General features: G+C 42.5%; 2 protein-coding genes and 1 non-coding gene across 3 annotated transcripts in view; all 3 read right to left on the minus strand.

Moving 5' to 3' along the window:
• LOC144497247 (uncharacterized) overlaps window positions 1-12,405 on the minus strand; it is a 15,688-nt gene extending 3,283 nt beyond the window's left edge. The window contains exons 1-4 of the mRNA XM_078218261.1: window positions 11,824-12,405; window positions 10,390-10,576; window positions 4,506-4,609; window positions 2,177-2,330 (exon numbers count right to left, since the gene is read on the minus strand). Coding sequence (XP_078074387.1) covers window positions 2,177-2,330; window positions 4,506-4,609; window positions 10,390-10,576; window positions 11,824-12,021 — 643 coding nt within the window. The 5' untranslated portion in view covers window positions 12,022-12,405. The remainder of the gene's footprint in view (window positions 1-2,176; window positions 2,331-4,505; window positions 4,610-10,389; window positions 10,577-11,823) is intronic.
• Window positions 12,406-22,703: 10,298 nt separating this feature from the next.
• On the minus strand, window positions 22,704-107,052 carry anapc4 (anaphase promoting complex subunit 4). Its single transcript, XM_078215594.1, has 29 exons — window positions 106,838-107,052; window positions 100,094-100,208; window positions 98,106-98,211; window positions 97,892-98,024; window positions 91,608-91,682; window positions 85,944-85,970; window positions 85,801-85,845; window positions 83,939-84,023; window positions 79,689-79,799; window positions 79,284-79,367; window positions 76,074-76,160; window positions 72,335-72,399; window positions 70,898-70,940; window positions 70,628-70,704; window positions 56,260-56,360; window positions 55,089-55,140; window positions 52,447-52,502; window positions 49,941-49,987; window positions 48,391-48,447; window positions 43,446-43,502; window positions 42,917-43,010; window positions 41,394-41,491; window positions 41,241-41,302; window positions 40,977-41,012; window positions 40,740-40,841; window positions 38,742-38,819; window positions 28,559-28,729; window positions 25,701-25,824; window positions 22,704-23,954 (listed from the first exon to the last, which is right to left on the minus strand). The coding sequence occupies exons 1-29, from the start codon at window positions 107,050-107,052 to the stop codon at window positions 23,724-23,726; spliced, it is 2,634 nt and encodes an 877-aa protein (XP_078071720.1). The 3' UTR covers window positions 22,704-23,723.
• A 370-nt stretch (window positions 107,053-107,422) lies between these two features.
• On the minus strand, window positions 107,423-107,621 carry LOC144502033 (U2 spliceosomal RNA). Its single transcript, XR_013499241.1, has one exon. It is a non-coding gene; the product is annotated as a U2 spliceosomal RNA (small nuclear RNA).
• Between the last annotated feature and the right edge of the window lie 36,558 nt (window positions 107,622-144,179).

A 144,179-nucleotide genomic window follows, 5' to 3' on the forward strand; every position in this document is an offset into this window, starting at 1 on the left:
CAGAGAAACAAAAGGTGACATCTTCTATATAATTCTCATTGTAGTGATTGCTGTGTGGAACTCTATATAAGGGTCTAGTTTTGTGCCCTTACATTTTACTGTACGGTCTAATGCCTACTTAATCTGGTGTCAGATGAGTTGTCTGAACTTCTTCACCTGTTTATTTAACAAAAGAAAAAGCAAACTGATTGTGCTAAAAGAAAATTGAGCAAAACAAATGACAGCTCAGTCAGAATCTGTCTGTGCCATAGATTCTCATTTGCATTTCACAACAACAACTTCAATTTAAATAGCACCTTTAATGTGGTGAAGCATCCCGTGGAGTGTTACCAGGTACAATTTGACACCAAATCTGTTCACGAAAGTAACCCCAAAGTAAATGTTAGTTGAAATGAACCAAAAAATACATTCCCTCATGATGCTCCTTCATCAGGTGAGTCGGGTCTACACCGGAGCAGCTCTCCGAAAGCTTGTGATACCAAATAAACCTGTTGGACTTTAACCTGGTGTTGTGAGACTTCTTATTATGCCCACCCCAGTCCAATGCTGGCATCTCCACATCAAAATTAGTCAGAACTGTAAACCATTGCAAATAAAAGAAATAAACAATAACAAATGCTGGAAATACACATTCAGTTAGTCAGTAGTTCAGGATCTGTTTGTTGAGAGTTCTGTCTGAGCAGAACTTTTCAAAATTGAAAACCAGAAGATGACCAAATGTTTTAGCAGAATGGGAAAAAGGTAGAGAAGCCGAAATTGGCATTGAATATTGCCTCAGAGAGGATGTTATTGGAATTAATTACTTGAAGCCGACTTAAAAGAAAGCAGGAAATTATTAAGATTAATTGTTTGGTAGTATAAAGAATGAGTAGTGTTGAAAAAAGACATTCTGTCAAAGGCTTTTTGTCTTTCACTCAGGACAATCACAAAAACACCAACATCAGGGGTATTATACTCTATAAAAAAGGGGGATGATTGGTTGGCCAGTGGTCTCTGATCGATAGTGTTGTTCCCATGGTGAATGCACCAGCTGACGGAGGCTGCTGAGGTTTGGGTGACATAAGATATTTGGAGAAATTTTCTACTTCATTATTCCCAGTTGTGCAATTGTGCACCCAACCCATGGATTTCTAATGTTAATCCCTGCTGTTTCTGATGGGTTGAGAATAGTTGAATTAGTGTAGAAGTCAGAGTGGGAATTGTTGGAGAAATCAAAGGAAAGGGAAATCCACTAGAGAGTTAATGAGGTGGCCGACTTGCTGTCATCCGCTTCTCACCAGGTGGTAATAGTTAAAATCCCATCCTACGTGCAAATTGCTGTCTAAAGGCACAGTACTGAGGCAAGAGGTAAATGGATATGTTATTCCTGTTGCAGCTGTATTGACAAGTCTAAGGGGAAGAGTTGCTCGAAGTAGAGATGGTGGAAGACTGAAGAGTGGTAATGGAGAGGAAGCAGTCTCCCTGAGCATAGAAGGGTGAGGGGAGATGTAGTAGTGGGATCATGTTATAGATGGCACATCAGACTTTTGATTGGACCTACTTTATATTAAGTTGATCTTTCTCTACACCCTAGCTGTGACTGTAACACTACATTCTGTACTCTCTCCTTTCCTTCTCCTCTATGGTCTCTATGAACGGTATGCTTTGTATAGCGCCAAGAAACAATACTTTTCACTGTATCCCAACACGTGACAATAATAAATCAAATCAAAAATCAAACATGATGATCCGATTAATACAAGGATCGGTGGAGTAGGAAGTGTGAACAAGGGTTGGAGATGGTTAAGCACAGAGGTAAAGGAAATAGAACAGACACAGCCAATTGTTGCATTGACTTTCAAGGGGAAACATCAGCTCTGGAAGGATGATTCTGTCAAAATGATTTCCTTATAGTTTTCTGTTCTTAAATCTAATAAAAACCTGAATCTGATTTTTCACATAATATGTTGGCTGTGTATTTCCAACATGTGTTTTTATTTCTATTTTTTCTATATATTTGACAATCTATAAACAGATTATGTGATAAAATATTTCTCTTCCCTTTTGGAAAAAAATGCAATCATGTAATTTCAATGAATTGCAAGTAAATTAGGAGCACTAAAACAACTCCTGAATAATCTAAGGAGAAATAAACTCTTAACATTCAATAGAGAGACTGGTTAGTGTACACTTTTACCTGACAATCGTAGCGTCTGTAGCTTGGTCAATTTATAAAAGTACTGCGATAATATTCTGCTGATCTTATTATTGGATAAGTCCAGGTCCTGAAGCAACTGCATTTGATTAATGACTGGTACAAATGTGAGGTTGAGGCCTCTGAGAATCAGCACCTGAAGGAAATAATTTAACTTTAGTCAGTCTCTTTTCATGCTCTTTATAAATGGAGACATTAACATCCACACTATTCGGCCCCAGCTTATCAAAGGAAATTCCAGAGTATTAATCTCGCTGCTTTCCTGCATAAGTTTTCTATGTGTCAGGACTGCAACTGTGTTTGCTTTTTTTACAAAGTTTTTATTTATTAGTGTCACAAGTAGGCTTACATTAACACTGCTATGAAGCCACTGTGAAAATCCCCTAAACGTCACACTCCAGCATCTATTCAGGTACACTGAGGAGGAATTTAGCATGGCCAATGCACCTTACCAGCACGTCTTTCAGACTGTGGGAGGAAACCAGAGCACCCGGAGGAAACTCACGCAGATGGGGAGAATGCGCAGATTTCGCACAGATAATGACCAAGCCGGAAATCGAACCCAGGTCCCTGGCACTGTGAGGCAGCAGTGTTAACCACTGTGCCACCCTTGGCTGCTGATGAATAAAAATGACCTGACTTTAGCACATCCGATTTGTCAGATATTTACAGCACTTTCTCATTTGTTGTGCTGATCATGAATGTAAACTTCCAGAGACCTTGGAGACTTTTATCAGAGTCCAAGTAGGATGTTTGCAGTCAATCTGACCTGCATAACAGAAATGCTTCATCTGGACCTGCACTGCCAATTTTTAGAGTGTGAGCCAAATTAATTGCAAAGGAGTAACACAGTGGGTTTACTTGGTGTGGTGAAGCGGACCAGCACCTCCACTGGAAAGAATGCCACCATCACAAGTGACACCTTCACTTCTGACACCTGGATACCATGCCACTGCCACATCTCCCCACCCACCCACCCCACCAAATTCCTGCCTTTGGACCCTACAGAAACAATTGCTGTTTATGCCTGAACCTCTTTCTGTTCTGATAGATCGGGCTAATGACCTACTTCTATTGTTAAAAGTTCTTTGGCTTCCTCATTAACACATGAACTGGCTCAGACCCAATATTGAGTCAGACTCGGTCCAAGTCAGGAAAGTGAAACATTTTGGCAGAAAATACTTTGCAGTATTGAGCTCCTTTGCTGAGAGAAAAAGGTTAAATAGCTCTGGCAGGCAGTGGGATAACAATCAGGTGGACTCAACAGGTCAAGCAGGTTTTGGGAGAGGGAGAAGGTTTCTTGTTCCTCATTAACTCAACATTGACAACACTTGAAGATTGCCAAGAGTTTTCTCATCAGTATAACACTTGACTTCCGGATACCTTCCTCTTTGTTCCCCCTCGGCTCAGAACCCTCTTTGATTATGTCTCTCAAGAGTTCTTCCTGCACACATGACTCTTTCTTTTTCAGACCCAGTGCAAAATGGCTGTCATGCTAATTTCAAGATGAGCCATTACTCCATCAGGGAAGGAAGTTAATCATATTGAAGTCCTTTGAAGTCCTTTCCTGTCTCCTCTTCTCACAGAAGCTAAAGAGTCTTCACACCTTTAGAAGATTCAATGGACAGGCCTGGAGGAGTCTTGCATTTTAACAATTCTGGAGATAACAGAATCTGGCGAGGTCTGAACAAATATAGAAAGCGCCAATATATCTGTCCATACTTTACTTTTGAAAGGGGCTTTTAAACTCAATTTAAAGATTTAAGATAAAAATACACCTTTAAAACAGTTGTCCTTAAAATCTACAATACAACTACACTTTTGTGCCAGTACCAATTCTCAGCAAAGATATATTATAATAAAAGCAGAAGTTATTGAAAATACTCGGCACTTCCAGTGGCATCAATGGAGAGAGAAACAGAGTTAACGGCTGCGCTGGACCTCGGTCCGGCAGAAGTGGGAAGTCGGGAGGATTTCTGCTGGTGAGCAGAGTGGGTGAACATGTTGAATTGTGCATCACGCACCTAATTAATTATGCTGCTGGGAGGATTATGTCGCTTTGCATGGCAGGGCGAGTAGGAAGTCACACACCCCACCAACATGTCCAGGCACCATATTTAAAAGACAGACAGCAAGTAATTCATCACACCAGGAGTCCAGGACACCAAGATGGCCCCCAGAAAGCAGCAGGCACTGGCCTCATGGTTCACTGATGGCTCCCTGGAGACTCTCCTCCAGGCTGTGGAGGACAAGAGGGACATTCTCTTTCCCAGAGATGGGAGCAGGAGGCCCACCTGAGGCTTATTCTTACCTTAATCTTTCTCAGCGGGATTAGTGCTTGATATTGAAAGTCTTGAAACTGTGCTTGGGGCCCCAAGTATAGCTCCCTGAGCTCCTGCAAATTCTCAAAAGCACCTAATCAAAAACAAACCTTATATCAATGTGACACATTTTGAATTACATCAGGATAGATAATCTAACAGAACAAATTATCCACCCACCATAAAAACAATATGATTCTGATTCCCAGCTAGTACTGATGAAAATTTACCATGGCCAGTCCACCTAACCTGCACATCTTTGGATTGTGGGAGGAAACCGGAGCACCGGGAGGAAACCCACGCAGACACGGGGAGAACGTACAAACCCCACACAGATAGTGACCCTAGGCCAGAATTGAACCCGGGGCCCCTGGTGCTGAGGCAGCAACCAAAATAGTTTGGAAATTGAAGTAATTCATGCATCGCTATTATTTCACACTTCCAGGATCTGTGGTATTTTGCTTGCAGTTTCACTATCCCCCACCCATTCCCTATGACCCTGCACATGATTCCCTGTCAAATATCTATCCAATTTCCCCTTGAAAGTAAGCATTAATGACTTAATTAAACACTTTATGCAGCAAATTAGAGGAGTAAATTGGAAGGAGGTATTCTTGGGGAAATCTACTGAAGAGAGGTGGCAGTTTTTCAAGGAATGTCTGTCTAGGGTTCTACAGGACAATGTTCCGAGCAGACAGGGAAGAGTTGGTAGGTTAAAGGAACCGTGGTGCACGAAAGCTGTGCGGGACCTAGTCGAGAAGAAAAGGAAAGCGTACAAAAGGTTCAGAGAGCTTGGTGAAGATAGGAATCTAGATGAGTATACGGCTTGAAAGAAGGGACTAAAGCAGGAAATTAGGAGAGCCAGAAGGGGTCACGAGAAGGCCTTGGCAAGTAGAATTAAGGAAAACCCTAAGGCAGAGGTGCTTAATGAGTATTTTGCCTCGGTTTTCACAGAGGAGAAGGACCTGGGTGGATGTACTGTGGGCTTGCGGTGGACTGAAAAGATTGAGTATGTGGACTTTAACAAAGAGGTTGTGCTGGAATCTTTGAATGGCATCAAGATAGATAAGTCGCCGGGTCCGGATGGGATGTACGAAGGGAAAGCGGTAGATGTGGTTTATATGGATTTTAGCAAGGCGTTCGATAAGGTCCCCCTTGCAAGGCTTCTAGAAAAAGTGAGAGGGCATGGGATCCAAGGGGCTGTTGCCCTGTGGATCCAGAACTGGCTTGCCCAAAGCAGGCAGAGAGTGTGTATAGATGGGTCTTTTTCTAAATGGAGGTCGGTCACCAGTGGTGTGCCCTAGGGATCTGTTCTGGGACCCTTGCTGTTTGTCATTTTCATAAATGACCTGGATGAGGAAGTGGAGGGATGGGTTGGTAAGTTTGCCGACGACACGAAGGTTGGTGGGGTTGTGGATAGTCTGGAGGGATGTCAGAAGTTACAGAGGGACATAGATAGGATGCAAGACTGGGCGGAGAAGTGGCAGATGGACTTCAACCCAGATAAATGCGTAGTGGTCCATTTTGGCAGATCAAATGGGATGAAGGAGTACAATATAAAGGGAAAGACTCTTAGTACTGTGGAGAATCAGAAGGACCTTGGTGTCCGGGTCCGTAGGACTCTAAAATCGGCCCCGCAGGTGGAGGAGGTGGTTAAGAAGGCGTATGGTGTGCTGGCCTTTATCAATCGAGGGATTGAGTTTAGGAGTCCAGGGATAATGATGCAGCTATATAAGACCCTCGTCAGACCCCACTTGGAGTACTGTGCTCAGTTCTGGTCGCCTCATTACAGGAAGGATGTGGAAAAGATTGAAAGGGTGCAGAGGCGATTTACAAGGATGTTGCCTGGATTGAGTGGCATGCCTTATGAGGATAGGCTGAGGGAGCTCGGTCTTTTCTCCTTGGAGAGACGTAGGATGAGAGGAGACCTAATAGAGGTATATAAGATGTTGAGAGGCATAGATCGGGTGGACTCTCAGAGACTTTTTCCCAGGGTGGAAATGGCTGCTACGAGAGGACACAGGTTTAAGGTGTTGGGGTGTAGGTACAGGGGAAATGTTAGGGGGAAGTTTTTCACACAGAGGGTGGTGGGTGAGTGGAATCGGCTGCCGTCAGTGGTGGTGGAGGCAAACTCAATAGGGTCTTTTAAGAGACTCCTGGATGAGTACATAGGACTTAATAGGATGGAGGGTTATAGGTAGGCCTAAAAGGTAGGGATATGTTCGGCACAACTTGTGGGGCCGAAGGGCCTGTTTTGTGCTGTAGTTTTCTATGTTTCTATGTTTATCTGTTCTACTTTGATTCAAGTTTTCTTTTCTTATCACCCATCTTTGCTCTTTTTTCCAGCTCACCCACCACCCCTTGCAGATTATGATTTGCGTAGGTAATTTTACAACCAGCTTAATTATCGATGCAGCATCAGAATGGGGGTTATTACATCCGATTCTTGTAATCAGTGGAGCTGCTGTTAACACTTGTCTTGAAAATCCAGTGAGGAAAATGTCAATGTTCAAAGCCCTACTTCTGAAAATTGAGCACATAAGCTGGACAGGCATTTCAGTACAGACGCAGGGAGTGCTGGTAAGCATGGGTTGGCAATTGGATGGGAGGTAGGGGGCAAAGGTGTGTACTGAATTGGCAGGGTGAGACAGATAGTGTTCCCATGGCATCCATTGTGAAGCTCCAGTGTTTCACCATAATTATCATTGACCCAAAAGAGGAATGCAGAGGGTTATATATCAAAGTTTGAAAATGACACCAAGTTGGTGAAGAAAGAAAGACTTGCATTTCAATAGCTCCTTTTGAGGCCTTGGGCCTTGGAGAGCTGTCAGCCAATCTGATCCCAGATCTTTGAGGAGAGGGCGCCCCAAATCTGAAGGGACCTTCTCACCTGAGGTCTATTTAGCATCCTGATCTAACTGGTGCCTGCCAATCTAATAATTGAGGCTGGCAGAAAAATGCCCTTAAGTGGCCGTTAAGTGCCACTTAAGGGCCTTAATAGGGGCATAGGCAGGCCTTCCGTCCAAGGCCCTGTCCTCCCTACTGTGAAATTGTGTCTGGGTTAGGGTGGGCAGGGTTCTGGAGGGAATCCGTTCCATGCAATTTACAGTCCCCGCCCTAACCCCACCTGGGGATACTGTAAAATTCTGGCAAGCAAGCTTGCACAGGACAAAGTGACAATGATCAAATAATCTAAATGATAATGATCAATTTTCGTGATATTGATTCATGAATGCGGTGAATTCTTCAGGTGATGCGGTGGGTATAAAGGAGATACACGGATTAAACAAGTGGGCAAACCTCTGACAAAAATGGAATTCAATGTTGAGTAGTATGTGGCCATCTACTCTGGACCCAAGAAAGACAAGACAAAGTATTTTCTAAATGGTAAGAGGCTGGTAAGAGGCAGCGGAACAAAGAGATTTGGGTGTCCCCAATACATAAATCTCTAAAAGTAACTGGACAGGCACAAAAAGCAATCATAAAGACTATTAGTCTTCATCTTGAGGGGACTGGAATACAAAGGGGAAGATGTTCTGCTTTTGTTATACAGAGTCTTGGACAGATTGTGTTCAGTTCTGGGCACTGTGGTGTAGCAAGGATATATTGACCTTGGAGGGGGCGCAGCATAGATTCACCAGAATGATACTGGGGCTGAAAGGATTAACTTACAAGGACAGGTTGCAAAAACTTACCTTGTATTCCTTGGTTACATAGAATTTACAGGATAGAAACTGGTCTGTGTGTGTGCTCCACAGGAACCATAGGGAGGTTCACTGGACTGATTCCTGGAATGAGGGGGTTAACCTATGAGGAAAGGTTGGACAGGATAGGCCTGTATCCATTGAAGTATAGAAGAATGAGAGGTGGTCTTATTGAATCTTGTAAGATCTTGAGGGGACTTGGCAGGTGGATGTTGAGAGGATATATCCCCTTGTGAGACAGACTAGAATAGGGGGACACAATTTAAAAATAAGGGGTCTTGCCTTTAAGATGGAGATGGGGGGAATGTTTTTCTCTCAGAGGGTCGTGAGTCTGTGGATCTCTATTAGTCTATTGTGGTGGAGGTAGGGTCAATGAATATTTTTAAGGCCGATGTTGATAGATTCTTTATTGACAAGGATGTCAAAAGGTACGGGTTAGGAAGGAAAGTGGAGTTAAGGCCACAATCAAGTGGCAGAGCAGGCTTGAGGGGCCAAATGGCCTACCCCTGTTCCTAATTCGTATGCATGTATGTGTATGTAAATATTGTAAGAAGTTTAACAACACCAGGTTAAAGTCCAACAGGTTTATTTGGTAGCAAACGCCACTAGCTTTCGGAGCGCTGCTCCTTCGTCAGTAGCCACTCCATTTGATGAAGGAGCAGCGCTCCGAAAGCTAGTGGCATTTGCTACCAAATAAACCTGTTGGACTTTAACCTGGTGTTGTTAAACTCCTTACTGTGTTTACCCCAGTCCAACGCCGGCATTTCCAAATTATGTAAATATTGCCATGTGTGTCCATACTCTGGTGGCCCATACCACTGCCAGAAATTCCTGATGCCTCATCCCTGTTGTTGGTGGAGAACAGTTGAACAATAACAGTTTAACCAAAGAAAGCCCCATCCCATTGTGCCTGTGCTGGTGTTTGTCTTCAACCTTTCCCCATGTCAGTGGCAGAGATGTTCCATTCTAAAGCACTGACCTGCATCACTTGGATAGGCACAAAGCTTGCCTAATCAAAACATAAACATTTAAGAAGATACATTTATTTTAGTATACCACAAATTAATGAGCATCATATGGTTGAAATATTGGATATATATCCAGAACGTTATTAGAATGATGTATGACAAAGAAAGTCACTCACCAGCCATCCTTATAACTCCAGTCAATTCACACGAATCACTTCCTGGGCGATTGAACTGTCAGAGTGTGACATCCAATCACAAATCTATCACATTTCTTATTGTGTGCAGCATATTTTTTGCCAAGTGCTGCAGTTTGTCATTTAAAACCACAAAGTCTCAAAAATGCTGTATCTGAGCAACCCTACAAGGTGCAGTAATATTTCTTAAGGATGTAGGTCAAACAGAATTCAGTCTGACCTCAATGAACAAATTTCAGATGAAATGTTCTGATTCAACTTGTATCTTTCTCAGAATCTGAGAACCAATTGTCTTGGAATATGTAAGCATGTAACTGTAATTTTGTTAGGTCTGTCTAAAATTATATGTTTTATAAATACTTGCGTCTACTGCAGATTTATTGATATGGTTTTTCTTTTATTACAACTTGGAAAAGTACGTAATTGGCTTTAAATCACTTTGGGACGTTCTAAAGCCATAAAGGAGACTGCATAAATGCAAGTTCTTTCTTTTGTAACAAGTAAACTTCCACTCAACAGCCAAAGAAATATTAATTTGGTGGAATTAAAATACCATAAAATTTACTTTTTCACATTGAAACTTTTCCATGTTGTTTAAACTAATTATATTTTAATCCGTTTTTTGATTATGATGGAGCCATTAGTGGGAGACTGTGGTGTAGTGGTAATGCCACTTGGTTAGTAATCCATAGGCCCAAGCTAATACATTTGGGGACATGGGTTTAAATCCCACCATAGCAGCTGGTGGAGTTCGAATTAAATTACAAAATCTAGTGTTGCCTATTTGTGACTCCCGAACCACAACTGCACTTGACAAATGCCCACTGTAAGAGTCTTGTAAGCCACTCAGTTCAACGGGTGGGCAACAAATGTATATCCTAGTAACATTCCATGATCAATCAATTGATTTTTGGTGGTCTTCGCTGAGGGGAAAATTTGTGATCAAGTCAGGTGTCACTTGTGTCAAAAATAAACGATTTATCAATGTAGATGGGTAAATGGACATACCTGATTTAATTTCCTTGATGTAATTGTTGCTGATAACTAGGACTTGAAGCGAAGTTAGCAGAGCCATTGGTTTGGAAGGAAAATCCGTTAACCTGTTGTCATGTAGATAGAGTTGCCTAAGACAGGATATGTTTGTAAATGTTGTGTCCTCTACAACCTCCAAATTAGAACTATTCAGGAATAGCACCTGGAAGCAAACACGGAAGATGCAGATTAACCAAATTTATTTGATGTTAAATAGAAGCCTGATCAAGATAATTCCATATCTGATCTCTATAGTATTTTCTCAGGAGAATTGTTAATAACTTTCACTTTCCAGTCACAGTGTGGGTTACTATTTTGTTTCTGATTGTCATGGTGAACAGCCAGGCATAATGTTGTTGCAGTCATTTATCATTAATAAATCTGCTCAAAACTATGTATCGAATAGATTAGAGGTCACTTGAAGAGCCCGTGAGCAAACGCAATGCCTGCAAACTTTTCTTCCTATCATGTGAGTTGACTTCTGCCCCTAGAAATTCTGATATGTGCTCTCAGCAAACAGAGCCTCATCCCAGAACAATTTTAAAATGTACACTTGTATCTCATGTTGATCTGTAGTCATTGTCAGGCTTGTAAAACTTAATGCATAGGTAATATTCTCATAAATGTTCACTTTCTAACTTAAATATGCCATTTACAAATAAGCCTGACCTAAACATTTTGCTCAAATTTAACCTCATTTTTTATCATCTGGGAAAATCCATTTGATGACAAATTATGTACAGATACCTTTGCATGAAATTCTTTCTTTAGTCCCTTCTTTTGGTAGGGGTATTGTCCTATTTATTCTAAATGGGTTAATGCATCTATTAAAATAATGAGAAATATAATTTAACATGAATATAATCAGTGTTTATATACCGCCATTGCAAAGTGCAATTATATCCTCTGGGAATTAAAAAAAAGACGTATATTGGATTTTATGTTAAATTGGCACTTTCTTTCATTTTGAACAGAAAAAGTAGCTGAGGTGTAAACTTCTGAATACAGTCAGATTCCCAAAAACAAACAACACATTTTGTTCTTGGAATATTTCTGATCATATTCTGAACCCAGCATTTTGACAGTATATATTAACACATTCATTGTTACTCTGCCTCTCCAAATAATAATTCAACCACTGCTATTTTGATTGAAAAACTGCCTAAAGTTATTCCGATTATTCGTAGCAAGAAAACACCTACTGCCTTAACTTTGATAAAAAATTTATGCAGTACGTTAGCAATCTAAATACAGAAGATTCACTTCCAACGTCACTTAATTTCCACAATTGTGAACTTACAAAAGAAGTACGCCTACTTAAAATAATTTGCTTTAAAGAAACTAAGATCTTTTCTTCAATAAGTTTATAATGAACTATTAATTTAAGATGAAGAAACTCCAACTCCTCACCTGTAATTGGTTGTAGTCCCTCAGGCAGTCATAATAGCTTCTTCTGAGTCTGAGGCCACTGAGGTTCAGAACAGATATATTTTTGCTAATGGGTTCATTCAGTTCTAGCGGACATTGGGTTGAATGTGTCACTAAGGTTCCCAATGAGGCAACATACAAAAAGCAGGCAAATGTATAGAAAAGGAGAGCGGAACCCATGTTCTTGTCTGTCTGTCTTTTCAAATCCCTAGTTAGAATGATCAGCCGGTTTTGTAAAAACACGGATTTGTCCAGTTTTCTTATCGTTATAATTTTGGCTTTATCAGCTTTGGCTCAATGGTAACCTTGAAAGTGGTTGTATTTTCTGATGCTCTTGAAGGATTGATATCCAATTTGTTGAATGTAGCAGCTGTCTTGATTCTGATCAGCAAAAGAAGAAGCAATTTATCAAAATTCTGTGCAAGTAAAATATCAAATTAGTTTTTTAACAGCGTATGCAGCTGAGCCTGCGCAACTTGATAAATACATCTCACTCCTTAAATTCCACTGCTCAAGAACAAAGCTATACTGTTTGAAGCTCAGCTGTTGACCTTCTACAAGTCCAAGAAACGGGGGATGTGTTTAGGCATTAATACCAACAATTTTGAACTTCTTTTATTTCAAATGTTCCTGATAACTGCTTTGAAACTTAGGCCCCACCTGTTCTTTTAATTGCACTATTTGACATAATTCTGGTTCTTGATGTTTGTAATATTTCTGGGTATTGGCCAATTTTCACTTCAGCAATCTGACTGACTCATACATTTTGTTCAGTCTTCATTCTGACAGCTAAAGATGACAGGTTCACATGGCATCTTGTCCAAACCAGGGTACACATAATTCAGCATAGCAAATAGCCTCAATCAATATATGAATTAGGCCCTTGAAGTTGCTTTGCCATTTAATAAGATAGAATCATAGAATCCCTACAGTGCAGAAGGAAGCCATTCAGCTCATCAGGCCAGTACTGCCAACAATCCTACCCAGGCCTTATCCCCTTAACCCCACATATTTACCCTGTTAATCCCCCTGACGTGGAGATGCCGGCGTTGGACTGGGGTAAACACAGTAAGAAGTTTAACAACACCAGGTTAAAGTCCAACAGGTTTATTTGGTAGCAAAAGCCACACAAGCTTTCGAGGCTCTAAGCCCCTTCTTCAGGTGAGTGGGAATTCTGTTCACAAACAGAATTTATAAAGACACAGACTCAATTTACATGAATAATGGTTGGAATGCGAATACTTACAACTAATCCAGTCTTTAAGAAACAAAACAATGGGAGTGGAGAGAGCATCAAGACAGGCTAAAAAGATGTGTATTGTCTCCAGACAAGACAGCCAGTGAAACTCTGCAGGTCCACGCAACTGTGGGAGTTACAAATATTGTGACATGAACCCAATATCCCGGTTGAGGCCGTCCTTGTGTGTGCGGAACTTGGCTATCAGTTTCTGCTCAGTGACTCTGCGCTGTCGTGTGTCGCGAAGGCCGCCTTGGAGAACGCTTACCCGAATATCAGAGGCCGAATGCCCGTGACCGCTGAAGTGCTCCCCAACAGGAAGAGAACAGTCTTGCCTGGTGATTGTCGAGCGGTGTTCATTCATCGTTGACAACGGATGAATGAACACCGCTCGACAATCACCAGGCAAGACTGTTCTCTTCCTGTTGGGGAGTACTTCAGCGGTCACGGGCATTCGGCCTCTGATATTCGGGTAAGCGTTCTCCAAGGCGGCCTTCGCGACACACGACAGCGCAGAGTCGCTGAGCAGAAACTGATAGCCAAGTTCCGCACACACAAGGACGGCCTCAACCGGGATATTGGGTTCATGTCACAATATTTGTAACTCCCACAGTTGCGTGGACCTGCAGAGTTTCACTGGCTGTCTTGTCTGGAGACAATACACATCTTTTTAGCCTGTCTTGATGCTCTCTCCACTCCCATTGTTTTGTTTCTTAAAGACTGGATTAGTTGTAAGTATTCGCATTCCAACCATTATTCATGTAAATTGAGTCTGTGTCTTTATAAATTCTGTTTGTGAACAGAATTCCCACTCACCTGAAGAAGGGGCTTAGAGCCTCGAAAGCTTGTGTGGCTTTTGCTACCAAATAAACCTGTTGGACTTTAACCTGGTGTTGTTAAACTTCTTACTGTGTATCCCCCTGACACTCAGGGACAATTTAGCATGGCCAATCAGCCTGACCCACACACTTCTTTCCTGCTCTTGTTGCACCCTCCTTGGTGCTGCTTACAGCTTAGACTCATATTGTACCGAAGGCCATTTGGCCCATCATGCTTATGCCAGCTGAGTCAATTCCACTGTCTGTGCTCTTTCCGCATAGCCCGCAATTTCCTGTTCTTCAACTCCCTTTTCAGATGGTGCATTCCGTATCAAAGTAACTCACTGCACTAAATAAATTCTCATCTTTCCTCTACTTCTTTTCCAATCCACTCTGTCCAGTGGAACCAATTTCTCCTTACTAACTCCATCAAAGTCCTTCATCATTTGAACACATCAACTAACCTTTGGAAAAAAGATCTTCGAACTGTTGCGTTGCTTTTAAATGAGTTTAAAGATGGACTACTTTAGCAGTTCTACTGTCACCTAAAACTGTCATCTAAAATGTGATACACCTCACAAATAAGTCATTACCTTGCTTACATTGTGGGGCCTCCGATACTGAGGTTGGCAATGAGGGGAGATGGTAGCCCTAGTAGTAATGGCACTGGATTAGTAATCCAGCTAATGCCCTGGGGCCACGGGTTCAAATCCTACCATGGTGTCTGGTGGAATTTAAATTCAATTAATAAAACCTAGAATTGAAAGCTAGTTTCAGTAATGGTGACAACTATGATCAACTGTCATATAAACCCATCAGCCTCACCAATGCCTTTAGAGAAGGAAATCTGCTATCCTTCCCTGGTCTGGCTTACATGTGACTCCAGACCACAAGCGGGTTGACTCTTTTTAAAAACAAAATGCCCTGTACTTTCAGATCTACTTTCCCGTCTACATTCTATAGACCTTGACTTCCTTGTCAATCAACAATCTAACTCAACCTTAAAAAGATTCAATGACCCTGCCTCCACCGCTCTCTGGGGAAGAGAATTCCACAGACTAAATAACCTTCTGAGAGAACAGAAATTCTCGTCATCTCCATCTTATATGGGAGACTCCGTAGGGACGATTCTCCCAGCCCACTGCACAGCTCAAATAGCGCAATGGGCCGGGAGGCATCAGTGGCGGCCGTTTCATAGGCTTCCCTTCCCGCTGAACATCACAGACTCCGTGCTTCTCCATTTCTGGAAATCATCCATTTCCATATGATTAGTGGGCCTGGGACTCAATTCACTGGGCCTGCTAGCGTGTCCCCCCTACCACCAACACCCCCACCCTCCACCGTGAGTGGTTCCCTCCAACGGGGTTTACTACTGCTCTCCCCTAACAGGAAAACAGGCAGCATGATCCCATTGGAGGGAAGAGAGGCCAATAAGGCCCTAGGGAGGTCGGGTTAAGGGGGATGCCCCTTGGTCTGTGCCAGCCTGGCACCCTGGCACTGCCCAAGGGGCAAACTGGTACTGTCCATCGGGTTTTCCCACTGGGCACTAGGCAGTGCCAAAGGAGTGGGGCCAGAGGGGGCAGGGCCTATTGGGGGTGATCTTTATGGGGGTGGGGGCACCTGCTGCCACTTTGCAATTGGGATTAGTGGAGAGGGAGTGAGGGAGATCAGGGCTGGCCATCCGGGTGAGTGGGGGTCAGGGCTGCCGGGAGGGTGGAGGAGGAGATCGGGCTTGGAGGAGGAGATCGGGCTTGGCAGAGGGGGGAAACATCAGGGCTGATCATCAGGATCGGGAGGGGTCGGGACAGTCCGGTGGGGGGTCATGTAGATCGGGGCTGGCTGGGAGAAGGTGGGGGTGCGATATAGGGGCTCGCCCAGGAGGCCAGCGATCGGGGGTTGGAGGGGTTGGAAGGCCAGCGATGGGGGATTGTGGGGCTGGCCAGCAATTGGGCTGGCCAGTGATCTGGAGGCTGGCAATGGGGGGCCACTGTGCATGCACCGATCTCCATGCCGACAGATCGGCGCATGCGCAGTGGCCCGCTCGGCGCTATTCTGCCAGCCTGTCCAGCTGAAATAGGCCCCACCCCCAGATTTCCAGAGTGAATCCCGCTAGGGCACTCAGTGATTCACAGAGTGTTGAAGATCCATTCTGGAAATCACATTTAAAAAAACCGATGGGATTTACTTCCATTTTCTCGCATGTTGGAAACTTAAAGAGTTATTTTGGGAGAATCCCAGCCCATATTTTTAAACTGCATCTGTTCATTCTTGTCTCTTCCACAAGGGGAAACCTTTATTCATCACCACCCTGCCAAATCCCTTCAGGATTTTAAAAGTTTCAACAAGATCACCTCTTATTCTTCTAAACGTCAGTGGATGCAGGCATGACCAGTCCAACCTTTCTTTGTAAAATAACCCTTTCATTCCTGGAATCAATCGGGTGAACCTTCTCTGAACTGCATTGAATGTAATATCTTTTCTTACGTAAGGAGACCAAAACTGTACACAATACTCCAGATGCAGCCTCACCAAAGCCCTGTACACCTATAGCAAAATTTCCCTACTTTTATATTTCATTGCCCCTGCAAAATTAACAATTTCCATTTGCCTTCTTAATCACTTGCTGCATCTGCATACTAACTTTTTATGATTCTTGTACCAGGATGCTCAGATCCCTCTGTACCTCAGAGTTCTGCAATCTCTCTCCATTTAAATAAAATGCTATTTTGGTATTCTTCTTGCCAAAGTGGACAAGTTCACATTTTTCTGCAATATATTCCATCTGCCAAATTTTTGCCTACTCATTCAACCTATCTATATCCCTTTACAGATTCCCTATCTCCTTTTCACAACTTACTCTCCTACTTATCTGTGTCATCAGCAAATTTAGCTAACATACATTCAGTCCCTTCACCCAAATAATTGATATAAATTGTAAATAGTTAAGGCCCTAGCACTGATCCCTCTAGCACTCTACCAGTTCATCTTACCAAACCATTTTGCTTCCTGTTAGCTATCCAATCATCAATCCTTGCTAATATTATTTTGCAGCAACGTGGCATCTTATCAAATACCTTTTGGAAACCCAAGTAAACTAGATCTACTGATTGTCCTTTATTCACGTTGTTTATTATTTCCTTATTGAACTTTAAGAATTTAGTTAAACACAATTTCTCTTTCACAAAACCATGTTGACTCTGCCAGAATGCATTGAGATTTTAAGTGCCCTGCCTTAACCTCCTTAATAATGGTTTCTCACATTTTCCCTATAACAAATGTTAGGCTAACTGGCCTGTCAGTTGTTGCTTTCTGTTTTCCTACCTTCTGGAATACATAAATTACTTTTGCTATTTTCCAATCTGATGGAATTTTCCCAGAAACTTGAGAATTTTGGAAAAATTACACCCACTGCTTCTGCTATCTTAGCAGCCACTTCTTTCAAGACCCCAGGATGAAGTCCAAGTCCAACTTGTCTGCCTTTAGTTCTAATAATTCTCAGTACCCTTTGCCTGGTGATTGTAATTGTTTTAAGTTCCTCTCTCCCCTTTGCCCCGTGATTTACAAGTATTTCTGGGATGTTAATTGTGTCTTCCACAGTGAAGACACAACACAAAATGCTCAATGCATCCAGCATTTCCTACTTCCACTATTAATTAGAACCATAGAAAAGTTACCATTTGGCCCAACTTGACCATGCCAATTCCAGGCTCAGTCTCCAGAAGCCCAATGCTCACATAAGATACTTTTCATTTTAAATATTTGTAGAAGCTTTTATAATGATTTACATTTCTAACTAGGGGCTCGATTTTACCAAAACTTGGCGGAAAGTTGGGCATCGGGCCTATACCGCGATCTGCACCCGATTCCGAGCAGATCGTGGCTTTACCAACACCCGATTTGGGTGCGGGTCCGGCCTGTGCCCGAATCGGGCGGCCCGATGATTTAAATGCATTTGTATGCATTTAAGTCGACAGTGAACCACGCGCCCAACCCTACCACCAAATCCCACTTTACCGTCTTCTGGCCCGTTCTGCATCCACGCTGTAAGCGACCTGCAAAATAAAAGTCTGAAGTCGTCACTGCAGCTTCCGAAGAGCAGGATCAGAGCCTGCAACGGCTCTCTGACCCAGGTCATCCTCTGGGGGGGGTGGGGCCAGATCATCCTCTGGTCGGCAGGGGTGGGGTGGGGGGTTCCGCTGCCAGTCTGCGGCTGATCGGTGGGGAGGGAGGGGGCAGGGGGGTCCGCCGCCACTCTGCGGGCGATCCCTCCTCCCCACCGGAGGAATGAATCCCTCCTGCCGGAGTGGACGTGCGGCCATGCCATCCCACAAAACCTTCAGGATGAAGCAATTCCTTGCTAAGAAGATGAAGCAGAACCGGCCGATTCCACAGTGGATCCACATGAAAACCGGCTACAGGATCAGTACAAGTCCAAGAGGAGACTGTAAAGGGATACACCATCATTGGTACACTGCCGGCCAGAGCCATCTCTCCCGGTCTCTTGCCCCTGCAGGGAAAAGAATCTGTGGCTGGTAGTGTACCAGTGATGGTGTATCCCTTTACAGGCCCAGCTTGGTCCTTCTCCAGTGTCTCCTCTTGGACTTGTACTGATCTTGTAGCTGGTTTTCATGCGGATCCATTTTCACGCGGATGAAAAAAACATTTCAGAGATGCAAACTGAACGAGCCCCGACACTGGGAGTTTTTAAAATTCATTCATTTTGGAAACTTCTAACTCATGACTCTGTTTCGATAACTTTACTGCCTTTTTTCCTGTGCACATGCACAAGTAAAACTTTCAAACAGTGTCAGGAGTTAGTGATTTTAAAAGACTAGAATTAGTCAAATATTTTTCCTGCTGGTTAACAGATTGGTGACAATCTGTAATACAAACTATAATTGAATGAACAAAGGGAGAAGTTGGAATAATTTATTTTCAGACTGTTTAGAACATAAAATATTTTTTTCTGAGGAAAAATGTAAAGTCTGAGCTTTCTGTGCCTCTTTGTTCTTTTTGGTATTGGCTGGCTGAATTTCCCTTAAGCATAATAGGCAATTGGATGCTGAGTGATGTCTGATGTTGCTGCACACATCTCTGCAGCGTGAAGTCGAAAGAACAAGTACCCTGATTCTGCCCAGGTGCCAGAATGCTAACTGCACAACCCCAGCAGCAGTGAAGCACTTAACTGCCCAGATGAGCAAAACCTGGCCTCATTTTTCAAGCTTTGGCCTTGTAATTTAACCATGGTCATTCCAGTATCCAATTTGTTTCAAAAGAACTCCAAACGACCTTGCTGAAATCTCTGCTGCTTTCATTGTCTGACAAAATAGGATGCTGCAGCTGGCCAGTAACACAGCTATGATCCCCAAAAAGCACATCAATGCATCTAATTTCACCCTTCACATATTGACGGCTCAGTAATAAATGTTGGTGTAAAAGAAGATGCCATGCAACCCCTTCATTGCCGTAAGCTTGCTGTTACTTACTTGCCTTGCTTAAAAATTCATGTGTTTTCTCCCAAAAGGCAGATCAGGTCTTGCACTTAAAGCAGGCATGTACAACTATTCCCTGCCCCCTCTGAATTTCCTATAGTTTTACTTGGTGGGTTTATTTTGTAGTAGTCACTGAAAATTTTGATGGCAACTGGTTATATCCGGTCTCTTCCCCTTTACATAACTACATTCTAATCAGTTTGGATTGGTGTTTGTTGTAACCACTATTCTGTGCAAATTTAAGTTTGAAAAAAAAAGTGGGAGTGAAAACTATGATGGCAATGGGCTTGCCCCAGTTGGTCCTATTATACATTCAGCATGTATTTAATACCAATGTTCTAGGAATTATAGAATTGTACAACATAGGAAAAGGCAATTCAGCTCAATAAGTATGTATCAATCCAATTCATCTTACTCCTTCAGTTAATTGCACTCTGTTCCTTCCCCATATCCTTGCAAATATTTATTAAATTCTAGACCTAATAATGTGTAATGAGACAGGATTAATTAATGGTTTCAAGGTAAAGGAACCTCATGATAGCAGTGATCATAACATGATTGAGTTTCACATTCAGTTTGAGAATGAGAAGTGTGGTTCTAAGATTAGTGTTTTAAACATTTATAAAGGCAATCACAAGGGTATGAGGACAGAGCTGGTTGATGTGAACTAAGAAATTAAGTTAAAAGGTAAGACTGTAGAGATGCAATGCCAGACATTAAAGTTTATTTATTGTCACAAGTAGGCTTACATTAACACTACAATGAAATTACTGTGAAAATCCCCTAGTTGCCATACTCCAGCACCTGTCTGGGTACACTGGGAGAATTTGGCATAGCCAATGCACCTAACCAGCATGTATTTCAGACTGTGGGAGGAAACTGGAGCACCCAGAGGAAATCCACGCAGACACGGGGAGAACGTGCAGACTCCGCATAGACAGCGACCCAAGCTGGGAATCAAACTTGGGTCCCTGGCTCTGAGGCAGCAGTGCTAGCCACCACGTCACCTGCATATATTTCATAACACTCAGCAAAGTATTCCTGTGAGAAAGAAAGTCTCAAGGAGAAGGATGCATCATTTGTGGCTAAGGAAGTTAAAGATAATATCAAATTGAAAGAAAAACAATTTTACACATTAGTGGTAGGTCAGAAAATTAGAATAAAAAATAGCAAAAAAATCATTAAATAAAAAGGAGGAACAAGTTACACAAGAAATCTAGGGCCTGAGTTTACCATTTTGAGTCTAAGTGCCGAATCTGGGCCTCAAATAGATCTGCCCCTGGAATCCTCTTTGCAGCGCGCCCATAGGCGTTTTGCCGGCTCCGGTCCGATTCACGCTGTGGGTGGGACTTAGCGCTGGCGGTCCGATCAGAGCTCTGAACTGCGCATGTGCAGTTCGAACAAAATCTGACAGAGCGCGCCTGGGGGCGAAAGAAAAAGCAGAGAGAGCGGCTCTCTGACGATCATCCTCTGGTCGGGGAGGGAGGGGGGAGGAGGAGGGAGGGAGGGGGGAGGAGGAGGGAGGGAGGGGGGAGGAGGAGGGAGGGAGGGGGGAGGAGGAGGGAGGGAGGGGGGAGGAGGAGGGAGGGAGGGGGGAGGAGGAGGGAGGGAGGGGGGAGGAGGAGGGAGGGAGGGGGAGGAGGAGGAGGGAGGAGGGGGAGGGGGAGGGAGAGGAGGAGGAGGGAGGGAGGGGGGAGGAGGGAGGGAGGGAGGAGGAGGAGGGAGGGAGGAGGAGGGAGGGAGGGAGGGAGGGAGGGAGGGGGGGAGGGAGGGAGGGAGGGGGGGAGGGGGAGGGAGGAGGAGGGGGGAGGGGGAGGGAGAGGGAGGAGGGGGGAGGGAGAGGGAGGAGGGGGGAGGGAGAGGGAGGAGGAGGGAGGGAGGGGGAGGGAGGGAGGGGGAGGGAGGGAGGGGGAGGGAGGGGGAGGGAGGGAGGGGGAGGGAGGGAGGGGGAGGAGGAGGGAGGGAGGAGGAGGAGGGAGGAGGAGGGAGGGAGGGGGGGAGGGAGGGAGGGAGGGGGGAGGGAGGGGAGGGAGGGAGGGGGGAGGGAGGGGAGGGGAGGGAGGGAGGAGGAGGGGAGGGAGGAGGAGGAGGGGAAAGAAGAGGGAGGAGGAGGGAGGGAGGGGGAGGAGGAGGGAGGGAGGGGGAGGAGGAGGGAGGGAGGGGGGAGGAGGAGGGAGGGAGGGGAGGAGGAGGGAGAGGGGGAGGAGGAGGAGGGAGGGGGAGGAGGAGGAGGAGGGAGGGAGGAGGAGGGGGGGGCGGAATAATTGTATATTAATAATTGTATGAGCTTAACCTTCATCCTGAAGGTTTTGTGGGATGGCATGGCCGCACGTCCACTCTGGCAGGAGGGATTCCTCCTGCCAGAGTGGACGTGCGGCCATGCCATCCCACAAAACCTTCAGGATGAAGGTTAAGCTCATACAATTATTAATATACAATTATTCCGCCCCCCCCCCCCCCCCCCACAAACTCCTTGAAACCCTATAGAATCCTCCCCACTGTTGAACAGCTAGAAGAGGATAGGCGGTGGTCCAAAAGAGGTGGGGCTGGGTCCTTTATTACCTACGCGAGAAATGAAGGGACATGAGGGACAACTCAGATCTAGAGATTTCCAGGAACGTGTTGATGCAAGAGCAAAGTCACACTTATCTAGTTCTGTTCAAACAGTAATGTTTTTAAACAAATTAATCTGTATTTTGCTTCTTGTTCTCTATTTCTGGAATTTCATGAGCATTTTTTTGGTTTGTATTCCAAGCCTACCTTGTCCATGGCCCCTTCTAATTCCAATTACATTGTGAATCCCTCTAATTTAAACATTATCCACACCGTTCTCCAGATTTTTAAAGAATTAGGGAACCAATTCCCTAATCCAGCCAGGCAGAGGTCACTATGGTGTCACTGACTTGTACATGTACCTGTAGATGTGCAGGAAATGCTACCCCTCATGTTACGATGTAAATCGATGGAGCCCTTTTATATATCTAACAGGTTCTCCCTTAACCTTTCCTATCAATGAAAAATTCCCCAACTTTTCAGCTTTTTTTTGGAATCTATATTTCCCATGCCTGATGAATTCTAGTGAATTAGGACTGTACATTTTCCAAGGCTCTTGTATTATTTTAATTATGGGATGTCCAGAATGACACGACTCCAATTGTAGCCCAGTGTTGTACAAATTCAAGATCACACCCTTGATCTTTGGTATATAACCCAGAATTCCATCTACCTTTTCACTTGCACTGTCAAATTCAAAGAAATGCAAAACTTATAAATGTGACATCAATTCTGAATTTTAGCAATGAAACATTGTCAAAATCCCAAGGTGAACCAACTTGCTGTAATAAGGAAATAAAAATAAGATCAGATACAGGATCTTACATGTTCTCACTGAAGACACATTTGCAGTTTCATACAAGTGATCACAAGTAAATGAAGTCAAGTCTGGAGAATATTCATACAGTACAAAATTCACTTAAAAACCAATGCAATGTAATATTACAAAACACATCCTGTACTGTACCGTTATATTTAATGATGTACATAAGTCAACACAATTCTGATAGCAGAGAGGATTGCTTTTACACTCTATTTTAATTAAAGATCTTTACAATATCATATAGAAAATAGTATTCATTCATATGGCAATGTCAACATTTCAGTAACACAAATGGGTTTTCTGCATGCTTTTTTCAGAATTAGGTCAAGCTCCCTTCTTATACTTTGTGTTCATTAAAATATTAGTGAAGTGCAAGCACCCAACGTTAGCACCTTGCACTCCCAATTCATGTACAACACAGGTAACTGCACAGTACGTCTTCCTCTATTCTCTCTGACAATGGAGGGAAGTTTCCTCTTTGTGTCAGCTTTTGTGAAATTGTCAGTTAATTTACAAAGAACACTACAATTAGCACAGAGATAAAAACTTATCTTATGTGCTTTTCTCCAAAACCTGAATGGTGCCCTCTCCTGTACCATTCCGATTACCCCAGCTCCTCATTTTGACCCCTTGGAAATTGATCAATATACTAACAGCTGCAAACTTGGGGTGGGTTTCTGGACTAGGGTTACAGCCTGTAGGAACAAGGTTCAATCAGTGCAAAATTATCAGCTGCAGTGGATTCAAGTAAGACCTTGAGATGAAGTGATGATTCCACTGTTGCACCAGAGTTCTATTTAAAGTACCAAATCTCACAGTACGTACAATGAGATGTAATCTGTGAAATTGCACCAGCCAGTACTGACTCTGCATATATTCAATCCAATGTGTACAAAATAAACTGGATCAGTTCTGGGCTGACCCAGGCTGTATTTTTCATGACAACATCTTATATGCAACTAACTCCAGGTTCCAGGTACAGACTCCAGGCTAGAAGCATCATCCTCAAGCAACACCGGGTTCTCAATACCAGCAGCATCATTGACATCAGAATCATCTTGAGCATTCACCAACTCTTCCTTTATCCCACTAACATCTCGAGACTCTGGCTCTTCTTCCTCTTCATCCACTTCTCCATCATCTTCTACATCCATTTCAAAAACGCGCACATGTCGTAGGTTTGAACTGAGCTGTGGAATTATGTTGAGAAAGTTAATGCACGTTGTAATTCCATTTACCTAGTTCAGAAAATCATGGAAATTTGATGAGGTTTTTTTACATATGCTTAGTTTTTTTTGAATAAATGTTAAGGTACACAATATAAAGTGGGTATCATTCGTGAGTATTCATCATAAAGTGGGGGGGGGAAATAGGTCAGTTGAGGCTCTTATCAAGCAGAATGTGCTATCAAAATAAAATAATAGTGAGTCTAATGGCATGCAAGTATAACAACTTCAGGCAAGCAGCAGATATCCAAAGCTGCTGTGTGAGCTTTGCAAAAATGGTATTTTGCTGTCTGCCTCACAACTGAAATACACTGAATGTCATAACGGTGTTCATGCAGTCTATTTGAACTGCCAATATTTAGGAATAGTAGCATAGGCACCCTTTCAATGACATGATAATTGTTAATTACAGCCACCTCTGGCAACATAAATTAACTGTTACTCAAAAGACAGACTTCAAGGAGCATCTTAGGAAGGGAATTACAGAGCAAAGGGCCTAGGCAGCTGAAAGAATGGTCAGAGTCAACCACATTAGTGTCACATGTAGGCCAGACCAGGCAGATGGCAGATTTCCTTTCCTAAAGGACATTAGTTAATCAGATGGGTTTTAATGACAATCATCATTAGACTTTTAATTCCAAATATATCCAGATTCAAATTTCCCCATCTGTCATGGTGGGATTCAAACCCAGCTCCCCAGATCTTGCCCTGGGTCTCTGGATTACTAGTCCAGTGACAATACGCTAACACCTCCTGATTGGAGTGTTCATGTCTGCAGCAAAGGCATTGATGAGGGTTTCAGCAGTAGATAAGCTGAGTCAGGGACAGAGTTAAGTGATATTACAGAGGTGAAAATAGGTAGTCTCAGTGGTAGTGATATAGCTCGAAAGTTCATCTTGAGGAAGGGAGTTTAGTTGTATTTGTATAAAACACTAGTTTGGCCTCAGCTGGAGTACTGCATCCAGTTTCGAGTGCTGCACTTCAGGCAAGATTTGAAGGCATCTTGGACAGAGTGCAATCAAGATTCATGAGAATGGTTCCAGGGAAGAGGAACTTCAGGCATGAAGATATATTGGAGAAGTTAAAGGAGTGTGAAATATTAGGCATAATAAGCGTAGTGAAAGAGGCAGTACTGGTGAGACTGGCAACTTTGAAGATGGATAACTCACCAGGGCCAGCTGGATTGTACCATTATTTAAAAAGAGTGCAAGGGTTAGATCAGAAAATTATAGGCCTGTCAGTTTGGTGGTGGGCAAATTATTGGAAATAGTCACTTTAAAAAATCATGCATTAATTAGGGATAGTCCGCATGGTTTTAATGGGGGAAGTTCGTGTCTTATTAAACTAATTCAACTTTTTGAGGAAGTGACAAGGAGAATTGTTGAAGGTTGTGCAGTGGACGTTATCTACATAGATTTCAGTACAGCACTTGACAAGTTCCCACATGGCAGACTGATCAGAAAAGGTGAGTCTCATGAGATATGGGGGAACGTAGCAGGTTGGGATTGAAAATTGACTCAGTGACAGAAAACAAAGGGTAATGGTCAATGGATGTTTTCTGTGAATGGAAAACAGTTTCCAGTGGTGTTCCATAGGGTTCAATATTGGAAACCTTGCTGTTTCTTAATATATATCAGCCTCTCCATACCAGACCTTTAAAGCTATGGGACAAAGTTAAAGTACATGCACTGGTTTATTTAAAGCACTTACCACACAAGATACTTTACGAATACCATTTACAGCAATGTACTGTGCTTTCATATTCTCTAACGTCCGGGACTGATTTTCAATAGTTACAGTCTGAACAGGAATTTGATTGGTCTGCTCATCTAGCCTGTAAATAAAACAAAAACTCAATTTGGAACACGGAATTGAAATTTTGGCAGAGCATCACAAAGAATAACATATAGGGCAAAAGTACTTTGTTTTTAAATGTAAAAGCAAGATTAAGATCTGGTGAAAGTGGGAGTAGTGAAAATACTTTGCAATTCACAGTTGCAAAAGCTTGTGTGTAAAAATATACATTTAACAACTGTAAATCTCCTTTTTACCATCTGAATTTTGAAAGGAATTATTTCAATTATAAATAGCTTGTGTTTGTTAAAGAATAGAAGCTTCAATAGACCATACAGCCCATCAAATATGATCTACCATTCTACAAAATCATGGCTTTATCTTCTGCCTCAACCCTGCTTTCCTGCCCACACTGCTTAATAGGAGTGGTAGCAAAAGTTTAGATAGATGGGAATTGAAAGCATTGTTGATTATATCACATACACACAGGCACGCATGCGTCTTTGGACTGTGGGAGGAAACCAGAGCATCTGGTGAAAATCCACGCATACATGGGGAGAATGTACAAACGCCATACAGACACCCAAGGCCAGAATTAAACCTGGGTCCCTGGAGCCCCAAATATAAATCAGTAATTTTAAAATTAGGAAAACTCACATGGACTGTGGCTCTTTAAAAACTTTCATATTATATGGTCTACACTATAATCAGTTATGAAAATTTGAAAAATATTATCATATCCAACACTTGAAATTAGTGAAATACATTAATAATTACAATGATGCTCCACCTATAAAGTGATTTGTCGGAAATTCTGCTTTATCACTACTTCCCAGGATAAAAACAATTGTTTCAAAATGGCATGAGAAATATCCGCATACTGCTTATACACACAATTGCACATTTCAGTGGACAATTTTATGCAAAATATTAAAAAGCACAACACAACAGTGAAGGCAGAACATTTACATGACAGAAACTGCCCCCCCCCAGCACCCCACCCCCACCAGCAACCCCACTCCCCCTTTCCTACATTAAAAGGCAGCATTCTCTTTCCATGGGAAAGGACATTAAGACTTTTGTTTGTGCATTTCCAATGGCCTCCAATCATGTACACAGCTTAATTTGGTAGGGAGAAAACCTTTTAGTTCAGATATTTTCTGACAGCATTTTGTCGAAATAACAATAGTTTAGACAATAGATATTCTCCCATTATTCTCTATTCTTGTACTTAGTTTGTTTTCCTGAAAGCACATTTTTAAAGTAGGAGCAGACATTGGTGAAACTGGAAGCAGTGAAATAATTTTCCAGTTCACAATGACAAAAACTTGTGTGTAAAAGTTCAACAACCATAATTCCCCTATTTACCATCTAAATGTTTACAGGAAATATTATTTCAATGATTAAATAATTTAAAGTGTTGATAAACATAAGAAATAGAAATGGGAATAGACCTTACAGCTCCTTGAACCTACTCTGCAATTCCATAAGATCATGGCTGATCTTCTCCATTTTCCTGCCCACTCTCCGCTTTCCATGATTCTGAGACGTTAAAAATCTGTCCATCTCAGCTTTAAGTATATTCAATGATAGAGCATTCACAACCCTCCAGGGTAGGGAAGTCCCCAAGATTCACAACCTTTTTAGTGAAGAAATTCCTTCTCATCTCAGCTCGACATAATTGACCTTTTATCCTGAAGCTGTAGCCCAGTGTTTTCGATTCTGCAGCCAGGGGAACAACGTCTCTGTCTCCCCCGTCAAGCCTCTTTAGACAGCTCTCATTCTTCTGCACTCGACAGAGCACAGACTCAATTTGCTGATACCCTTCACCATGAGACAACTTGCTCATCCCAGGAATAGGACATCCCATAGGAGGCACCATAAAAAGAAAAACACTTCGAGATAATAAGAGAAATGTTAGAATATTACAATTGCATTCTAAATCAAATCAGTTACTGCTTCCAAGGTATGGTTCTTGAACAGATATTAATTGGATTCTTATTTCTTTTAGCCCAAGCTGATAAAGGAGCACATCATGATCAAATGCATTATGAAGTATGTAAGGGGGACTTGATAGGGTAGGTGCCAGGTGGTTTCCTCTTAAAAAAACAGGGTGGCACGGTGGCTATCACTGCTGCCTCTCAGCGCTAGGGACCAGGGTTCAATTCCGGCCTCAGGTAACTGTCCATGTGGAGTTTGCATGTTCACCCCGTGTCTGCGTGGTTTCCTCCCACAGTCCAGAGATGTGCAGGTCAGGTTGATTGGCCATGCTAAATTGCCCCTTAGTGTCAGGGGGGGTTAGCAGGGTAAATATGAGGGGTTACGGAGGTAGTGCCTGGGTTTGATTGTTGTCAGTGCAGGCTTGATGGGCTGAATGGCCTCTTTCTGCACTGTAGGGATTCTATGATTCTAGGTTTCAAGAGAAGCTGCGACAAAATGGCTGGACCAATTGCAAGATAGTCTGGGGGTGTGTGTGTATCTTACTTTGGGGCTATATAGGGCATCGATGAGGAATTACTGCTACAGCTGCTTCCTGAGGCAATTCTTTTTGCGGCAATCAGAAATGATAACAGAACTGGTTCTACAATTGGATTGGTGGATAGTTATACAGTTATGAGATCCAACTGATCTATGGTTACAGATCTAATTGGTTGAGGGGACTTTACAACATTACTGCAATACTGTTGACACAGAACATTTAAATAATATATTTTAGCACAAACATACAGAATTTGAATGTCATGTCTGCTAATATAGGTCAAGCACTCTATTACCTTTTACCAGTATCCAAGCTGAATTCTTCCTCTGTTTCGTCATTGATGTAAATTGATGATAGTGGTAGCTGTGCCAAGATTCGACCTTTCTCTTCTTTGTCAACGTATCCCTTCAATAGGACTGTCAGCATTTCATCATCATAAAAACCAACGTCCAAAAAGCTGAACTGACTAAAAAGAAAGCCAAATAATCCATATTTTCTAAATTGAGAAGTCATCCAAATTATCACCATAAACCTAATCTGTACTGTCTGCCTTTATCTTTCGGCCACTTTAACGGTTAACACAGGTTTCCTTTGGAAAATGCGCTATTTGGTCAATTTCCAACAACTATAAGTTATAAAGTAGAACTGCAAAATATTGAGAAGCCACAGAACCTAATTTACAGCATATTCAGAAGAAATGTTTAAAAGCCATTAGGGAATAAAAACAAATACTAACTAAGCAACAAACTGAATTCAATCTAAAAGTTAATTGAAAAGCAAATACTGTGGATGCTGGAAATCTGAAATAAAAACAGACAAGGCAGTATCTGTAGAGTTCAACAATTTCAGACATTAATTTTTGCCCCTTTTTGTTTTCTTGTTTTGGTTTTTCTCTTAGTTTGCTTTCAGTCAACACTGCATGTATTCTCGGCACATCTTTAGGTTTCTTGTTTCTTTTTTCCCCCCCATCATCCCTTTGGCCCTGGAAGATTAACTCGTCTGTCATTCAACCTCTCCTTCTTTTCACCCTAACAGACCTTCTTTTTGTCCTTGTCCTGCCGACTTCTTGCTCCAAACCTACAGTTCTGATGAAAGGTTAACATTAACTTTATTTCTCTCTCTACAGATATTGCCTGACCTGATGTGTTTTTCCAGCATTTTCTGTCATGTTAACGTGAATATTCTGTTGGACAAGTGTCCAATAAGAGGCCATTGTACAATGCAAATTCTTGAAATTTTAGTTTCATTTAATAGCCATTTTTAATATGGTTATAGATTGTTTAAGTGAATTTTGTATAGGCATTTATGTAGAAAGCAGATCCATAACAACACTGTTGATAATTAAGAAGTCAGATAATGGGTCTGCCATTGTCTTAAAAAGAACCCGCATAAGGCCTCTGGATGCACCAAAGCCCCAGAACCAACTAAATACTTCAGTACACAGGTGTAGCCACCGTTGCAATATGATGGCCAGCTTTCAGACAGTAAAATCCATCAGCAATGAGACAAATAACCAGATTTTTTTTTAATGATGTTAGATGATAGATAAATTTTGGCCGGGTAACCAGCAGACAGACCCCTCTTGGCTTTTTCAAATTGTACCATGAAATCTTTTACATTCACCTGACCAGGTAGGAGTATAGGGGTAGCCTTGATTTAAAATCTTAATTAAAGGTGTAGTATAAGCATGTTCAGGCAGTGCAAGGGTTAATGCGGGACAGCAGAAACAGTACAGCCCATGGTATGATGTAGAGAGCCACATGATGGTAGATAATGTGTAATAGACTCCAGAAGGGGCCAGCACCCAAGCAGCGTTGTACCTCGGTGATGTATATGGTTTACGGGTTACCAATAAACAGTTAATGTTCAACCATACAAGCCTCCAGACCACTTAGTGAGACACCAAACAAGTTTATAACAAAAGACAGAATTAGGAACAGTGCAGCAGCATTGTATTGAAATGTCAGCCTAGTTTATATGCTCAAGCATCTGGAATGTGGCTTGAACCCACGCTGTTCTGATTCAGAGACAAGAGTTCTACCGCTAAGTTAAGGCTGACAGTGCCAAAAAAAGCAATGATAGCATGTGTTTGCGTTGACATACTGATTAGAAGTTTTAAAAAATTTTCTCAGAAAAAGACAAATGGCAGCCTAAACCAAGAGGATTAGCAAATTTTCATTGCTTTGGATTGTCAGACATAGTAAAAGCAAAACTGGAGAAAGAGAAATAAATATAGCAATAATAAAAGGCAAACATGTAAAAGCAAAGATGATGAGAAAAACAAACAAAAAACAAAAGGACGATATACAGGAATAAATAGCCTGGACTGAAATCAGACAAGAGAAAATATTTGAAGACAGATTTAAAATTAATAGGAACAGTAAATATGATCTGCAAACACTGGTTTCAGATGGATTAGAAGTAAACTTACTCAAAGGCAACAATAATAAAAGATATGGGCCTGATGGTGGTTATCTTCATGAGTTTATCATTCCCTGTGTGACTGCATGTTATGGATTTAGTATCAAACCTATATAACAACTCAAGTGTTCTAAAAACATAGCAATTATATTTGATAATTTAGTCAGGCATATTATATTTATTTCGGTTTGATTTTAATTTAAAAGGATGATCAGAACCTTATAAAAAAAAAACGCAAGACTTGAGGTTTGAAAATATCTTTAAATGCTAGTTTGCTGTTGGATTATAATGTAGACTTTCTTTTGAAAAACTTGCTCCTATACATTCAAAAACCAGACACTGATAAGATATATACACAGGTACAATGCAACAGAAAAGGTATTACTTGTAGCAGATGAGAAGTTTAAATTCCAGTATCATATTGAAACCACATTATTATTTGTAGGTGACCGCTTATTTTCGTTTGATTTGAAATGTCCATCAACAAAAAGCTCCCAGCAATTCTTTTGTGTCAATGCTCATAAGATTACAAGGCCTGGGAAATTCAGTTCTATAAAATGCTGATACTCCTAACTGATTTGTCAAGAAGTGTCATGCTTATCCAGGATCTCAAAATTTGAAATTAATAGATTAAAATTGGTTCATTTAGTAGCGACAGTAATATCTTATTTTATGCAAAACAGAACTATGCAAAAAAAACAAAGACTTTTTTTTGAAGGGAAGCGGGCAAACTTTTTTCAGATAGTTATAATAACCCTGTATGAAAATACAAATCAACTTACATTTGCATTTATACCTATGTGCTCAGTTTGCATATGGGCAGGTGATGATTTTTTTCTTCAGTAAACCAAGTGAAGCTCATAATTCAATGTTTGCCATGTACTTCCCAACATAGATAAACGGTTTTACTTTGTTTCAACATCAGAATAAATAAAACTACACCATTTATTTGTAATTAAAATCCCAAGCCACATGCATTTTCTTAAAACTGAGTAGCTCAAATATATTATTTGAGCCGGATGACATCTATCCTAGAGTCCTCAGGGAGGCGAGAGATGCAATTGCTGGGCCTCTAACAGAAATCTTTGTCTCTTCACTGGACACAGGTGAGGTAAACACAGTAAGAAGTTTAACAACACCAGGTTACTGTGTTTACCCCAGTCCAACGCCGGCATCTCCACATCACAGGTGAGGTCCCAGAGGATTGGAGGATAGCAAATGTGGTCCCCGTTATTTAAGAAGGGTAGCAAGGATAACCCAGGTAATTATAGGCCGGTGAGCTTGACGTCCGTGGTAGGGAAGTTGTTGGAGAAGATTCTTAGAGATAGGATATATGCGCATTTAGAACTGAATAATCTCATTAGCGATAGACAGCATGGTTTTGTATGAGGGAGGTCATGCCTCACAAATTTGGTTGAGTTTTTTGAGGAGGTGACAAAAACGATTGACAAGGGAAAGGCTGTGGATGTCGTCTATATGGATTTTAGTAAAGCGTTTGACAAGGTCCCTCATGGCAGGCTGGTGCCAAAGGTTAAATCTCACGGGATAAAAGGTGAGCTCGCTAGATGGGTGGAGAACTGGCTTAGCCATAGAAGACAGAGGGTAGCAGTGGAGGGGTCTTTTTCCGGTTGGAGGTCTGTGCCTAGTGGTGTTCTGCAGGGCTCTGTACTGGGACCTCTGCTGTTTGTGATATATATAAATGATTTGGAGGAAGATGTAACTGGTGTGAACAGTAAGTTTGCGGACGACACGAAGATTGCTGGAGTTGCGGATAGTGGTGAACATTGTCAGAGAATACAGCAGGATATAGATAGGCTGGGACATTGGGCGGAGAAATGGCAGATGGAATTTAATCCAGATAAATGCGAAGTGATGTATTTCGGTAGATCTAATGTAAGGGGGAGCTATACAATAAATGGCAGAACCATCAGGAGTATAGACACACAGAGGGACCTGGGTGTACAAGTCCACAGATCCTTAAAGGTGGCAGCACAGGTGGAGAGGGTGGTGAAGCAGGCATACGGCATGCTTGCCTTTATTGGATGGGGCATAGAATATAAAAGTTGGCATATGATGTTGCAGCTGTATAGAACGATGGTTAGGCCACATTTGGAATACTGCGTCCAGTTCTGGTCGCCACACTACCAGAAGGACGTGGAGGTTTTGGAGAGAGTACAGAGGTTTACCAGGATGTTGCCTGATATGGAGGGTCTTAGCTTTGAGGAGAGATTGGGTAAACTGGGGTTGTTCTCCCTGGAAAGACGGAGGATGAGGGGCGACCTAATAGAGGTGTATAAAATTATGAAGGGCATAGATAGGGTAAACAGTGGGAAGCTTTTTCCCAGGTTGGAGGTGACGAACACAAGGGGTCATGGGTTCAAGGTGAGGGGGGCAAGGTTCAACACAGATGTCAGGGGGACGTATTTTACACAGAGGGTGGTGGGAACGCACTGCCAAGCAAGGTGATTGAGGCGGACACGCTGGGATCGTTTAAGACTTATCTAGATAATCACATGAACAGACTGGGAATAGGGGGATACAAAAGAATGGTCTAGTGGGCACGTGTGCGGCGCAGGCTTGGAGGGCTGAAGGGCCTGTTCCTGTGCTGTATTGTTCTTTGTTCTTTTGTATTATATACAAATTATGAATGTCACAAAACAAATTAAAAATGTTTCATGGTATTTCCTCAATGCATCCTGCATTGTTACATTCATACACTGTGAATTCTTTAGTATATTCAATAAGTACAGAACACAATGCTAAAGGCAACAATGGTGCATCACTGAAGGATTTGTAGGTGCTTGGTCAGATAAATAAACTGTTTTTATGGCCACAAATGAATATTTGATCTCCTTTCAACAATGAACTATCTTACTTCAAACACTATTTCTCTTCTGGGTATATTGTACTCGTAATATCACCCTCTTGCGGCCATTTATGTATGTATATCAAGTCAAACCAGAATAAACTCCATAAAAGCAAATTACTGCAGATGCTGGAAACTGAAACCAAAAGAGAAAATGCTGGCAAATCTCAGATGACCCTTTGTCATCTGGACTCGAAACATTTTCTCTCCTTACAGATGCTGCCAGACTCGCTGAGATTTTCCAACATTTTCTCTTTTGGTTTCAGAATAAACTCCGTGTGCATACAGACACATTTCTAACCTGCAAAGATATCACAGTCTGGCAACAAGGTGACACCGATTCCCTAGCCAAATAAATTTGGGTTGGAGAAGCTTCCAAGAAACCAGTAAAGGAATTAGCAGGGTTTAATAGCCCATTCACTGGCCCCCCCGCCATGTATCCAGCCACCCCAGTGGGAACTGCACCAGGTGGGCTTTGTTGTTGGTCATCACCAACGTGGACATGGTGTTGTTCCCGAGGGTCCAGCGGAGCATCACCAACCAGAGGGGCATTCTTCCCCTTACCACTGAAATCACGGGTCACCCCTCACCACCCGCCTCCACCCATGCAGGCATGAGGGTGAACCCCCTCCCTCAGACTTCCACAGGTTCCCTTCCCCCCTCAGAACACCCCCACTCAGCCCCCTTCCCCCCCTTAGACCCGCACAACACTCAACCCCTCCCCTTCCTCAGACCCTCACTCATGCCCACCTTCAGGTCATGCATCCTGGCATTGCCAACTGTGCACTGCCCCCTGACATTGATACCCTGGCATGGCACATTGGGCTCCTGAGGGAGGGTCAAGGAGATAGATGCAGTGGTCATTTGCCCCCCTGTTGCTGTCAGGCTGCAGAAGAAGGATCTCTCAAGGGTCCGGGGAGTTGTGTGGGCTGGGGCAAGGGGCAACCTTACCACTCTCTCCTCGGGATCGGGTCTTGTGGCTGGACAGTCCCTTCTAGTCCTGGCAGACCTGAAAATCACACCTGGCATGGTGATTTCAGACAGACCTGTGATCAATATCTGCATTCCTGCCTGTCAGCTGTGCAAATTCTGAAGTGGCCAGCAGGTCATTTTAATCTCCGCGTCCCCATGTCACCTGGCAGGAATTTAAATCCTTGCAACTCTCCATCCTGCAGTAGAGATTTTCCTTTCTCCCTGTCAGAAGCTGCAGGTGAGAGCAAACCCAATTGAAGTCCTCTGACAGAGAGGATATGTCAATGTAATGCATAGGGTCTGCACAGCTGTGCACTCAGCCCCAATGCATTCACACAGCTTTGATTTGAAAGCTCTGAGGCTTCCTAGCAAGCTGAAACTTTTGAAACCCTCTCTATTCAATTGGAAAGCTTTGATCTCCATCAATTTCAAGGTGCAGTGCTTTGAAAGTGGCTTCCATTGACAGGCTCCAGTCAGCTGTGTTTATTTACATTTCCCCCTTCACGTTTAAATGCATCTCAAGTACCTCCATTATTCTTAACCGCAATGTTGGCATTGACTCTAAGCCTGATTGACAGCTTTGGTTTCTTCAAAGGGAAGAAGTGGTTTAATTTCCTCTTTTGCAGACTGCTTGTCTAGTAATAGTTTAATGATTCTAGTTGATCATAAGCCACTGATGGCTAGTTTGAATCCAAAGTCTTCAGTACTCACTTTAGCTGCAGCTTGAATGCAGAGATGGGCTTTACTTTTAGCTGCTTATCGGGATCATCGCAATCTCCTAGGTAAAGCCCAACAGGGAAGAAATATTTTTCTTTTCACATGTAGATGAGATACCAGTCACAACAGGTGACATTGTAGAACAGCGTACATGGACTCTGTATTTGCAAAGGTGTTATGATTGTATCACAAATGGGCGATACAGATACACATAATAAATGGCCTGATTTCTAAAACCAGTAACTATGGGTTGTCCATTGATAAGCTTTCTGTTATATGGGGGACCGGAGTTGTAATTCCTGGAAAGATCAAAACTTAGAGATGAGCTTGACTAAGTGTCTAGCAAAAAGCTACCTTTGGTGGCCAGGGTTAGACAAAGGCACAGAAGACACAGTGAAACGATGTAGAGCATATCAAGCAGTAAAAAGGAAAGCATTATCGGCACTTTTGCAACCATGGAAATGGCCAGCTAGAGTGTGGCAGAATCTGCATATAGGTTTTGCAGAAGGCAACAGCTATTCATCATGATACCAAATCGGGACTAAGTGCCGGGTCCGGTCGTCAAACGGATCCGCACCCGGCAGCCGTGCTCCAGCACGCCCATACACCTTTTTTCGGCGCCGGTCTATTGGGCGGGGCTTAGCGCTGTTGGAGCGGCCGGAGCTCCAACTGCACATGCGCAGTTCGGAACAGACCGCAGGCAGCGCGCCCGGGCGCGAAAGGCAAAGCAGCACAGACAGCAGAGAGGATGAAAGGAATTCCCTTTGGAGGATAATATCCACGTTATAATCACAGGAACTAAAAACCTGACAGTCCAAAATCTGGGATAATATTACAGGACAGGGTTGGGGGGATATACATTTTGAAATGCCTCCTTTGGAGGTGGGATGGAGAAGGGGAGTGACGTGTCTGCCCCCCGGGGCAGGGGGGGGGCGGCGGCGGCGGTGTCCACGAAGGAAGGTCGGGGGGAGATTGGCTTCGGCGGTTCCCCTGATGAATTGGAGTCCCGTTCAGACTTTTATTTAGCAGGTCTTTTAATGCGCGGACGCGAAATGGGCCGCAACCTGGTAAAGTCGGATTCGTCGGTAAAGTTGGGCGCGAGCTTCATTAAGTCGATTTAAATGCATTTAAATCATCGCGCTGGCTGATTCAGGCACGCGCCAGACCTGCGCCCGGATCGGGGCTCGGTAAAGACGTGATCTGCCATGATTCGGGTGCAGATCGCGTTTTAGGCCCGACGCCCAACTTTACTGCGATTTCGCGCCCGAAATTTTGGCAAAATCGGGCCCATAGTCATTAAAAGTTGGTTGAGGGGTTCCTGATGAACCAAATAACTAGCAAAATTCCAGATATTTTGCATAGTTTGTTTGCTGCTTATGGGTTCCCAGAGGAAATTGCGTCCAACAATGGGCTTCAGTTTTGTTCAGAAGAATTTGAATAATTCATGAGAGTGGAGTAAAACTCATTACAGTTTGTGGAGAGGAACATAGGAAAAGTAAGCCATTCAGCTTATTGAGCCTTGTCTGTCATTCAATCCGATCATGGCTGATCATCCACTTCAATGCCTTTTTCGCAAACTATCCCAATATCCCTTTATATCATTAGTTTTTAGAAATCTGTCAATCTCTGCTTTAAACATAGAGCTTTACAGATTCATAACCCTCTGAGTAAAAACAAATTCTCCTTGTATTGGTCCCAAGTGGCTTCTCCCTTATTTTGAAATTGTGTCCCTTGGTTCTAGACTCCCCAACCAGGGAAAACATCCTGCCTGAATCGACCCTGCCTATCTTTGAGTATTTTGTAGATTTCACTGAGATCACTTTTGATTTGTTAAAACTCCAGAAAACACAGACCCAGTCCCCCCAAGTGCTTTTCATAGGGCAGTCCTGCCACCTCGGTAACAAGTCTGGTGAACCTTTGTTGCACTCCCTCTATGGTAATAATATTCTTCCTCAGGTAAAGGATACTAAAACTGTACAAAGCACTCCAGGTGTGGTCTAGCCAAGGTTCTATACTACTGAAGCAAGACTTTACTACTCCTATAGTCAATCCTCATGCGATAAAGGCTAACATACAATTAGCGTCCTAATTGCTTACTGCACATGGATGTTAGCTTTCAGGTTTGCTAATGGAGCAGCAGAGCACACAGTACAAGTTTTTAAATGTGCCCTTATTCAGCAAATGCTAGATATAAATTAGAATAAACATCAACTCAATGAATTGAGGGATTTTTTTTGTTTATTTACTATAACAGATCTCACAACTGCCAGCATTATTCTAGCTGGTTGTTGTTTCGAAGACAACTTAGAACAAAGTTTATCATCACTGAAGCCACATCTAGCAATTAGGAGGAGTAAAACAATCCAGGGAGAAAGAATGTTATGACAGGGATAGAATGAGAATAAGGTTAAAGCTGAAAGGACATCATAAATGGGTGAAGTACCTACCAGGAAGAGTCATGAAAACATACAGCGCTCACACATATTTGGTCATAATATTGGCCAGTGAAAAGGTTAGGTTTGTACATATAAATAATGCTTTTACCTTCAGAGTTTCACAAAAAAAGGTGGTTGGGAGGAATCAAATTAACTGAGATACTAGAGTACCAATAGTTACTCCAACATTAGTGGTGCCTGAAAAGGTTCAGATTTCAGATAGGTCAAGAGCAAAATCCGTCTTTATTGGAGAAAAAAATCTCCTCAGATTCATGCCCAGGTCCTTCTGAAAGTTTGGGTCAAAAGAGGAATCTTCTTAAGAATAGGAAGCCAGTTAGGTTTGTAAAGAAACAAAAAGCAAGAAACATATACAAATTGTATGGAATTCGAAGATTGTGTACTTGTTCTTTATTGAGAGGGGAGTGTAACAGCCCCTTCTTGTGGCCATTTGTGCATGCACATATATATATATATATATATATATATATATATATATATAGAGTCAAACTGGATTAAACCAGTGTGTTGGGTACTTCAAACTCCATGGCCAGAATTTTACCGCCACGCCCGCCCCAGAATCAGGGTGGGTGCGGCTTGCAGAACGGAATTCTCTGTTAGGCTTGGACGGGATTTTACGGGCCTCGCCTGAGCGGCCCATGGGTCTCGGTCTATTTCCTGTCCTGCAATTATATCACAGTACTCCCTACTTGATTTGCTCTGATAAAATGTACAGACTGAAAAAAACACAATGTGTCTTTCTAGATGTGTACTGACCTACTCTACATTTCCAAGATTTAAGTATTTATTTCAGATTTCTGCATTTGATATTCCTCTATCCACCATATTAGCTTATTCAATTCACAACATAAATATTCAGCAAATGACACCAAATAGAACCAGGGGTTCTATAGCTACCTTTCAAAGTATTTGTACACAATACCTCATTTGCTAAATTATTTGCTAAATAATTTAGTATAAGACTAAATACTTACAACCAAAGTTCTTGGAGGGCTCATGCTAGAAACTAGGGACAAGCTGAACATATTATTACATAATTAGAATCTCACCTTTCTTTGTTATTTTCATTTCTGGTGTTACACAAGAGATCTCCAAACTCTACAGCAAGTAGCCAGTTAGAAATAGACCTGTATAAAATCATTACAAATAGGAATATTTAAAATTGAGCTGTGGTCCTTAAGATTTTACCTGCAAGACATTTCATTAAAAAGCCATTTTTTCAGATCTGTATTCAACACAATTTTCACCTTTCTGAAATTAAAAATCACAACCCCCGCCCCGGCCAGACCAATCTCCCAGACATGCACCCCCACCCACACGGCCAGCCCTGATCAACCCCTTCCCTCCCTCTCCCAGCAATCCTCTGGCAGAGTGGCAGCAGGACCCTCCTCCAATGCAACCAATCTCCCCTCCCCAAAAGGCCCTGCTTCCCAACGCCCAGTGGACAGTGCAAGGGGCCAGGCTGGCACTGCCCAGGGGTCAATCCCCCCTTCCCCAATCTCCTGGGAGCACCTCCATTGCTGCTGGAAGGGCGGGGCCGGGCTGCCTGTTCCCCATTAGTGGGGAGCTGTGGAGGGAACCATTCCCAGCCAGGGGGAGGGGGAGATGCTAGCGGGTCTGGAGGCCTCAGTCCTGGGCCCGCTGACTGGATGCTAATGCTCATATAAATATTGAAATCAGCTCCAGGCCAATTTCCAGCGCCAAAAGTCTTTGATGTGGAGGCTGTGACGCCCAGCGGGGAACCTGCGAAACTGTCTCCGCAGATGTCTCCTGGCCCATTGCACTGCTAGAATAGCGCAGCGGGCTGGGAGAATCGCCCTCAAGATGTTTAGATCTTCAAAGGATATTTTCTAATGAAACTATATGTATTCTCTCTCTATATCTGCTTCTGGAAATTAGTGTTAACATTAGGTGGTGCCAAGCCAGATATACCACACACAAATGTAATCCTTTCTTAGGGCCCTTATAGCCAAAAGGGAGAAGTCTGTTTCATCTCACAGGGTCCTGTCCAGGGGTAACCACCGAATCACCAATACCCAACTTCGCTTTCTTTGTCGTTAGTCAACATTTTAGCAACTGAATTTTTAATTCCAAAAGTAACCATATACCACCGCACCAACACCGAGCACCAAGCACACTCCAATTTCATTTGTCCTGCCAGTTCTAGAAACCCTGCAGGGATTGGACTTGGTTGTCACGTTCCTGCAGTTAAATAATTTGTCAGCACTCAAAACTCACATGGAGGGCGACATTGTACTGGGAGTGGTTCGTGCTAATCAAACTATGTATCTGCTTCAGCAGAGTTTCTAGAACTGCCAGAAAAAAATGAAACAGGTGGTGGTTAGGTGGACTGAGCAATTTTTAAAAATAGTATTCTGACAATAGATATTTAGTAAACAGTAGTTTAACAGGGGAACAGCTGGTACCTTAAATAAATAACGGAGCAAAATTGTTACACAATAAGTGGCACATTGATTTTTAAAGTTATTTTAGATCACCACATAGAATGACAAGACAACCGTGGGATGCTCAAGAGCTAAAGCCAGGCATTTTCTACTTTTTTAAAATACGTACATCTACAGTCCAAAGATGTGCTGGTTAGGTTGATTGGCCATGCTAAAAATTGCCCTTAGTGTCCTGAGATGTGTAGGTTAGAGGGATTAGTGGGTAAATATGTAGGGATATGGGGCTAGGGCCTGGGTGGGATTGTGGTCGGTGCAGACTCGATGGGCCGAATGGCCTCTTTCTGTACTGTAGGGTTTCTATGATTCTATGATTTCTACAGAAATCAACCATGTCTCTCCTGATCCTTAGCAATTCAAGCACATGCTATAAGGATCTGTAGAATGTGACTTATAAATAAGTGATCTGTATATCTTGTAAGTGGAAAATTAATTAAGCATAATTGCAAATTTAATCTTGGACATTGTTTCATGTTTTAGTTTGAAAATATATAACACCTGCATGTAATTTTCATAATCAGAAAAATAATTTACAAATATCACAAAACCATGAGTTGTAAATATCCAATTTGCATCAGTTCTCACCTTGAAAGGTCAGTGGGCCTTCGCATAATGTAGATTCTGGAAGATTCAATGTTGTGCATTGTGAAGACTACGTACTGTAGATTTGAAGACTTATCATTCCAGCTATTAAGAAAATATACAGCAGGTTTCAGTTTTACTGCCAGAAAATTGGGGGGAAAGCAAAATTATAGAACAAAATATCAATTCCATAAATGACTGATCGTACATGCTAACAATTAAAGATACCAGTGAACTTACAATGATGGCAATGAAAATCTGGGCATGATACCCTCACTGAAATTAAAAAGAAACAAGCATATTAACAAATAAGTACGATCACTAATTTCAATAAATATCAGCAACTAGTCCAGTAAAATAGCATCTGGTTATGCTGAGAATCAAAATTAATATACAAAGTCCATTCTTTCAATTTAAGTAATTACAATTAACTAACAAAATCATTTTTAATTAATTGTTAAAAATCTGCTAATTTTCTTGTAGTAAACAAAAATAAAACTTTACGTTGGCTGCAGCTTGTATAGAGGCATGTAGACAACTTGATGCACAGAATTTCCAATCACTTCCTATGAAAGAAACCAAAAAACCAAGAAAATTGTGAAACTACTTTTGTGATGGTTTCAGCGTAACAAAGTGTTTGTGCGGTAGAATACTTACAGCCGGTTTCTGTAGGCAACTATCAATTTGTGCTTCCACTAGCCTTTTAACATAATGTAGTGATTTCTTGGGAAAATATGGAAAAAGCAAGGGGCTTTCTGCAAAGAAATGTTTAAAATCACAATAATTATCCTGGTATTGTACTGAAAATGAGTACATTTTGATGCAAAATCCTTCATTATGAAGATAAATAAAAATATCTGTATGGGAGGTTAAACTCAGTACATTACATTTTGAAAAATTGAATATAAGGCAACTGAAAGTGAATCAGAGGAAAAGAAAGAGGTTGAAAACTTATACCAGTGAATACAAACTTAATGGCTCAAATCTTCCAATATGGGGAGAAGCCTCTGATAAATTTACATACTGATTGCTGTTGGGGCCACGGGCTATGAGGAAGTCTCGACCTGCACACATCTGCTGTACTTACATGGGAAGTGATTTTAACCTACCTGGAATTTTGTATGATTCCAATAACAGTGGCATAAAAGTGGCCAGAACCATGGACATGGACTATTGGTCCTATACTTACCCTGGTTTTCACACAGATTTACTTGAGACTCCTCCCTACACCCCCCCCCCCCCCCCCCCCCTCGCCACCCCCCCCAACCAACCCCCAGCAATGTTCATTTCCCATAGCCCTTCCACACCCAGCAATGTTCATTCCTCCCATTTCCCACAACCCCACCAATTTTCAACACCACAACCACCCCCATCCGATAATGTTGATCTCACCTTTCCCCACAACAGTGCGCACCTTCCTGCACCCCTTCTTCCAATTCATCTTCTAGCTTCCCTGGCTTCTAACTGGTCGGAAGAGTAAGCATTGGCATCTTTGTGGGTGGAAGAAGGAGGAGTGAAGACATTCGGGGGTTGAAGGCACTGTCAGTGAGGAGAGGTCGTGTAGGTCCGGCAGTTGACAGTTCAATTTTAAACAATGTAAGTCAATGAGCTGAAGGCAGACTGTAAGGACCATATCTTCAGTTCATGGCAAGAAAAGGGGCGTAGCTGCATACAATTTGCCTCCAGACTCCTTGTCCCTGCATCCCTGCTGGAGCCGACATGAGTAGGCACAAAGGCTCCAATTTAAAATGGTAAGTGGGCAGATTAAATTGCAGTAAATGTCAAAGGCTCCGACACTGATTGGAAGATCTAGGACAATTAATTTTGTTTTCATTGAGATGAAGGACAATAATGCTGGCTAATGGAACATTTTCCACTTCAAGCAAGTAATAGTGGCAACAAATCCTGCAAGAAGTGCAACACAGTTAAATAAGGACAGCTCTCTTTCCTCTGTCCAATGCCCTCTGTCAGAACTAGGCAGAAGTAGATTACCTCCCAGTTAGAATTCAACTTAATAGAATTGTCAACCTGTGCAAATTAGGAAATTATTTGAGGCTTCTCAAAGTACCATCAGAGAAAGCTATCAACATATAGTACAGTCTGGTCTCGATTCGAGTCCTTTAACCTAGACCCCCTTTTCCCACCAACTTTGAATTCAAAGTGTTCGGTATTATTTGTACCTTTAAGATGGACACTGTTCTGTAAGAAGGAAAACCAAGGATTTCCTTCAGTCTCTGGAGGAGTTACGAGGTCATCATCCTCATCTTTTAAATACTGTAAAACAAGTTGCAATTGCGCAGAATTAACCAACTTTGTTACGATCGCAGTTGATGTTTTAAATAGACAAAATTTTCTAAAATTTCTTCAAGACTTGATTTGACTTATTATTGTCACATGCATTAGCATAGTGAAAAGTATTGTTTCTTGCGTGCTTTACAGACAAAGCATACCGTTCATAGAGAAGGAAATGAGAGAGTGCAGAATGTAGTGTTACAGTACATTGTAAAATAATTATGGGAAACTCTGTCCTCCAATTGTCTTGTAAACTTGAGTTAACCTTTATTAATTTTAGCACATCATTCTCAAATTGTAAATGGAAAGATACTGCTTGAGACACACTATTCACGTAAATTAAAGCATGTCAGTATTTTGAAAATCAGTATCATCAAATATTAAGTTGACCAAGCTTAACGATACAAAATGGCATACCTGACCAACTCGTTCCACGTTAAAATATTGACCCTTTTGATCATAAAGCTCTGGTGCCTTTGTGAAACAAGAGACAAGAAAATCAACACATTGGGTGACATTTTCTGAATAATCTATAAGCATAATTGTGGTACAGATTATATTCCAAATTGTACTGTAATCCAACATAAGAAAGTGACATTCCTTCGGTTTGGTGCACACACAGTCATAGAGGTTTACAGCATAGAAACAGGTCCTTCGGCCCAACTTGTCAACACTGCCCAGTTTTTACCATTAAGCTAGTCCCAATTGTTTGCGTTTGGCCCATATCCTTCTATATCCATTTTAGGATATACTAATCCATCCAAATTGTATCCGCCTCTACTATTACCTCCAGCAGCTCGTTCCAGGCACTCCCCACCCTCTGTGTGGAAAACAATTGCCCCTCTGGACCCTTTTGTATCTCTCCCTCTCCCCTTTCACCTTAAACCTATGCCCTCTAGTTTTAGACTCCCCTACCTTTGGGAAAAGATGTTGACTATCTACCTTATCTGTGTCCCTCATTATTTTATAGACGCTTTTAAGATCACCCCTAAGCCTCCTATGTTCTAAGGAAAAAAGTCCCAGTCTATCCAGGCTCTCCTTATAACTCAAACCATCAAGTCCTGGTAGCATCCTAGTAAATCTTTTCTGCACTCTTTCCAGTTTAATAATATATTTTCTATAATAGGGTGACCAGAACAGTACACAGTATTCCAAGTGTAGCCATACCAATGTCTTATAGAACTTCAACAAGACATCCCAACTCCTGTATTCAATGTTCTGACCAATGAAAAGCCTTCTTCACCACCCTGACCATCTGTGACTCCACTTTCACGGAGCTCTGAACCTGTACCCCTAGATCTCTTTGTTCTATAACTCTCCCCAGTGCCCTACCATTAACTGAGTAAGTCCTGCCCTGGCTCGATCTACCAAAATGCGTCACCTTGAATTTATCTAAATTAAACTTCATCTGCCATTCGTCAGCCTACTGGCCCAGTTGATCAAGATCCCATTGCCCTCCTAGATAACCTTCTTCAGTCTCCACTATGCCACCAATCTTGCTGTCATCTGCAAACTTACTAACCATGCCTCCTAAATTCTCATCCAAATCATTAATATAAATGACAAATAACAGTAGCACCGATCCCTGAGGCACACTGCTGATCACAGGCCTCCAGTTTGAAAAACAACCCTCTACAACCATCCTCAGTCTTCTGTCATCAAGCCAATTTTGTACCTAATTGGCTACCTCACCCTGGATCCCATGAGATTTAACCTTATGCAACAACCTACCATGCAGTACCTTGTCAAAGGCCTTGCTAAAATCCATGTAGACAACATCGACTGCACTGCCCTCATCCACGTATAATTACATAAGTATATGTATACTGAAAATCACTAGCATTATTTATCAAAAAGTTTAGATAATCAGTGATTATTTAACTTCTTCATTCCTTGGTTAATCTCTCATAAGAATTAAAGTTTACTCACTCAGGGGGAACAATAAATCAATGACCTTTTGTTAATAAAGCTGTTTTGTTAATAAAGTTAACTTTCTCTACTCCATTGTGGGTGCCTCATTCTGAACTGAACATTTCATTTTCTGGATGCTAGACATTAAGAGACAGTGCAAGTAATGTTATACACAAACCAAACGTAACCACTCCAAACTGTCCTGCACTAACAAAAAAAACTAAGGTAGTTCTGGGTGAAGAGAGTGAACATCATTCAAATGAAAGGTGACCAAACCTATCCAGAATTAATCCAGAACTTTGTTTCTTCAGTATTCGCACAGTCATGACCAGAGAAGGATAGCAACCAGCAATGAAACTAAACATTACAGGCAGTTTAAAATGACATACTGCTTTGATGTTTCAATGCCTTCAACTGTCAAATCAAGTCAATAATGCTTGTTGAGTGCATGTGTCTTACAGATAATACAGAGAAAAAACCCTCAATAAGTTTGCCAATGGGATATGGCCCGAGTAAACTTGGTTTCCCTGCCGGCTTCTGTCTCACCAGGGAGTGACACAACAAGATAAAAGGATAATTTGAATGCTGTTATAGTCTGAAAGCATTGATGATTTTCCTAAAGATAATGAGGAGAATGTTGTGCTGAAATGGACATGCTCTAAATATTTGAGAAGCCATACCGGGTATAGTTTGACTGGGGGATTTAGAAGGCCTCCAAAGTAATTTTAACCTGCCCATCAAAATGTCTTATCCCTAGGAGTGACATTGCCAAAAGTGACCAATGGCCAATAAGGATGCAATGGTGCAGGTACAGCAAGCAATTGGGAAAGCAAATTAGTATTTATTACAAAAGGGTTGTTGTACAAGAGTAAGAATGTCTTGCTGCACTTGTACAATACTTTGGTGAGACTACACCTAGAGTTCCTTGTGCAGTTTTGGTCTCTGTACCCAAGATAGGCAACACTTGACTTAGAACGGGTGCAACAAAAGTTCACTAGATCCATTCTTGAAATGAGGGGGGTTCCTATGATGAGAGATCGAGTAGTATGGGCACATACTGTTTGTAATTTAGAAGAATAAGATGTAATCTCACTGAAATAAACAAGATTCTGAAAGAGATTGATTGGGAAGATGCTGAGAGGCTGGGTTCCTTGCTGGTGAGTCTTGTCCAGGCGACAAAGTCTCAGGATAAGGGGACTGTGATTTCAAATTGAAATAAAGAGAAATTTGTTCAGAGCACTGTGAATCTTTGGAATGCTTAGTTCTCAGAATTGCTTGGTCATTGTATATATTAAAGACGGAGATGGTTACATTTTTTGATTCCAAGGGAATTAAGGGATATGGGGATTAGGTAAGAAAGTGGAGGATCAGTTGTGATCTTACTAAACAATGATTTGATTTGATTTATTATTGTCACATGCATTAGTATACAGTGAAATGTATTGTTTCTTGCGTGCTATACAGACAAAGCATATCGTTCATAGAGAAGCAAATGAGAGAGTGCAGAATGTAGTGTTACAGTCATATCTAGGGTGTAGAGAAAGGTCAACTTAATGCAAGGTAGGTCCATTCAAAAGTCTGATGGCAGCAGGGAAGAAGCTGTTCTTGAGTCGGTTGGTACGTGACCTCAGACTTTTGTATCTTTTTCCCAAAGGAAGAAGGTGGAAGAGAGAATGTCCAGGGTGCATGGGGTCCTTAATTATGCTGGCTGCTTTGCCGAAGCAGCAGAAAGTGTAGACAGAGTCAATGGATGGGAGGCTGGTTTGCATGATGGATTGGGCTACATTCATGACCTTTTGTAGTTTCTTGCGGTCTTGGGCAGAGCAGGAGCCATACCAAGCTGCGATACAACCAGAAAGAATGCTTTCTATGGTGCATCTGTAAAAGTTGGCGAGAGTCGTGCTGACATGCCAAATTTCCTTAGTCTTCTGAGAAAGTAGAGCTGTTGGTGGGCTTTCTTAACTATAGTGTCAGCATGGGGGACCAGGACAGGTTGTTGGTGATCTGGACAACTAAAAACTTGAAGCTCTTGACCCTTTCTACTTTGTCCCCGTTGATGTAGACAGGGGCATGTTCTCCTTTACGCTTCCTAAAGTCGATGACAATCTCCTTCGTTTTGTTGACATTGAGGGACAGATTATTGTTGCCGCACCAGTTCACCAGATTCTCTGTCTAGTCATTGTTTGAGATCTGTCCCACTACGGTGGTGTCGTCAGCAAACTTGAAAATCAAACTGGTGGGGAATTTGGCCACACAGTCATAGGCGTATAAGGAGTATAGTAGGGCGCTGAGAACACTGGCATTGAGGATGATCGTGGAGGAAGTGTTGTTGCTTATCCTAACTGATTGTGGTCTGTGAGTTGGGAAGCTCAGGATCCAGTTGCAGAGGGAGAACCCGAGGCCCAGGCCATGGAGTTTGGAGATGAGTTTCGTGGGAATAATAGTGTTGAAGGCTGAGCTGTAGTCAATAAATAGGAGTCTGACATAAGTGTCTTTGTTATCTAGGTGTTCCAGGGTTGAGTGCAAGGCCAGGGAGATGGTGCAGGTGCCTTATAAGGTTCCAGAATCTGTTGCAAGGTGGAATTACAAGAATTCATTGTACAACAACACGAGTTTGTAGCATGAAAACCATCAATTTCCTAAAGGAACAGAATTCCTTGGTGCCTCCCTCTTTCCTCCAATTAATAGATGATTTGATTTATTATTGTCACGTATATTAGTATATAGTGAAAAGTATTGTTTCTTGTGAGCTATACGGACAAAGCATACTATACATAGAAAAGGGAAGCAGTGAGCAGAATGTAGTCATAGCTAGTGTATAGAGAAAGATCAACTTAATACGAGGTACGTCCATTCAAAAGTCTGATGGCAGCAGGGAAGAAGATGTTTTTAGAGTTGGTTGATGTGTCCTCGGACTTCTGCATCTTTTTCCCGACATACTCGCTTCCACCTTCTTCCGTTGGGAAAAAGATGGTTTTCCTGACTCATGCCACAAACTCGTGTTATTGTACAATGAATTCTTGTAATTCCACCTTGCAACAGATTCTGGAACCTTATAAGGCACCTTGCACCATCTCCCTGGCCCTGCACTCAACCCTGGAACACCTAGATAACAAAGACACTTATGTCCGTATAGCTCACAAGAAACAATACTTTTCACTATATACTAATATACGTGACAATAATAAATCAAATCATCTATTAATTGGAGGAAAGAAGGAGGCACCATGGGATTCTGTTCCTTTAGGTGCGAGTATAGTAAGGGGCTGAGGACGCAGGCTTGTGAGGCACTGGTGTTGAGGATGATCATGGAGGAGGTGTTGTTCCCCATCATTACTAATTGCGATCTGTAGGTAGGAAGTCTAGGATCCAGTCCCACAGGGAGGAGCTGTAAATCCTGGTTATATGTGAAAACTGAATGAATGAAGAATAATTATAATTGAAAGCTTACCTCTTTAAAGTGCTCAGACAGAAAGTCAGCAACAAAGGATACATCTCTATGTGTCATCTGTATTTAAAATAAAATGAAAATAAATGGCTGTGTAATTATGAAGCATGAGTTTCAATTTGATTTAATAAGCCTTAATAGTTCCACCATGGCAACCAACAGATTTACATTGTTGACTTGTTCAAAATGGCATGGTTCCAAAACAGATTAGTTCACAAAAATCTACTTGTAAAGGGGAAGACCATAGGAACATTTGAACCAGGAGTAGGTTATTTAGCCCATTGGACCAACTCTGTCACTTAATTAGATCAGGCTAACCTGCACCTTAACTCAATTTTCTTGCCTTTGCTCCATATTTCTTGCTACTCTTACCCAACCAAAAAAAAACTATGAAGGAGGTTGAATGTTAGTTCTGATCGTATTTGATTTCAATTATAAGTTGCAATGTCTACAAATATAGATACGGATTGTTCACAATACCTACTGCTGATCAATGCCCTCAGCTGGTGAACTTTTATTAAATAAAATGCAATTCAACAGTCATTTTCTTCCAAAAGCAAAGTTGATAATAGTTTAATAAAGTTGAGTAGATGTTGCAAACAACAGTGCATTCTTTGGTAACATCAAATTGCACTTTAGTTCCTTTCTGATGAAGGGTTACACTCCTGATATGTTAACCTGCCTTTCCCTTTACAGGTACACTGGCCTACTGTGCATTGCTAGCACTTTGTTTTTGTTTCAGATTTTCAGTTTTATTCTTTTTATTACATAACAGCTTAGCTTGTTATAAGATGTAGTTGACCAATTACAGGCCGTGTTTTATTTTTGGTTATTTTGCCCATTTCTGGAATGATGGGTCCATAACACTGATTGCAAATGACAAAGAATTTTATTTGCAATTGTTTTATGAAAAGGGTAAATAATAGAAAACGTGATGACTTAAACAACTGAAATTTAAAAGAACAAGTCTTAAAAATGGGAGAACACTGAGGAAAAGTGGAAGAAGTGTGTTTTTAAAAAAATTCCAGGTAGTCACTCATTTTATAACATAAATAGCATAAAAATAACCTTCTTACCTGTACTGAGACCTGCCACGTTAGGGTTTCCTTATTTCTGGGCCGCAATGCAGCATCATGTTTATATTCATGGCCTTGCTTCTTTCTATCTCTGTAACCCGCACCAGCCCAATAATTTCTATCTCTGGACTCTCTATTCCTGGCTCTGGCACTTGTACACCTCTGCCTCCCCTTCAACCCACAATTGGCAGCTGTGCCTTCAGCTCCCAAAGCCCCATGTTTTGAATTTCCTTCACGAAAGGCCTCTGTCTCTCCACTTCTTGGTCCTCCTTAAAAATCCATTTCTTTGGCTACTCTTCCGAGTAGTATCCTGTTCAATTTAGGGACCCATTTTGTTTCTCCACCTACCCCAATGTGCAGCACTCAAAAAGAATCTTCTATTTGAAGTATGCTATCTAAATGCAGTTGTTTTCATTTTTGTTCATGTTAAAAATAACGTTCTAACTCTGCTAACTTTGAGTGAAGTTTGGCATTTACCTTGTTTAACTCTGGCAAAACATGATCATCAGACATCCTCAACATTGCTGAAAAAACAAAATGAGCCTGATTACACCATGAACATTTTTTATAGCAACATTGCGTACATTCAATGAAATATTTAGCTCACACAATCATCAGCTCACACAACAATAAAAGACAATGTTGTAAATACTGCCATTTGAAACAAATACCATCTTAGCCAGCTGCCAATTAACACTAGCTAGATGAAAAATCAAGACAGACAGATAGAAGTTAAATGTCAGCTGTTATCGTAAAAACCTGAAGCTACTCACTGAAGTATGGAAAATGTCTTGGTTTAAAATAATTGTTTCCTTAACTAAAATAATTTAATAAGTATGTATTTTTTTAAATTGAAAGGTGGCATTATAAAAATATTTATTATAATTATATTAACTTGCAGTACAATTTACATTCTCATGCAAAGTTTGATGAAAGTGCCTTGAAGTGCTCAATATCTAGTATTTCTAAGAGCGAAATTCCAGATGTGAGGTGAGAGTGACATGAAGGCAGCACTTGGCCAAGTATGACACCAAGGAGCTGAGTTCATATATGGGTCAAACAGAAAACCCTTCGGTGTTTCAACTAATATATGACAACAAAGGTTGTGCAAGGATTCCAGATATGCAAGACACGCAAGACAACTTAGTGCAACCAGCGATGGGTAATTAATATGGTCGTTAGTGTCCCCAATTCAAATATCAAATTTAGAAAGAACACACAACAGGATACATAAGAACATAAGAAATAGGAGCAGGAGTAGGCCATCTAGCCCCTCGAGCCTGCCCCGCCATTCAATAAGATCATGGCTGATCTGAAGTGGATCAGTTCCACTTACCCGCCTGATCCCTATAACCCCTAATTCCCTTACCGATCAGGAATCCATCTATCCGTGATTTAAACATATTCAACGAGGTAGCCTCCACCACTTCAGTGGGCAGAGAATTCCAGAGATTCACCACCCTCTGAGAGAAGAAGTTCCTCCTCAACTCTGTCCTAAACTGACCCCCCTTTATTTTGAGGCTGTGCCCTCTAGTTCTAGTTTCCTTTCTAAGTGGAAAGAATCTCTCCATCTCTACCCTATCCAGCCCCTTCATTATCTTATAGGTCTTTATAAGATCCCCCCTCAGCCTTCTAAATTCCAACGAATACAAACCCAATCTTCTCAGTCTCTCCTCATAATCAACACCCCTCATCTCTGGTATCAACCTGGTGAACCTTCTCTGCACTCCCTCCAAGGCCAATATATCCTTCCGCAAATAAGGGGACCAATACTGCACACAGTATTCCAGCTGCGGCCTCACCAATGCCCTGTATAGATGCAGCAAGACATCTCTGCTTTTATATTGTATCCCCCTTGCGATATAGGCCAACATCCCATTTGCCTTCTTGATCACCTGTTGCACCTGCAGACTGGGTTTTTGCGTCTCATGCACAAGGACCCCCAGGTCCCTCTGCACAGCAGCATGTTGGAATTTCTTTCCATTTAGATAATAATCCAATTTGCTATTATTTCTTCCAAAGTGAATAACCTCGCATTTGTTAACGTTATACTCCATCTGCCAGATCCTCGCCCACTGACTCAGCCTGTCCAAATCTCTCTGCAGACCTTCTACGCCCTCCACACGATTCACTTTTCCACTTATCTTTGTGTCGTCTGCAAACTTTGTTACCCTACACTCAGTCCCCTCCTCCAGATCGTCTATATAAATGGTAAATAGTTGAGGCCCCAGTACCGATCCCTGCGGCACGCCACTAGTTACCATCTGCCAACCAGAAAAGCACCCATTTATTCCGACTCTCTGCTTCCTGTCGGATAGCCAATCCCCAATCCACACTAACACCCTACCCCCAACTCCGTGTGACCCAATCTTCTTCAGCAACCTTTTGTGAGGCACCTTATCAAACGCCTTTTGGAAATCCAAAAACACCGCATCCACCGGTTCCCCTCCGTCAACCGCACTAGTCACATCTTCATAAAAATCCAACAAGTTCGTCAAGCATGACTTTCCCCTCATGAATCCATGCTGCGTCTGCTTAATCGAACCATTCTTATCCAGATGGCCTGCTATTTCTTCTTTAATGAACAGATATGAAGTATAATTTCTTCATTAATTTAGAAATTGCTAAAGATCAGTTCTTTTCCTGGAATACAATTGATCTAAAGTTGGCTTACTATATTTATTCATTTTTAGGAACATGAGCCAGTGTGTTCCCTCATGAAAATTAGATCATGATTGATTCACATCCACTCCACCTGACGAAGGAGCAGCACGCTCCAAAAGCTAGTGGAGTTTGCTACCAAATAAACCTGTTGGACTTTAACCTGGTGTTGTTAGACTTCTTACTGTGTTTACCCCAGAACAATGCTGGCATCTCCACTTCATTTACATCATGGACCCATAGGTGAAGCAACATTTGAAATTACAATAACATAAAACAAGGTTTTAAATAGATAAAGTGAAGTAAATGAGATTCTGTTCACCTGCATATAGCCATCGGAAAAATGCCTTGAAGCTTTTCATACTACTGTCTATAACTCTGAAAAAGAACAAGCCATCCTAATATCAAGATCAAATTTGTTTGCAACGATTGTATTCAAGATGTCATTAATATTTTCATAGTTTTTGACATGGTATAGCACTGCTCAATAGGAATAGCAATAACGACAGTTCAAGTTCAGAGAAGAGTGACAAATGGTCCACACTTTTATATCATAAAAGGTGGACCATTATAGTGAGGGGAGACAAAGCGAGGAATAGCATAAAATAAGATTCAATGGAAATTCTAGATGCACACTCGGAATCAAGTTATAAATTATTTAACCTTGATGATGAGTCTGTTTGGTGAAATATTATTGTTGGAGCTATGGCAGGGAGGAGAGAGATTTCGGTCTACTTAAGAGATAAGTTGGAGCTTCCACGCTTCCTCCTATATACATTTTCTTTTATTAAGTACACAGGGAGGGAAATGGACTAAAATTCAAGCCTCCTCTTTCAGAGGAAATAGTAGTGTAAATCCTTCTGCTACTGAAGTCACTCCACTTCTAAATTGGAACATTCACTTGTAGGAAGAGAGAAATGATCCCTAAAACGTGTGCACACATTTGACTTTTGCAAATTTTGCTTTCAACATTTCTAAGCACTGTTTTTAACTGTCTTTAAGATGTATCCCAGGTATTGAAGCACACACAAAAAATAATTTCCCTCATTTCTTAGTATGCTGATAATATCATTCCTCCTCTTCCGCACTTCATCATTTATCTACAAGATATGCATTTTTTTTTATTTGTTCATGGGATGTAGGCATTTCTAGGATATGGGTATCTCTGGCTGGGCATTTATTGCCCATCCTTAATTGCCCTTGAACTGAGTGGCTTGCGAGGACATTTCAGAGGGCATTTAAGAGTCAACCACATTGCTGTGGATCTGGAGTTGCATATAGGCTAGACCAGGTAAGGATGGCAAATTGCCTTCCCTAAAGGACATTAGAGAACCAGATGGTTTTTACGTCAATTAACAATGGTTTCACCATCTGCCATAGTGTGATTTGAACCTGGATCCCCAGAGCATTACCTGAAGTCTCTGGATTCCTAGTCCAGTGACAATATCACTATTTCATTACTTCCCCAGCATATTTGATATGCACCTCTCCCTCATCAATGAATCTGCCTCATCACTTCCCTTGAATGCCTATTTTCACTCTGCCTCTGCTCAATGGAAAAGAAAGCAGAGCAACTGTTGCAAAATTTTCAAATGTTTCTTTTAAAATTCATTAAGTTTTAAACCTGACCTCATTTGGATTTTCAAGAAAATGTCCTTAAATACTAACTCCTAAGAGAACTTAGTACCTAGATTTTGAAGTGAAGACAAGCATTAAACTGGACAACAAATTCCAGAAACCACATATGTGCAGTCAACTGCAGAATCAGGGAAGTTTTATCCTACTCTTACACAAGTTTTGCTATAATGATTTCTTGGCAAGAGAACCTGCATTAAATCATTGAAGGACACAAAGTCACATTACTTACGTGATACTTAAGAATTTTTTCTTTTACTTTCTCTTTATCTTTCAATTCTCTCAATCTCACCTTCCTTTCCCGCTTTTGAATTTGTTTTCAGTGTATGATTTGGATTGAATTAACTATTGTAATTTATAATTTCTGGTTCAGAATTTGCCTGCTTGATGTAAGGACTTTTCAACCTGATTGATTCTGGCTATACGGAGTGGCTTGTTTTGTTCACATGGGTCCCAAGATCCCTTGCAGAGAATGCTGCACCAAAATGGATTTTTGTTCACTGCAAGTTTCAGTCAAAAATAGCAAGTCTATGGATAAGTGCAAGTTTAATGAATGGCTGGTGTTGGTTGTTCCCTGCTGACTGCAAAATCATGGCCCAGTGGCTAATATTAAAATGTTACTCATAAAAGGTAGAAGTATCACAAAAAAAAGAAATCCACATTATTTCAAACCATTTATTTATTGACTGGAAGGAATCAATGTCTTCACTCAATTTGAAATGTCAACATTTCTTGGGGGTACTATGAATCATGGAATCACTACAGTGCAGAAGGAGGCCTTTCAGCCCATTGAGTCTGCACCGACCACAATCCCACCCAGGCCCTATCCCCATTAACCCACATATTTACCCTGTTAATCCCCTGACACTAAGGTCACTTTTAGCATGGGCAATCAACCTAACCCGCACATCTTTAGACTGAGGGGGGAAATCAGAGCATCCAGAGGAAACCCACGTAGTCACAGGGAGAATGTGCAAACTCCAGACAGTGACCCGAGGCTGGAATTGAACCTGGGTCCCTGGCACAGCAGTGCCACCCTATGCAGATATTTTTAAAGAGCAGAAGCTCTTTTAAAACATAAACTACATATGTGGAGAAAAGAAGAGTATTTAAATAAATATACTTCTACCTAACAGTAATGTACTCATTTATTATGTCATCCATCATAATTTGCTGCACCCTGAACTGTGGCTTTCAGCTACAGGTAGCCACCTTTTCAGGACATCCAGTTTTCATACATTTCATCATTCACTTGCAATTGTTGCTCGATTGTACTTTTCACTTGTTTCTGGTGAAACAACTTCTGTACACAAAAAAAATTGTACTTACTGTAATAATTCATTTGCTTTCAATATAAATGTTCCCACAGCATTTATAGCATCTGTGAAAGAAAACAAATTATTTATTTAAGCCAAGTACTGAAAAAAGCACATTTAATCATGAGCTGATTTGGTGGTGTATTGATATGCCAGCAGCAAGACATTGAGTTACAGACTTGGTTCCTAAACTGTAAGATTCCTTTTCTTAGCATTAATTGCTTGGGGGTTGTGAAGGAGATTGGAAGGGACAGCAAATGACCCCAGGTTGCTTTAGCACCACTGATTGCAACATGTGATAATGCCAAGGATAGGGAAAAGCACTGGCAAAGTTCTGTGAGCGGGCTGCCGAGGCTAATCTGCTCTGTGTTTTGTTGGTATATATAATAAATACCTCAAAGCCAAGAACGAATCAACAATATCTGCAATAACGTTAGCCAATTGTGGAAATAATAAATTAAATGACAGCCCGTTATTGTAATTCATAAAATTCATGAATATAGGGCACTTTAAGTACATATACTTTAAAAAAAAACTACTGAATTAGTCAATCATCGCAAACATTGTTCAAAATATCAAAAATGTCTACTTTAGACAACAGAATTCTGCATAAAACGTTATGAAAACAATGCTAGGAATAAAGACTTAAGAAATTTTGCAGAAATATTGGTGAGAAGCTTTCCATCTTGCACTCATCAGACTAACACAAGAATGCCAAACTTCAAACAATCACAACAATTTAAACTAGAGAAAATGGTGCTGATTGGATGGCAAAATGATCCTGATTGGTTGAAGCATTGTCATGGAGAAAGCAATGAAGGCTATAGGCTCCTCAAGCTCCTGGGTAATTCAAAAAAGGGACACGGCTTGAACATATTGCTTTTGCTGGCAGAGAACGTGTTACATTCGTACAATCAGGGTCAAGTTGCCTACCAATCAGCATGATTTTCTCCTGTAGCATAATGTCGATTGTTTGAAATTTGGTGCTGTGTTTGTCCAGATAAATGCAAGATAAATAGCTTGGGCAACATGTCTCACTTTTTAGCAATGTTCAAGTTAAACAATTCTGCAATTTTTAATTCTCACCAATATTTTTTAAATATTGCTTTAGCATAATGGTCAGATACTTTGTAAAACTTAAATGGTATTCAGCATTTAAATGCTTAAAGACATTTAGAAAGTACCTTCTACGGCTGGCACATCTAACCCTAAAGGTTGGTATTTCTGTTTCCACATAGCCATCCCCTTTAGCTCATTTAAATGGTACAGGAGTGCTTCCGAGCCACTGTTTGATAGCAAGACAGAAAGACAACATAAGCAAATCAGCTTACAAGATAAAAGGAAAACTTGGTCACTTGCACAATCATGAGATTGATTAGGAATCAGATCACTTCATGATGCAGCAGGTATGCAAATCAACTTGTTCCATTTTAATTAAAATGTAAATGTACTAGATTTCAAAGGTTATATTTGTAATACACACCTCCCTCACAGCCAGCTAACTCCACTCTGTTTTGGTTTACACAACTGCATTGCTGTCTGCCCAATGGCCTACTAAAGCTGAATTTAGGTCAGAAAGTTGAGGTTAAATTTTATGACTAGAAGTTTGGCTTCTGTAATATCAGAGCACTGATACATTATGGGGTTGTGGGGCTGGGGGAAATTTCAGTTGCTAATCATGATCTATACTCCTTGAGCACTGATCCACTGCACTCTAAGGGAGGAAACATAGAAGAGAGGAGCAGGAGGAGGCCATTTGGCCCTTCGAGCCTGTTCCGCCTTTTATTAAGATCATGGCTGATCATCCAACTCAATAGCCTAATCCTGCTTTTTCCCCATAACCTTTGATTCCATTTGCCCCAACCTCTTGAACGCATTCAATGTTTTGGCATCAACTACTTCCTGTGGTAATGAATTCCACAGGCTCATCACTCTTTGGATGAAGAAATGTCTCCTCACCACCATCCTAAGCGGTCTTCCCTGAATCCTCAGACTGTGACCCCTGGTTCTGGACTCTCCCCACCATCTGGAACATCCTCCCTGCATCTATCCTGCCTAGAATTGTTAGAATTTTATAAGTCTCTATGAGATCCCCCCTCATTCATTTGAACTCCAGCGAAAACAATCCTAACCTAGTCAATCTCTCCTCATACATCAGTCCTGCCGTCCCTGGAATCAACCTGGTAAACCTTTGCTGCACTTCCTCGAGAGCAAAAACATCCTTCCTCAGAAAAGGAGAGCAAAACTGCAGACAATACTCTAGGTGTGGCCTCACCAAGGCCCTGTATAGCTGCAACAACACATCCCTGCTCCTGTACTTGAAACCTCTTGCAATGAAGGCGGCGGCACGGTAGTACAGTGGTTAGCACTGCTGCTTCACAGCTCCGGGTACCTGGGTTCGATTCCCGGCTTGGGTCACTATCTGTGTGGAGTTTGCACATTCTCCTCGTGTCTGCGTGGGTTTCCTCCGGGTGCTCCGGTTTCCTCCCACAGTCCAAAGATGTGCGGGTTAGGTTGATTGGCCAGGTTAAAAATTGCCCCTTAGAGTCCTGAGATGCGGAGGTTAGAGGGGTTAGTGGGTAAATATGTAGGGATATGGGGGTAGGGCCTGGGTGGGATTGTGGTCAGTGCAGACTCGATGGGCCAACTGGCCTCTTTCTGCACTGTAGGGTTTCTATGAACATGTGATTTGCCCTCTTTACTGCCTGCTGTACCTGCATGCTTACCTTCAGTGACTGGTGCACAAAGACACCCAGGTCCCGCTGCACACTCCCCTCTCCCAATTTACAGCTATTCAGGTACTAATCTGCCTTCTTGTTTTTGCTTCCAAAATGAATAATCTCGCACTTATCCAAATTATACTGCACCACCATTGATTAGCTCACTCACCCAACCTGTTCAGATCATTCTGAAGAATCTCTGCATCCTCATCACAGTTCACCCTCTCACCCAACTTGGTATCATTTGCAAACTTTGAGATGTTACATTTTGTTCTCTTATCCAAATCACTAATATATATTGTGAATAGTTGGGGTTCCAGTACCAATCCCTGTGGTACCCCATTCGTTACTGCCAGCCAATTTGAAAAGCACCCATTAATTCCTACTCTTTGTTTCCTCTCTGCCAACCAGTTTTCTATCCATCTCAATGCACTTCCTCCAATCCCATGCGCTTTAATCTTGTACGATAATCTCTTGTGCGGGACTTTGTCAAATGCCTTCTGAAAGTCCAAATATACCACATCTACTGGTTCCCCTTGTCAACTCTACTAGTTACATCTTCAAATAATTCCAACAGATTTGTCAAGCATGATTTCCCCTTCATAAATCCATGCTGACTCTGTCTGATCCTGCCACTACTTTCTAAATGCTCCGCTATAAAGTCCTTGATAATGGATTCAAGAATTTTCCCCACTACCGATGTTAAGCTTACTGATCTATAATTCCCTACTTTCTCTCTACCCTTTTGAATATTGGAGTGACATTCGCTACCCTCCAATCTGCAGGGACTGTTCCAGAGTCTTTGGAATCCTGGAAGATGACCACCCATGCATCCACTATTTCTAGAACCACTTCCTTAAGTACTCTGGGATGCAGATTATCAGACCCCAGGGATTTATTCACTTTCAATCCCAACTTTCCCAGTACCATTTCTCTACGAATATTGATCTCCCCCAGTTCTTCCGTCTCACTAAATCTTGCATTCTCCAACATATCTGTCATCTGATTTGCATCCTCTTTTGTGAAGACGGAACCAAAGTATGTATTCAGCTGCTCGGCCATTTCTTTGTCTCCTTTTATACATTCCCCCGTTTCTGTCTGCAGGGGACGTACATTTGTCTTCACCAACCTCTTTCTCTTCACGTATCTATAGAAACTCTCAGTGTCAGTCTTTATGTTCCTGCAAGCTTACTTTCGTACTGTATTTTCCCTTCTTAATCAATCCCTTGGTCCTTCTTTGCTGAATTCTAAACTGCTCCCAATCCTCAGGCCTATTATTTTTCTTGGCCAATCTGTGTGCTTCTTGCTTAGATTGGATACTCTCTCTTTTTTTTGTAAGCCATGGATTGGCCCTCTTACCCATTTTACTTTAGTGCCAGACAGGAATAAACAGATGCTGCAGTTCCCCCATGCGTTCCTTGAATGTTTGCCATTGTCTATCCACTGTCATCCCTTTAAGTAACTCTCCCCAAACATACCAACTGACTCAAGAACAGCTTCTCACGTACCAACCGACTTGAGAACAGCTTCTTCCCTGCTGCTGTCAGACTTTTGAATGGACTTACCTTACATTAAGTTGATCTTTTTCTACACCCCAGCTATGACTGTAACACTACATTCTGCACTCTCTCGTTTCCTTCTCTATGAACGGTATGTTTTGTCTGTATAGCGCACAAGAATCAATACTTTTCACTATATGTTAATACATGTGACAATAATAAATCAAATCAAAATCTATCAAGGCCAACTCATGCCTCATATCCTCATAATTTCCTTTATTAAGATTCCGCACCCTAGTCTCCAAATTAACTACTTCATTCTCCAGCTTGATAAAAAATTCTATTATGCTTTGGTCGCTCATCCCCAAGGGGTCTTGTACAGCTAGATTGGCAATGATTCCTTTCTCATTACACAGTACGCAGTCTAAGATGGCCTGCTCTCTAGTTGGTTCCTCCACACATTGGTCAAGAAAACTATCCCGTATACACTCCAAGAATTCCTCCTCTACAACACTGTGGCTAATTTGATTTGCCCAATCTACGTGCAGATTAAAATCACCCATGATCACCGATGTTCTCTCATCACATGCATCACTAATTTCATGTTTAATGCCATTCCCAACATCACCACTGCAGTTTAGGGGTCTACACATGACACCCACTAATGTTTTTTGCCCCTTGGTATTTCTCAACTCTACCCATACAGACTCTACGTTGTCAGAGCCAATATCCTTTCTCACTATTGTGTTAATTTCCTCTTTAACCAGCAGTGCCACTCCACCACCTTTTCCTTTATGCCTGTCCTTCCTAAATATTGAATACCCTGGAACATTCAATTCCCACCCCTGGTCACCCTGCAGCCATGTCTCCGTAATCCCAATTATATCGTACCAGTTTATATCTATCTGCGCAATTAGTTCATTCACTTTATTGCAAATGCTCCGCGCGTTAAGGTACAGAGTCTTTAAACTTGTCTTTTTAACATTGTTTGTTTTGATTCCAATATTTTTCTCTATAGCCCTGTTTGAAATGTGTCCTTGGTTTCTCTGCCTATCACTTTTCTATCTTTTGTTTTTGTCCTTGCTCCCTCCTTCTCTGACTCCTTAAATAGGTTCCCATCCTCCTGGCATATCAGTTTAAACCTTCCCCAAGCACTCTAGCAAACATTCCCCCTAGGACATCAGTCCCAGTCCTGCCCAGGTGTAACCCGTCCAATTTGTATAGGTCCCACCTCCCCCAGAACCGTTCCCAATGCCCCAGGAATCTGAAACCCTACGCTGACACCATCTCTTCAGCCACATATTTATCCGATATATCCTGTCATTTCTACTCTGACTAGCACGTAGCGCCGGTAGTAATCCTGAGATCACTACCTTTGAGGTCTGATTTCTTAACTTTCTTCCTCGCTCCCTGTATTCTGCTTTTAGGACCTCATCGCTTTTTTTTTTAAACCTATGTCGTTTGTACCAATGTGTACTACGACCACTGGCTGTTTGCCCTCCCCCTTCAGACTGTCCTGCAGCCGCTCCGAGACATCCTTGACCCTAACACCAGGGAGGCAACATACCATCCTGGAGGCTCGTTTGCGGCCTCAGAAATGCCCGTCTATCCCCCTTACAATTGAATCCCCTATAACTATTGGACTGGCACATTTTTTATCCCTCCCCTCTGCAGCAGAACCAACCATGGTGCAACGAGTTTGGCTGCTGCTGCTTTCCCCAGAGAGGTCATTCCCCTCAACAGTATCCAAAGCTGTATATCTGTTTTGCAGGGGAATGGCCACAGGAGATTCCTGCACTACCTCTCTTGCTCTGTCTGGTAGTCACCATTTCCTTCCCGCCTGCGGAGTCTGAGCCTGCGATGTGACCACCTCTCTATATGTGCTATCCACGATACTCTCTGACTCGCGGATGCTCCAGTGTCTCTAGCTGCCGCTCCAGCTCTGCTCTGAAACTCAAGCTTTCAGGAGCTGTAGCTGGAGACACTTCCTGCACACATGCTGACCCAGGGGACTGCAACTGTCCCCAGTCAGCCACATGGAGCAAGAGGAGCAAACCACGACTTGGAGCTTTCCTGTCATGTCTTAGCCCTTTAAATTAAACTTTTGAAAGGAGCACTGTAATGTGTTTTTGACACTGTGCAATGAGGAAATGAGATGACAGAAATATTCTCAAATACTGAAAACATGTAGAATAGGATCATAGAATGGTTCAAACGCAGAAGGAAATAATTTGGTCTGTTCTGCCCATGCTGACTCCCTGCAGCAGCAATTCAGCCAGTTCTACTCCTTGCCCTTTACCTGTAGCCCTGCAATTGTTTCCTTCTTCTGTGCTCATCCAATTCCTTTTAAAAAGGCACAATAGAATCTGCCTCCATCATTTCTCAGGCAGGGCATTCCAAATCCTAATCCCTAATGCGCAAAAAGGCTTTTCCTCATGTCCAATGCTTCTCTTGCCAATCACCTTATGTTGCTGTCCTTTGGTTCTTCAGTCTTCCATCAATTGAAACAGCTTCTATCTACTCTGCCTAGACCTGGCAAATCTCCTTACAACCTTCTTTTCTTTAAAGGAAAAGAATTCCAGCTTCTCTACCCTGTTGACATGACCGTAGCCCCGATAGTCCCTCATTCTCACACATTTTACAACATCCTCTCTAAAGCCTTCACATCCTTCCTAAAGTGTGGTGCTCAGAATTGCAAACAATACTCCAGCTGAGGCCAAGCCAATGTTTTATAAAAGTTTGTCATAATTTCCTTGCTTTTGTAATCCATTTATGAAGCCCATGGTACTGAATGCCTTTTTAACCATGTTCTCAACTTGCTCTGCATTTATAAGTTGTGCACATCTACTCCCTGGTTTCTGTTCTTGTAGCCCATTTTGAATTGTGCCCTTATTTTACATTGCCTTTTCACATTCTTCCAAAATACATCAATTCACATTTCTCTACATTAAACTGCATCTGCTATGTCTCTGTCCATTCCATTGGCCTATGTCCTCTTGAAATCCACCATAAGAGAAAGGAAAAGTAGACCACATTGCCCCTCGAGTCTGGTTCACCATTCAATACGATCATGGTTGATCTTCTGCCTCAGCTCTACTTTCTTGCCAACTCCCTTCATTCTTGGGGTAGAGAATTCCAAAGATTCACAATCCCAACCCCTTGAGTAAAGACAGTTCTCTGTCTCAGTTATAAACGATTGACCTCTTTTCCTGAGACAGTGCCTGTGTCCAAGATTCCCCAGGCAAGGGAAAACAACCTGTATCAGGTGCCTTCAAATTTTGCATATTTCAATGAGTTTACCTCTTATTCTTCCGAACACCAGAGAGTATAGGACAATTTACTCAGCCTCGCATCATAGTAACACCTTCTCATCCCAGGAACCACTCTAATGAATCTTTGGTGTACCGCCTCAAATGAAACTACATCTTTCCTTAAATATGAAAATCAAAACTACTTTCAGTGCTCCAGTCCTGCCAAAGACCTGTACAATTGTTGTGAGACTTCCTTATTCTTGCATTCTAATACTCCTGCAATAATTGCTAACATGCAAGTTTCTTTGAATCATAGAATCCTACAGTGCAGAAGGAGGCCATTTGGCCCAGAGTCTGCACCGATTAAACCCCACCTTGGCCCTATCCCCATAACCCCATGCTAGTCCCTAGCTAGTCCCCCTGACACTAAAGGGCAATTTAGCATGGTTAACCACCTAACCCACACATCTTTGGACGGTCGAAGGAAACCGGAGCACCTGGAGGAATCCCATGCAGACTTGGGGAGAATGTGCAAACTCAACACAGACAGTGACCGAAGCTTGGAATCAAACCCATGTCCCAGGCGCTATGAGGCAGCAGTGCTAACCACTGTGCCGCCCTAACATCAACATTTAGAAACTTGAGACTTCAAAAAATATTCTGGCTTTCTGTTCTCACTACCAAAGTGAAGTACTACTCAGCTGGCCAAGAAGAGGACTCAAATAAAACAGTCCAGCAAACCCAGTATCTTCTCAGCCCACTATCTTCCTTTGCAATAAATGTGACAAAGATTGCCATGCCAGATTGGGGTTCCTGAGTAACACCAGGCAATGATTAACAAAGTTGACCAACATTGTGAGACTATTATCTTTTAAGCCAGGAGGCTGCCATCAAAGTGAATATCCTGACAGTCCGCCCACATTATACTCCATCTGCTATCTTGTTGCCCATTCACTTAACGTGTCTATATCCCATTGCAGCCTCTTTGTATCCTCCTCACATTCCCACCTAATTTTGTGTCATGGGCAAATGTGCATGGATTACTCTTGCTTTGTGTGTCTAATTTATTTATATAGTTTGTAAATAGCTGAGATGAAAATGTCCCATTGATCCCTGCTTCCTGTCTGTTAACCAATCCACTATTAACTATACTCTTTACACAATTCACAATACTTCAAAATTTTATGTCAGCTGCAAAATTTTAAAATTGTGCCCTGTACATCCAAGCTTAGGTCCTTAATGGGATAGTATTATGATTTAATAGGGAGACATGGTTTTTTGAAAGGGAAAGAGTGTATGACAAATTTATTAGAGTTCTTTGAGGATGTAACAAGCAAGGAGATTAAAGACGAGCCAATAGATATTGTATTAGGATTTCCAAAAGGCATTTGTTAAAGTGCTACATAAAAGATTCCTACAAAAAGATAAGAGCTCATGGTGTCGAGGACAATATATTAGCATGGATAGAGAATTGGCTAACAAACAGGAGTTGGGATAATTGGATCATTGTAGCCAAATTTGCTGAAGATATGAAGGTAGGTCGGAAAGCAAGTTGTGAGGCGGATACAACGTATCTGCTAAGGGTTATAGCTAGGTTGAGAGTGAGCAAAAAATTGGCAGATGGAATATAGTATGGGAAAATGTGAGGCTCTCCACATTGGCAAGAATGCTGCAGCACTGAGAGATCTGGGTGGCCTTGTCCATGAAATGCAAAAAGTCAGCATGCAGATACAGCAAGTAACTGGGAAGACAAACTCAATGCTGGCCTTTATCTCAAGGGGGATACAGTATAAAAGTGGGGGAGTCTGATGTGGAAAAGATTGAAAGGGTACAGAGGAGATTTACAAGGATGTTGCCTGGACTGAGTGGCATGCCTTATGAGGATAGGCTGAGGGAGCTCGGTCTTTTCTCCTTGGAGAGACGTAGGATGAGAGGAGACCTAATAGAGGTATATAAAGATGTTGAGAGGCATAGAACATAGAAAGCCACAGCACAAACAGGCCCTTCGGCCCACAAGTTGCGCCGATCACATCCCCACCTCTAGGCCTATCTATAGCCCTCAATCCCATTAAATCCCATGTACTCATCCAGAAGTCTCTTAAAAGACCCCAACGAGTTTGCCTCCACCACCACCGACGTCAGCCGATTCCACTCACCCACCACCCTCTGAGTGAAAAACTTACCCCTGACATCTCCTCTGTACCTACCCCCCAGCACCTTAAACCTGTGTCCTCTCGTAGCAACCATTTCAGCCCTTGGAAATAGCCTCTGAGAGTCTACCCTATCCAGACCTCTCAACATCTTGTAAACCTCTATCAGGTCACCTCTCATCCTTCGTCTCTCCAGGGAGAAGAGACCAAGCTCCCTCAACCTATCCTCATAAGGCATGCCCCCCAATCCAGGCAACATCCTTGTAAATCTCCTCTGCACCCTTTCAATGGCTTCAACATCTTTCCTGTAATGAGGTGACCAGAACTGCGCGCAGTACTCCAAGTGGGGTCTAACCAGGGTCCTATAAAGCTGCAGCATTATCTCCCGACTTCTAAACTCAATCCCTCGATTAATGAAGGCCAGTACGCCGTACGCCTTCTTGACCGCATCCTCCACCTGCGAGGCCGATTTAAGAGTCCTATGGACCCGGACCCCAAGGTCCTTCTGATCCTCTACACTGCTAAGAATGGTACCCTTCATATTATACTGCTGCTTCATCCCATTGGATCTGCCAAAATGGATCACCACACACTTATCCGGGTTGAAGTCCATCTGCCACTTCTCCGCCCAGTCTTGCATTCTATCTATGTCTCGCTGCAACTTCTGACATCCCTCCAAACTATCCACAACACCACCTACCTTGGTGTCGTCAGCAAACTTACCAACCCATCCCTCCACTTCCTCATCCAGGTCATTTATGAAAATGACAAACAGCAAGGGTCCCAGAACAGATCCCTGGGGCACTCCACTGGTCACTGACCTCCATGCAGAGAAAGACCCCTCCACAGCCACTCTCTGCCTTCTGCAGGCAAGCCAGTTCTGGATCCACAAGGCAACAGCCCCTTGGATCCCATGCCCTCTCACTTTCTCAAGAAGTCTTGCATGGGGGACCTTATCGAACGCCTTGCTGAAGTCCATATAGACCACATCCACCGCTCTTCCTTCGTCAATGTGTTTGGTCACATTTTCAAAGAACTCAACCAGGCTCGTAAGGCACGACCTGCCCTTGACAAAGCCGTGCTGACTACTTTTGATCATACTAAACTTCTCTAGATGATCATAAATCCTGTCTCTCAGGATCCTCTCCATCAACTTACCAACCACTGAGGTTAGACTCACCGGTCGGTAATTTCCCGGGCTGTCCCTGTTCCCTTTCTTGAATATAGGGACCACATCTGCAATCCTCCAATCCTCCGGAACCTCTCCCGTCTCCATCGACGATGCAAAGATCATCGCCAAAGGCTCCGCAATCTCCTCCCTCGCCTCCCACAGTAACCTGGCATAGATAGAGTGGACTCTCAGAGGCTTTTTCCCAGGGTGGAAATGGCTGCTATGAGAGGACACAGGTTTAAGGTGCTGGGGGGTAGGTACAGGGGAGATGTTAGGGGGAAGTTTTTCACACAGAGGGTGGTGGGCGAGCGGAATCGGCTGCCGTCAGTGGTGGTGGAGGCAAACTCAATAGGGTCTTTTAAGAGACTCCTGGATGAGTACATGGGACTTAATAGGATGGAGGGTTATAGGTAGGCCTAAAAGGTAGGGATATGTTCGGCACAACTTGTGGGGCCAAAGGGCCTGTTTTGTGCTGTAGTTTTTCTATGTTTCTAACTGCACAGAGCATTGGTGAGGCCACACTGTGTACAGTTTGGTCACCTTACTTAGGAGGGGCATATATGCATTGGAAACAGTTCAGAGAAGGCTCATTGAACTGAACCTTGGGATGAGTGGTCATTTTATGAGGAAAGGTGGAGCAGGTTGGGTCCATAGGTAATCTTATTGAAACATAAGATTCTGAGGGAGTCTGACAGGGTAGATACTGAGGGGCTGCTTTTCTCATGGGAGATGGAAATATCACTGTCTTAAGCCCCCTCTCCCATCCAATGCCACACAACACCTTCCATGGAACTATGTCGCCATTCCCTCACCGTCATTGGGTCAAAGTCAAAGCACTGTGGATGTACCTACACCACAAAGACTGCAATGGTTCAAATCACTGACTTGTCAGAAATTATATAAGCATAATGAGATTAACAGATCAGCCATCAATCTCTATTGGTCTAGGTTTGAAAAGAAACTAGAAACTCATGATTGTCTCATAATTTATGAGTTAGTAGGTTTGGCATTGTATAGGTATTGTATACTGTATACGTGACTCTAGTCCCATAGTTACCAGGGATGGGCAATAAATATTGCTTTCTAGTGTTCCTCACTTCAATTAAAAAATCCATTACAGTAAATTTTTCTCACATTTGTTGCTGAAAAATAAAGTCAACATAATTGCTTGCCTTCCTTTCTTTCATAGGCCCAAGTATTCCTGGAGAAATATACATTTGATGTAAAAACTGAAGCTTCAAGTGGTTTCAATTTTCACTTGAAAACTCAGTAATTCCTCCTGCTGTAAAATTGTGCGAGACTATGTTGCAGCTGTATAAGGTACTGGTGAGGCCACACCTGGAGTACTGTGTACAGTTTTGGTCTCCTTACTTGAGAAAGGATATATTGGCAGTGGAGAGGGTGCAGAGGAAATTCACTAGATTGATTCTGGAGTTGAGAGGGTTGGCTTATGAGGAGAGACTGAGTAGACTGGGGCAATATTCATTGGAATTCAGAAGAATGAGGGGAGATCTTATAGAAACATATAAGATTATGAAGGGAATAGATAAGATAGAAGCAGGGAAGTTGTTTCCACTGGCAGGGAAATTAGAACTAGGGGGCATAGCCTCAAAATAAGGGGAAGCAGATTTAGGACTGAGTTGAGGAGGAACTTCTTCACACAAAGGGTTGTGAATCTGTGGAATTCCCTGCCCAGTGAAGCAGTTGAGGCTACCTCATTGAATGTTTTTAAGGCAAGGATAGATACATTTTTGAACAGTAAAGGAATTAAGGGTTATGGTGAGCGGGCGGGTAAGTGGAGCTGAGTCCACAAAAAGATCAGCCATGATCTTATTGAATGGCGGAGCAGGCTCGAGAGACCAGATGGCCTACTTCTGCTCCTAGTTCTTACGTTCTTATTAATCAATCCAACTAAGCAGTTCCTGAGTAGAGGCTGGAAAACCCATCTTCACTGTAAAAGGATCCCAGGGCTGAAAATACTGTTGGAATCAGGAGTGCATCTCCTTGTACATGAAGTTACAGCCCAAAGAGAAATGCTCCCTAAGGAAGAACTGGAAAATCCTGATCCACAAGTATAGTGTTTCAACAATCTGAGGTCTCTATCCGCTTCAAGAAGATGACCATCATCCCGGTACCCAAGAAAAACCAAGCAGCGTGCCTTAACGACTATCGGCTGGTGGCTCTGACATCCATCATTATGAAGTGCTTCGAAAGGCTAATCGTGGCACGAATCAATTCCCGGACTACCTGGATCCACTACAGTTTGCCTACCGTCGAAACAGGTCCACAACAGATGCCATCTCACTGGCCCTGCACTCAACCCTGGAACACCAAGATAACAAGGACACCTATGTCAGACTCCTATTTATTGACTACAGCTCAGTCTTCAACACTATTATTCCCATAAAACTCATCTCCAAACTCTGTGCCCTGGGCCTCGGCACTCCCCTCTGCGACTGGATCCTGAACTTCCTAACTCACAGACCACAATCAGTAAGGAAAAGCAACAACACCTCCTCCACAATCATCCTCAACACCGGTGTCCCACAAGACTGTGTTCTCAGCCCACTACTATACTCCTTGACTGTGTGACCAAATTCCCCTCCAATTCGATTTTCAAGTTTGCTGACAACACCACCGAAGTGGGTCAGATCTCAAACAATGAGACAGAGTACAGGAATGAGATAGAGAATCTGGTGAACTGGTGCGGCAACAATAATCTCTCCCTCAATGTCAACAAAATGAAGGAGATTGCCATCGACTTCAGGAAGCATAAAGCAGAACATGCCCCTGTCTACATCAACGGAGACAAAGTAGAAAAGGTCGAGAGCTTCAAGTTTTTAGGTGTCCAACAACCTGTCCTGGTCCCCCCATTCCGACACTATAGTTAAGAAAGCCCACTAACGCCACTACTTTCTCAGAAGACTAAGGAAATTTGGCATGTCAGCAACGACTCTCACCAATTTTTACAGATGCACCATAGAAAGCATTCTTTCTGGTTGTATCACAGCTTGGTATGGCTCCTGCTCTAACCAAGACCGCAAGGAACTACAAAAGGTCATGAATGTAACCCAATCCATCACGCAAACCAGCCTCCCATCCATTGACTCTGTCTAACTTCCCGCTGCCTCGGCAAAGCAGCCAGCAAAATTAAGAACCCCACGCATTCTCTCTTCCACCTTCTTCAGTTGAGAGAAAGATACAAAAGTCTGAGAACAAGTACCAACCAACTCAAGAACAGCCTCTTCCCTGCTGCTGTCAGACTTTTGAATGGATTTACCTTGCATTAAGTTGATCTTTCTCCACACCCTAGCTATGACTGTAACACTCCATTCTGCACTCTCTTGTTTTCTACTCTATGAACGATATTTTTTGTCTGTATATCGCGCAAGAAACAATACTTTTCACTGTATGTTAATAAATGTGACAATAATAAATCAAATCAAAATGAGTTAAAATGTCACTTCAGTGAACGATTGTGACAGGTAAAATTTAATTGGGACAAATAGAGCTATACCCAGTAATCCCAAAGCAACTTTGTTTTCAGATTCATAATTGATCGCATCTTGTTTATCCATCTAGGTGTGTCTGTGTGTGTGTGTGTGTGTGTGTGTGTGTGTTTGAGCAATTGGAAAATTTATCTTCTGGGCACAGAAACAATAAAAAAGCTGCAGTCTAAGTTGACCATATAAAACCATACTACTTTCATTTAGGTGTTAATTTGTTTCAGTTGGCAGTATTGTACAAACTTGATAAATAGTTCCCTTCAGTTTAATGATTAGCTTTTAACACAATGAAAGTAGCTCCTTTGGTACTGCCACTCAAACCTCTGAATTTGATTACCCTCCCTCCTGGAGGCCTGATTTTTATTTGTGCCAAGTTCCTGGGATTCATTTTGTTGCTGTATTCCACTGCAACAGTACAATTGAGGTTGGCCATTTTATGCGCAGTCTGCATCCAATTAGGCACTAAGTGGATAGCAAACACAGAGGGGAGGGAAACAAGTTGCAGCAGGTAGCTTACTCCAGTTTGCTTCAGTCCGTTTGGGAACCTCGTCACTTGATTTACATGATATAACTTAGGTTTTAAATCCACCAGTTGTTGATTTTTATTTAGCAATTTGAAAACTGTTCCTGAGTACAGGCTGGAAAACCCATCTTCACTGTAAAAGGATCCCGGGGCTGGAAATACTGTTGGAATCAGGAGTGCATCTCCTTGTACATGAAGTTACAGCCCAAAGAGAAATGCTCCCGAAGCAAGAACTGGAAAGTGTTGGAATAAAGCTGAAGTAACTTCGCAAGGCTAATAACCTATATTGCGACTGCAACAGCAAACCACTCATTGTTACATTCTATTCCATTTTTAAAAAACTTTTCCTCAAGATATCCTTCAGTTCACAAACTTAAATTTGAATTTGCATACTTTGTTATATCATCAACATAAAACCAGGAATATTAAAGGTATTTGCTTAAAATATCTCTGAATTGCAACGTCAGATAAACAAAACATAGATCAGATTTATCCCGCTGTTCACACCGGCCGCCACTTCAAGCGAGGACAGAGGATTTGACGCTTAGCCAAATCTCCATTCACTGCAGCTGGACCAGGGAATTCTGCTGGTGTGAATGACCGGAGAATCCCACCCAATATGTTGCAGCTATTACCTGCTATAAAGGCTTGGAAATGCAATTTAGCAGAATAAACAATCTCAAAGTATATAAACAGTCCCACCCCTTCAATTCAAAAAGGATAATACTCTACCTTTGTAAGTGACTGATAACTAGCTTCTGAATACTAGAATAAGACGACTCAATTGACTGGCCAAGCTTCTTTAAACCCTGTCAGTTTCAAACAAAGCAAAAGATTTGTTTATGCAAAAATATAACCAATTGTACTTGTTACAAATGGACAGCATCAAGTTAGGGAGAAGAGAAATCCTTACCACACATATTTACATTAGCATATTCAAAATCTCTAGTGGAGTCTATAAAGAAAATGTATTTCTATATTTGTATCTCTTAATACACTCACCTTAACTGTCAGCTGGTTCATTAACAAAGACTGCAACTCTGGACTACAAAACAAAACAGTTAAGTATAGGTCACAGCTAGGAAATATAAAGTTGTTGATTACTTGTCCATTTTTACCCAACATGTTATGACACATACAATCTGTCTACCTAAACCACCGTCGAGTCCAGCTCTGGTCTGCTAAAATTGCTCCCATTCCAGTACCATCTCGGAATGACTCAGCTTCATTTCTTGACTGCAAACAGTCCTCTGGAACACCTCTCTCCTGTCTTCTCCAGCTTCACCTCCAACAAAAAATGCAAGGATCTCACGGACATCTTTGTCACAGAGATGGAGACTAGCCTGATCAAAAGCCATATCTCTCCCTTTCACTAGTCCACTTTGCTAAATTCTGTTTAATGCCCTGGCCATGAACTCGTATCTTTCTCTAATTTCTATCCTATCACCCCTCATGCCCTCTTCAAGCTCATCTTACTCATGAGACCCATTTCCTACTTGTTCAACACTAATTCCCACTAAACTGCTGATCATCCATGTTAGGCCTTTGTTAGCTGTTACTGGTGCTCCCTCTTCAGGTGTTGTTGCACTCTCTTTTAAATCTGTCATCATTACCCCCTCCTCAAAAACAAAACAATCTTTAATCCTCTAGTTCTTGAAAACTACCACCCCATCTCCACTCATCCTTTCCTCTCCAAATTCTTTGAACATGTAGTCATATCCAAAATCTGTGCTCAATGTTTGAATCCTTCCAATGCTGCAGAATCAAATGGCCCTCATCAAAATTATAAATGACATCCTATGCAGCTATAATAAAGGTAAATGATTCCTCATCATGCTTCTTGACCTGAATGCAGCTTCTGATATGGTTGACCACACCCCCCTGCTCCAAGGCCTCCATTGTTGCCAGTTGAGTGGGACTCACTGGTTCTATTCTTATCTATAGAATTGTAGCCAAAATATTACTAGCAATGGCTTCTCTTCCTGTTTGAACACTGTTACCTCTGGTCTCCCTCAAAGATTAATCATTGGCCCCATCCTATTTCTCACCTACATGCTGCCCCATGGAAAAATCATCCGCAGGCACACGAATTGAAATAAACATGTATGTTGACAACAACCAGCTTTACCTCTGTACCACCTCACTCAATGCCTGCACCCTGTTACTAAATTATCCAAAATCCAATACTATTTAATTCCCCCAATTAAATATTGGGAAGACTAAAGTCATTGTTTTCAGCCCCCCTTCCTCCCCCCACCCCACAATTCCGTTCCCTAGCTACCCATTCCATACCTCTCGCGGACAAAGCACAAGACAAAACACCATGTTTGCAATCTGCTTTTATTTCATACTAAATATTAGTGTGGTTGGAGACCAAATTATGATGAACATTCAAATGCAATCATACGCAGATGCGGCAAACTGCCTCAACAAACCTACCTAGCTTTACCCCACATTAGTAGTTCCATGAACTCCTCCTGTACTGAAGTTTTTGTACTTTTCTCCTAAAAACAGAAATATAATACTTAAGATTCTATGACATGTAATCTCTCACCATAGGCTAAATCAGCAGCATAAATTACATAACAATGGAAACACTTAGCAAAATTTAAAAATCTCCAAATTGCACACCAATTCATTAACAATGAATGGGGAAGAGAGAACTGGAAAATCTAGCCAGTGGGTCAATTTTAAAAGAATGCACATACTTAATTTAGAAAAAGCTTTATATGAGAACAATTATTGCACCAGCCATTATATTGTTCCAAAGTACACAAAATGTTTGTCATTCACCCAAAAAGAGCAGGGTTGAGGAAGGAGGAGAAATGTCAGGCTGAAAAAAAATTCAATATGGAAGCATGAAATAGGATCTGCGAACAAGAAAGGAAGAGGTACAGCACTAAGTGAAAGTTTGGCATGTGGCAAAACAAATATACAGCATATCAAACTGCAGGTAATGAGGGTTTTCAAATGTGATGCTTCAGGGGGCTTTTCCCATAAAACAGCAGTACACCATTTTTGGCAATAGATGGTGACCAGACTCAGTGTTGTACACAGCACCTGTAGAAGCTGGGAACCAGAAGCTGGAGTAGATAGAGGGGTATAAGGAATCGGTCAAGGCAAGATTCTTCCACAAAAACAGATAATACTGGAAAATCTCAGCAGGTCTGAAAGCATCTGTGGAGAGAGAACAGAGCTGACGTTTGAGTTTGGATGAATCTTGATCAGAGCAAGATTCTTGCACTTTTTATCAGGTACATGCCCCAAGTCTGAGTGCCACAAACTAAAGTATACCAGTTCCCCATTTACCTATGTCAAATCCTCATACAACCTTTTAAAGCTCTTTTATTTCAATTCGTGTTTACTAGGACCTGCCCTCAAGATGAAATGGAGAATTGTTTCATCTTCACACATACCCAAAAGCATAACATCGCAAGCCATCATAAAGTAGCCTAACTGCACAATGTGCAACCATTTGCTGACACATAGCATACTGGTCATATTTGTAATACTTCATCTTTCAGGATGACAAAATTACTCTTCTGCTTGGGCAATAGCTACAGAACACATAACCCGAGTTAAAGGAAGGGATTACTGGTAAGTGCAGACTGTAGACGTTTTGCGAAATGACAAACTAAATCTGCTCTGTGTCACTACAGTTCTGTGCAGTTTCCCTCAAGCGCAGACAGATCCCCTTCAAACATTTCTCACAATTTCTCAATTTCTTTGAGGATTGCCCAGCTCGAGGATCTAGTGCAGCATGGACAGAAAATACGATGCAGCTTGTTCCAGTATACTTTTGGATGATCGCTCTCTTAATTTTTCTAACCACCCCAACCTATTCCACACGTGCCACCAGAGCATAGGAATGGAAAAAGCCGTCATAATTTGGAAGATGTTTCAGCCAACATGATTTAGCTACAGCATAAGGACTACTGCATATGATCAACATTTCTAACAATACTCGAGGTCCATATCAGGTGATCTCAACTTTGCCACTGTTGTGCAGTTGTTAATTTCCCAGTTTAGAATATTTTAAGCAGTTAAGCTATATCTTGCAGCATTATGCTTGATGATGGAATTATCTAAAGTTTTACTGCCAAATTAAATAAATCACGGCACTTTATTTTAATAATCTCAGTTGAATCCCCATGCTATGTTCATCTTTAAAGGGACATTTTATATATGTTTTATCAGGCCAGGACTTAGTTCCATGAATGAAAACATAACGTTTACGTAAAGTTTCGCTTATCTGATTTCTATGTTCTAAAGGTGAGACCAGAATTAATGAATGAGGCTGCTGAGAAGATGCCCTGAGTAACTTAAGCACTGAGTTAATCAGAAAAGAGGTTTTGTTACTTAGTACCCCCATAGCACCAGGTTAAAAGAAGTTATGTTGCATCAGTTGCGCTTCCCTTTCAATGTTCCTCAGTTGCTTTCAGTACGTAGGTTTTCAGCCCACAAGAGTGCATTTATACAGATGTTAAAATTTTAAGGATCCATCATATCTTTCAGAGAGCTTTGATGAGTTCAAATTTCCCTTTGGATTTGCAATAGACTGACATCCAGAGCAGGCATTAATCACCCATGTTTTTAGGATTACAATATGTAGGGATTAAGATTTTGAGTTTATCTGGTAAAATGTTATCTGATTTCAGATTTTGAGTAGCAGAACAAATAGTCAAATTATTTAAAAACTTTTTAAAAAGTAATCTTTCCCCAAGGTCCAAACAAAACAAAATATTTATTTGTTTTGGAAATTGTAGTGTGCAATAGAATAGATGGCCTTGCCAGAATGAAATAAGAAGAGTGGCAAAGTTCAAGATTTTGGAAACATGAAGTAGGTGTCTCTGTGCGTGAATCTACTTAATCAGCACAAATGGCAGAAGATTCCTCAGCTGAACAGAAATATCAGACTGAGAACAAAGATGATCCTTTGTTGATGGTTTCCAAAGCTGAGTCAAGAGAGAAAAATGTACCTCCTGTTGATCAGAAGTCATGGAGTGAACCCCACTATGGTTCTTACTGGGATGGATGCTTGGAGGTGCAGTGAAATAGGAAGTGGCTATAACTAGGGCCCCTTTGAATTAACTCCAGTATTGGTTCCATGCTGGGGTGAGGCTCTGGAAGCTTAACTGCAAACACAAAATAAAGTACCAATGTAAATATTCTGAATGTGTTGTAATCGGATGGAAAGACTGGTCCTTCTCAGTCATAGTAATTGATTTTAGCTGCTGTTGGAGTGCTTCAAAGATTTACAGCAGTCCTTTGATTTACAGAGTGAAAGCACTCTCCCTAGTCAAATAAAACTGGAAAAGCTGCAACTTCCAAGAGGTTGCAATAAACTGGCCAGCAAAACGGGGAATGCCTTGGGCATACGCCCACACGCAATACACCGAGTTCCGACATCAAAGATAAACAGTCTGCTACTGCAGCAAGATCATCTGTAATCAGTCTGCAATCAAGAGAACGACAATGCGTACTTAGAGAGCATCTTTAACATAAGAAAATATTCCAAGATATTTAACAGAAGTGCATATAGAAATTAACACTGAGCCTGGAGATATTAGAAGGTGGTGGTTGGGTGAAAAGAGAGAGTAAAAGCTCACCAAGAAAAGCAGATTTTAAGCATCTCATCTATTAAACTTCACAACTGATGTCAACTGAATTCTCTTTGACTACATTTTTGTTCTTGGGAATATTCTGATAAATAGCACATTGAGGTGCCCTCAGCATCAAAGTTGCTGTTTTATCTCGTATCCATGCAAGAGAAATGTGAAATGTTATAGAAAAGTAGAAGGCATCCCATGACAGAAGTAAGGACTTCTGTGCACAGTGAAAAACTGAATACGATGCAGAAAATACAAGGTGACTCCTCAATTTCTTATAATCAACAATGGAATGGATTATGAGGATAAGACAGGAGAGTGGAGTTGAGGATTATCATATCAGATCAGTCCTGATCTCATTGAATGATGGGGCAGATTTGATGGGCTGAATGGACTACTTCTGCTCCTATATCTTAAGGAATTAACTAATATATTTTAAATCTGAAAGCTCTTGAAGAACATGATTTACGCTGTAGGTATGAGTGAAAATGTAAAAAAACAAAATTTAATGCATTGCATAGGTAAAATAGAATGATCAATATTGTTTTTTTTTTTACACGAACACCTACCTGTACAAACTTTGTCAGTCTTAAGTCCATTTGCATTAAAATGTCCTCCCATGCTTCACACATGCAGGCCAAAGACAGCTTTTGGTACTGTTAAATTTAAAAATGAATGAGAAAGTTCATGATAAAAAAAATACAATCAAGTCAATCAAGATTGACTTTTCGTTAACAGTTTATCAATTAATAAATTATCCAATCTAGTGATTTATAAACTCTTTGTCATGATATTGCTGATGTGGAGATGCCGGCGTTGGACTGGGGTGAACACAGTAAGAGTTTTAACAACACCAGGTTGAAGTCCAACAGGTTTATTTGGTAGCAAATACCATTAGCTTTCGGAGCACTGCTCCTTCGTCAGATGGAGTGGAAATGTGCTCTCAAGCAGGGCACAGAGACACAAAATCAAGTTACAGAATACTGATTAGAATGCGAATCCCTACAACCAACCAGATCTTAAAGATACAGACAATGTGGGTGGAGGGAGCATTAAGCACAGGTTAAAGAGATGTGTATTGTCTCCAGACAGGATAGCCCGCAAGTCCAGGAGGCAAGCTGTGGGGATTACTGATAATGTGACATAAATCCAACATCCCGGTTTAGGCCGTCCTCATGCGTGCGGAACTTGGCTATCAGTTTCTGCTCAGCAACTCTGCGCTGTCGTGTGTCGTGAAGGCCGCCTTGGAGAACGCTTACCTGAAGATCAGAGGCTGAATGCCCGTGACCGCTGAAGTGCTCCCCCACAGGAAGAGAACAGTCTTGCCTGGTGATTGTCGAGTGGTGTTCATTCATCCGTTGTCGTAGCGTCTGCATGGTTTTCCCAATGGACCATGCCTTGGGACATCGTTTCCTGCAGCGTATCAGGTAGACAACGTTGGCCGAGTTGCAAGAGTATGTACCGTGTACCTGGTAGATGGTGTTCTCATGTGAGATGATAGCATCCGTGTCGATGATCCTGCACGTCTTGCAGAGGTTGCTGTGGCAGGGTTGTGTGGTGTCGTGGTCACTGTTGTCCTGAAGGCTGGGTAGGCTGGAAAGGATGTCCCGAGGCATGGTACATTGGGGAAACCATGCAGACGCTATGACAACGGATGAATGAACACCACTCGACAATCACCAGGCAAGACTGTTCTCTTCCTGTGAGGGAGCATTTCAGCAGTCACGGGCATTCAGCCTCTGATCTTCAGGTAAGCGTTCTCCAAGGCGGCCTTCACGACACACGACAGCGCAGAGTCGCTGAGCAGAAACTGATAGCCAAGTTCCGCACACATGAGGACGGCCTAAACCGGGATGTTGGATTTATGTCACATTATCAGTAACCCCCACAGCTTGCCTCCTGGACTTGCAGGCTGTCCTGTCTGGAGACAATACACATCTCTTTAACCTGTGCTTAATGCTCCCTCCACCCACATTGTCTGTACCTTTAAGACCTGGTTGGTTGTAGGGATTTGCATTCTAATCAGTATTCTGTAACTTGATTTTGTGTCTGTGCCCTGTTTGAGAGCACATTTCCACTCCATCTGACGAAGGAGCAGCGCTCCGAAAGCTAATGGCATTTGCTACCAAATAAACCTGTTGGACTTTAACCTGGTGTTGTTAAAACTCTTACTATGATATTGCTGTCCAGGGGTCAGTGCAAGTAACCCACTGGGTAACATCGTCTATTTTTTAAATAGCACTCTTTGATTTCCTTACCAGAAACTCCCACACGCACGTGACCGAGGAGATGCTGGCAAACTCTGAACAAAGACAAGCGAAGACTTGTATTCATAACCACATTGCCTTATTATGAGTTCAGTGTTGAAATTACAATTAATGCTGTGACCCATGTTTCACCAAGACAAATACTTTGGATCTAGTTTAAACTTTCCTCCTCCATTAAAAAGTCTGCTAACATCAGCTTTTCAAAAAATAACAGATACCCAAAACAATGCACTCTTAATGAAAGTATACAACACTTAACCTGAACATCACCAAAAGACTTGCTGTGTTTATTTTTTCTGGATTTAACTTGAGCTACATAAATAGAAAAAATCCTAACATTTCAGTAATAACGGTCCTCAAGACATTAGGGGGGGCGATTCTCCCAAAAACATTCTCATTGTCAAATTCGTATGAAAACTGGAGTAAATCACACTGATTTTTTCAGTGGGTGTTTAGAGGAGAATCTCCCACACACTGTGCACTGCAGAGTGCACTAGCGTGAAACACGCGAAAAATCAGTGGAGAGGTCGGCAGCATAGCGCAGAGTGGGTCAATGCTTATGCGCTGATCTGTCAGCACCCCCCCCCCCCTCCCCCCCCCCCAGCGGCTAGCATTCAGTCTCGGGCCCGGGTTAGCGGGCCTGAGACTGAGTCTCCAGGAATGCTAGCTGGACGCCCAGCACGGGTCACTCGCTAATCCGCCCCCCCCCCCACCTTAAATCTCCCGCCTCACTGCACTAAAAAATTAGCGCAGCAGGATGGGAGAATCACCCCCTAGAAGATTTCTGAATGTGTCAGCACTTCTCTTACTCAGCAAGTGACTATTCTTTATGCATTTACCATAATATGTTATCTAAAGAGGCTAATTAAAAGGGGAAACTACCATCGCAGAACACAATCCTATTGCAGCCAACCATCCATACACTCAGCTTTTCAGAAAGATTCATTGCTATTGATCTGCAGCAATAATCTTGGCTGATGCTTCTTCCCCTCCTTCTTGGGCTAGCAGCAGAGGTCAAGTGCAGTGAATTTGCAGCAGACTAGGAACTGAATTTAGAACTTATTGGCCTATAAGGTGATTGTACTTAGTTAAGTCACAAGCATGTTTGTACATGAAAGCAGAACTTTCTTTTTGCTCCCAGTACATCCAACTGGCCCAATGAACCGTCAGAAAGCAAAAGCTAAAATAAAATCCTTTACTTATGTGACAGATTGTTGGCTGTCAAAAAAATACTCCAGTTATGGCTTTCACAGAATCATAGAATCCTATAGTGCAGGAGGCCATTCGGCCCATCGAGTCTGCACCAACCATCTCCATAACCCCTTGCATTTACCCTAGCTAGTCCCCCTGACACTAAGGGGCAATTTAGCATGGCAAATCCACCTAACCTGCACATCTTTGGCTTTAGACAACGAAAATGTACAGTAGAGGGACAGATGAGTTAAATAGTCTGAATAATGTATCTCCAAGGTGGTGATTTCAACCAGTTAACATTTGCAGCTGCGTGTGTACCTGGAGCAGTGTTGAAATATGAGTGAACTTTCGGGCCATGCGAGTTACCTCAAGCAAACAATCTGACAGCAAAGTGGTATCCAACTGTGTAAACAAACAATAAGATCATAAAATACAAGTCAACATTCAGTTCAAAATTACAAGTTTTGTTTAAGTACCTTCTTGATTCACAATGCTTCTAATTGATGTTGAACCAAATAATCATAGTTTAACAGAAATTCCAGCAGTTCACTGAATTTGACATCCTAATCAGCAGTAATAGTTTTCTGTTGCAAGTTCAGAGAGATCTTTCACATAGCTACAAGGTCATGTTATTAAGAGACATTAGTTTTATTAATCATTCAAGCCTAACTCAAATGGATTAAAAATTAAATACATTTCTGAGCAAACATCAGGAAAATCTACCTGAAAGTAACTGATAATTGGTTCTGGTTCCTTGGATAGTTGAACTTCTGTGATAACAGACAATGCTTTCAGGTCACTGGACAAACAAAGATCCAGGCAGCGGCCTGCAATCTACAGAAGGAAATCATTTTTAGTGCAACATTGATATAGGTTTTACTATTCATCTTCTAAATAAAAGACAAACTGTTCTCTCAAGCAACATGTCAAAACAAAAAGCCATTTTTGACTAATCCAAATCCCACATCCTACAGTGTCATTAGAGGCCTCAGATCCTTTCCTTTTCCAATAAACTATTGTTACATCTCGAATACCATTACATTATTTGCTTCAACACGCTCCTCTGATACCCAAAGTGCTCTTGATATATACTGGTACTGTTAATAATGTTTCAGCATTCAGACGGAATAGGATCCATAGCAGTTGAAATATAGCAACTGACAACATAGCAAGGGTGATTTTGGCCATAGAGATGGCGATGCTTTGGGTGAATTGAATACTTAGGAGAAGGTAGCATCCAAGAATTGTTTAGCATGCAGGCAGATTCATGGCACAATTTCCCGGTTCTGGTTGGTTGTCTTTATCCTCCCACTGGTCTGTGTAGCTTATGCCTCACTACATCTACTTGATGCTAGATACTTTTGCCAAACTGTATTGGAACAAGTATGTCAAGTGTTGCTTTAAGATACTTAGCTATTAAGCCTTATGGGTGCATATACTTCACTGCACCGGCACTCTGCCAATGGTCATAGCTATTTGATAATTGTCTGAAGTCATGTTTTTAGGGGATACTTTTGCCCATCTAAGAGCCAATCCTATTTTGGTCAGAATGTCTGGAGATTGCCTCAACAGGAATAGATCATTCTTGCTGCCCAAGTATTGACTTGCACTAAATTCTACTTTGACGACCATGTTGGCTGTCCTAGCAATTTACAAGTATTCTAGAATTATGACAGCTCAAAATGCCACATGAGTGGTGCCAATATTACAGATCAACTCTGGAGAATTCTGTTATTTGGGCAAAATGAAGAGCACTTTCATGCAGCTGCTGGTTATTCAGACATCAGAGGATTTGTAAACAGTGCATCAGTCACTTTCTTAACTGGTATGCTGCTGAAAGAGCCCAAGATTGGACAATTAATGACTGGTGATAGAGCTTGTCTATATATAGGTCAGACTGCGACATTCAGCATATCCTGATCACAGCTTCGTGTATGAACTGTAGCCTCTGAAGGCATGTACTTCTGTTGATATATGTGGGTTGGCGGGTCGATGGCTGGTTTGGCAAGTACATCGCTGGCGCCACCTCATCTTCTTGGCATCACCTATTCCCCAAATTGTACTGTCTCCTTTTGAAATATTTGAAATAATAGAGATAGTCTCATTGGAAATCCAACATATTTACAATTTAAATGGCAGCAGAAGTAAATATGGTGTCAAAACATTTAGCAGAAATTTAAAGAAAATGAAATGAGGCCTAAAATAAAACACAGGAACAAAATGCCAATGTCTTAATAGTGCAAGCCCAAGATTCTAAATCCACAAATTACAGTTTGTTCTTAAATCCAAATTTCTTTCAGAAGGGAGTGTGCCAAGTGAGTCTGAATGGCTAATTTGTGATCACGGTGCTAGCAGGAAAATTCAGTGCGCATTGATTATTCAATGATATTTTGACATTAAAATGAAGCTGCTGACTAATTTTGGCAGACGCTCCCTGTGATGAGAGATATGTGTAAAACACTCCAAATGTTCAGTTTGCACCAATGCTCGATTTAGCAGGCACATCTTCATCCTGAGTTTGTGCCCTACTAGTCTACCTAAACTTTTAACAACTTTTTGACTGACAAAAGGTTAACTACAATCTTTAAATAATTATTTGTGTCACATTGCAACACTCCCTGCTCTCCCACTACCCATTGGTGCTATTCATTCAGCCATTTAAGCCCTGTAGTTCAATATTCTGTCTCTAAACTCCTTTACTTCTCTAATGCCCTTTCATGCCTAAAACGTACCTCTTTGACTATGCTTTTGGTCACCCCGCCTAATATCTCTTCCTTTTGCACGTCAACCATCTGTCTCAGTACACTTCTGAAAATGCTTGAGAATGATTTTCTATTCTATACCATTTAAATTCGAGTACTTGATCTGTCCAAACAACTGAACCTTTGCTTCAACACCCATGATTTGCATAACCGCAATTCAGATAGCACCCCATGCTTGATTATATTGATCTTTTGCTCATGACAGTCTCAAGGAAGTCACGAGCCAAAGTTGGATATCCTTGCTGTCCAAGGAGCGAGGAACTTCAGTTATGTAGATAAATTGGAGACATTTAGGCTGTTTTCCTTGGAGAAGTGAAAGTTGAGAGGACATTTGATAGAAACTAATCCCTTTGGTGTAAGTATTGAGAACCATTGATACAGATTTAAGGTAATTGGCAAAAGAAGCAATGGTGACATGAAGAAAACTTTCTTCATGCAGCGAGTGGTTAGGATCTGGAATGCTCTGCCTGAAAATGTAGTGGAGGCTAGCTTAATTGAGAATTTTGAATGGGTGTAATAAGTCTTCGGAGGCAGAAGCCCCTTCACCAAAATCCCTTTGTTTACAATTCCATAAGCAGTAAACAGAGCGCTATCAGTCAGCAGTCTACCTTCGGGAGTCCCAGAAGAATTGACACTCCTGGTTAAATACAAGGAAAAGATGTCCTATTGGCCCATCAATTGACTCCTTAATCAGGGAGTTCATATCCAGGAGGCCAACCTCAATGGCCTGATTGAAGTCATTACAATGGGACTTGTATCATTATCTGAAAAGAAATTGAAATACTACAGGGCAAAGGCAGGGGACGGGTACTGGGCCACTGTTCTTTTGGAGGACTAGCACTGACATGACTGGCCTAATGCTCACCTGTGATTCTAAGTGAATTTTGAACAATATAATAAGTTAGGTATTGCCATGCAATCTTTTTACCTTACTTTTACAAGTGCGGAATCTCATTCTTAAAGAATTTAATTATTATTGAAAGACTTTTTAAAATTTAAACTTTAAAATTTTTTTTCTCTCTACATTCTATTTTTTTCTCCTTTTGTTTTCTATACATGATTTTACATTTAATTAAATATTCTAATTTATACTTCCTATTTTGGACTCTGCATTCTCTGTGCAACTTATTCAATCTAAGTAATTCAAGAGGCACTGCTGTTTGTCTTCCATAATAACTGTAAATTGCCATGAAAAGTTTGTATAATGTTCACAAGGCAGTTGTAAGCATAATGAACAGCAAGTGCTGTGCCTTTGCTGTTGAACATAAAATCTTGCCAGCTTATTTTTCTGATTGGTTCTCTAGTGAATCACAAGCTGCATAGGCAGATCTCCTCAGACACATTCAGGTAGATATGATTTGGCCTGCATACCAGGGTAGTTGGATAAGGATGGCTATACTGCGATCACTTCAGAATATAAACACATCTCTCTCTCTGATGCCTCCTTAAATCCTCCTATAAACCCTGTAAACAGGGAGTTATATCCATTAAGACTCTCATGTCCAGAATTGGTTGCAGCAACTTAAAAATACAGCTTGTAAAAAGTCACAGGTGAAAGTGGCAAATGTATCTCAAATGAAAACAATGGCAAATAGTAACGATGTCAAGAAAATTAATCAAGTGTTGAAGAAAGTGAACTGCAAAATTTACAGTAAACCTTGCCTTTAATTAACAAAAGTGTTATTATTTTGTAAAAGTATCTCAGATGCACATGGCTGTTTCCGTCACTTGTACTTGGGGAATGCTTATTCCCTGGATGAAGAACACAGGATAAGCAGAGATAAAGGTATGCCATGTAAATAATACATGAGGGGGAATGATATGGGTTGGTCATCCCACATCATTCTCCTCCTGTGTTGTTAGTGGAAGGCATATTTTGAGAGATACCCAAAAGTAAAAAGTAAAATTGTTGTAATCCCAGATAACTATAGACTGCTCTCCCCTTTGGGGAGGAGGAAGGTGGCAACTGGCGGTGATTTAACCCGAGGATTACCACAGCGGCAAGGTTGAGAAGGTGGGCCTTCATGAATAACCTTAGCCAGTACAGGAATTGAACCGGCACAGTTGGCGTTGCTCTTCATCACTAATCAGCTGTCCAGCCAACTGAGCCAGGGAAATAATCTGAACACACAAATATTGTCCAGTAATATGCAGTGCAAAGAAACATGACTCGACAATTTTCATAAGAAATCTATGCAAAAAGCATTATACCTGTGCTACCGTTGCAATTTTATACATTCCATATGCATATAATTCAATAAATCCAGAATCTCCTCCAAGAACAAGGGTATTCAGCCTGGTAGGACAAGAACAGAAAATTTGAAAGTTACCATTCATCATCTTCAATAATGTACATACTTGGCTAAAAGTTAAGTTTTTTAGAACAAATTTTTAGGAATGAGTAATATTTGAGGGGTTGAAATCCATGCATGTTGAGCAAGAGCTGTTGTCTTAAAACATGAAAATGTTTATCAATTAATGGTGGGCAGCAGAACCATAGCCGAGATTCTTTTCTTGGATGCAATGAGGGCAAAACCACACTTAATCACCAAATTCCACTTTTAAATCTACAAATAAACATGTATCTCACACTTTAATTTACTTTAATTATTCAATGTCATTTGGCAGAGAATATGGGCTTCCCAGAAGCATCTCTTCATTGCAACCTGAGAAAGAGAAAAATGCCAGCAAAAGAAAATGTGACAAAAATGTATAACATCCAAACGAATTGGTAGATATGACATAATATCAGGAAATTAAAATGACTGGTTGTACCAGGTATTAAAGCATAGGCTGGCTTCGAAGATGGGATTGGCAGAAACGCAGCTTCCGACTACTCAATAACATTGGTAGCGTCTGTTATTTTTGCAGACATCCCACCTCCGAATGAATTCATAACTGATGGTATTTCTCATCTCAAATAGTTTTGTAAGACACCATATGGAGCATGGTACCAGATGATATTGCGAATAAAGTGTAAGTAATCTATAAGCATTGGTGTTATAAATATAACATCTGGAAATTATTACCAGTAGTAACTTTTGTTTACACTTTTTGGTGGAGTGTTTGATCTAAAAAACATGACAAGTACATTGTTTTACTATTCCTCAAAAACCAGGATCGACTTTCACATGAGATATGTGAAAAGTTAAACATCTTTTGGCCAAAGGTCGGGGGTCAATTTTTACATGATATTGACTATTATTCGAGTCCAAATGATGTTTAAAAGAATTGACACCACAACAGTTCACTTGAACGACACTCCTGTCACTGGACCCCTCTTCTCCCCCCGCATCATCAGCAGCCGTTTCCAGAAGTTTGTTGGATACAGTAGACAGGTTGTTATGAAACAAGACTAGCAACCAGGATGTACTAAGTTCAAAAATTCTGGCAAATTCTGAAAACTGAATTCACTAAAATTTGGCAAATATTGGGCTTGCACCAGAAAATGCCCATGAACTTGACATAAAACGCAGTTTACTAATGTTCTTCAAGGTAGGACATTTGACACCCTAACAAGTCTAGCCTGCATGAGATGTAGTTCCACATAATATGGTTGACTCTTCGTGCTTTTAGAACTTGCAAGTACCATCTGTATTCCAAGGACAAATACAATTTACACCATCTACAAGATGCACTTCAGCAACTTAATTCAACCTCCTCCCTGCAATAGCTTTTTAATTTTTTTCGTGGTTCATGAGAGTCCCTGGTAAGGCCAGCATCTGCTGCCCATTCCTAATTGCCCTCAAGATGGTGGTGGTGAGCAGCCTTCTTGGACGACATGTTGGACAAATAATTTTTATGGACATTTTCTGGTACAAGTGCATTTTTTGCCAAATTTTAGTGAATCAAATTTTAAATTTGCCGTAGTGAAATATTTTGAACTCAGATCATTTGGATTGCAGTTCATGTGGTGCAGTTATAAGCAATGCCAATTTAAGATATTAAGGAAATGCACAGCTTTTGAATAATTTCTGAGATTGAAATTTTGTTATTGCTATAGCAGTTTGGTTATGTTCTTTTCAGCAGCCAAACTACACATCTTTTTACGAATGGAGAGAGTAAAAAAATACCTTTTGTCACCTAATAGCTTTGTGACTTCATCTGATTTTTCTTCACTAAAAAAAAAGAGAAGATGCACATTAGTGGCTTGGGAAACAGCTGAAGTTGTTTCTAAAAACTATGGATTTCAACAACATACTACATATGGACATACCTGAAAATCTTTGCAGAGGTATTGTAACTGATAAAGGAAAAACAAATAAATGCGCATTAGAAATACATATTAAAGATCATGAGTGCAATATTACCCATTAAGATAATTTTACAATTATAAAAAGCTATTTAAGTAACCATAAAAATGCAAGGGAGTGATGAAATTAAAAGTTAATCTGAAAATAAAAACAGATCAGGAAGCCCCTTCCGCACCCTATTATTTTAATACCACAGGCTAACTTTAAAAATAATTTTTATGGTTATGTTTTCAGCAGTTAGCATGCTTGTCTGTAACTAATATATCTCAAAATCGAATAGACGGATTTCAACAAACCATAGTACACAGATAGGGTATGGCCCAAGGAAGAACTGATTAGTGTTACAATCCCAGTGATGGAACTGAAACTTAAATAACAAAGATTACTGAATGACTCCAAATTAATAAGATTCCAATTGTTGTACGTGCTGTACATGAATTACAGGTAACTAACAATCACAAGAACCCCTCCATAAAAGGTAAATTTCAGTTTCGATAGTCAATACACCAAAGATGCATCTTATGCAGGCACAAGCTTATGTTTATCCCACACAAATGTGGCACTAGTTACAAAATTCTAAAATATGCTGTTCTTTATTCATGCAGATCAGTCATGAGTCCCATCCAACAACAGCTTTCACTACTGAGTTTCTTAGGTATAACAGTTTTTAGCAATTATGCTTCCACGAATCCTCTCTCCCTTGGGTCATGACAATGGGTGCAGATCCCGATCCTGGAATTCTTTGAACAATCCATTAACATAGGGAGATAGGATGAAGTGATTGTTTAAGTGAATGTTGTGGGTTATTTTGAACATTGTGAATTGTTTTAAATATTATGCATTGTCTCAGCTACTGTGGTTGAATTTGTAACTGCTGTTTAAATGTGAGCAGTGCTTTCAGAGAAAGTTGTTGGATGTGGCTTGGGCTGAAGCCTCTTCAGCGAGATGCCAGCTCTAAACAAAAAGATTTTTTTTCAGCTTTTTAGTTACACCAGGCATGGAAAAACCTCAAGAATGAGCTGAGGAATTAGAATAGTATTGAGTTAACAGAGCGCAGCAGAGGTATATGTTCCATCAATATCCTCTTCATGTGTTTAAAACTGGAATTATAAAGACATTTTAATTCCTCTCTATGACACTGGAGCAGCCTTTCAGCAATAAAGGCAGAACTTAATTGTTAAAAGCAAATTGGATTTTACTAAATAAATGGGGAGCTCTCTGAAGAAGAAAAAAAGAGAGGATTGATGAAGGTAATGCCATTGATGTTGTGTATATGAACTTTCAAAAGGCACCAAAAAAACACCAAATAATAGACATTAGCAAAACTGAAACCCAGGGAGTAAAGAGGCATTAGCAGCATGGATACAAACTGGATAAGGAAAAGAAAATAGAGAATAGTGGTCGACAGTTTCTTTCAGAGGGCAGAGAAGTGTGCAATGATTTGTATATGTATATTATCGTTGTCCATGCCTTTGTTGCTGCTAGACTTGACTATTCCATTTCATTTTTGGCCAGCTCCACACATTCTACACTTTGTAAACTTGAGGTCATTGACAATGCTGCAACCCTGTCTTAACTCCCACCAAATTCTGTTCTTGCATCACCCCAGTGCTTTCTAATCTATGGGAATCAATGTTGGACCACTACGCTTTTTGATAACGTCAACTGTGTCTTTAACATAACAAAACATCTCAACACGCTTCACTGAGGTATTATAAAACAAATGATAGCAAGCCACATAAGTGCATTTTAGGGCAAAAAGATCAAAGCTTCATCAAAGAGATCAATTTTAAGGGCTGTCTTAAAGGAGGTAAGAGAAGTAGAGAGGTGGAAAAGCTTAGGAATGGAATTTAAGAGCTTAGGGCCAAGGTAGCTAAAGGCAGAGCCAGCGATGGTGTAGCCTTGAAAATTGGGGATGCTCAAGAGGCCAGAATTAGAGGAGAATAGATAGTGCAAAGGGTAGTAGGTTTGAGGAAATTACAGATTAGGAGGATCCCAGTCATGAAGAGATTTGAAAACAAGGATGAACATTTAAAAATTGAGGCATTGCTTAACCAGGAGCCAGCATAGATTAGAAAGCACTGGGGTGATGCAAGAACAGAATTTGGTGGGAGTTAAGACAGGGTTGCAGCGTTGTCAATGACCTCAAGTTTACAAAGAGTAGAATGTGGGGAGCTGGTCAAAAATGAAATGGAATAGTCAAGTCTAGAGCAACAAAGGCATGGGCAATGATAATATACATATACAAATCTATTAAGGTGGCAGAACAAGTTGAGAAAGCTGTTAAGCAGCATACAGAACTCAAGGCCTTATAAACACAGCAACAGAGCTCAAAAATAAGCAATTTATGCTAATCCTTTATGAACTGTTGGCCAGTCTCCAGTTGGAGAACTGTTTCTGATTCTGGACACTTTAGAAAGGATGTCAAGGTCTATGAGAGGGTGAACAAAGGATTTAACGTAGAGAGACTAGGGAAGCTGGTATTGTTCTTAGAATGTAGAAGATTAAGGACAGATTTAGTCGAGGTACTTCAAATCATGACATGTTTTGATTGAGTAACTGAGTAAATAAGGAGAAACTGCTTCCAATGGCAGAAGATTTGGCTACTGGAGAATATAGATTTAAATCAACTGGCAAGAAACAGGGTGGAAACAACAATCCAAGGAGGACAGCTGGCAGCCAGGAATCTGCTGAGTCCAACTCAGATGACGAGCCTCTGGACTTGGCTCTATCTAAACGGCTGGAGTTACAATGACAAGCTCAGGATCATCAAGAAGGGCTGTCTGCTGCACTCCTCAGATCGCAAGGCATCATGGAGGATGCGTCCACTTTCAAACAGAGACAATAGCACCGGCATATCAATACATCAAGGCCAGTACTGGCAGGGTGGCAGCTACCGTGGAGAGCTTGGTCCAGGATACCGGTCTTGCACTGCTGTTGGAGCTGCACTCTCTCACTGAGGCACTTGCTGGCATACATTAGTGTCAATATGAGAGAGATCAGTGAATCTCAAACTCACCCGAGGTGCTCCTTCTCCTCAAGGAGTCAGCCAGGGGTTCTCGGGCACCCATTTGGAGGAGGGTTAACAGGTGCACAAGCCAGAGCCATTCACCTAGGTGACTGCGGGAATGCCACACCCATCTGATTCTCCTCTTCCTGTAAGTCCCACAGTTACAGCTCCAAAGTCTGAGGAGGGTGCCACTGCCTGACTGCAGAAAGTGGGCTGCGGCTCTCCAGGTCTTCCAGAGGACATCCGCCAAGGTCATCACAGGCAGCACATAGTCAAGAGGCTTCCTCCACCTCCTCTGTGGATGTTGGAAGAGCACCAAGATGTACCGGTAGTGTCAGGACGATTAAGAAGATAAATTTGTATAGCATGGATATGGGTGTTAATCAGTTGCGTATGATGTTCACGATGGTTATATTATAATTCCTCAGCTCATTCTTGAGGTTTTTCCATGCCTGGTGCAACTAAAAAACTGAAAAAAGAATCTTTTTGTTTAGAGCTGACATCTCGCTGAAGAGGCTTCAGCCCAAGCCACATCCAACAACTTTCTCTGAAAGCACTGCTCACATTTAGACAGCAGTTACAAATTCAACCACAGTAGCTGAGACAATGCACAATATTTAAAACAATTCATAACGTTCAAAATAACCCACAACATTCATTTAACAATCATTTCATCCTATCTCTCTATGTTAATGTATTCTTCAAAATATTCCAGCATCGGGATCTGCACCCATTGTCATGACCCAAGGGAGAGAGGATTCGTGGAAGCATGATAATTGTTATGCCTATGAAACTCAGTCGTGAAAGCTGATGTTGGATTGGACTCATGACTGATCTGCATGAATAAAGAACAGCATATTTTAGAATTTTGTAACTAGTGCCACATTTGTGTGGGATAAGCATAAGCTTGTGCCTGCATAAGATGCATCTTTGGTGTATTGACTATCGAAACTGAAATTTACCTTTTATGGAGGGGATCTTGTGATTGCTAGTTACCTGTAATTCATGTACAGCACATACAACAATTGGAACCTTATTAATTTGGAGTCATTCAGTAATCAGTTCTTCATTGGGCCATACCCAATCTGTGTACTAAGGTTTGTTGAAATACGTCTATTCGTTTTTGAGATATATTAGTTACAGACAAGCATGCTAACTGCTGAAAACATAACCATAAAAATTATTTTTAAAGTTAAATAAACTCCCAAGAATGTTGCCTTGTCTATGTTCCTTGTTATGATGATCAGTGTTTGTGTCATTCAGATGTGAAATCTTGGCTCCTGCACAAGATGAAGACAAGTGTCTCAATTCACAGCCTCTTCCCTGTGCAGTGTGTAACCTTCAGAGCAAAGTGACTGTCCAGCTTCACAGTCATTCAACACATCAGTGATGCCTGCACTTTGATGTGGTTTGTCATTGCTGCCAGAATGTTGTGGGCAGACACCACAGAGTTTTATGATTTTCTCTGGCATGCTGTCAACACCTTTGAGGTGGGGATGGTGTTCCATCTCTTCAGTATGTGTCTGGTGATGGCATGGTCCCGAAGGGGATAGATGATGAAGGCCATCAAAGCATCAGATACTATTAAAGTATCACCACTGCATGAGATGACCCTGTTCAGAGTGCAAATGAGTAACCCTCAGCTGACATTCACAGATGCAATATGAAGGTCTATGGATATGACTATTAGGGCTTCCACTGTGTCTCCATGACATAAGCTTGATCACAGAAGGATGTCAGGAGTATCACGGTACTAGTCGTTGTCAAAACCTGCAGACAAAATTTTAGAAACCTCTGTTGCGTGGATTCCACCTTTCCCAATGTTAGTCTTATTCTACTGTCAGGGCGATCTCAAGGCAGCCAGCAATTCAGCCAAAAACAGGCTGAACAGCCCGCAACATTGAAAAATTCTCACAGGCAACAAACCAGGAAGTAAAAAATATTTTTATCATTCACTTACATTTTTACAGGCAGTGAAATAAAGTTTGGAGCATGGGGATAAGTTAGAAGCTAAACTTTTAAGCAAATTTTATTTTATTTTTTTAATTAAAAGCCAGTGGAATTATCAATGTAGAAATCTGACATCCACAAATATAAAATTAGTTTTTCAGAGCCAGAGAGCTTATACAGCAGTAGTTATCACTTAGTACATCATTAAATTCTCAATTACACCTCATTTAGGACATAATTTTAGCAGGTATTTTTTACTCAGAATGAAGTGAGAAGTTCACGCAGTTCAAGTGATTTCTAAAGAGTTGCTGTCTGCACTGCAACACTGAAACATAGAAAATAAGTGTAGGAGGAGGCCATTCGGCCCTTCAAGTCTGTGCCACCATTCAATCTGATCATGCACTTGCAGTATCCCACTCCCACTTTCTCTCCATACTCCTTGATCCCTTTAGCCACTTTAACAGTGTGTCCTGTGAACGAGCAGTGAGTCACTGACCGCAACTTCTGAATGACCGTGCTGAGCTGAATGTGTAGATTGCAAAAGTTGCTGTCAGTTTCATAGTTGTAATGATGGCGAATGCCAACGGTTTTGCTGGAACTACAACTACAAAATCCAGGTCAATGGCATTTCACTGAACTCGTTTTAATCACATCTCATTAAATTTACCTTTTTGGTAGTGCAGGCAACTTGGGCAAGAAAAGGCTTCCTTCTTCATCGAGTAAGCTGATTGAGGTAGTAGCACTGGAAAGTGTTAAGAACAGTAAGTGTGAAACAATAATCTGAAATAGCTGCACATCTTCAGCTATATCTGTTTTCCCCTCATCTTTAAGGTCTTTGGAAGCATATAGTTAATTCCATATATATTTTATTAGCATCTCCAAATCAGGTCTGCCCAACGGAACATGAGTGAGTTGTTCATTTATGTTAATGTCTTGGGGTTACATTGTACTAGGAGTAAAAACTAGTTTCACTCTGATCATGGAGGAACGTTTCCTCTGTGCATTATGTATAAAGCCATTTATAAATCAAACAAACACAGGAAGAAGGTGAGTGAGTGAAGAGTTATGACAGCAAAGATTTTTGTTGCAATTATGATATGTTATATGACTCTGGGATGCAAAGCTGCAATGGATATCATTCCTGACACAAAACTTCACTGACCTTTTTCCAATAATGAGTTGAAAGCATGCTGAATGTATAAAATAAACATAGAAACAAGGTGCAGGAGTAGGCCATTCAATCCTTTGAGCCTGCACCACCATTCAATATGATCACGGCTGATCATGCACTTTCAGTATCCCACTCCTGCTTTTTCTCCATACTCCTTGATTCCTTTAGCCACAAGGGCCACGTCCAGCTCCCTCTTGAACATATTTAACAAATTGGCCTCAACAGCTTTCTGTGGTACAGAATTCCACAGTTTACAACTCTGAGTGAAGAAGTGCTTCCTCATCTCAGTCCTGAATGGCTTACCCCTTATTCCTAGATTGTGGCTCCTAGTTCTGGACTTCCCCAACATTGGGAGCATTCTTCCCGTATCTAGCCTGTCTAGTCTCATCAGGATTTTATATGTTTCTATGAGGTCCCCTCTCATTCTTCTAAATTCCAATGAGTACAAGCCCAGTCGATCCAGTCTCTCTTCACATGTCAGTCCTGCCATTCCAGGAATCAGTCTGGTGAACGTTCGCTGGATTCCCTCAATAGCAAGAATTTACTTCCTAAGACTAGGAGACCAAAACTGCACACAATACTCAAGGTGTGGCCTCACCAAGGCCTCACCACTGCAGCAAAACATCTTTACTCCTTTACACAAATCCCCTTGCTATGAAGGTTAGGATGCCATTAGCTTTCCTCACCGCCTGCTGTACCTGCTTGCCAACCTTCAGCGACTGTTCCACCATGACACCCAGGTCACGTTGCACTTCCCCTTTTCCTAAACTGCCACCATTCAGATAATAATCTTCCTTTCTGCTTTTGCCACCAAAGTGGATAACCTCACATTTATCCACATTATATTGCATTTGCCAAGTATTTGCCCACTCAGCCAGCCTGTCCAAGTCACTCTGCAGCCTCATTGCATCCTCCTCGCAGCACACACTGCCATCCAGCTTAGTGTCGTCGGCAAATTTGGAGATATTGCATTCAATTCCTTCATCCAAACCATTAATGTACATTGTGAATAGCTGCGGTCCCAGCACTGAACCCTGCGGTACCCTACTAGTTACTGTCTGCCACTCTGAAAAGGACCCATTTATTCCCACTCTGCTTCCTGTCTGCCAACCAGTTCTCTACCAACGTCAATACATTACCCCTAATACCAAGAGCTTTAATTTTGCTCACTAATCTCGTGTGGAATCTTGTCAAAAGCCTTTTGAAAATACAGATACACAACATGCACTGGTTCACCCTTGTCCACTCTACCGGTCACATCCTCAAAAAATTCCAGAAGATTTGTCAAGCACGATTTCCCTTTAGTGAATCCATGTCGACTTGGGCCAACCCCGTCACCGCTTTCCAAATGCTCAGTTATTACATCCTTAATAATTAACTCCAGCACTTTCCCCATCACCGACGTCAGGCTAACTGGTATATAATTCCCGTTTTTCTCTCTCCCTCCTTTTTTAAAAAGTGGGGTCACATTAGCTACCCTCCAATCCACTGGAACTCTTCCAGAATCTGTAGAATGCTGGAAAATGATCACCAACGCATCAACTATTTCTAGAGCCACTTCCTTGAGTACTCTGGGATGCAGAACATCAGGCCTTCAGGACTTATTGGGTTTTAGTCCCAACAATCTCCCAGTACAATTTCCTGACTAATAAGGATTTCTTTTAGCTCTTCCTTCATATTAGACCCTCTGGCCCCTAGTATTTCTGGAAGGTTATTTGTCCTCATTAATGAAGACAGATCCAAAGTACTTGTTCAGCTGGTATGCCATCTCTTTGTTGCCCATTATAAATTCACCTGATTCTAACTGTAAAGGACCTACATTTGTTTTCACCGGTCTTTTTCTCTTCACATATCTGTGGAAGCTTTTCCAGTCGGTTTTTATGTTTTCTACAAGCATACTCTCATATTCTATTTTCTCCTTCCAAATTAAACCCTTAGTCCTTCTCTGCTGGATTTTAAATTTCTCCCAAGCCTCAGGTTTGCTGCTATTTCTGGCCAATTTATATGTCTCCTTTTTGGCTTTAACACTATCCCTGGTTTCCCTTGTTATGATGTGGAGATGCCAGCGTTGGACTGGGGTAAACACAGTAAGAGTTTTAACAACACCAGGTTAAAGTCCAACAGGTTTATTTGGTAGCAAATGCCATTAGCTTTCGAAGCGCTACTCCTTCGTCAGATGGAGTGGAAATCTGATTTCCACTCCATCTGATGAAGGAGAGCGCTCCGAAAGCTAATGGCATTTGCTACCAAATAAACCTGTTGGACTTTAACCTGGTGTTGTTAAAACTCTTACTGTGTTTTCCCTTGTTAGCTATGGATGACCCACCTTCCCCATTTTTCTTTACGCCAGACATGGAAGTACAGTTGTTGAAGTTCATCCATGTGTTCTTTAAATGCCTGTCATTGCCTATCCGCTGTCAACCCCTCAAGTATCCTTTGCCAGCTTAACCTAGCCAATGTACGTATCATACTATCAAAGACCAATGTCCAGCTGGGAACAAGAAAACTTTAATATCAATGAACCAAATGGCCTGCTCCTCACTTACAGTTTTTACTCTCATCAAAAGTTAAAATGTGAAGTGATCTTATTTAAACACATGAGATCCTGAGGGGCCTTAATAGGGTAGATACCCACAGGATGTTTCCTTTTGTAGGCTAGACTAAACTAGGAGATATAGTTTAAAAATAAGAGGACGCCTTTTCAAACATTCTTTTCTCCCAAAATTCATTTCTCCCAAAGGCCATTGGTGTGTGAAATTCTCTTCCGCAGTAAGTGGTGGGGGCTGGTCATTGAATTTATTCAAGGCAGAGTTAAACAGATATTTGTTAGGTAAGGGAGTCGAAGGTTTTGGGGGGGCAGACAGAACAGAGGAGCTGATACCACAACCAGACCAACCATGATCTTATTGAATGGTGAAGCAGGCTCAAAGGGCCAAATGACCTACTTCTGCTCCCATGTTCTTATTTAAAGTATAAATTAGAGTTTCTATGGAGTACAATCTGTCTGTGAATTCATGTTAATATATTAAATTTGTATTAATTTTGGCTTGATTTTTACAGTAGATGTTGTAAAAGGCACTATCTTGTCCATCAGATTTTCCCACTGGGATCATTTGGGAAGTTTGTTTCTTAGTCTTCACAAGGATCGCAACAGTTTAGTATTGTGGGACCATTTTGGAATGGGCTGCCTGGGAGGGTGGTAAAGGTGGGTTCCTTCACATCCTTTAAAAAGTATCTGGATGAGCACTTGGCCCATCATAACATTCAGGGCTATGGGCCAAGTGCTGGCAGATGGGATTAGGTGGGAGTTCAGGTGTTTCTAATGTGTCGGTGGGGACTCGATGGACCGAAGGGCCTCTTCTGCGCTGTCTGATTCTATGATTCTAAATAGTTTAACACTTCCCAGGAAGCGGTGTTGATTGCAGTTATTTTAATCATTAAAACATCATTAAAAGGAAACATTACATTCTTTATTACCAGTCCTAACTTTCTCCAGTAAGATTAGTGAACAATAATGGGCCAAATGTTGTTGAAGAAATAATGGTGTGTAAATAATGCATGTAATTATTAATGAGCAAATTCAAACACGAGTTGAGAATTTCCAGGACTTGGTTGCTTTACTCAGCCATTTGATTTGCACAGTCAGCATCTCAACCTTAGTCTTCTCATAATTTTAAAGAATTTGCACATTATTGTTCACTAATCTTGCTGCAGAAAGTTAGGGCTGGTAATAAAGAATGTAATGTTTCCTTTTAATGATGTTATAACGATTAATATAACTGCAATCAACAACACTTCCCGGGAAGGGAACGATTTAAACTATTTAGAATAATAGAATCATACAGCGCAGAAGAGGCCCTTCAGCCCATCAAGTCTGCACCGACACATTAGAAATACCTGAACTCCCACCTAATCCCATCTGCCAGCACTTGGCCCATAGCCCTTAATGCTATGATGTGTCAAGTGTTCATCCAGATACTTTTTAAAGGGTGTGAGGCAACCTGCCTTTACCACCCTCCCAGGCAGCCCATTCCAGACTGTCACCACCCTCTGGGTAAAAAAGGTTTTTCCTCACATCTCCCCTAAACTTCCTGCCCCTCACATTGAACCCATGGCTCCTTGTGACTGACCCTTGAACTAAGGGGAATAGCTGCTCCTTATCCACTCTGTCTATGTCTCTCATAATCTTGTACACCTCAATCAGGTCGCCCCTCAGTCTTCTCTGCTCCAACGAAAACAACCCAAGCCTATTCAACCTCTCTTCATAACTTAAATGTTCCATCCCAGGCAGCATCCTGGTGACTCTCCTATGCATCCCCTCCAGTGCAATCACATCCTTCCGATAATGTGGTAACCAGAACTGCACACAGTACTCTAACTGCGGCCTCACCAAAGTCCTATACAACTCCAACATGACTTCCCAAAGGTAAGTGTCCCATATGCTTTTTTCACCACCCTACTAACTTGTCCTTCCGTTTTCAGAGATCTGTGGATAAACACGCCAAGGTCCCTTTGTTCCACAGAACTTCCTAATGTCTTCATTGAGTACTTCCTTGTCAAATTACTCCTTCCAAAGTGTATCACCTCACACTTTTCAGGGTTAAATTCCATCTGCCACTTATCTGCCCATTTGACCATTCAGTCTATAGCTTCTTGTAGCCCAAGACATTGCGCCTCACCGTAAACCACCCGTCCAATCTTTGTGTCATCCGTAAACTTACTAATCCTATCCCCCACATTGTCATTTATATAAATGGCGAATAGGGGGCCCAACACAGATCAGTGTGATATGCCACTGGACACTGGCTTCCAGTCACTAAAGCACCCTTCTGTCATCACCCTCTGTCTCCTGCAACTATTTTGAATTCAAATATTTAATTTGTTCAGTTTTTTTTCATACCTTTTCTTTTTTTACTCTTGTAATCCAAACTCTCTTTCACTCTCTATTTCTTTCTGTACCTACTCACTTTCACACACCCACAGTATTCCAACAGTTTCTCTGTTGTTTCTGTTTCTCTCTCAATCATTAAGTCACAATAATTAAGGAGATAAACTGTTGGCTCCATCATTCACTGAGGTCTTGGATGTCCTGTTGCTCCCCCCACACCATTACAGTTGCACAATGGTTAGCACTGCTGTCTCACAGCACCAGGAACCTAGGTTCAATTCCAGCCTAGGGTGACAGTCTGGTGTTTACACATTCTCCCCATGCCTGCGTGGGTTTCCACCGGATGCTCCGGTTTCCTCTCAGTCCAAAGATGTGTGGGTTAGGTGGATTGGCCATGATAAATTGCTCCTTAGTGTTGGGGGGATGAGCAGGGTAAATATGTGTTGTTACGGGGATAGAGTGAGATTGTTGTCGTAGCAGGCTCAATGGGTGGAATGGCCTCCTCCTGCACTGTAGGGATTCTATGTTTAGCAGCTCAGCGCAAAGAAATGTCGAACTTAAGGTAACCAAAAATGTTTCATAGCAGATGGTACAACAAGATTTGGTCCAAAATAAAGCAACATTTTGGTAGTTAGTGCCTCAAAACATTGATACTGGATTTTACTTTTACAAAATGAGTTTTGAAAAAATGTTTGCTACAATTCCAGTAAGACTGGACTTACGTTTTTGATACAAAGGCAAAATATTGAATGCTGGAAATCTGGCAACATCTGTGCAGAGAGAGAGTTAATGTTGCAGGTTTATGATGTTGGTTCTGATGTGACAACACAGTTCTGAAACATTAACTGTTTTCCTCTCCACAGATGTCCCCAAACCTGATGTTTTTGATTACCTTTTTGGATCCATCACCTCGGTCCAGTGCATACAGGTGACTATGTTTTCCGTGGAGAAAAAATGTAGGATCTCTGCTTTTTCCACATCACATAAAACAATTCGCCGTGTGTCCGCAAGACTAAAGGCTAGAACTAGTAGAAAAACAAAAAAGATTAGCAAATCCAATTAACAACTACGCGAGATCATGAACTCTGCTGCATTTGGTGCTTTACCTTTTCCATCAGGCCTCCATGCTAATGATGTTACTTCTTTCCCTGTACTTTCATTAGGTGCCAAGCTCCACACACGCTGAAAGTGAGCAAGACGATGAAGCAAAACCTAAAATTAAACAAAAGATTTCTATGGTATTCCTTTAAGTGTCTCGCCCAGTTTTACAATCTGTCCAGCAATAGCTCTTTTGCATATTATCTACACAACTGACTCTGGCAGTATAACCTGGATAAAAATGTAGAAAGTTTACAGTGCAGAAGAAATTCATTCAACCCATCATGTCCTTAATGGTTGAAAAGGTGCTGTCTAACCTAATCCCACGTTCCAAATCTTGGTGGGTTTCAAGAATATATCCAACGATGTCTTTAAAATGTAAAAAAGAATGATGCATTTCAAAAGTAGTAGGTCACCAGATCCTGATAGCATTCATTCTGGAGTAACAAGAGAAAAATTCCTTCTCTAATTTCAGAGGCTGTGACCATAATCTTGATTACAGAAGCTGTAGTGAGGACTCCCCTGCTATTTTTAAAATAATGCCATGGGATCTTTCACATCCACTTGAGGGTAGATGGGCCTCGATTTAACAGCTTACCCAAAAGGCAACACCTCCAACAATGCAGCAATCATTCAGTACAGAAATTCCCTTTTAGCCTTTATAATCTCACCTTCCCATAGCATTTTCAATATTCATGTTTTCTTTAGCCACTACTGTTATCAGATGTTTTACCAAATACCTTTTTTATAAGCTTCAGTTCTATTTCAATCTATTTCTCTACAAAATTCTATTATTTGATGTAGTCTCTTTTTGCCTTGTATGAATAAATTTACTTTGTACTTTATCCATCTCATATTTGAAAATTCCCTACAACTGTCAGCTAATCTGAACAGGATCCCTTCTTTCTTCACTGAACATTGCCATTTCCAAATTAGCACCACATCACTTTGCATAATTTTCTATTTTTACATTGTGGATACTCTTTCTCAAAATTCTTTTACTTCTACATTAACTTTTTACCCACTTCATTGCTCTCTCAGCCAAATCAAACGATATTTATGACTTTATTGGGCAAGTAACACAAGTTCTCGGAATCAAGTAGAGCTTAATGTAGGATAGAAAACAGGCATATTTTGGCTGAATTGAAATTTATGAATCCCTTGCAATTCTAAAATGTTATAATGAAATGGATATATCCATTTTATTGACATTGTACTTCCCACAGATTATAATGTACTTTAAAAAAAAAGTTTCTTTATTTCTAGTGTCAAAATAACAAATGTACTTCTGTACATTTCAGATATCATTGTCACTAGTTGCTGTGAAGCAGGTTAGTTTAAAGGTTCCAGCCACTTTGACAAGAGAGAAGGTAAATGTGTAGGATGGGTTGGAGCGGATAGGATGGGTTGAGGGGAGAGGGAAGTTGAATGGGTTAGAGGAAATTAGGTGGGCAGTCGTGGGTGGGGGGATGGGGGGTTGTTAGTCAGGGACAGGGTAGCCAGAGGAGTGGGGTTAATCAGAGGCTGGATGGGGGTGGGGGTCAGTACCATAGCTACCCATCTAACTGGTTAACTACAAGTTCTAACTTCTCCAGGGTGAGAGTCAGAAGCATCCAGAATCTCCAATTTAAATCAGAGTATTGGATAGTTCCCCATGCAGGGTATGGCCCATCAGAAGTCTGAATTTCCTGGCCAATTTCCGTGCAATCTTTGGAGGCAGAGAGATTCAGAGAGTGGTGGAAACATGGAACGCATTGCACAAGAGGGTAGTTAGGCAGATATTCTCGCAACATTTAAGAAGCATCTGGACGAGTACTTAAATTGCCAAGGCGTAGTAGGTGTGGACCAAGTGCTAGTAAATGGGATTAGTATACATTGGTATTTGATGGTCTGCATATACATGGTGGGCCGAAGGGCCTGTTTCTATGCTGTATAACTCTTAAGAGTTTATATTCATATCAAATTACGAATCAACTTCCAGAAAGCGGTTAGTTACCTCTCCAGTTTTGTTAGCGAGAGCAATGAGGTCCCGCTTAGGGGACCACACCATGTAAAGTATCTCATTGGGAAGTTGCTTCTCTCCAACCTGTCGAAATGCTGGCATGATGATTCTGTCAATAAATAAAGAGTCAGTGCCAGTTACTGAGATTAAACACAGCACAAAGCTGTAAACAGAAGAAATGTGAAGAATGATACATTTAGAAAGAGTGACAAAGATTTCAGGTATGATACTGTGTTTGTCTTTCATAATAACATCAGCCAGGATTGTCTGTGTGCTATCCATGAGAGCGGGCAATCCCTTGTTTAGGCAAGACAAGGATACCAATATACAACCTACAGTAAATACAATCAACACAGAGGGTTAGTTAAATAAGAACAAAAATGGTGTTTGCAGATATCTATCCCTCACTATGCACCTCAGGCTAATCCAAATAATTACCCAATGTCTTGTCAAACTTCACCTTCCTCCAAAAAACACAGATAATGGACACTCAGCTAAGACATTCGAAGTGGAATACAAAACTTCCAGTCCAAGATAGCAGCTGCAGCCAATAACTCCTCAGACAACTTTGATGTCCCCCAAACAGCATGTTTCCTACTAAAACCTTTCCACCAGGCAAAACAGATGTCATCTTCTCAATGAGATAAGAGCAATTACACCTTTATGCTAAAAATCCATAGACCCCACCCTCTTATGGACTTGTTATCTTATGAATCTGTATGCCTACTCAAAAGTGATCCCAGACGCCAGACTGGCCAGTGGCATCAGCAGCTTAGTTCACACTGACTATACAGCGATCATAAGGGGACTATCATTACAGAGGCAAATCCAGATGTCGAATCATTGCTGGGGACCACTGCAAAAGCAATTACTTCCCTTTCTACTTTGTATCTTCCCTGAAAGCAAAGACAGCATTTAACCAGGTGAAGTGGAAATTATTTCTCGTGTAATCAGGTAAATGCCCTTTAGACACTCGCTGAGGAAATGGATTAGACTTCCCCAACATTACTTTTGGCATAGTGAAGACCCAGACAAGGACGCCTCCACACACCCTCTCCAACTCCTCACCAGAGTGCTTTTAGCTGCCAAAGTGTGAGACCTAATATCAATGGAGAGGTTAAATACAAAATATTGCTAAATGCCAATGACATTCTAATCTAGATAGCCAATTGCTCTGCCTCATTGACCAACTTTTTAAAAAATCTGCGAATGTTAACGTTTCATGATGGAAGATTACCTATTTCAAAACTGAGGATGTAGGCTTTGCCCACACATCGCCAAACAATGCCCTTAGGCATGATCAATGTCGGGATCGGAAAGCATAAATAAATAGGAAGCAAAACTGACCAGTCGAATGAGGACAAACATTTATGCCTGATTTCTCGTCAACATTTCCACCTACAATCAGTGAAACAGTTCAGAAATAATTTCAGATAATTAGATGTAGCTGTTGGGATTATAGGGATCAAAGGATATGGGGGGAGGCAGAGCAGGCTGGAAGGCTGAATGGCCTACTCCTGCTTCTAGTTTCTATGGACCCGATCCTCCCTTCCCGAAGCGCATGTTATTTGGCGCATCAAGATGGGAAAATCACGTGTCGGCCATTTCACGGGATTCGCGCATGTGTTCCCGCCGGAAGTGCATCTTCTACTGCCAGAGAACAGGCGCAGTGGGGACTGCACTAGAAACCAGAGGGAAGGGGGCAAGTAATTTATCTCTCTTTTTAATGTATTTTAAATCTCATTATCTGGCCCGGCAAGGAATTCTCTGGGCTTATATCATCTCCCACCCCGCCAGGAGTATTTCATTCCAGCGGAGTTTAGAGCAGCTCCCCACTTGTAGGGAACTAATGGGAGACCCTGCTGGAGTGAAGGGGAGGCAATCAGGCCCCCCAGGGGGTCTGGCGGCAGGGATGTGGTGCCCCCTGGGGCAGTGCCAGCCTGTGCCCCTGGCACTGCCCAAGGGGCAAAGTGCCCATGCCCAGGGGGCACCTTGGCACTGCCCATTGGGTTGGGCGAAGCCTATTGTGGGTGGGGCCTAGGGGCAATCGGTGGGGATGGGGGGAGTCCCACTGCCACTCTGCATTGGAATCGGTCGGGGGCTGGAGGGAAGCCAGTGATTGGGGCGGGCAGATGAAAGAAAGGGGACAAAGAAACAGCTGGAAATCGGAAAGCAAAGGACACGTATAAAATAAAGTTTTTCAAGATGTAAATATTAGTGTTTAAATAGAGTTCAGCATTAGCGCTGCTTGTATTTAATTTGGTCTTAAGAATTCAAGCAATAATACTGAAATATGCTCACAGCACCTTGCAGAGGTATATTAAAAAAATAATCTTTTTAGAATACACACCTCGCATGATGGGCTGATAGGTGACAGGTACAGTTCAATATAGCATTGTGAAGTAATCGATTTAGGAAACAAGAATGAGCAAATACACATTAAGATTTTAAATGGAGTACAGGGCAGAGGGATCTCAGTTTGCAGGTACAAATCATTAAAAGTGACAATGCATGTCGATAAAGCCAATACAAGGCAAATGGAATACATGGCTTCATATCTAGAGAAAGAGGAGGACCATTATGTTTGTTAGGCTGCAGCTGTACTGGATATAAAAGCAGTGGAAAAGGTAGAGCATAGAATAATCAAACGATAAGAGGAATTAAGAGAGCATGAGGCGATTGAGCCTATTTCCAATAGTCAGTTAATGGCAGAACCTATTAGTGTCTGCTAGATTATTTTATAAAATAACACAGTTAACGAGAGAACATTTGTAACAAGGTGGTAAGTGGCTATGTTACTCGACCTGTAATCCAGAGACTTGGCCAAATGATCTAGAGACAAGTTTAAATCCCACCACAGCAGCTCAGGGATTTAAATTTAATGAAATAAAAATTGGAAAAAAAGTATCAGTAACAGTGATCATAAAACTAATAGGTTATTGTAAAAAACATCTGGTACATTGTCATTCAGAGAATGAAATCTGCTGCCCTTATCTAGTCTGTCCTCTGTGACTTCGGACCCACATTAATGTGGTTGGGTTTTAACTGTCCTCTGAAATGACTTTGCAAGTCACTCAGCTTGTGTACGAAGGCAGCTCACCATCACCAACAGCAATTAGGGATGGGTAACAAATATTAACCATACCAGTGACATCCACATCCTGTGAATGGATTAAAAAATTCACAAAGCAATCTAAACTTAAGTTTAGAAAAGAGTTTCTTTACAGAGAGCAGTCTGAACATGATATTATCTGCCACAACATTGAACATATGAAAAAGGAGTAGGCCATTCAGCCCCTCGAACCTGCTTTGCCATTTACCAAGATCATGGCTGATCTGGTTGTAACCTCAAATCTGCATCCTGCCTACACCGATAACCTATCACCCCCTTGTTTACCAAGAATCTATCCACCTCTGCCTTAAAAATATTCAAAGACTCTGCTTCAACCACCTTTTCAGGTAGAGAATTCCAAAGACTCATGACCATCTGAGAGAAAAACATTTCACCCTGGTGGGCAGACGGGCCTTTTCTGTACAGAAGGCAGACATTTGGCTCATTGAGTCTGCACTGACTCTCCGACAGAGCATCCCATCCAGACTCAATCCCTGTAACTCCACGTATTTATCCTGCTAATCCCCCGAACCTACACATCTTGGGATACTAAGGGGCAATTTAGCATGGACTATGAACCGAACCCACACACCTTTGGACTGTGGGAGGAAACCGGAGCACCTGGAGGAAACCCACATAGACATTGGGAGAATGTGCAAACTCCACACAGACAGTCATCCAAAGCTGGAATTGAACCTGGGTCCTTGGTGCTGTGAGGCAGCAGTGTTAACACTGTGCCGCCTTTAGATAAGGTAGACAAGGAAAAACTGTTCCCATTATGATTCTATGATTCATTATCTGATGGTGAAAGGTCTAAGGGGAACAAATTTAAGGTTTTAGGCAAGAGATGAAGGAAGAATTTACCTAGCAAATAGTAATAACCTGGAATTCCCTGCCTACAAAGGGTGGTGGGAGCAGAGACCATCAAAAGGAAACTGGATGGGCACCTGAGGAAATAAACCTGAAGGCTATGGGGAAGAACTTGTATGGACTCAATAGGTCAAATGTCCTCCTCCTGCGCCATAAATCACTCTAAGAATATGGATAAGAGACTTAAGTTTATGTGGAGAGATTAAAGAAATGGGGGTTGCTTACCTTTAGAGTACATAAAGGGAGATTTAATAGGTTTACAAAATCATGAAATGTTTTGATAGCATAAATAAGAAGAAATGTTTCAAGTGGCAGAAGGGCACACTAACCAGAGGGCACAGATTGAAGATAAGCAGAATTTAAATCTATAATTCTACAAGGGAAGCAAGTTTCCCTGCAGCTATTCAAAGACCCACTTATACTACATATAGAGTACATTGGACAAGCCTGAATCGTAGAATGGTTATAGCATAGAAGGAAGCCATTCAGCCTGTCAAGTCGATGTTGGGTCTTTGTAAGAACAATTTAGCTACTGCCACTTATAGGGTCATTGTTTTAGAGCACAGAGAGAGACCATCGTGTCTGTGCCAGCCATCAAACATCTATCTATTCTAATCCCATTTTCCAGCACTTGGTCTTGGATGTTATGGTGTTTCAAGTGCTCATCTAAATGCTTCTTAAATGTTGAGGGTTCTTGCCTCTACCATTCTTTCTGACAGTGAATTCCAGATCCCCACCACCCTCTGGGTGAAAAGGTCTTTCCTCAAATCCCCTGCTCCTTACCTCAAATCTATGCCCCCTGGTGAGTGACCCCTCAACGAAGGGGAAAAGTTTCTTCTTATCTACCCTATCTGTATTCCTCATAATTGGGTACACATCAATGATGTTCCCCCTCAGCCTTCTCTGTTCTAAGGAAAATAGTCCCAGCCTATCCAGCCTCTCTTCATAGCTGAAACACTGCAGCCCAAGCAACATCCTGGTGAATCTCCTTTGTATTCTTTCTAGTGCAATCACATCCTTCTTATTGTGTGGTGACCAGAACTGCACAGTTTCCCACCTTTTCACCATAGCCCTACATTTCTCTCTCTTCAGGTACTTAACCAATTCTTCTGGAAGCCAGTAGTGAATCTGCCTCCATTACCCTTTCAGACAGTGCATTCCAAATTACAACCACTCTCAGCATCAATTTGATTATTTTGCCAATCAATTTAAAATGTAGTGTCCAAAATTGGACACAATACCCCAATTGAGGTCAAACCAATGTTCTGTAAACATTCACCACAGTTTCCGTTTTTGTACTCTACACCCATCTCTATTTATAAATTAATTAGGAATAGAATTAAATGGCAGAGCAATTTCAAGGTGCCATGTGATGTGCTCCAATTTCTTATGTTCTTATAAAGTTCAGAATTAACACCGCTGCTTCACAGCGCCAGGGACCCGGGTTCAATTCCCAGCTCAGGCGACTGTCTCTGCACAGTCTGCACAATCCCAGTGGGTTTCCTCTGGGTACTCCGGTTTCCTCCGAAAGACACGCTGGTTAGATGCATTGGCCATGCTAAATTCTCCCTCACTGCACCCAAACAGGCGCCAGAGCATGGTGACTGGAGAATTGTCACAGTAACTTCATTGCAGTGTTAATATAAGCCTATTTGTGACACTAATAAATAAATTTTAATCCAGTATGGTTTAACCACTTTCTCAAACTCCTCTGCCACTTTCACTAACTTGTACATATATACCCAGTTCTCTGTTTCTAAACATCCTTTAGTATTACACTATTTTATATTGCTGCTTTTCATCCTTTCTACCAAATACACTTGTCTGCATTAAATTTCAGCTTCCACTGGTCCATCTCATCCTCTTGAAGTTGATCACGATCCTCCTCACAGTTACAATACATCCAAGTTCTGTCATTTGCAAATTTTGAAATTGTCCTGTGCTCCCAAACATAAGTCATTAGTATATCAAGAGTACTAGTTCTTATACCAACTAATGAGGAACCCCATTGTATTCCTCCAGTCAGAAAACAACCATTCGTCATTGATGTTTCCTATTATTCAGCCAATTTTTCATCCATGTCACCACTGTCCATCATAAATTATTCCATGGGCTTCAACATTGTGAACAAACCTATGATGTGACATCTTATCCAACACCTTTTGGAAATTTATCGACCACATTATCCCCACTATCTGTTACTTCATTATAAACTCTATCCTCACCAAGGATATGTTAGCTTTGAAAGGCGTGAAGCATAGATTCACCAGAATTGTAAAAATGGTTCCAAGCGTTACCAACAGATTACACAAACTTGGCTTGTCTTCTGACATGTAAAATGACAATTTGATTTTTAGAAGTTTGAATGGAAATAGCAAGCTAGAGAGAAACTGGTCAAGAGAACATAACTTTCAAATCATATGTCAGCCCATTTTGGTGAGAAGCTAAGAAACACTACTTCACACAGTGCAAAAATTTCTCCCATTAAAAAAGTCAATTAGTTTTAAATCTGAGAGCAGTAGAATCTTACTAATCTGAGATATTAAGGAATAGAGTCAAGGCAGCTGGATGTAGTGTTAGCTCCCTGGTTTCTGCCGTTTCTATGTTGCTAATAAAAGCAGGGACTTTCTGTGCAACATCTTACAAATCTGACAAGACTGTAACTGACCCGCTACAGCAGCATTATAACAGATTCAGACATGTATTTGACTGAATGGACAGGTCACATCTTTCAGGAAAAGCGCCAGAGACCCTACCCTGGGGAGTGAGGGCGGTCTCGAGTCTGAGGTCGGGGTTGGGGAGAGGTGTCTTTGTCGCCGCGTCCGATCACTGCTTCACTGAGGACAAACCGTGCCCCACCGGCCAGGCCGGGGTTTCCCAACAACTCCAACACCGGGAACAACCTCCCGGACTCTTTAACCTGCGTCCCACTGCAGCCAGCGGCACTCACTTTCAAACCGGCAGCACGCATGCGCGCTCTCCCTGCGGAGGAATCGCGAGAACAAAGCACGGTGCGCGACTGGAGAGCTGCCCATGCGTCTGGGCGGTGAGAGCGCGCGAGGCGGAGGGGCCGACGGGAGTGAGGGACCTTTGCCCTGTGCGCGAGCCTGGGGATGCAAGGTGTGCTGGGAAAAAACAGCACAATGCACTCAGGGACAGCAAGTCTTAAATTAGAGGCTGTGGCAAGTGCGCCACAGACTCCCACATTAATAGGTGGTTTAAAGTTTTTTTTTGTATTTTTATTTCAATTCAATCAAATCAAGTCCAATTCAGAGTCTCCACAAGTTGAGACATTCCCGATCCAAGCTGACAAGACAGGGCTCTCACCACCGGTTTTGGGCTTGATCTACATGATCCAAGCTGATTGTAGTAAGCATAGCTCCTCCTCCAAGGCTTGATCTCATTTGCATCTTAGCCAAAAGGCGAAGATGCCGCTTTTAAAAATTGCTTCAAATGAAGCTAAAATGTAACCTAATGACTTCAACCAAGCGCATCATGTCAATACTACACTTGATCTTAGCCAAAAGGCTGAGAAGCGATGGATTCTGAGATCGTAGGATTCATTAAACGGAAGCACCAAGATTGGTTTGACAATAGTGACTTGAGTCATAGATCAGCTTCTAGACAAAGTGCACAGATGACAAGAAACGACCAGCAAAGAAAGATATCATCTTACAAAACAAACACTGCACGCCAAACTAAGAGAAATGGAGAACTAATAATGATTTCACAGCAACGCACTCTGGAAGAGCTTGCTCTTGATTCCTCTCAAGAAGTCACAAAGCCATGAAACAGCTTTGGGCAAGTCGCAAGGAGCTGATGTTATCCCACCTGAAGTATTCAAACACAGAGACACTGACATGGTTAGAAAACTCTTATTCCTAACCTGGGATCAGAGCGCTGGCCCAAGATTACAAGGATGTCTCCATAAGTCATCTCTGTAGTAACTTTTCACAGATTTTCACAGTAACCTCCTTGCAGTATTAATGCCTACTTGTGCCACTAATAAATAAACTTTAAAAAATTTTACAACCAGAAAGGGAGCAAGTCCATTTGTGATAATCATCACAGAACATCATTTCTTTCAATTGCAGGAAAAATTCTCGCAAGGGTTATTCCTAATAAGATTGTATAAGGTTGTCACGCACTTCATTTACTCTGTGCACCCAGAATTACAGCCCCTTCCAGCACGCCCCCCACCCCCATCATTGGCCCCTTCCCCTCCCGATCATTGCCCACCCCCCTGTTGATCATCAGCCTCTTCCCACCTTCACACCCCCCCTCCCCCCGCCCCCCCCCCCCCCCCCAACCCTGACCTCCACCTGAGTGAGGCTGTAAAATCCCAACCTATATGTTGTTTGTTGCACCGGTAAGATATTGCTGGGATAAAAGGGAGAAAGTGAGTTTGAACCTTTTTTTGGTGTGTGTTAAAATCTCTTCAACTTTTTTGTTGTCTAGTGTAATATAGTTCATATTTCTTGTTTGATTAGTGTTTTATTCTTTTGTTTAAATATCAACAGCAGACTTCTGTTAATCTGTTCAGTAAGCATTCTCCACAGTTTAAAAAAAGAATGATGATCTGTCAAGCCAAGTTCCATTCTGGGATCTGACTTGTCTAGTAATATCAGTTGGGGATTATAACAATATTCAAGGCTGAGAGCAATAGTTATTTGAACGTTAAGGAAATTCAAGGAATATGTAATATCTTCTGTTAGTTTTTTCCCTTAAAAGTCAATTTACAACAAAACACCCTCATAGATACAATGAACCAATGCACAACCAACACCTCCAAAGAGAGAATGGACAAGTCTGCTCAGAAGCAGGAGCTACTGTGCTCTGAAGTGGCCATCTTGTCACTCCATCAAACTACTACTACTTCAAACTATACAAATGTCTCATGTTCTTTCTTTTGTCTTAAGCAAATGCAACATATGACCCTCTCCCATCTTCCTTCTGGATGGGTACAACAATCTAATAAACTCAAGGGGATACAAGCCTTGTCTAAATAAACAATCCCTGTAATTTAATCCCTTTAACTCCAGTTTCATCAGTGTGGCACCTGCTCCAAAGGTGTCCTTCCTAAAGCACAGTGCCCAGAAATGAACTGAAATTGAATCAAACTACACCTGCATTAACTATAACATACCTTCCACCCCTTTGTATTTCACTCCCATGAAGATAAAAAACAGCATTTCATTAGCCTTTTTTTGTATAAGGGTATGAAGATAAGTAATGAAATAACGCACCAGACCATCTATTAAAGGTGTGGTTGAGAGATAAATGTTGGTTAGGACATCCTGAATATCGTGGGAATAGGGAGTATCCTGCTCAACTTGGAATAATGAAGTGGAGATGCTGATGTTGGACTGGGGTGGACAAGATGAGAGGTCACACAACACCAGGTTATAGTCCAACAGGTTTATTTGAAATCACAAGCTTTTGGAGTGCTGCTCCTTCATCAAGTTAAGTACAATCATTAATGTCCCCCTGAAGCCAGGTTTGAGATCTCACCAAAAGACAGTACCTCAAACACTGCAATATTCCCTCAATGCAGAAGTGCCAGATTATGTGTTTGGATTTCTGAAGTCAAGCTTGAATCCACAATGTGCTACCATTGTACAAAAGCTTATAACTAGAATGATTTGGATTAAGAACTGGTATGATGTTATTGATGACCAGATGACCATAAGCTGCTCTTCCTTTTAGAGGGAGAGCTGATTGGTGGTGATTTTACCTAAGGATTACCACACCACAGGTGAGGGGAAAGGTTGAGAAGGCGGAGCCTTCATGAATAACCTCAACCGTTACGGGAGTTGAACCCACGCTGTTGGTGTCCTTTGCATCATGAATCAGCTGTCCAGCTATCTGAGCTAAACTGGCTCCCTAATGGTGTTGTAGTTTGCAGATGATAGAAAAGTGGGATAGCAAAGTTAATATCACAAAGGATCATTCTCATGGGTGCCCAGCTGTGGCCTCCTGCATCGAAATTTCCTCTCTTGCCCATTGGCTGGGGAGTGAGCCTGGCTGGGGGATGGTCAGAGGAGATTCTGTTCCTATGAGGCCTTGCCATTATGATCAGTAGGGTTGCACATGTACCCAACCCTTCTGCACATCTTCCCACACCACCACCCTCTCCCATAATTAATCCAGGTCTCCTATTGTTATTTAAATTCAAGGATTATAAAAGTGAAGTTTTATGCTAACAATAAGAGCAAAATGAAAGTGAAACAATTCAGCATGCAACGTCTGCTAGATGGAGCCTTTTACTAAAAGTATTCCAAGATTATGATTTCGGTAAGTTCATTTAGGATGGAAGGTGATGGTCAATGCTGGGGGAAGCAGGGATTAAATGGGGAGGAGAGGAATGAAGAGGTGGGATGTGTGTGGAGGCCTAGAAGGGAAGGGGATGGCAAGGGAGGCTGGGGATGGCAAGGGATATGGCACAGGAGTCATGGAATGGGTGGGCTTGTATGGAATGGGAACGTGGAAGGGGCCATGATGGAGTGTGGGTGAGGAAGTGAGGTGTGCACGTACAAAAGAACATGTGGAGGTGTGCAGATGTGAATGGGCAAGGGGTGGTGCAGATGTGAACAGGCAGGAAGGTGTACAGGTGCGAACATGCATTTGTGATTGGGCATGCGAAGGTGTGAATGTGCAGGGAGGAGATGTGTAGGTGTGAACAAGCATGGGGGGAAAGGGGTTCAGAAGGAGATATCTGTGGTGTAAACTGGCATGTCCTGGAGTGGGGGAAATGCATATCGTGACAATAGTTGATAGCAAGCGATGTTGAGGGTTGAAGGGGGCAGTGGGAGCCAATATGGTGGAAGATTGAGCAGCCTGCATGAATGAGTGAAGGTGCACTGAGGGTTGTTGGAGGAGATAGGGAAGTAAAAATGAATTCTGGGCTTCGCAGGGTGAGGGGGGCAGATCTATAGCCACGGGACTGGATTCCTTGGACATTCCTCTGCACGGGATGAAGGGTCACGGGGGAGAGTTCAAAGGGAACTGTGGAAGGTCAAATGTTCCACTTGGGGATGTCAATGGTTATGGTGGGGAGGATGTGTACGCCGGGAAGGTGTAAAAGTATTGAACTGCACAACAAACATAACACAAACCATGGCCGCTCACCATTATTGCTTTTATTTGCATCTTTGTGCTGTTTGGTTTTATGCTTTTGCAATTATACAAGGCAGAGTCCCAGGCCATCAGCATTTGCATGAGATGGATCCAAGATGAACCAGCCACCAATCTATCCTCCCTTCCTGTGAGACAATACTACAACAGTGCTCAACTTACTGCATATGGCACAGCAGAGATTGCGAATGCACCTTGAAAAGAACCACAGGTATAGTACTCATATGTACCTTCATGTGCATCTTGCCTCAAAACAATTTATTCCTTTTCTATGTAGCTCCCTATAGGGCGGCACGGTAGCACAGTGGTTAGCACTGCTGCTTCACAGCTCCAAGGACCTGGGTTCGATTCCTGGCTTGGGAATCTGTGTGGAGTTTGCACATTCTCCTCGTGCCTGCGTGGGTTTCCTCCGGGTGCTCCGGTTTCCTCCCACAGTCCAAAGATGTGCGGATTAGGTTGATTGGCCATGCTAAAATTGCCCTTAGTGTCCTGGGATGCATAGGTTAGAGGGATTAGTGGGTAAATGTGTCGGGATATGGGGGTAGGGCCTGGGTGGGATTGTGGTCGGTGCAGACTCGATGGGCCAAATGGCCTCTTTCTGTGCTGCAGGGTTTCTAAGATTCTATATTCATCTGGAAACATTTCCACACCTCAGATTGACATTGCTAAAGCAAAGAAAATACTTGTTAGGATGGGACAGATGTGGATGGCACTCTTATAATAAATAAAAGCAAATTACTGTGGATGCTGGAATCTGGGACCAAAACAGAAAATGCTGGAACATCTCAGCAGGTCTGGCAGCATCTGTAGAGAGAGAAAACAGAGCTGACATTTCAAGTCTGAATGAAGAAGAGTCATCCAGACTCTGAACGAGGGGTCTGACAAAGGGTCAACCCAGATGCTGTCAGACCTGCTGAGCTTTCCCAGCATTTTCTGTAGATGACACTCTCGTGTCTCTCCACTGGAATATACCATCACTGCAAAATCTTCTGACTTATAACACAAAATTGGGAGCAAAGGTAACATGACAGTGGAAGTACAAACATTTGGTGAGGGAGGGGCAAACTGAGGGCACACATTACTTGGACAGGCAAACAGTTGGAATTGAACGATTGCCAGGGCTGTGTATCTCCCCCTTTTCGTTTTTGGCACATGCAGTTGATTTGCAATTGGGTATAGTTTTAAAGTTTATTTATTCGTGTCACAAGTAAGCTTACATTAACACTGCAATGAAGTTACTGTGAAAATCCCCTAGTCGCCACACTCCAGCGCCTGTTTGGGTACACTGAAGTAGAATTTAGCATGGCCAATGCACGCACGTCTTTCGGACTGTGGGAGGAAACTGGAGCACCCGGAGGAAACCCACGCAGACACGGGGAGAATGTGTAGACTCTGCACAGACAGTGACCCAAGCCAGGAATCGAACCCGGGTCCCTGGCGCTGTGCTACCGTGCCGTCCATCTAAGGAGCACAGTCACAAAGTTTGCTGATAGCATCAAGTACAGGATTTGGCAAACAATCAGGGAAGACTGCGTAAGACTTCAGAGGATTTGCACAGGTTAGCTGAATAGGAAGACAGCTGAAAGATTATCAGCCACTGCCTCTCTTTTGTCATCTCTAATGTATACCACTCCTTTAACTTCATGTTTGTATCACTCCAGTCCATTCAACTTTGGCTTTTATCGCCGCCCTAAGAGAAGTCACAAATGACATCCTCTGTGCATTATCCCTTTTCACCCTCCTTGATGTCTCCATAGCATTTGATATGGTTGAGGAAGGCACCTTCCTTCTAATATTATGAGATTATGGTTTCAGTCCTATCTCATCAAAATTATTCAGTACAGCTCCAGCAATGGCTTTTCTCCCAATCTACACCATTTTTCCAAAGGGCCTGATTTTCCTACCTTCCTCTGTTACCCCCACACTGACTTCCTCACCTCTTCCCCAGTACTGGAGTGGTATAAGGTATCTAATACGTACTGTGCCCATTCAGATTCAGCTGCAACCAAATTTACCATAAAGGCTGTGAAGCCCCAGAGCATGCCTATCTGCTGGAAGGGTCTTGCACTTGAAAATGGTGGGGGAAAGGAGTGCACTCGATAGGGTAACAGCAGCCAGAAGGCTGCAATACCTGCAATGTGGTGGCTGATTAAACAAAAATAGATTCCTGTTCATTTTGATGCCAAGCCCCCTCTGATACTCTGATCTGAAAGGAATCCCGTTGCAAGGACCACTGCCAGCATCGTGTGTCAGGGAACTCCTGGGACTCAATAAGAGGAAATTGAGGTAAAAGGCCAAGAAAACCTATTCCTGCCTCATTATCATTCTGTATGCTGGAAAGGTGCAGATCAAGCACTGCTTTCAAGGAAATCCCAAAGCTCAATGCCCTGTAAAGAGGGCAGGGGCAGAGTATAATGGGTCCACCCCATTGTCCTGATCCTTGTGTCTGAGCAATACGTTTTCAAGAAAGACTTTTTCATGAAATCTGTGCTTCTTTAAAACCAGTAATACGGGGTCTCCATGCTTTCAGGCATTTGTTTCTGTAGCTAATGAGGCTGATTGATGCATTGATTAATTTTTAATTTGTCATAGTTAGAAATTAAATGTAAATAGTAATATCTTTCAAACCTCTGATTGAAATGGAAAAAATACATCATAAATTAATTATAAATTGCCCAATTTGCAGTTCCATTGGCAACAGTTCTGAGGGAAGGGAAAAAGGGAATCACTTACAAATGCAGATCAAAAGAACCTTCAGTGATGAAGATTATCACAGAGTATTTGAACCAGAGTAAAGTTGCCACTAGGATAAACTAAAGTAAAATTATGTTTTCTTCATTTTATTCAAAACATCACAGCAGTGTTATCACTAACATTCAATGTACATATCAATTAGTTGTTGATCGGAGACCAGCCAAAAGCTTTGTTGGAAGTTCAAAACTGTGTTACACTTTCGGGAAAGATCAAATAAAGTAGTGTTTAGTGTACAAAGATCAAATAATTTAGTCTTTATTCATTGTGGTGGCTATGTCCTGAAATTACTTTTCCTGAAGTCATTTGTTTTATTTGTTCTGAACTACTTAGTTTATGAAATTTAGAATTTTTTAGGTAAGTTATCTAAAATTAGATTTTAGTACCTTAAATAAAATGTCTTGACATTCTTTATTTTAATATTGTTTATAAATTAGACGACATGAAAAAGTCTTGCAACGCCTTCAAACATCTTTAACTTAGTAAGGTCATAAAAAAAATTGTAGATTTATTTTGCTGAAGTAAAATGCCTTGAAAACATTTTACAATGTTCTATATCTTGGTTTCAGATAAAGCTCGGCACAACATCGTGGGCCGAAGGGCCTGTTCTGTGCTGTACTGTTCTATGTTCTAATGTTTAAAATGTCGACATGTGAGTTCTGAATTCATTTCACTGACTCTAAAAAATACAAGTCAGAGAACTTACTTTAGTAATGTTTTTTAATCTAGCTTTTCTTCCGTCTCCTGAAAGTGGTGACAGCCAATCACCCCCTGTACCTCACCCACATGATCATTTATGATGGGAGTGTCTAATCAGGGAACCTGAGGCTATATCGTTCAGGGGGCATGAGAATCCAAACCCAGCTCTGTCTTCAAAAATCCAATTGCATTCACTTTATACCATGGCTCACAGGAGAAAAACAACATTTTTTAAAATCCAAGTTAAATTTCGGGCTACAAGTATGTTACTGTAAACAGTAGGGATTAAACAAGTGTTGTATTATATGTGACACTCTAGTTTGACTAAGGTCAGCTAATTTAGCAAGGACATTTTTGGACATTATGTCTGAGAGTGCAACTACTGATAGAGCTATCAAGCAAGCCGCAATCCGCATTTTTAATTCCAATACAGTAATAATGTGAAGTCATCAGTTTTCTGCCTGAAATGTCTCTTATTAAAGTGACAACTTACATCCTCTGTAACTGGGCTGATATTGTGCTCGTGTGTGTTCACTGTCCCGGAACTCTCCCACCTCACCCGTCACGGACTCGGCAGGGGCGAGGGTCCGACAACGGACATCTCCGCTGACCTCGGGCGGAAATTTCCGGTCTCGCCCGAGCGAGGCCTGTGAGCGCAAACAGTGATGTGGGCACAAAATCTGGCAAGAATCAGAAAACAAGTTTCTCATTGCCAAGATCTGGCCGTGTGTGGTCAGGGTGAGTGGGAGGGGGTCCCTGTATCGGGAGGTGGGTGGGTATTTTTCTTTAGTGTTGCTGGCTCAGTCAGGGCCTGTCCCACCACCATTACGGCCTGTGATATTTTTCACTCTTAAATGCTGCATAATCTGGTGAGAAAAGCCGGCTGTTAGGTCAGTTTTCTTGCCAAAGCCAGCACTGAGGGTAAATAACCAAAAAATCTGCCTACTGTGACAAAAGTAATCTTTCCCTTCTCGTCATTGTTAACTCTGTCTACAGCCTTTGACATGTAGACTGCACCATTCTCCCTCAATGCCTCTCCCTTGTTGCCAAGCTGGGTGGGACTGCTGTCACCTGGTTTCATTCTTATCCGTCTGCTGGTAGCCAGGGAATCACTTTTAATGGCTTCTCTTCCTGCTGCCTTACCTTTACCTTTGCTGTCCTTGGTCACCTCCTATTTCCCATTTACATGCTGCCCTTCAGCAACCTCATTCAAAAGCACAGAGCTAGTTTTCATATGTACACTGATGACACCCAGCTCTACTTCACTGCCACCTCTCTGAACTCCTCCATTATTACTAAATTATAAGATACATTGAACTGAATGAGCAGAAATTTCCTCCCTGATGCACCATCAATTGAGCAAAGACTAGTTTGTATGCAAGAACAAATAGGCTTTTATTAGCAAAAGACTTGGAGCACACCCATGCCGATGAACTGGTCCAGACTGAGGCAGGGGGGTGGGGAGCAGTCGCCTTTATACCTGGACCAGGTGGGGAGGAGTCTCAGGTAGGGTCGGCAGGGATGTGTCCAGGCATGTCACATACAGGTAATAAGCTAACAGTGGTTTACCACATTCACCCCCTGTTTTAAAAAAGAGTCCGACGGGGGTGAAGTGGGTGGAACGATATTTACAGAATTACAAATTTAGTCTCTCTGGGGGCTTGATCTGCCGCTGCGACTGCCGTAGTGCCGGTTGTGGTGTCGGCTCAGGTGGCCACGGTGTTGGTTCAGGCGCCAGGTCGTAGTTGCTCAAGTCGTCTGGAGTCCCTTCAGATTGTCGGGTGCATGGTGGCGGCTCCTGGGGCTCAGGCGTGCAGTATACGGGGGCTAGGGGAGTGTGCTGTGGCCCTGGTGCTGTATGGACAACGTTGAGGGTTGGGGGTGTGGGGTTGTGGGTCGTAGTGGTCCCTGGGGCATCTGTGGGTGCCAGGTCTCGAATAGAGACCGTGTCCTCCCACCCGTCGGGGTACGCCACATAGGCGTATTGGGGGTTGGCGTGGAGGAGTTGGACCCTTTCGACCAGGGGGTCCGACTTATTGGTCCTCACGTGCTTCCGGAGCAGGACAGGGCCTGGGGACGTCAGCCACGACAGTAGTGAGGTCCCTGAGGAGGACTTTCTGGGGAAAACAAACATTCTTTCATGAGGGGTAGCATTGGTAGCTGTGCAAAGGAGTGATCTAATCGAGTGTAGTGCATCAGGGAGGACCTCTTGCCAGCGGGTGACTGGAAGACCTTTAGATCTCAGAGCTAGTAAAACGGCCTTCCAGACTGTCGCGTTCTCCCTCTCTACCTGTCCGTTCCCCCTGGGGTTGTAGCTGGTGGTCCTACTCGAGGCTATGCCTTTGGAGAGCAGGTACTGTCGCAGCTCATCACTCATAAAGGAGGATCCCCGGTCGCTATGGATATAGCTAGGGAAACCGAAAGGGTGAAGAGGCTGTGCAGGACCCTGACGACCGTGGCCGAGGTCATATCCGGGCAGATAGGGAGCTGGTAGTATGCAGATTTTAAGTCGATGGTGGAGAACACCCGATATTGCGCAATCTGCTTAACCATGTCAGATATGCGGGGAAGTGGGTACGCGTCCAGCTGCGTGTATCGGTTAATGGTCTGACTGTAGTCAATGACCATGCGATGTTTCTCCCCAGTTTTAACAACTACTACTTGGGCTCTCCAGGGGCTGGTACTGGCCTCAATGATCCCTTCCCCTAGGAGCCGTTGCACTTCGGACCTGATAAAAGCCCTGTCTCCAGCACTGTACCGTCTGCTCTTGGTGGCGATGGGCTTGCAATCGGGGGTGAGATTTTCAAACAGTGAGGGAGGGGCGACTTTAAGGGTCGAGAGGCTGCAGGTGGGCGATCTAAGAACTGCTGATTGCAAACGGAGAGCGGGGGAAAAGGCCCATTATACTCCATGGTGATGCTCTTAAGGTGACTCAGGAAATCTAGCCCCAGGAGTACGGCAGCACAGAGTTGTGGCACCACGAGGAGCCTGAAATGTTTGTACACTGTGCCCCATACAGTCAGGGTCGCCACGCAGTACCCGAGGACATCCACCGAGTGGGACTTTGAAGCCATGGAGATCGTTTGCTTCACTGGCAGTACTGAAAGGGCATAGTGACTCACTGTGTTAGGATGAATAAAGCTCTCCGCACTCCCACCGTCAAACAAACAGTTTGTAATGCGACCATTTACCTCGATGTCCATCATGGACCTAGCGAGTTGGGGAGGCCTGGATTGGTCCAGCGTAATCAAAGCCACCTTTGGATTTTGTGAGTAGTCGCACGCGGCTGAACGGCGTCCAAGATGGCGGCCCGCACGGCCCACACGCGGCTGATGGCGTCCAAGATGGCGGCCTGCACGGCCCACACGCGGCTGATGGCGGCCCCTGTGGGTTGCACGCAGCGCTACTGGGCTTGGAGGTTGATTTCGCTCTGCATACCTTCACGTAATGGCCCTCCTTTCCACTCCCGGAGCAGATCGCATCCTTCGCCGGGCAGCATTGGTGGGGGTGCTTCCCCAGGCCGCAGAAGTAGCACTTTGGGCCTCCGGAGACTGCCGCAGCGGTCGGGTCATTGGTGGGACGTGGCATGGCGTAGGCCTGCGGCCCTCCCGAGTACAGAGGTGGCGGCGGTCGTGGTGTCCACGATGCGTCCCCGTGGTTGGGGGTGTAGGCCTCGAGATTACAGAAGGCCACCTCTAACGAGTCGGCAAGCGCCACAGTCTTTTGTAGATCCAGCCCACCCTGTTCCAGCAGTCGTTGTTGGATATAGTTTGACCTGATACCCGTGACACAGGCATCTCTGATTAAGTCCTCAGTGTTTTGGGCGGCTGTTACAGTCTTGCAGTTGCAGGCCCTGCCAAGTGCTCGCAATGCACGCAGGAATTGATCACCCGATTCTCCTGGCTGTTGTCTGCGAGTAGCCAGAAGATGTCTGGGCGTAGATTTCATTAGATTGTTTGTTGTACTGGCCTTTTAAAAGTTCGATCGCATCCTCGTAAGTTTCAGCGTCTCTAATCATCGAGAATACTTGATCGCTTCCCCGGGCATGGAGCACGTGTAGCTTGTCGGTTTCGGTCCGGACGACGGAGGAGGTGGTGAGGAAAATTTCGAAACAGCGCAGCCAGTGATCGAAGCTGTTAGAGGCTCCTACAGCTTGAGGGTCCAGTTCAAGTTTATCGGGGTTTAGTATCTGCTCCATCCCAAAACTTTTGCGAATAAAATTGATGCACCATCAATCGAGCAAAGACTAGTTTGTATGCAAGAACAAATAGGCTTTTATTAGCAAAAGACTTGGAGCACACCCATGCCGATGAACTGGTCCAGACTGAGGCAGGGGGGTGGGGAGCAGTCGCCTTTGTACCTGGACCAGGGGGGGAAGGAGTCTCGGGTAGGGCCGGCAGGGATGTGTCCAGGCATGTCACATGTACAGGTAATAAGCTAACAGTGGTTTACCACACTCCCATTAGGGATTGGGAAGACTGAGCCATTTCTTTTGCATCCTGTTCCAAACTGTGTTCCGCGGCTACTGACTTCATCCCCCTCCTTGACACCTGCCTGGTACTAAACTAGACTGTCCGCAACATTTCTGCTATATCTGAGCTACAGATGAGCTTTGAGCTACATATTTACACCATCTCCAGGAATATCTATTTTCATTCACATAACATCACCCGACTTTAACCCTATTTCCCCTCATCTGCTACTGAAAGCCTCATCCATGCCTTTGATATTTTTGGACTTGACTATTCCACACCCTAATGAAGATCTCATATATTCTATATGGTAGCACAGTGGTTAGCACTGCTGCTTCACAGCTCCAGGGACCTGGGTTCGATTCCCAGCTTGGGTCACTGTCTGTGTGGAGTTTGCACATTCTCCTCGTGTCTGCGTGAGTTTCCTCCGGGTGCTCCGGTTTCTTCCCACAGTCCAAAGATGTGCGGGTTAGGTTGATTGGCCAAGGTTAAAAATGGCCCCTTAGAGTTCTGAGATGCGGAGGTTAGAGGGATTAACGGGTAAATATGTGGGGGTAGGGCCTGGGTGGGATTGTGGTCGGTGCAGACACGATGGGCCGAATGGCCTCCTTCTGCACTGTAGGGTTTCTATGATTTCTATCCTCTGTAAACCTAAGGTCATCCACCCAAAACTCTGCTGACTGAGTCTTAACTTGCATCAAGTCCCATTCATCTAACATCCCTAAGCTCACTGACCTACACTGACTCCAGGTCAAGCAATGTCTTGATTTTAAAATACTCATCCTTGTTGTAAAGTGCTTCCATGCCTTGGCCTCTCCCGTCTCTGTTTACTCCTCCAGGTGCTACAACCTTCAGCGATGTCTACATTAATCTGATTCTGGCCTTTGGCGTATCTCCAATTTTAATTGTTTCTTTGATGACTGTGCCTTTAGTTCCCTCGGCCCTAAGTTGATATTCCCTCTTTAGCTCTCTGCACTTCTCAACCTCACTTTCGCCCTTTAAGCAACTTCTTAAAACCTACCTCTTTGACCAAATTTCTCTACATCTTGCTTAATATCTTCTTATGTAGCTTGATATCATATTTAATTTTATAATGCTCCTGTGAAGTACTTTGGGACATTTTATTATATTAAAGGTATTATTTAAATAGAAGTTGTTGTATCTGCTGTTGAAGTAGTCTGACAATCAGAATAATTCTACAAAGTAGTGGCAGAACTCGATATTATCACAAAACTGGGGAGACTTTGTTAATATGTCAAATAAACTTTTATGGTCCATATTTTCAAAAACCAAATTAATAAAAAAAACTGAACTTTTGGAGAAAATACCAAGAATACTTCTGAGCTCAGAATGTAAAAACAAGAACATAAAAATTGGAAGCAGGAATAGGCTATATTGTGCAATTCTTCCCCTCCTATTCAAAAATATCGTGAATGATCACCCACCTCCAACTGCGCTATTCTGCCACACCCTTGATTCCCCTGGCATCTAAAATGTCCTTGTAGTGAAGAAATTAGGAGTGAATGAAACTGGAGATATCAACACTAAGCGATTTAAAAAGTAAAGGGGATTTAAACAAGTGTGAAAATGAGAGATTAGAGAAAAATGAAGGATATCTTTAATGGAAAAATACAAGAAGGACACATTTAAAACATAGGCATTGTAAAAACAGAAAAAAAAAGACAAGAAAATAGATAGAAACATTATCATGGACAAACAGAAATTGGATTGCACAGGTTGTTTCTCAAATACAAAATGAGCACATAAGAGACCCAAGATTTTCCTCTCCGGTCTACCACTTGGACCCAGGACCTCTAAAGCATCATCAGGAACCTGGGGCTTAATCAGCATACCACTTCCCGCTTCTGGCTATCTCTTTCCTTTAAGAGATAGTGATTGCCTTTAAATCATGTTAGCCATGTCCAAATTCCCACATGATTGAGTAGCACATGGAGACTGGCTGCATGCCTCATTCATAATATTGAGCTGGCAGCACCAATTGCAAGTGGTCCTTGTACAAATGGGAAGACACGCACCTCGTCCCATACAACCCATTTTATGGTGCAATCAGTTTTCTAGCCCAGAATCTCTCTCCCTCCCCTTCTGTTGACTGCCTCCATAGGGGCTCCTAAGCAGCAGTGGAGGATCTGACAGTCTGTTTGGCAGTTCCTGAAACAATGCCTGAAAGTTTTCAGCATTTTCTGTTGCCCAGCCACAGTGCTCCTCTGTTTTCAAAGGTGCTGACTGATATGTGTCATCCATGACACCTGATATTCCGCCCACCCCTAAATCAGCACACTGTCAATGTGTAGCATGAATACCGCTGGCTGCATATGTACTTCAGTATGATGAAGCTACAGCAACAATTTCACATCGTCTTAAATGTACAAACACGCAGGCGCCCTACACACTGTACCCTGCACAACAGTTTTCGGGGTGGTCTAGTTCCTAGACCTGTTTCTTCATGTTTCAGTAACGTTGCTTCCAGTGCCGGATTTAGGCATAAGCTAAACAAGCTACAGCCTAGGGCCTCACAATCCGCAGGGGCCTCACAAAATTTCAGAAGATTTACAATGAAGAGAACATTTAAGAGCGGATACCAGAAAAGAAAAACAAAGCACCAGCTTGAAGAGCAACTCAAAAAATTACCAAAAGTTGACAGTTACTTTACTTCAGAAACAGATAAAGATCCACAAATCCAAGGTGATCAGCAAAGTCCAAAACAACCACACCCTAGTGCCTCTGCTACTGAGACAACAGATCTGGAATCTCAGCTGAGGAAAACACTGGAAGTGATGCAAATGTGAGCGTTGCAGAGCCGACATCCACAGTTGAAACAACAAAATTCACGAAACTCAATGATGTAGGTCATTGGGGTGTCTTAACCGAGGATGAACTCTCATACTGGATCCTTAAGGGTACTTCAGAGTGTCAACACTGGAACGGCCCATTTGAAAACTCAAAGCGGTCATTCAAAAATCAAGATAGATATTGTTCAAAAGGTCTTTTTCAGTCCAGAACAGTTAATGGTGAAATATACGATCGGGAATGGCTAGTGCACTCTCCAACAACTGGCTGTGTTTACTGCTTTGTCTGCAAGCTCTTTTCAACATCAACTGCAGCACTAGCTTCTGGTGGGTTTTCTGACTGGCGAAATCCCATTGCAATTAAAAGTCATGAAAACTCTGAAGAGTATAGAACAGCTTTGCTGACATACTTGACAAGAAAGCGTGGTTCAACCTTAGACTCAAGACTAGCAGAACAAATAAAAACAGAACAACAGTACTGGAGACGTGCTTGAGCGTGTTGTTGCAGTGATATGCGCATTAGCAGAACGTGGGCTAGCTTTTAGGGGAGACAATGAAACTTTTGGATCACCAAATAATGGCAACTACCTTGGCCTGTTAGAATTAGTTGCTAAGTTTGATCCATTTCTTTCCAACCACATAAAACAATATGGAAACAGAGGATCTGGGTCTCCTTCATACTTGTCTAAGACAATATGCGATGAACTTATTCAGCTTATGGGTAATAGAGTAAGAGAATCAGTTTTGGATGATTTGAGAAAAGCAGGCTACTTCAGTTTGCGAACTCTACACCAGATCTTTCCCACGTGGATCAACTAAATGTTATAGTAAGATATGTATCACCCGATGATGGTTTACCTGTTGAACGCTTTCTAACTTCCCTAGAGTTGGAAAATCACAGTGATGAAAGTATGGCGGATATGGTGGTGGACTATCTAAGTAAAGACTGCAAAGTCGATTTCAGTAAGTGCCGAGGACAGTCATACGATAATGCAGCAAACATGGCTGGTAAATACAAAGGAATGCAGCAAAAAATTCTAGAGAAAAACAAGCATGCTATGTCTATTCCCTGTGCCGGACATTCACTAAATCTTGTTGGCCGTGCTGCAGTAGATTGCTGTTTAGATGCAGTAAACGTTTTTGCTGTTGTGCAAGAAATATACACTTTCTTTTCATCTTCTACAAAGAGGTGGGCTGTGTTGTTATCATTCTTGAATGCAGACTCCAGAGTACCAAAGTATGTTAAGTATCTGTCCGACACTAGGTGGGAAGCACATGCCAAAGCTGTGTCTGCCATAAATGAGAGTTACAGGTCAATCACCGATGCTCTAAGTATCTCCATACTAATGAGAATGAAAAGAGTGATACAAGAAGACAAGCTGGTACTCTTCTGGAAAAAATGGAGGAACTGGAGTTTGTTTTTATGCTACACTTATGGACTCGTTTGCTGGAGGAGTTTCACAAAACCAGTAAGGCTCTCCAGGATCCACAGATTGCACTTACCGCATGTGCGAATCTGTACATATCACTTTCCCACTTTGTGAAAAGCATTCGAGAAAACTTTGATGATATTGAACAAGAAGCTAAATGCAATCTGCCTGATGTAGATTACGAGTGTGCAGAGAAAAGGAGGAGGGTGAGAAAAAAAACAAGCCTCCGATGGAGCTGCACCTGATGCTAATGAAGAGCTTTCTCCAAGAGACAAATTTCGAGTGAAATCCTTCATTCCTATAATCGATGTCCTTGAAGCAAACTTGAGAAGAAGAGCAACAGTCTACAATTATGCTGCAAACAAATTTTCATTTTTAGTTGATTTAGAAGCTTCAGAGGCACAGCTGCGTGAAGCAGTAGAAACTTTGATGAAAGAGTATCCAAACGATGTTGATATTAACCTTACGGGGAACTGAAGCACTTTCCATGCTTATGTCAAGCAGAATTATCCAGGAAAAGAACAAATTTGCCACAAAGATCTGCATCAAATCATCTTCCAAGACAAGATTCATTTAGTTTTCCCTAATGTGGAAGCAATATTACAACTATTCTTATGTCTGATGGTAACAAATTGTTCAGGAGAAAGGTCATTTTCACAGCTAAAGAGAATCAAAAATGAACTGAGAGCAACCATGTCTCAAGCCAAACTGTCTGCACTTAGCATCATGTGCATAGAAAGCGATAAGCTGCGTAGCGTATCATTTGAGGACATAATTTATGATTTTACTTTTGAGAAATCAAGAAAGAAAATGTTTTAAGTTGTATCTGATATCAGTTTTCTGGTTTTGCAAATTATTTCATTATTACTTATATTAATAAAAGTGATCCTGCTTACTTATTTTGTCAGCATTTTGTATATATATTGTATCTTAAAATTATTTTTAAAATTACATTTAAGTATTGTTTCCAGGGTATACTATATTATAATCTATGAGAGAGATCAAGCCAGCCAAATGATAAATATGTACTCAGTAAATGCATTCATTTGAAAATAATTTGTATTTTTCATTTTAAATACCTTGCTATTAAATAATTAAAAGGCATAATTATGTTTTCAGTTTTTTTGTGGCGACCCAAGGTCCTGTTTTGGTACGCTCCTTTGTGAGACCTTTTGGTGTAACTTTTTAACAAGGGGCCTCCAAGCTTAGGGCCTCACCGAGTCTAAATCCGGCACTGATTGCTTCTTTGTTTGTTTTCCAGAATTGGTGAATTATAATTTTGAACAAGTGCCTATTCTGTTTACTCAGACTTTGAACATGATAAATCAGTTACACGAGCCAAATAATTTGGACCCCTGTACCCTCTCTGTACTGGCTTCCAGAAATTGGTTAATGTGTAGCTGTCATTTAACCAAACCCATTTTAATTGATCTCAGTTCCACCTAATCTAAGTCATGACTGGTCCAGTGATAATAGAGCAACTCATCTAACAGTTGGTGTAATTGGGTGTGGTGAGAAACCAGCACTGTACCTGAGCCTGTCAGTTCATCAGTTTCAGTTAATCTGAAATTTAAGCTCAGTTAAAATTGCTTCTAGCAGCTGAAGTCTCTGTCAATAATGGAGATGTCACCTCTAGGCACTTTCACCTAACAATATTTGTGATGTTGAATAGGCTGCAAATCATCCAGATTCCCAGATCTACTTACCATATTCTTTATTTTTTTATAGGCACATTATACTGCACTGTGATGAGTCTATTGTAGAGAAACAAATGGCATAAATACACCTTCAGTTATCCATAACAAGAGTACCGCAATCCAGGTTACAATCTATTGTTAACTTCTTGCCAAACTTGACACCACAGTTAAAATTGATAAAATAATAGAATTGTTAAGTGAATATTAATTATTTGGCAATATCATTATTCAACCAACATTTTTCTCTGTACAATAAAAGCAAAATACTGTGGATGTTGGAATAGAACATAGAACATAGAACAGTACAGCACAGAACAAGCCCTTCGGCCCACGATGTTGTGCCGAGCTTTATCTGAAACCAAGATCAAGCTATCCCACTCCCTATCATCCTGGTGTGCTCCATGTGCCTATCCAATAACCGCTTAAATGTTTCTAAAGTGTCTGACTCCACTATCACTGCAGGCAGTCCATTCCACACCCCAACCACTCTCTGCGTAAAGAACCTACCTCTGATATCCGTCCTGTATCTCCCACCACGAACCCTATAGTTATGCCCCCTTGTAATAGCTCCATCCACCCGAGGAGATAGTCTATCTATCCCCTTCATCATTTTATACACCTCTATTAAGTCTCCCCTCAGCCTCCTCCGCTCCAGAGAGAACAGCCCTAGCTCCCTCAACCTTTCCTCATATGACCTACCCTCCAAACCAGGCAGCATCCTGGTAAATCTCCTCTGCACTCTTTCCAGCGCTTCCACATCCTTCTTATAGTGAGGTGACCAGAACTGCACACAATATTCCAAATGTGGTCTCACCAAGGTCCTGTACAGTTGCAGCATAACCCCACGGCTCTTAAACTCAAACCCCCTGTTAATAAAATCTGAAACAAAAACAGAAAATGCTGAAAAATCTCAGCAGGTCTGACAGCGTCTGTGGAGAGAGAATAGAGTGGTATTATTCAAGTAGTATTTGCTACCAAATAAACCTGTTGGACTTTAACCTGGTGTTGTGAGACTTCTTACTGAGAGAGAATAGAACCAATGTTTCGTCAGACGAAGGATCATCTAGACTCGAAGCATTGGCTCTATTCTCTTCCCACAGATGCTGTCAGACTTGCTGAAATGTTCCAGCATTTTCTGTTGTCATTTTTCTCTGTACCACTGGGTAGCTCATCGTGGTGTGATGCGTAGTGGAACCCACCATAAAAAGCGTGAATGTGCGCCATCATCAACTTCTGCACCACAGCATGGAGACACACTGCACTGCACTGAATGTCTGTTCAGCAGTTGGAGATAAACAGTTTCCATTCTTTCTCAACTGCTCAAGCCTTTGACCCATTGTTGGGATACAGTTCCATGGTTCTCTTAATCACAGCCACTCACTCCTTGATGCCTTAATAGGTTTATCCATTGAGTAGCTGATCTATTCAGAACACAAAATTTCTTGGTTGGATTGTACTGAGCTAGAAATAATATGGCACAATTTGCTTAGCTAACTTGGAAATGGGAGAAAAAAATGGCTGACATTCCCACTCTTCGGTCTGAATTTTAACATTTGGACCTGCTTGCAGGGGGAGAGGCCGGCAGTGGGTTGGAAACCCAAATGCTCAAGGTATGCGATTTACTGTGTGTTGTTAACTGAGCCACAGTACTTGTTTCCTGGCCAATGAATCTGAGCAGGGTAGCATGATCAAGGTCCGTCCCTGACTGGCGAAACCTTCGTACTCAAAGGCACTCCGCTGAGGGACAAAATGTGACCATCCTACAACTGGCAATTGAGAGACATAAACTGGAGTGATTGAGTGTCAAAGAGGGCAGGCTGCCTCATGGTTCTCTGAGGCATCTCTCGAGACCATGCGGGCTGAGAAATTTTGTTTCAGTGGATGGGAGGATAAAACCTGTATCTGAAACCAGGCAGGCATGGAGGGGAGTGATAGCAGTAGGAGTGTGACCCTTGCTCATGGATATAGTGCTTCAAGAGGTTCTATTATCTCCTCAGGGTAGGAAAGATGATGGCATACCACATTCAAGTGTCAATGTCCTCATTCTTACTTCCCCAGACATTTATCAGAGCAACACACCTTGCAGGTGTATCCATCAAAACTCCTTGGTTGGATTGTGCTGAGCTAGAAATAAGATGGCACAATTTGTTCAACTGAAGGGAGAAAAAAATGGCTGACATTCCCACTCTTAGGTCTAAATTTTAATGTTTGGACCTGCTTGCAGTGGGAGAGGCCCGCAGTGGGTTGGAAACCCAAATGCTCAAGAGATGGGATTTACTGTGCCTCTCTAGCAAGGCACCTCTTCATATCCCCTTATTGACACTCACTGCCATCTCGCACCACCCCTCACAATCATTCTCCACAAATGCCATTCTATCCTCTCAAAACATTCAATTTCTCACACTCAAATCTCTCTGTTTTCTATGTTTGGAGGAAAAGAGAGCACAGAACACCAGGGAGAGTTAGGGATCAGAGGTGACTCTCCATTGATAGTCACCCTGACTGCCGTAGAGGACGAAGTACTAAAGGTAAGCAGAATCTCGGCATGCGTGGTCATTGATGGCGGGGAGGGGATTTGCGAGATATCTGGTGACAAAATTAGATATCACACAGCCATATGGCACACAACATTCACTCCAGTTGAATTAATGTCAGCAATCACGGAAATATGATAATCTGCACAAGATTGATTTTGCATACTTTAATTTTGTCAGTCCTATCTCTTGTAAGTCCTGCCAGCACCCCTTAGGAGCTTCATTGCAGTGTTCATGTAAGCCTTACTTGTGACTAATAAATAAACTTTTAACTTTTCATTATGGCGACATCTGGCCACTTTGAATGAGCGTCACCCGTTACTAAGAACATATGTCCTTCAAAAGGTCCTGTGAAGTCAATGTGCCAAGCCTCTTCTAGCCATTCCCAAAGATGTAGTGGCATTAATAATGGCAGGTTTCATACCTTCACACATGAAGAACACATACCAGCTTTCTGTTCAATCTCCTCGTCCAATCCAGGCCACCAGAGATAACTCCTCGCTATTTCTTTCATGCGCACAATTTCGCAATGGCTTTCGTATATTTTGTTTAACACTCATTTTCTCAATGGTGGCAGAGTGATCACTCTGAGCCCTCAAAGCAGACACTCTAACTGTACAGACAGCGCCAATCTTCTAGTGGAATATGGTTTTGATGCGCTATTCAGACACGAGGCTTGAAGCTCAGTAAATGAAAGGCTTTTATTTACTGTTAACGAAGCTACCAGAACTTATATACACTATCCCAGACTGAAGGGGTCCCGGCCAGAGCAGGGACTCTTATACCTCTCCCAGGAGGCGGAGCCCGACTGGGATGTGCCACAACACTACAGTACAAAGGTGTAACAACCCCACCCTAACCCAACAGCAACAATAGCACAACCCAACAGTAACATATGTACATCCTTGTAGTCCTGGCCAGCCCCTGGCTCAGCACTATCCAGTGGGAACCAACGATGGTTCACCACAGGTTTCAAACCAGGTTTTAGTTCTGAGGTCTTGCCTCGTAATGCCATATCCATTACTTCGAAGAGTATTGAATCATTCAGAGTGTACTTCTTCACTTGCCCTAAAGTGACAGGTCTCCTGTTTACCTGTTCAAAGTAGAAGATACTTCCGCTCAAGTAGTTTGTTGAACAACTTGGGACAAACCACATGATTTCAGTGACAATCATTCTTGATAAGCAAGGGCACGAAAGGTTAACAGGGATAAGGGGGAATGTGAAATTGACGTTACAATCAGAGCAGCCAGGACCTTATAGATAGCAAAACAGGCTTGAGCGAATGAGTGGCCTATTCCTATTCCTAATTCACATGTTTGTATACCTGTAACCTCTCTTCTCTTTTGATGGAGCAATTCTGTTCTTCTCCATTCCAGTTCCCTGAACTTTCCTAAGGCCAGACCAACCTACCACACATGAGTCTCCCACAGCACCCCTGGTGGAAGTGACGCAAGAGCTGGAACAACCTTCCTAGAAACCTCCATTCCACCAGTGATGGTAGACATGCTAACTGCTGCAAAAACCCGACAGCATCCAGCCAGCATGCCAAAACCACAGCATCTGCTGCAACCAGATAGCAGCCTCACACAACTTATGCAACTAAACAAAGGTGAGCTACCCAGTCTCCTTCTATCCACAGAAAGGCTCTCCCCCACCCACAATGAGCTTCCAGGTGCCCAAAATTCAAAAGAAGAAAAAATACCAACAACCTGACCACTACCAGTTTTGCCCACCCAAGAAATGATCACAACTAACTACAGCCAATCACAACTGAACCACCCAGACCAACCAGGCATGGGGCACCATCTATAAATGGAAGAAGTGAATGACACCATGCCAACATCTCAGTGCAACCCTCCAAACCACTGCCAAAGGCAAGAACCCTTAGAGCCTACCAGTCTCCCGACTGAATGCCAAACAGGACATGGCAGGGGCACAAAACCTCCAGATCACCTGAATCTCTGATGTGAAAGACTTGAGAGGGGGAGATGAAGTAGTAAAAGTTAATGCATGCCATTAATGTCAACGTTGTTAATGTTTATAATGAAATAGCATAGGGTTAGAATAGTTTATAGTTGCAACATTGAAGTTGGGACATAAGACTTACAGTAACTTAAGGCTTGAAGTAAACTGGAAGCAAACTAATTTCAGTCTCTATCCAGAGAATAACGACTTGGGGGAGGTGTAGTAGAAGGATCTTGTACCTAAAGGGTTAACATGAGACTTGAGTCCACATGGTGATGGAAGAAGGTACATGACCTAGAGCTAGGGCCAGTGTAGAGATGAGTAGCAATGTGTAAGGACCTAGTACAGAATCCTCTTTATATTGACTGTAAATATGTACATAGTTCAGTAATGTTAATAAATACTTCCTTGTAAATTATATAAGACTGCTTCATGGTGTTCAAGTGGTATCCTTCAAGCATGCTGACAGTGGAACATATGGTAACAGCAGTAAAATCCATCAATATTGATTGATGAGTTTCTCACATTACAGCAGTGACTCCACTCCAAAAAATACTCTGTGGGCTGGAAAGTGATTTAAAGTGTTGGGTGATTGTGAAAAGTGCCATATAAATGCAAGTCTTCCTTCCTTACAAAGTGAGATGTCTGTGCTTGTTGAAGGTCAATCATCTCAGCCTCAGGATATCATGGCAGGAGTTACTCAAAGCAGTGTCCTCGGCCTAACCATCTTCAACTGCTTCATCAATGACCTTCCCTCATCATAAGGTCAGAAGTGGGGATGTTTGCAGATGAGTGCACAATGTTCAGTTCCATTCATGATTCCTCAGATATTGAAGCAGTCCATGCCCATATGCAATAAGCCCTGTACCACATTCAAGCTTGGCCTGAGAAGTGGTAAGTATATATTTGTGTGACACAAGTGCCAGGCCAATGACCACCTTCAACAAGACAGAGTCTAACAATCTGCTCTTAATATTCAATGGAATTACCATCACTGAATTCCCCCATTATCCTTGACCAAAACTTTAACTGGGCCATCCATTTAAACACTGTAGCTGTAAGAATACATCAAAGACTGGAAATGCTGCATCCAATAATCATCTCCTGACATCCTAGAAACTATCCATCATCCATAATACACAAGTCAAGAGTGTGATGAAATACTCTCACCTGCTAGAATAAGTGCAGCAGCAACAACACTCAAGAAGCTTGACAATATCCAAGACAAGAGAACCTGATTGATCAGCAATCTATCCAACACATTAAACATTCAGTTCCTCCACCACTGCTGCACAGTGGCAGACTACAGCTGTCACGCCTCCTCCAACAACATTTTTCAAACCCCCGATCCCTGAAAAGAGCAGTGGGAGCATGGGAACACCACTATCTGCAAGTTCCTCTTCAAGCCACACACCATTCTCTCATGGATATCTGTGTTCCTTCACTGGGTCAAATTCCTGGAACGGCCCTCCCTAACAGCACTGTGGGTGCAGCTACATCAGATGAGCTTCATCAATCCAGGAAGTCAGCTCACCACCACCTTCCCAAGGGCAATTGGGGATAGGCAATAAATGTTGGCCTCACCAGCCACGTTCACATCCCATGAACAAATGGAAACTCTAACTAATCAACAACCTTTGCTTTGGGTGACAGGTGAGTACATTATTTGATTCCACTGGGATAGTTTGGTTGAATAGCCTGCCAAATTCCCTGTGCAATCTGACATAATAAATGGCCACATAGGTAAGGTATTAGAGGATGACCCACATCTGTGTAATGTTACCTTCCAGTTAATGGAGAAAGTTGAACATAAGAACTAGGAGCAGGAGTAGGCCATCTGGCCCCTCAAGCCTGCTCCGCTTTTCAATAAGATCATGGCTGATCTTTTCGTGGACTCAGATCCACTTACCCGTCCACTCACCATAATTCCTTTACTCTTCAAAAATCTATCTATCTTTGCCTTAAAAAAATTCAACGAGGTAGCCCCAACTGCTTTACTGGGCAGAGAATTCCACAGATTCACAACCCTTTAGGTGAAGAAGTTCCTCCTCAACTTGGTACTAAATCTGTTCCTCCTTATTTTGAGGCTACGCCCCTTAGTTCTAGTTTCACTTGCCAGTGGAAACAACCTCCCTGTTTCTATGTTATCCATTCTGTTGTGAAGTTGAGTTTATAAAGATGTACAGAATGTCTATAAAGAATGTAAAATATTAAAGGGGATACAACAGGCAGGGTCCCTTTAAATGCTGATTGTGTCAATGCCTGCAAATGCTGCTTTGTTCAAGGCTGAGATGTTTAAAATGCTGAGTAACCAAATGACAACATTTGTGTCAGACCAAAAGCATCACGGTTGCCTTGATAACAAACTTTGCAGACAGTTGCATTTTGATAGCGTATCAGATTAAAGAAGACAATAGAACAAAGAACAAAGAACAATACAGCACAGGAACAGGCCCTTCGGCCCTCCAAGCCCGTGCCGCTCCCTGGTCCAAACTAGACCATTCTTTTATATCCCTCCATTCCCACTCCGTTCATATGGCTATCTAGATAAGTCTCAATGATCAGGACCCTATCAAATTTGAACTTATTATTGTCAATCTCAAGCCAATCTGAGTTCAGGAATGTGAATAGGTCGTAAGGACTATAAAAGAGGAACTCAACTGCCTTGAGGGGAGTTGAACCGAAAGTTCACCAGTGGTTGAGCCAGGAGTTCACCCAGAAGCAGAGCCAGACCATCTGAAGCAGTTAAGGGCAGTTAAATTAGCTGGAGCAGTTAATTCTTAACTCTGCCAGTTTCAGATAGGTCTTAAAAATAATTCACTCTCTAACCAGCGAAAGGTAAAATCACAGCAGCGCTTACAGACAGTGGATAACTTTAGAAGAACTCCAGAAAGCTTTCAAATTCCATCAAGTCTGGTTGTATCATTTCTTTGAGAGTGACTGACCTTCCGTTATTACTGTTTTTGGCAATGAATGTTTCTGATATTACACGAACACCATTTCAGTCGAAACATACCTTAGTTAATATGTTAGTTGTTTAGTTAAAGATTCTGGTTATTTAAATAAAAATACCTTGTTAATTCTTCACTTCAAGCGAGTGTCAGGCCTTTATGTTAACGAATCTCTAAATGTGAATTACAAACAGGTAACACCTTCCCAAGTAATTAAGCGGATTACAATGCAAGGTAAAGGGGATTAACCTCTGTGTCGTAACAATTCCCTTTGTAATTTTCTATGTTTCTATAAAATTCCCCCCCTCATTCTTCTAAATTCCAGTGAGTATAGCCCCAGTCTACTCAGTCTGTCCTCATAAGCCAACCCTCTCAACTCCAGAATCAACCTAGTGAATTACCTCTGCACCCCCTCCAGTGCCAGTATATCCTTTCTCAAGTAATGAGACCAAAACTGTACACAGTACTCCAGGTGTGGCCTCACCAGCACCTTATACGGCTGCAACATAATCTTCCTGTTTTTAAACTCCATCCCTCTAGCAATGAAGGACCAAATTTCATTTGCCTTTTTAATTACCTGCTGCACCTGCAAAACAACTTTTTGCAATTCATGCACAAGGACACCCTCTGCGCAGCAGCATGCTGCAATTTTTTACCATTGAAATAATAGTCCATTTTGCTGTTATTCCTACCAAAACGGATGACCTCATATTTGCTAGACCCTTGCCCACTCAACTATCTATCTATCTATATCCCTGTGCTGACATTCAGTGTCCTCTACAGACTTTGCTCTACCAGTCATCTTAGTGTCATCTGCGAATTTTGACACACTACACTTGGTCCCCAACTCCAAATCATCTATGTAAATTGTAAACAGTTGCGGTCCCTGAGGCACACCACTAGTCACTGACCACCAATCAGAAAAACACTCAGTTATCCCCACTCTTTGCTTTCTGTTAGTTAACCAATCCTCTATCCATGCTTACCCATGACACCACGCACCTTTATCCTATGTAGCAGCCTTTTGTATGGCACCTTGTCGAATGCCTTCTGGAAATCCAGATACACACATCCACTGGTTCCCCGTTGTCCATTGCGCTTGTAATGTCCTCAAAGAGTTCCAGTAAATTAGTTAAACGTAACCTGCCTTTCATGAACCCATGCTGCGTCTGCCCAGTGGGACAATTTCTATCCAGATGTCTCACTATTTCTTCCTTGATGATAGATTCAAGCATTTTCCCTATTACAGAAGTTAAAGCTAACCGGCCTATAGTTACCCGCCTTTTGTCCACCTCCTTTTAAAACAGTGGCTTCACATTTGTTGTTTTCCAATCCAGAGTCCAGCGAAGTTTGTTAAATTACCATGAGCGCATTTGCTATTTCTCTTGCCATCTCTTTTAGTACCCTGGGATCCATTCCATCAGGGCCAGGAGATTTGTCTATCTTTAGCCACATTAGCTTGCCCATCGCTACCTCTTTGGCAAGGAGAAACATTAGCAACAAAGAAAACAGAGTTGACCACTCTGGTAATATAATGTTCTTCACAAATGTGCCAAATCCGCCCATTTCATTCCATATTTGAAAGTCTGTTACGTACACCAATAATTTGATATTTGTTTGTTTTGATGTAAATTCAAACAAATTGCCAGAAGACACGGGGCGGAATTTTACAAGATTGACTTTAAGTACGCAGCTAGCTTGAAAATGAGAGAGTTCCTGGTCCATTCTTTGGGTGAGTTTTCACGCTCAATCTTTTGCACTTAGTCATTGCAAAAGTGATGTGGACTGTTTCGAGCTGCTGCAGACAGTAGGCTGGGCTTAATTTGCCAGCCAGCCTGTAGAGGGAGCTACTGCGCATGTGCAGACCCCTGATGCTGCACATGCTCAATAGTAGCAGCAGGGGTCTGACAGACAGAGAGCTATTAGGCCCCTGCTATTGCAGGCAGTCTCAACCAGCTCCTCCCTCATAGCAATCGAGCGGGCTCATGACCGATCCCCACAATACATGGGCATCTAGCCCCCGCCACACACCCCCGCCACCCAGACTGATTGTGCCCTCCTCCCTCAATCCAATCCCATTGCAGAGTGGCAGCGGCTCCACCCCCCACCGATTGCATTGCAGAGTATAGAGCAGGCGCCCCCTCCCCCCCAACCAATTGGCCGTCCCTTCTTGCTCCGCCCCGACACTGCTGGTGGGCAGTGCCAAGGTGCCTGCTAAGCATAGCCCTGGTGCCAGGTGGGCATTGTGCCAGGCTGGCATTGTTAGACTGGCACTGCCCTAGGGTCCCCCTCCCCCTTGCCCTCAGCCTCCCCAGGACCCTCAATGGCCTCCGTTTCCACTGTCGAGGCCAACAGGACTGTTCTCTGTTCGTGGGGAGCAGGTGTTTTCCTTGCCAAAGAATACCTCTCCCGGCGAGGCCATAAAGGCAACAGAGCCCAAACGATTGAACGCCAGGCTCACTAAACAAATGCAAATCAGAATATCAATATAGTTAAATAAATTATTCAGCCTCTTGCCCATTTCCGGTGAGAGGCTAACCTTGCCAGAAATCCAGCTCTCATAAAATTGTAAGAGCTGAGAAATCAGGCGTGATCGGGCATGAAATCAGGCGTGATCCTGATTTCTCAGCTGTCGTGACTTTACTGGCTTGCTCCACCATCAATGGGTGGGGTGAGTTGGTAAAATTCCATCCATGGAGTTGAACATTCATTTTACAGACATTTCCAAGATTTGGTTCTTAAGAACACAATTATATTAAACATGTGGCATATCGCCATTTGAAGATATTAATGATCTTTCAGAAGTTATTTTCCACTGTTAGATGCTAGCTGACTAGTTGCATACCTTGAGCATTAATTGCAAGAGGTTATTGTGTATCTTGATCTGTTTTAATTCTTGACTATCTGGTGCTAACAACTACTGGCAAGAGCATTGGAATACCTCTTTATGCTTTGACACGATGTTGATGGTAAATAAATTTCATCTGACAATATACATTAATGGCAGCTTTTCATTCAGGTTGTTTATTTTAGAAAGAAGCATATTTAAAAGCATGTTACTTAAAAACCCCAGAGTAAATAATACATTTTAACCATGAAGCAAATACCTATAAGTGCAATATCTATTTCATTGCTTCTTACTGAGAAAATGTGAATCACCTTTTTCTGTAAAACATTTGCGTTTATGCTACTTTTGTTTTTACAATGCAAGAACTCTGAACTTATGAAAAAACTAACATCACCTGCAGGTCGATTTAGTTCAAGTCAGGTAAACAACAGTTATCTTTTTGTCATAAATTGTTAGGCACTGGTTAACCCTATTGATAAGTTACTTGTTGATATAAATGTTAACATGACAACCATAGACATGATAGATTTACATTATAAAAACATCAAGATTGCTTAATGGCTTATTGTTGTTTTTGTTATTTATTTTTCATGGGCATATGTTGTGAAACTGCTTTATGATTACCAAATGGTTTGTTGCTTAGATACCGCTGAATGAAGACTTGACTGTAAACCAAAAAAAAACCCAGCGCTAAATACAATCCCACCATAATAAAAGCAAAAGTATGGCAGATGCTGGCAGTCTGAAATTTAAATAGAAAGCACTGGGAAAACACAGCAAGTCTGGTTGATTCTGTGGAGAGGGAAACTACGTTGTCAAGAGGAATTATATCGAACTCGAAAGGTTAACTCTGTTTCTGTCTCCACAAATGCTGCCAGACCTGCTGAGTTTTTCCAGTGCTTTCTGTTTTGAATCCTGTCATAATACCTTTACAATTGGGAAAAGCACAGAACGTGTGATGAGTGAATACTTTCAGAAGCGTGCAAATGTAGAAGACATGTCACAGCTTCTTAGATCTTCAATAAACTAAGGAGTGGAGTGGTATGATGCAAGTTTTATAATATCAACCCATCACATACGAATAATCGGTCTTAGCCATAGACTCGCAGGAAGGTGCCAAGTGGAGGTGTCATGATTGATCGTACGGTGGAATGTCAGAAGAAATGTCAGCTCAAGTTATCCTTGTATGCCTTCTATCAGTCAAACATATCAAGACAAATGCAGAGATTTTGAAGCACATTGCCTGTTTTGCATATGATGCATTACTATGAAGAAGGAAAGGGGAATAAAATAGTTTTTCAAAAGGCTTACACTGAGGTGAAGGGGAATTAGCCTTGAACTTGAATCCAATGCATCAATAAAGGTAACAGCTGTCAGTGAATGGAGTAATGGGATTTTACTTTGTACCTTGCATGGATGCACAATGATGAGCAAAGTGAGGAAAAGATTCATTCCTTAGCATCTATTGCCTTGTTCAACAGGATGTCCAGAAAGTAAATTAAAATCTTCCATGATAATGCTCATAGTAAATCAGAGGATACATTGATTTATATCACATTAAATAACTAAAGAGGATCCCTATTTCTTTTTCAAATTAAAAACAAAGCCGGGATTTGGATTGTAATTGATTGCCCAGGAATTAATTGTATTTTCCAAGGATTAACACTTAAAATTAAACTCCCCTTGATATTGCAGTTAAGGTGCCTGCTGTCTGAAACATATTAGCATTCCTGGTGCTGCGTGTTGCTGTGGCAGTAATACCACCAAATATGACGCATAATGGCACATGTCATTGAATAATCCTGGTGCCATACTTAAACTGAGAGATTTCTCGGTTTTGTCATTTCCAATTGTAAATCTTGGAAGTGCTGGCGAACTGGTGGAAAGATTTCTCTCACTCAATTTCACATTCTGTCTGCCTAAAAATGGGAGTGAACAATCTAGCCTAATGATTTTTTAAGTACTGCAATATATCAATGGCTAACATGTTACTCCATTGAGGGAGAGATTTGAAGTGCATTTGCCTGACAGGAACCAGACAGGCAGGCTAGAAGCAAGGAAGAACTTGCACTCATAATGAAAATGGGCAGTGAAAATCAGGCAAGTGACTTATCCTCTGACATCCAATACAGACAGCAAGGACCTCCACCCGTCTAATTTAAATATTTAATGATATAATGACTTAATTTATGAAGTGGCCAATTAAGTCTCTCAGAAATGTCACAAAACTTCACATCCAATTAATCATTTTGAAGGGCAGTGACTTGTTTAGCAGTCAAACATGGTCATCACTTTGCACAGAGAAAGATCCCCAAACGGCAATGAAATGAATGACCAGATTTTTTTTGGGTATTAGGAACATAAGAGCATAGGAACAGGAGTTGGTTACTCAGCATCTTGAGCCTGTTCTACTATTCAATTCGAGCATGGCTGATTTGTACCTCAACTCCATCTACCCGCTCAATAAGTCTTCCATGACATGGGTTCATACCCTCTCTTCTGATTCTGTGACTTTGTACCTGATCCTACTACCACTTAGCTGGTTTCTGCAGGCAGTCTCAAAGCCACACAATTTTCCATTGCTTCCAACCTGGAACAGTGGGAAATTGGCTGGAATTAAAACATCCTGGTCCTCACCTTTGGAGAAGCGATTGAGTTTCTAAGTTTCATTGCTGCCCACCCACCGGAACTGCCCAGATTAAAATCAGGGCCTTTGTCAACATTCAAGGTTAGATTGAATAGGTGTGAATGGAGGAAACAAGGATAAAGATATTTTTGAACTTGATGAGTAAACTTGGTGAGTTTGCTTGTATAGAAGATAAATGTGTGTGTATTGGCTGAACCAAATGGCCTGTTTCATTGTAAATTCTTTGTATTTCTACTGAGGCAACAAACAACCTTCTGGGAACATTTCGAGATTTATTTTTCAAAATTACATATTTTTGTGCATTTGTATTGGTTCGTACCTGTCTGACTGAAGCTGGAAAGTGACAGTCAAAAATATCTGCTTGATTTGATTGGTCAGTTTTAGGCGCTTGTTTACTTGTGCATACTAAGTCTGAAAAAAAATAGAGGAATTTAATGCTTGGCTTGTTGCACATTGGTCCATCCTGCTTTTTTGTTCTGGAAATCTTACCAAGGGACTTGGAACATGTGAGGCTTTGTTCTTTCCTTCTGTCTTTGGATAGGTTAGTGACCAGAAGCCTCTTCTCCCTGCCTTAGAGTTTGCCACTATAGCTACTTAAGCTGATTATTGCTCCAAGGAAACAGCTCTTGCTGTCTTTTTTTGACGATTGATGCTATACCTAGGTTCAGATGATTCAGAAGGCGTTTAATAAGGTGCCTCACAAAAGGTTGCTGCAGAAGATTAAGGTACACGGAGTTGGGGGTAAAATGTTAGCGTGGATTGAGGATTGGCTATCTAACAGGAAGCAGAGAGTTGGAATAAATGGGTGCTTTTCTGGTTGGCAGTTGGTGACTAGTGGCGTGCCGCAGGGATCGGTGCTGGGGCCTCAACTGTTTACCATATACGTAGACGATCTGGAGGAGGGGACCGAGTGTAGGGTAACAAAGTTTGCGGATGACACAAAGAGGAGTGGGAAAGCGAATTGCGTGGAGGGGGCAGAAAGTCTGCAGAGCGATTTGGATAGGCTAAGTGAGTGAGCGAGGATCTGGCAGATGGAGTATAACGTTGACAAGTGTGAGGTTATCCACTTTGGAAGGAATAATAGTAAAATGGATTATTATTTAAATGGTGAAAAATTACAACATGCTACTGTGCAGAGGGACCTGGGGGTCCTTGTGCATGAATCGCAAAAACTCAGTTTGCAGGTGCAGCAGGTAATCAAGAAGGCAAATGGAATGTTGGCCTTTATCGCGAAGGGGATGGAGTTTAAAAGCAGGGAGGTCTTGCTGCAATTGTATAAGGTACTGGTGAGGCCGCAACTAGAGTACTTGTGCAATTTTGGTCCCCTTATTTGCGGAAGGATGTATTGGCCTTGGAGGGAGTACAGAGAAGGTTCACCAGGTTGATACCGGAGATGAGGGGGTTAGCTTATGAGGAGAGATTGAGTAGATTGGGCCTGTACTCGTTGGAGTTTAGAAGGCTGAGGGGAGATCTTATAGAGACATATAAGATAATGAAGGGGCTAGACAGGGTAGAAGCAGAGAGATTCTTTCCACTTAGAAAGGAAACAAGAACTAGAGGACACAGCCTCAAAATAAGGGGGAGTCAGTTTAGAACAGAGTTGAGGAGGAACTTCTTCTCATAGATCATAGAAACCCTACAGTGCACAAGAAGGCCATTCGGCCCATCGAGTCTGCACTGACCACAATCCCACCCAGGCCCTACCCTCACATATTTACCCGCTAATCCCACTAACCTACGCATCTCAGGACTCTAAGGGGCAATTTCTAACCTGGCCAATCAACCTAACCCGCACATCTTTGGACTGTGGGAGGAAACCGGAGCACCCCGGAGGAAACCCACGCAGACACGGGGAGAATGTGCAAACTCCACACAGACAGTGACCCGAGCCGGGAATCGAACCCGGGACCCTGGAGCTGTGAAGCAGCAGTGCTAACCACTGTGCTACCGGGCCGCCCCTCTCAGAGAGTAGTGAATCTCTGCCCATTGAAGCAGTGGAGGCGACCTCGTTAAATATGTTTAAGTCACAGGTAGATAGATTTCTGATCAATAAGGGAATTAAGGGTTATGGGGAATGGGCGGGTAAGTGGAACTAAACCACTATCAGATCAGCCATAATCTTATTGAATGGCGGGGCAGGCTCGAGGGGTAGATGGCCTACTCCTGCTCCTATTTCTTATGTTCTTATGTCAAAGACAAAATGATTTTCTATTATTTCTGATTGGGGCAGTATCTGATCACTGCCACCAGATTGTACAGACAAGTACAAAATATTTTGGGTATGGTGTTATTAGTCTGCCGGGGACCTTTTCAAACAGGGAACTTGGCCGGACTTTTATGACCGTTCGTGACCCATCGCCGCTGCAAGCGTGGACGGAGAATTTGGCGCTCTGTCAAATCTCCAGTCTGCAACAGGACCAGAGAATCCCACTGGCGTGAATGGCCAGAAAAAATCCAGCCCTTATCTCTCCAAAAGGGTACCCTGGCTATCCAAACTAATCCACAAAATTCAGACCTGCTCCTAACACGTCTAATCTGCTCACATTGGGACTCAGACACCTATCTCACTAAAATCACACATTAGTGGAGGCGTCTATTGATTTCTATAGGCAACTGCCTCCGGGAAATGCACATGTATGAAAGGCAATCCAGGCCCATTCCTGCCGCTGCAAAAATGGTGGGTGCCGTGTTTGGGGCCTCTGCCATTTCCGAATGTTACAGTTCCTGAAAACATACAGAGTTATTCTGAAATTCTATAAAAAGAGATGAGTTCAACACATGGTGATTTCTGGTGCAAAATGGGCAGAACAATGTCAACATGCACCCAGAAACATTGGCCAGAGTCCCATTTCTGTTGGATCCTGGGCTGCGATTGTATTGAACCAGTAAGTTGTGGACACATGTTGGGATCCCAGACCCACTTGCACATGGCCTCCTCGCCACCCCCTGGCCTGACATGACCCTCTCTCTCCCCTGCCCCGATCATCACAGAGGCACAAATTCCTTCCCTACCCCATCAGCACACCTGCAAGTGCTGACTTGGCTTCCCCTTCATGGTAACATGGCAAACTGCATTAAACTCGCTGGAATGCTCTAATGGGTGTGTGACTCGCCCAAACTGCCTGCAGCTGATCTGCCCTAACAAAGGACAGCTCCATAAAAACCCCAGGGATGGACTGACAGACAGGCAGCGTAGGAAGAAATGGCCTCCAGGAAGTCAGCACCCGGATTTTCTGAATCTGGCCTGGGCAGGTTGCTGGAGGCAGTGGAGGAAAGACTGAACACCCTCTTCATCCCAGCAGGATATTGTCCAGAGGAAGGGATGGAAATGCAGCCTGGGAGGCTGTGGCAGTGTGTGTAAGTGCCAGGGCACTGGCCAGGAGAACTGGGAAGCAGTGCTGGAAAAAAATGAATGACCTAATCTGGGCAGCAAGGGTGAGTGTTTAACCTCATCTAGCATTTCCCCCCTGAATGACCCTCAGATCCCCCCACCTCCAGCACCCTGCATGCTTCCAGCCCCTGACTCCCAAGCACTTCCCTCCTCTCCCCCAAGAGTATCACAGCGCTTGCCCTCTGAGGGCCACTCCCAATACCCTGCAGGACACATGCCATCAGATTTTTCATGGCTCCTTCTGTTCCCACAGGAGAAGAATGCCCATAACCACTGGGAGGGGGCAAAGACAGGGGGTGGTGAGCCTGACATACGAGTCCTCACCCACTTTGAGGAGCGGGCGCTGAAGCTTGCGGGAGAGGAGGGGATGCGGACCATTAGCGACAGCATTGTCAGGCTGGAGCATAGGAGTGAGCACCTGCCAATCCTCCACTTTATGGAGAAATATCAAGTAAGTTGCATGCAGCCCTGATTCCTCTCCCTCGCTTGCACTTAACCTTGTGCCCTATGTTGCAGGAAGGGACCCCGCCGTGCCTGGGCCATCTGGTATTCGTGGCCCCCACTGCTGCTCCAACCTATCCTGCCCCTGACAGCTCAAAAGACTCCTCAGAGGAAGCGAATGAAGGGACCTCCGAAGCCGGCACCAGTTTGGCATCAGCTTCCACCTCGTGATTCACCATCCCAGAGACTCTCACAGCGGTGGGTGAAGTTAGTGACGAGGCATCTGGGTCACTCTTTGGTGAGCACGACACATCTGCTGATGTACATTGGGTGAAGGAGAGAACGTCCGGGGCCTCTGGCACGAGAGGGCCTGCCTGAGGTGAGGACTCAGCTGGCCCCAGGCTACATGCTGGGCCTCTGCGATTATTTCTCCCTCACAATCGGAGATACAGCAACTGAGCCAGGGAAAGCAGGAGGAGCTGACAGCAACACTGGACCGATTGTGAGGCTGTTGGGAGGATTCCCAAAGCTTTCACATGGACCACCTATTGCCTATCTTGTGTGGTTCCCAGGCCAGCACTGCAAGAGTGGTGTCCGTGGTGGAAAGCCTCGGCTGGGAATCCTCACCATGAATGGCAGGTTCCAAACGATGGTCGAGTCACAACAAGCCACGGCAGAGTCCCAAAGGGCCATGACCCAGTCACAGCAGGCCACAGCTGAGGGCTTCAACAGGGTTCTCGAGATTCTGCAGCCTGTGGCTGAGAGGCTTGAGAACTTGCAGGAAACCGAGCAGGAAAGTGCTGAGACACAGTGGGCTACGGCAGCAGCCTTTGAAAATGTGGCCCAGTCACAGAGGGTCATGGCTGAGGGGCTGCAGAGTGTGGCCCAGTCTCAGAGGGCACGCTGCTGCCATTGACAGGTGGCCCCCGACTCAGATGGCCATCGCGGAGCGCTTGACCACCATCGCTAAAACACAGGTGGTCCTCGAGGACTGGCAGGGCCAGGTCACGCCGGACTTTCTGGAGCTCGCTGCAGAAGCACTGCCGTCCCATGGAGTGACCCAGGGGCCCACATGTTCCCCGAGGGAGGAGGAAGGGCTCGAGCCCATGCTGTGGCCTTCCACCCAGGAGACTACGGCTGTGGCTACACCTTCTGACTCACCCCTTCTTGCCACTGGGGCATCTCAAGGGCAGTGGGACAAAGAGGGTGTCATGGATATGTCTCAGACACCTGGAAGCCGGCCAGGGACCTCAAGGTCCAGGCCCTCCAGAGGACGATCGCCAAGGGCATCACAGGCCACAGGGCGCAGTAGGCAACCGTGTGGGCACCTGCACCTCTGATGTACATCCTGGGGAGACACCGAGACGTATTGGTAGGCCACGTAAAGTTAAGAAGTTGTAGCGGCACTAAGATAGCATGGATGAAAGGCAGCACTAGGTAGATAGAGTTTTTAGGCACTTTAATGTTTCCTGTTCACATGTTTTTATGTTATCACATGATTAAGACATTTTTATTGGCACCAATAAATGTTATTTCACCACCCACCTCTGAGTAATTTGGTTCAGATTTGCCACACACACCTCCCCCCCCCCCCCCCCCCCCCATGTGGACTCAGGTGCCAGCGTGTATGTGGAGCTCAGGTAGGAGTCAGACTAGTTTGCACCAGGGCATCATCATAATGGTGCTTAGCGAGTTGTCATCACCTGCTTGCCTGCCAAAGAAACTCGCTAACACAGCGTACCCAGGCCCACCACTCTGGTATTACAATGTTGCAGGAGGCTGTTGAATTCCAGGGGGATTTGGGGGAATGGAACCACGTGCAGCAACACAGCCTCCTATTGCCCAAAGCGTGTGTTGATCAGGGCGTCCCTCACTGCCCTCACATGCCTGATCCTTGCCAGCCCTCCAGCGCCTGGGTGGTGTTGTTCTTTGTCGTTGTCATCCTCCTCCTCTTCCCCCTCCCCTTCCTCCTCCTCAGCGATGCCCGGCTGGTCGGCCTCCATGACCTCCTCCTCAAGAAGGTCTCCTCGCTGCTGCAGCAGCTTGTGTAGGGCACAGCACCACAATGCGGGATGATATCAGGGGGCTATATTGGAGGGCTGCGCCAGAGCGATCCAGGCAACTGAACTGCAACTTGAGGAGCCCTATGAGGTGCTGCACTATTGAATGGGTGGAAACATGGGCTTCATTATATTGGGTCTCCGCCTCAGTCTCAGGCCTCTGCATAGGCATCATCAGCCTGCCCCCCCCCCCCCCCCCCCCACCCTTTACCAGGGCGAGTGGTGGCTACATCCTGCCTCTGGTGGCCGACGGCCGACTGCCGACTCCCT

This window comes from Mustelus asterias, chromosome 1, assembly GCF_964213995.1.
Source record: "Mustelus asterias chromosome 1, sMusAst1.hap1.1, whole genome shotgun sequence".
Taxonomy (NCBI): Eukaryota; Metazoa; Chordata; class Chondrichthyes; order Carcharhiniformes; family Triakidae; genus Mustelus; species Mustelus asterias.

What these genes read in the sequence shown, in the direction of transcription:
- anapc4 (XM_078215594.1), bottom strand. Translation starts at nt 107,052, where the DNA reads ATGCGTGCTGCCGGTTTGAAAGTGAGTGCCGCTGGCTGCAGTGGGACG. An exon ending in ACCTCTGCAAAGATTTTCAG is followed by an intron (nt 85,846 to 85,943) that starts GTATGTCCATAT and finishes CTTTTTTTTTAG; the next exon opens with TGAAGAAAAATCAGATGAAG. An exon ending in ATATTTCAACACTGCTCCAG is followed by an intron (nt 76,161 to 79,283) that starts GTACACACGCAG and finishes TAAATTTAACAG; the next exon opens with TACCAAAAGCTGTCTTTGGC.